Source organism: Arvicanthis niloticus, chromosome 5, assembly GCF_011762505.2.
Source record: "Arvicanthis niloticus isolate mArvNil1 chromosome 5, mArvNil1.pat.X, whole genome shotgun sequence".
In the NCBI taxonomy this organism is placed as follows: Eukaryota; Metazoa; Chordata; class Mammalia; order Rodentia; family Muridae; genus Arvicanthis; species Arvicanthis niloticus.
Genome location: NC_047662.1, coordinates 2,220,359 through 2,359,594, shown reverse-complemented (window position 1 = coordinate 2,359,594; position 139,236 = coordinate 2,220,359). Strand labels below are relative to the sequence as shown.

At 50.9% G+C, this 139,236-nt stretch overlaps 6 protein-coding genes and 2 long non-coding RNA genes across 12 annotated transcripts; 3 read left to right on the top strand and 5 right to left on the bottom strand.

The window, feature by feature from the left end:
* Window positions 1-52,343: 52,343 nt before the first annotated feature.
* Window positions 52,344-56,957, top strand: C5H1orf174 (chromosome 5 C1orf174 homolog). The gene is made up of 4 exons (XM_034503858.2): window positions 52,344-52,500; window positions 54,754-54,867; window positions 55,543-56,007; window positions 56,484-56,957. Exons 1-4 carry the CDS (start codon window positions 52,486-52,488, stop codon window positions 56,583-56,585), a joined length of 696 nt encoding a protein of 231 aa, XP_034359749.1. The 5' UTR covers window positions 52,344-52,485; the 3' UTR covers window positions 56,586-56,957.
* A 2,550-nt stretch (window positions 56,958-59,507) lies between these two features.
* On the bottom strand, window positions 59,508-71,036 carry Dffb (DNA fragmentation factor subunit beta). 3 transcript variants are annotated; one of them, XM_076933629.1, is made up of 8 exons: window positions 70,771-71,036; window positions 70,468-70,594; window positions 68,803-68,991; window positions 67,097-67,176; window positions 65,550-65,720; window positions 64,414-64,514; window positions 62,880-62,937; window positions 60,660-60,836 (listed from the first exon to the last, which is right to left on the bottom strand). In XM_076933629.1, exons 1-8 carry the CDS (start codon window positions 70,891-70,893, stop codon window positions 60,798-60,800), a joined length of 888 nt encoding a protein of 295 aa, XP_076789744.1. In that variant the 5' UTR covers window positions 70,894-71,036; the 3' UTR covers window positions 60,660-60,797. The 3 variants fall into 3 exon arrangements, with proteins under 3 accessions (XP_034359948.1, XP_076789743.1, XP_076789744.1); XM_034504057.2 differs by lacking the exon at window positions 62,880-62,937 and having other exon boundaries at window positions 59,508-60,836; XM_076933628.1 differs by lacking the exon at window positions 62,880-62,937 and having other exon boundaries at window positions 59,508-60,836; window positions 70,486-70,594.
* Window positions 71,037-71,104: 68 nt separating this feature from the next.
* Cep104 (centrosomal protein 104) lies at window positions 71,105-104,567 on the top strand. Of its 2 annotated transcripts, none has more exons than XM_034502768.2 (22): window positions 71,105-71,528; window positions 75,182-75,333; window positions 77,480-77,653; window positions 77,924-78,062; window positions 79,589-79,651; window positions 80,086-80,171; window positions 81,401-81,569; window positions 81,831-81,989; window positions 82,875-83,090; window positions 84,647-84,841; window positions 85,633-85,800; window positions 86,296-86,469; window positions 89,573-89,749; window positions 90,761-90,967; window positions 91,714-91,821; window positions 92,690-92,726; window positions 93,580-93,646; window positions 94,281-94,389; window positions 99,234-99,372; window positions 99,499-99,566; window positions 102,171-102,261; window positions 102,581-104,567. In XM_034502768.2, the coding sequence occupies exons 2-22, from the start codon at window positions 75,221-75,223 to the stop codon at window positions 102,694-102,696; spliced, it is 2,775 nt and encodes a 924-aa protein (XP_034358659.1). In that variant the 5' UTR covers window positions 71,105-71,528; window positions 75,182-75,220; the 3' UTR covers window positions 102,697-104,567. The 2 variants fall into 2 exon arrangements, with proteins under 2 accessions (XP_034358659.1, XP_034358658.1); XM_034502767.2 differs by having other exon boundaries at window positions 71,151-71,528; window positions 85,615-85,800.
* On the bottom strand, window positions 97,138-100,838 carry LOC143442263 (uncharacterized). Its single transcript, XR_013110291.1, has 2 exons — window positions 100,522-100,838; window positions 97,138-99,783 (listed from the first exon to the last, which is right to left on the bottom strand). It is a non-coding gene; the product is annotated as an uncharacterized LOC143442263 (long non-coding RNA).
* Window positions 104,568-107,527: 2,960 nt separating the features above from the next.
* Window positions 107,528-117,099, top strand: Lrrc47 (leucine rich repeat containing 47). The gene is made up of 7 exons (XM_034502462.2): window positions 107,528-108,179; window positions 111,802-112,254; window positions 113,583-113,699; window positions 114,477-114,592; window positions 114,993-115,095; window positions 115,464-115,553; window positions 115,687-117,099. Exons 1-7 carry the CDS (start codon window positions 107,562-107,564, stop codon window positions 115,930-115,932), a joined length of 1,743 nt encoding a protein of 580 aa, XP_034358353.1. The 5' UTR covers window positions 107,528-107,561; the 3' UTR covers window positions 115,933-117,099.
* Window positions 112,991-113,598, bottom strand: LOC143442264 (uncharacterized). The gene is made up of 2 exons (XR_013110292.1): window positions 113,464-113,598; window positions 112,991-113,209 (listed from the first exon to the last, which is right to left on the bottom strand). It is a non-coding gene; the product is annotated as an uncharacterized LOC143442264 (long non-coding RNA).
* A 1,807-nt stretch (window positions 117,100-118,906) lies between the features above and the next one.
* Smim1 (small integral membrane protein 1 (Vel blood group)) lies at window positions 118,907-121,618 on the bottom strand. Its single transcript, XM_034502463.2, has 4 exons — window positions 121,490-121,618; window positions 121,091-121,234; window positions 119,296-119,499; window positions 118,907-119,050 (listed from the first exon to the last, which is right to left on the bottom strand). The coding sequence occupies exons 3-4, from the start codon at window positions 119,403-119,405 to the stop codon at window positions 118,924-118,926; spliced, it is 237 nt and encodes a 78-aa protein (XP_034358354.1). The 5' UTR covers window positions 119,406-119,499; window positions 121,091-121,234; window positions 121,490-121,618; the 3' UTR covers window positions 118,907-118,923.
* Window positions 121,619-122,256: 638 nt separating this feature from the next.
* On the bottom strand, window positions 122,257-138,734 carry Ccdc27 (coiled-coil domain containing 27). Of its 2 annotated transcripts, XM_034503969.2 has the most exons (12): window positions 138,450-138,734; window positions 137,715-137,841; window positions 136,982-137,083; window positions 135,967-136,121; window positions 133,066-133,245; window positions 132,384-132,476; window positions 131,722-132,115; window positions 131,397-131,527; window positions 128,650-128,727; window positions 128,047-128,259; window positions 123,686-123,790; window positions 122,257-122,473 (listed from the first exon to the last, which is right to left on the bottom strand). In XM_034503969.2, exons 1-12 carry the CDS (start codon window positions 138,633-138,635, stop codon window positions 122,351-122,353), a joined length of 1,887 nt encoding a protein of 628 aa, XP_034359860.1. In that variant the 5' UTR covers window positions 138,636-138,734; the 3' UTR covers window positions 122,257-122,350. The 2 variants fall into 2 exon arrangements, with proteins under 2 accessions (XP_034359860.1, XP_076789600.1); XM_076933485.1 differs by lacking the exon at window positions 128,650-128,727.
* Between the last annotated feature and the right edge of the window lie 502 nt (window positions 138,735-139,236).

The following is a 139,236-nucleotide window of genomic DNA, read 5'->3' as shown; positions in this document are numbered from 1 at the left end:
CTGTAAGCAGTTTTGGGGACTCAAATTAACGTTAGAATGCAAGCAGCATTAGGCCAAACCCACTACACAGCTACAGTCAACCTGATGAGCTACCATCCTGCCCTGGTCCATGCTTGCCATCCTGCCTCTCTTTACCAGTAAGTTACAGTGAAATAGTGGCACTCAAGTTCTAAGCTGGGCTCGCTCTGCTCCCATGGAATCCCAGAGTGGTCCACGGTGTAGAACACACACATGCACACGCACACACACACACACACACACACACACACACACACACACCAGAATATTCAAGGCTATTTAGCATTAAGTCCTTGGCACAGAATCTTCAATATGGATCTGGACAGGCATCAGCAAAGACCTTATCATAATGTAGTCACTGATGTCACATAGGTCAGACTTAACATGTGTTAATATTATGTAGGTGATGGGGATTCTCCTGTGGTAGCAGGCAGTGTGTTAGGAGGCACAGGCATGAGAACAGCATTGGTTTTGGGGTAGCCAGCATGTGTAAGCAAGAAGAATTGTTGGAATGAGAGATTGTGCTTAGTTCTCTACTGCTTAGACTTGAAGACATACCCAAGTCTGACAGTGACCTGCCAGAGCCTGCTCTCAACGCCAGAATACCTCTACGACAGCAACAAGCAAGGAGCAGGTCAGTGCTACTCATCAGACCTGCAATGCATTTGGGTGGCAGGCCCACAGAAGAGGCTGAACATGCTCATGGGTCTACTAGGCTCCTGCAGAAAACTGGTAGAGAAAGATTGAGACCCCGGGTCTGGAGAAGGAGGCATTTATGTGAGTGCAACTAAGACTTTTTGACTCTGTCTGCCAAACCCTCCTACAGGAGAAAGGTCCCTCTCTCCTCAAGAGGTAGGGACGCCCCTAATTGCTGACACTGATACTGCAGAGCTTGATCCGATGGTGCTAGGAAGGGAGGTGATGCTCCACCTTCTTCGTGTTCTTTGCTTCTGCTCATTACCCCAAGGACAGGCACTGGTGTTAGTCAGCAGCACAGCCCATGAATGCTGTGAGAGACCCAGAGCAAGCAGAGGACAGAAACGCCAGATTTCAGTTCCCACCTCTCAGGACCAGGGACAGAAGCAAAGTTAGCTGATTCATACATCTCTGTAGCTTGTGCCTTTGGGCACCACAGTGGCGGATTGGACAAATCTGGAACACATGTGGATATGAAGTCAGAAAATGTACTAACTAGAGCAAGCAGCACACTGGCCAGAGATTTCAGCACTGTACTCGTGGACAGATCCATGGGCGGGGACGGTTCCGTGGGCGGGGACAGTTCTGTGGGCGTGGCTCCCCACCCCACCCCTGCTACTTTCAGGCTTCTCATTCTGTTCCAGAGCACACTGCAATGTTGTAGAATGTCCTGCACGTAGGGAGAACCCTCAGAAGATGACTACTGGGAGCTGGAAGATAAACACAACCTATCTCTTCTTCAGAGAGCAAGATGTCTTGCTCAAGGTTTCCTCAGGAGTCTGCAGCAGGACTGGGCCCAGGCATCTATGTGGTAACTAACTCAGCAGCTGATCCGTTACTGGCTCCATTCTTGCCTTCTCTACACTGATATAGAGATCTCTCCTACTTCTGGACAACCAACTCTTGATTCATCTCCTTGAACTGAAACCAGTGCCTCGGGCAAGGTAAGCACCCAGCAGATGATCCCTCTCCCCACAGTGAACATCCACTCAGGGTATAAGTGTCTATGACGCGCTGTCTAGAGCAGAGGAGGTTGGGTCGTAGGCAACCCAGGTGGTCAAGGCTGACGTGGGTGTCAACAACTTGGGACGTTTCCTATTTATTTTTAGAATGTTCTCAAGGATTTAAATCATGATACAACATTACATCACCCCCCCCCCCTTTCTAGGGCCATTTTTACCTTTACCTCAGCTTACCTAGGATTGTATAACCATTCCCGAAGTGGCCCTTCCTAACTCCCATGACCCCTCCCCATTCCCCTTCCTAGTTGGCTTCCGGAACTCTATATCCAGCCATGAGGAGTAACTCAGTGTTTATTATACCTCACAAAGTCTTACCTCCATCCCAGGCCGCAGGCTCAGCTAGCTACCTGGAGAAGCTGCCTCATCTTCTCTGCTACCTGGGCCGTTCCGGCCCGATCTCCTCCAGGTGCGCTGACACTTTCTCTGCTAGGATGTTCCACTGTTTCCAGGACTCCTGAGGTAACTACCTGTGGTAACCATGGCAACAGTATCACATTACTTGTGGACTTAGCACATGGACCTTAGACATTCGTCTCACTATCTCTCGTCCACTCTGTAACTCTCACTGCAGCACACTTCTGGCCTCATATCAGATGCACATGATGGGCATGTTTGCTTGAAAAGGAGATGCATGTGAAACAGACAACTGCAGAGAGTCCCTCCAGGTGACCACTGATGTATGAGCTGTTTTTGCTGTAACAGTGCCCCCACAGATTGAATAGTGAAACAGATGACTTTGCTGTGGGTCTGGGAACTAGATGTCTAAAATATGGATCTTGACAGGGCTCAAAGTCACAGGTACAGTGGAGATATTACCAGGATTATTATAGATGGGTTGGGGAGCACAGAGGAGGAGCACAGAGGGGGAGCACAGAGGGGGAGCATGGAGAGTGCTCAGGGAGCACAGAGGGGGAGCACAGAGAGTGCTCAGGGAGCACAGAGAGTGCAGTACAGTGGCAGGGGATTCTCCAATAAACTCTTCTTTCTATAAGTTTCCTTGGTCATGGTGTATCTTCACAGCACTAGAAAAGTAACTAAGACAGGTTTACATCCACACCTTTCCTCTGCCCCCCTCCCCAATGGCCAACAATAGCAAGGGGCCCAAGGCAGAGTTCTTAGCCAGAGGTCTGGATGGGAATTTGGATGGGAATAAATCACACATTAACCTTCACGCCCGTAGCCAGCACATGACACCTCTTTTCATCATGAACAGGGCTATCACCACCTGCATGGGGCAGCTTCACAGAACTCGGGGCTTTGTGATAGACCAATCTTAGGCATCCTATGTCTCAAGAGAGGCTGAGGACACACCGCATACTTTGTTCCTATCTCCTTCAGAATTCTGAGCTTAATTAGACCTGCTGCTGGCATTTGATGTATTGTACATGTCCGTTCCTCAAACATGTTTGTAAATGGTGTAATAAATGCATCTCAGTCTGTCTCTTTTGAAACTGTGTGCCTTATTCAGTCTTATGTATGTGTGGTGTGTGTGTATGTGTATGTGTGTGTGTTCATGTTCTTATGTTTGGGGCACACATTTGTAGGGGAATTTCCCCATAATTAGTTGATTGGATAATAAAGACAAGAAGTCAATCACTGGGCAAAAAAGAGGAGGCCGGACTTCCGGAGGAGGCGGGACTTCCAGGTCCGAGAGAGGAAGAGGGACATGGGAGGAAGGAATGGCCATTTTTGTACAGTGAGGCAGAAACGAGAGGAAGCAAGATGTAGACCAGGAACTGTTAGACCTGGTGACAGATTCCACCACCTGGAAGATTTCCAACATAGAAGAGTTGATGACAAACTCTACACCCAGTGGTTGTGTCATCTGCTGATTTTAAAGTAAGATTGTCTGGTGTTTTCCATTCACAGTGCTGTCGGTAGGCCTGAGGGAAAGAATTTAGCCTGGGTGGAATTCAGCCAGGCTTTGGAATGGGAAGATTGGGCAAGGGCCGAGCTTCAGGGAAGAGGTAACCACAGCAGAGCACAGGCTGGCAAGAACATGCCCATAGCTGGCCAAGGGGACCGAAAGACCAATCTCAGAGCTCAGGAGAGGCAGAGCCAGAGTTAGTGGGAGAGGCATTGGCTAGGAGAAACATTCAGTCTCGGGTTATGCACAGGGCTGGGAACAGACCAAGACCAGTGCGCTGTCGATTAGCTGGATTGTTGGGTTTTTGTTTGTTTGTTTGTTTTTGTTTGTTGGTTGGTTGGTTGGTTTTTTGAGACAGGGTTTCTCTGTGTAAGCCTGGCTGTCCTGGAACTCACTCTGTAGACCAGGCTGGCCTCGAACTCAGAAATCCACCTGCCCTGCCTCCCAAGTGCTGGGATTAAAGGCGTGCGCCACCACTGTCCAGCGCATGGGTTGTTTTTAAACTGCACACTACACACATTTATATAAACGCATTTATGTGGAGACTGGAGGATGTTGCATGTCTTCTTGCACTGCTCTCTATTTTACATGCAGAGTTAACGTCTCTCGCTTGAATCCAGAGTCCACCGATTGAGCTGGTCCAGCTAGCCTGGTTCCAGGATCCCACCTCCACTTCCTGCATGCTTGAATTATAGGCATCAGCCACACCTAGCCAGAATCTACACGGATGCTGCAGATCCAAACTCCAGCCCTCGTGTTACTATGATGTCAGAGCTTATGTCAACGTGACACAAACCTAGACATATGAGGAAAGACAGAGTTGATGAGTCACCTCTATCGGGTTGGTGTGTAGACATATCTATGGGACATTTTCCTTAATCTCTCATTGATATATGAAGGGGCAGCTTACTGTGGGCATGTTCCATAATGGCTGTTGCAAGAGTTTGGGTTGTGAACGCATGTGTTGAAGAGTCGGTTGTCAATTCGGGGTGCTTGTAGGATATGGAAACCCGTTAGGAGGTGGGATCCAATGGGAGGAAGTTAGGTAATTGGGGTCATGCTCCTGAAGGGATGCTGAGAGCCTGTGTTCTTCCTCTTCCTCTCTTCACTTCTCACCCACCATGAGGGGAGCAGTTTTCTCCAGCACACTCCTTGCCTTGTCATGCCTCACCATGGACCCACAGCAACTGGTCACCTGACCATGGACTGAGCCTCTGAAGCTGTGAGCTGACATAGACCTTTTCACTTTGGAAGGTGATTGGTTGAGGTGTGTTGTTATAGCGACATGTGTCTCTGTAGCCAGTTGTTCTGTAAGATTTGTCATGCAGAATCCAACCACCTTGGATGGTGAGCGCGAGGAGAAGACAGCTACACATGGTAAAATTCTTTTCCAAACAAGAGAAGTTAGGGTCAGCGAGATGCCTTCATGAGTAAGGTAGCCTGATGTCCTGAGTTCAATCCCTAGGACCGACATGGTAGAAACGAGTGTTGTGGTTACAGGCATATGCCGCCACGTCTGGCTGTGACTCTCCTTAATAAAACTCGATTTTACTTTGCACCCCCCCCATGAATCCATGCTTCAATTGGAATTTAATTTCATGAATCCATCTTCATTGGCATGAGAACTAACTTGAAGCCTCTGTTTAGACCTGACCTGTGTTGATGGTTAGGCATATGGCACGTTAGTTAGGATCCTGGCTCTAGCACACTGGGGCCAAGAAAAGTCCCACCATGCTCCAAATTCCTGCGTGAGAGAGAAGGGAGGATCCTAAGACTCAGGGAGAATCTTAAGACTTGGGAAGTAAGTGAAACAAAGAAGTAAGCAAAACTCACAAGGCCCTAAAACTTACAGGATCCACAAGGGTCTCAACCAAGGCCATATAAGCAGTACCTGTTAGGAGAAGAGGCTCTCCCGCTGACTTAGCTACAAGGCATGCAGGGAGTTCTGGGGGTGTACTGGCTGGTTTTGTGTGTCAACTTGACACAAGCTGGAGTTATCACAGAGAAAGGAGCCTCCCTTGAGGAAATGCCTCCATGAGATCCAGCTGTAAGGCATTTTCTCCATTAGTGATCAAGGGTGGGAGGGCCCATTGTGGGTGGTGCCACCCCTGGGCTGGTAATCCTGGATTCTTTAAGAAAGCAAGCCGAGCAAGACAGCTAAGAAGGCAGGAGAGTCTCTTCTCCTAGCAGTTACTACTTATATTGAAGAGGTCAGCTCAGGAACTTTGGAAAGGTCACGGGACACTTGCCTTCTTAGCTGCAAGGCATGCAGGGAGTTCCAGGGCTGCTGCTTTCAGTGATGAGGGTGATTTTGAGTCACCCATGTTCCCATTAGTAACACCCTCATTGATTAAGTAAGCTGGACTTGAGAAGGATGATTTCTTTAGTCTGTCTCTAATGCCCTGTCTGGGACAAACAGACATTTGCTTGCACCTGGTTGCATCTGAAAGGACAAGGGCTTCCTAGACAGATGTGGACGTGGCACCAGAAATCTCAGCCCAGGCTCCTTAGGCAAAAGGAAGCTCTCTTTGGCTTACCTGGGAAAGGTGGTCAATCTGAGAGCTCCCACAAGACTAAAGCAGAAATAATGGCACAGCGTCCCATTTCTACACCTGGGCCTGTGACCCTAAGCCTCCCTGAGATCCAGTACCTTCCAAGACCTCTGGATCCATCTGCAGGACTGTAGTGGTATCCACCCTGGCTTTCCTTCCCTGTGTGCCCCTTCTCAAATGGGGCTAATAATCTATTTGTATTCACAAAACTATTGTTAGGAAGATTAATTAAAGAGAGAGTATTTTTAACCATCTGTACTAATTCGGGGAAAGAATTCAGAATATAATGGTGTTATCTGTAGCTGAGGAATTCACACATCCCTCTTGGAATCAGAATATTAATGTCTCTCCAAGAGACTATGCCACACTGACAAATTATCTCAGCTCTTCTCCTAAATTAGTCAAATTAAACAAGGATAATCTAAAACGTTCGGCTTACAAGGGAAATGACATTCCCGTGCCTCTGAGGAGATGGGCTTTCTCCCCTAAGTTTTGGGGAAACACATCTCCAGATGGTAGGTGAGGCACACACACACACACACACACACACACACACACACACACACACACCAGCTGCTGCCCCTGGAACTAAAGCAGAGGAAGGCTTGGGGGCGGGGAATAAAACAGTGTGGAAATCCCTGAAGCCTCAGTTGCAGAGGGAGGTGAACCACTGGAAGTTCTTGCCAGTCACCTCTATCACCTCTGCTTTATCCCATTTTCTAGACCATCCTCCCTGTGTGGCTCCCCTACTGGGAGGGAAAGGTCGTGCAGGGGAAAGGTCGCGGAGCTGGACTTTGGAACACTGGGATTGTAAGTGTGCACGCTGTGGTTGCCCCGGAAGGTTCAAACCGGGTGGAAGCAGCTCGCTTTTCCTCCCAGATGACACTGACTCCTAGAGTGTGTTCTAGGCCTTGGTCTAGGAAAGATTTCCACAGGACTGATGAACTCTGAGGAAAGGATGAGAGTGTAGAGTGTGCTCTTGGGTCAGGACCAGATTTGACCTTGACCCACCTTTCCTGGTTCCTCTCTCTATGGCTTCCTTGGCCACTGGTGGCAGCATTCATATGTTGCCTGTCTTAGTCAGGGTTTAACTGCTGTGAGCAGACACCATGACCAAGGCAAGTCTTATAAGGACAACATTTAATTGGGCTGGCTTACAGGTTCAGATATTCAGTCCATTATCATCAAGGTAGGAACATGGCAGCATCCAGTCAGACATGATATGGGTGGAGCTGAGAGTTCTACATCTTCATCTGAAGGCTGCTAGCAGAAGACCTACTTCCAGGAAGCTAGGATGAGGGTCTTAAACCCACAACTCACATTGACATAGGTACTCCAACAAGGCCACACCCACTCCAACAAGGCCACACCCACTCCAACAAGGCCACACCTACTCCAACAAGGCCACACCTACTCCAACAAGGCCATACCTCCTAATAGTGCCACTCCCTGGGCAAGTATATACAAACCATCACATTGATCCTCTCCATCCTCAGAGGGCCTCCTTCAACCCTCTCTTCTACCCTGCTGCCCTAACTCTGTCTGGTTGAGCCCACCATCCCCCTCTCCTCCCCATGGAAGGCATCTTGGGCTCCTCTCTTATCACTGACTGTGGCTGTTCCTTTAAGGTCCACTCACATGCCCCACATCAGGTCAGCCACTTGCCTTCTCACTGGATGCCTACGCAGCTTTTCATGCATGCCTTCTCTCTTGAGTGTTCAGGATTCATCTTGTCTGGGACTCCTTCCCAGTCTATTCTCTCTGCTCAACACCCAAGGTAAAGATAGATAGATAGATAGATAGATAGATAGATAGATAGATAGAGGGCAATCCTTGTGAGATTGTCTCTATCACAAAAAAAGAGATACAAGAGAGTTTGTTCTTCTCACATGGCTGCAGTCAGACAGCTTTGGAAAGACAAGAAGAGAGGCCAGACCACAGTAAATCCACAACCATCTCAACATCTAGCGTCTCGACAATGAAGCATCATGTCTGCTGCCCCAAAGCCATCTTATTTCATGGCATTCTGTGGCACCCCAACCTACTGAGAGAGTGGGTACTCATCTCCTAAGGTCATAGCTTTTAGTTCAATTGTGGCTAAACAGATAAATCCTTCCTGCATCCCTTGCAACTACTTGTGGCCATGCATCTAGACTCCGGGTGACACAGTGTGATGCGAGTCACTGTTAGCCACATGAAGAATATAAGCTCTCCCTTCTTCTTGCCCTTGTCTGGAGTCGGAGCACAGTGATCCTACAAGATGCAGCAACCATATCAGAGTCCTTGAAAGGGTAAGACAGGAGACAAGAGGAAAAACAGACCTTTGACCTTGCAGAGCTGTTGTAGAACATCTGGGTTACTTATCCTTGGAATGTGGCATGCCAGAGAATAACCTTCTCAGCTGTTCCTGCGAGGGTTATATCTCTCTTCTGTTACAATGCATTCTGGGTTCATGTCTGCTGTTGACAAAGGCAGCTTTGTGGCTTTGACAGCTTTGGGGCTGTGATGGTTTGTATATGCTTGGCCCAGGAAGAGGCACTATTAGGAGATGTGGCCCTTTTCTAGTAGGTGTGGCCTTGTTGGAGTGGGTGTGGCCTTGTTGGAGTGGGTGTGGCCTTATTGGAGTGGGTGTGGCCTTGTTGGAGTGGGTGTGGCCTTGTTGGGGTGGGTGTGGCCTTGTTGGGGTGGGTGTGGCCTTGTTGGAGTAAGTGTGGTCTTGTTGGAGTAGGTGTGTCATTATGGGCGTGGGCTTTAAGACCTTCCTCCTAGTTGCCTGGAACTCAATATTCAGCTAGCAGCCTTCAGGTGAAGATGTAGAACTCTCAGCTCCTCCTGCACCATGCCAACCTGGATGCTGCCATGTTCCCACCTTGATGATAATGGACTGAACCTCTGAAGCTGTAAGCCAGCCCCAATTAAACGTTGTCCTTACAAGAGTTGCCTTGGTCATGGTGTCTGCTCACAGCAGGAAAACCCTAACTAAGACAGTGGCGCACAGTTCCTGCTCACAACTCCTCATTGCAGGGAAGTCAAGCCTGCAGGACTTGAAGCAGCTGGTGACATCATGACCATCGTGAAGGACAGGTTTTTTTGCTTTTAGCAGTACTGTGGTAATTTCCTATTCTGAGAGGGAAAACATCTCACATCATTTCCACAAATAAAAGCACCTAGTATTGTGTTGACAAAGGTAATGCCAACTGTTCCAGTAAAGCCCAGAGCATAGGCATCTCCACAACAACACACAACAGCCTGAGGGCTGGCTCTGAGGGGCAAGGTGACATAGATTGCTTTGCCTAGGGACCCAGAGCCTCCCATACACCAGCCTTCAGAGACACATAGGGTTTGTCCACCTAAACAGCCCAGGGCCAAAGAGCAGTTACAGCTAGGGGTGGAGGGTCAGGGGACACACTGGCTAGAATTACAGCTAAACAGGTAGCCTGGGCCTCCTTTCTCTTTCTATAGGCATTCCCATGGAAGACAGCTGCTGGCCTGAGTCACTATCAAATGTGGCCACAGTCTTCCACAGCCCCTTGGCCTAGTGCAACAGGAAGTCACTTCTGTGCTCCTGCCCAGGCTGTTCCTTCTGAGGGGACACCTGTTCTTCCACACCCCTGCTCATAGAATAGGGCCTGGCCAAGGCTTTGGGGCTCTGCTCAGGCCTTGCAAGGCTTTAAGGCCTATCCACGACTTTGAGGTCTAGCCTGGGCTGTGGGGTCTGTGCAGCACTGTGTGACCTGGCTTATCTGCCTGCTCTGCCTCTAGCCTTCACCCAGAGTGCTGTGTGGCAGTGGTATTGGGTCTAGCCTCAGGCTCAGAGCTCTCCCATTTCTTGTGGCCAGGGTTCTGACTTGTGACCACCCTTCAGGGGTCTGTCTTTGTGTCTCTACTGGGACAATTCTTTAAACAGCCACAGAGGTCATTGACTGAGCTTTGAGGCTGGCAGTGCTGTAGATAAGGTGACCCTTCATTCTGTGCTCGCTTCTCTGTCGAGCAGAGACTTCTTTTGCTTCTGGGAAACAAAAGCATGTAGATGTTCTGGAGGCCTCTCCTATGGCCTTGGTGGACCCAGGGTCATGTGGTGCCGGACACACCAAACTTCCTGCACACTGCTGCTTATCAAGAGCCAAGGCCCTGGCTCCTCCTCCCTGTGGCGCAGCTTGCTCCTGCTCCCGTGTGGGAGCATCCTTTGCTTCAGTTTAGGATGGAGTGAGTCCAGCAGCTGTAGGGACTCACTGGCTGCCTGTCCCTCACTTGAGAAGCAATGGGAAGGCGAAGACTTGTCTATCCCCAACCTTGCCTACCAACAGCTTCTTGGCGGCATAAATACCTGTCCCTCTGGGCTTCAACGCTGGTGTAGTGTTGAAGTTCTGACCCCTACAGGTCGTAAGCATGCAGGATAGGGGAGTGGTGAGGAGACAGGAGAGGGTGAGAACGGGTGCCTCCCAAGAGCTGATGAAGGTTGGGAGCATGGTGGTGGCCTTGTATGGAGCCACACCTCTGCCACTCAGTGGGGCGTTCCGACTTATCCATTCCTGGAATGCATCCTCACCATCTGCCTCCGAGCTGGCAGAGAGGAGTTACAATTTGCAATTGTAAATTGTCTTTTTCTCTCTTCCACTCCACATAAAGCAGCTCTGGGCTTGAAGGGGCTGTCAAAGTTTGCAGTGTGCCTGTTGGCTTGTTTTCCACATGACAAGGAACACTGCCTTCCTTGGAGGTCTGGAGGGAGTGTGTGTGTGTGTGTGTGTGTGTGTGTGTGTGTATGCACATGCTTGTGTGTGTGCTCATGTGCATGTGTACATGTGTGTATGCATGTATATGTATGTGCACATGTGCAAGTGTGTATGCATGTTTGTGTGTCTGTGCATGTGTATGTGTGTGTGTCTGTGTGCATATGCATTTGTGTATATGTTTGTGTGTATTTGTATTTATGTATGTGTATATTTGTGTGTGTGCACGCATGTGCTTATGTGTGTGCTAGTGTGTGCGCACGCATGCATGCATGTGTCTGTGTATATGTGTACGTATGCATGTGTATGTTTGTGTGTGTATTTGTATATGTGTGTGTTTGCATGTGTGTGTGCTTATGTGTGTATTTGTGTTTGTACGTGTGTATGCATGTGCATGTGTGTATGTATGTGTCTGTCTATGTGTGTATGTGCACGTGTATGTGTGTGTATTTGTCTCTGTGTTTCTGTCTGTGTGTGTGCATGTATATGTGTATGTATGTCTGTGTGTGTACGTGCACATATGTTCATGCATGCTTGTGTGTGTGCATGTGCATATGTGTGTGCGCGTGTATCTGTGTGTGTTCATGTGCGTGTGTGTGTGTGCCACACACAGGCAGGGGCTCCCATGTCGTCCATGGACTCTGGGGACAATGGCTATGATGTGTGAGGCAGGCTCACTGAGGCACCTGTCTGATGAGACATTGACAATGGGAACTGTTGACAGGGGAGGACTTCTGTTACCTTCTGGTCACTTTTTCTATAAACCCAAATTATATTTAAATAACAACATCAACTAAGAAAAAACCTGGAGAGATTCTTTTGAATCTCGGCCACAAGAAATGGGAGAGCTCTGAGCCTGAGGCTAGACCCAATACCACTGCCACACAGCACTCTGGGTGAAGGCTAGAGGCAGAGCAGGCAGATAAGCCAGGTCACACAGTGCTGCACAGACCCCACAGCCCAGGCTAGACCTCAAAGTCGTGGATAGGCCTTAAAGCCTTGCAAGGCCTGAGCAGAGCCCCAAAGCCTTGGCCAGGCCCTATTCTATGAGCAGGGGTGTGGAAGAACAGGTGTCCCCTCGGAAGGAACAGCCTGGGCAGGGGCACAGAAGTGACTTCCTGTTGCACTAGGCCAAGGGGCTGTGGAAGACTGTGGCCACATTTGATAGTGACTCAGGCCAGCAGCTGTCTTCCATGGGAATGCCTATAGAAAAAGAAAGGAGGCCCAGGCTACCTGTTTAGCTGTAATTCTAGCCAGTGTGTCCCCTGACCCTCCACCCCTAGCTGTAACTGCTCTTTGGCCCTGGGCTGTCTAGGTGGACAAACCCTATGTGTCTCTGAAGGCTGGTGTATGGGAGGCTCTGGGTCCCTAGGCAAAGCAATCTATGCAACCTCAGAGCCAGCCCTTTGCCTCGGGGTCCTTGAGAGGTCACAAGGTAAGATGTACATGGCCTGTCATAAACACCAAGCATGAAAGACCAGACAGGGCTGGGAAGAGCACTGTGTCTGAGGTGTTGTCCTGAGCAAGCAGGACTTGCTTCTCACGCCTGCAGTTATACTTTTGTGAGTTGTGAAATTAATCCTGCAAATATTTACATGCAGCTTTACTCTTCCGAGGGGAAGGATGAAGATGCTGGCAGAGTGCCTGTCTAAGCCTCCCTCTCCCCAAGCTCCGGCTTCCAGAAAGATCCTGGGGCTGTCCAGGAAGCCGAGTTCCTTATCCCTCTAGTCAGACACCAGGCCCTGAACTCCAAAGGTGAGCCATGGCTGATTCCGACTCTGAGTTACCTTCCTGGATATAACAGGGCCATTGACTGAGGGCTTGAAACACACACTGTCCCAAGGCCCTGGAAACGGAAGGACCCAGAGCACTGGGGCAGCAAGGCAGCTCCTTCTGAGACTCTCCTGGGCTCACAGGGGTGTCTCCACAGCCTTTCCAATGTGCCTTAACCTCTGCCGCTTTTGTTCCACTTAGCATATTTATTTGGTTTTTAAATTTTTGTTTATGATTCCTTTTTTATTATGTGTGGAGTTGGGTGGGGGGCATGAATGTGTGAGCATGTGTCTTCAGAGGCCAAAAAAATCGCTGTCAGATCCCCTGAATCTGGAGTTTTACATGGTTGTGAGCTAGCCGATGTGGATGCTGTCTGTGTCTGTCTGTCTGTCTGTCTGTCCATTTGTAACAGAATTTTGGTGTATATACTAGGCTGATCTCCAGCTCAATAACATGCTACCTGCATGTGGGAGCCCAGCTTGAGACCAGCGTTTTCCCTTACAGGTTTCTGCCTTGTCTTTTGAGGCAGGCTCTCTCGCTGAATCTGGAGCTCACTAACTGGTTAGACTGGCTGGCGGGTGAGTTCTAAGGACCTTACCTGTCTCTGATAGGGCATTAAAGCTATAGGGGTGCATGGCTACATTCTATTTTTTTTACATGGGTGCTGGGGATTTGAATTCAGGACCTTGTGCTCAACAGCAGGCGCTAAACCACCTGAGCCATCTCCAGAGCCCCCTTCCTTTAGCAAGAGGTATGTTTCCATCACGATCTGTTAGTCACAGATACAATGTATGTCTGCACACAGACCTGAGAAATCTCAAGGGTGCCCTCTTGACCCCAATTCACACCTACAACATGGTGGAGAGACAGTCCAACCCTAGCAGTCTCTGTGTCTCTGTGGGCAGGCCCTGGGAGGCTGTCAGCTGTGAAGGGCATCACCCAGTAACCCTGTGACCATCAGGCTCCTGGGCAAGAAAGGACATTAGCAATCCATCAGCAGAGAAAGGCCTTTCAAAGAAACCAAGCTTCCTTGAAACTTGAAAGATTTGAGCGTGAGGCCCGACCCCTGAGACAGACAACCCACTTCTCTGGCTAAGTATGCCGCTCACTGGTGGACAGTGTTACTGGCTAAGACCAGCACTTCAGGTTTAAAAAAAAAGAAAAGGCAAACATGGCAGCCCTTGGATTGGGGGGGGGGGGGGGGCTTTGGCGGTTCATTTGGATTCGATAATGAATAATTTATGAGAGCTTTTCTGAAGCCCAGCATTCCACAATAAATGTTCCACGAGAATGTACGCAAATATTTCAACACCGATATCTCTCTGGTGGATTCGGCTGACAGCCCAAACCAGATTTGAGTTGCTACATTGCTTATTTACGAAAAATATCATAATCTTGCTTTTATTTGCATTTTTCCAAGCATTGGCGGGTGATTTGAGAGGCATGGTGGCAAACATAGCAGCTGCTGCTGGCTCCAGGGGCAAGGAGGGAGGGATGGGAGAGTGGATGGGGAGAGGAGGGGGAAAGGAGGGAGGGATGAAAGGGAGAGATGGGGAGGGAGGGATGGAGGGAGAGATAGAGGGGTGGGAGGAGTCAGGGAGGGCTGGGAGAGATGGGGAGGGGGGAGAGAAGGGGACAGGGAGGGATGAAGGGAGAGATGGAGGAGGGAAGGAGAGAACAGAGGGATAGAGAGGAAGGGCACAGAGAGAGGGCAGAAAGAGCAGGGAAAGGAAGAAAAGATGGAGGGGAGATGGGGAGATGGTGGTAGAGAGAAAAGGGATAAGGGAGAGGGAAGAGGAGGAGCAGGAGCGAGGGAAATGGGTGGAAGATAGGGAAAGGTCAGGAGAGTGGAAGGAAGGAAGGAAGGAAGGAGCCCTGGAGGACATGGGGGAAGAAGGCAAGGAAGGAAGGAGAGGGTATGGAGGAAAGAAAAGGAAGACAGGAGGAAAGAGGGGATGCCAGGGTAGCAGGGAAACAGATCAGGGAGGAAGGAGGGCCTTGGTCTGGAGCAGAGACAGGGGATGGGGACAGGGCCCAAAGCTCCTGATGGCCAGCTGTTGTTAGCTTCTCTGTATCTCCCTTCCCAGGGGAACCTGAGAAGCCCCAGGTGGATGTGGTCCACAGCCTTGATGCAGAGCTGTGGTAACTCCACGAGGCACTAAGAAAAGGCTTGCTGTTGACCCCATACAAGTTTTACTTGAGGGGAAGAAAGGTGACCCAGGATGTAGTTTCTCCTGAGCCCCTGGATGAGCCTCTAATGAACCCAACACGAAAGCCTGAATGATCTACCCATGTGTCTGCCCACTTACTCTTCTCTGCTCACCAGACACTCTCGCCCACTTCCTTGTTGATAATCATTTCAGCCAATAAGCATGTAAATTCTCAGGTCCAGGAGCAAGCACATAGCCTGGGTTAGTCAGTCAGAAAGAGAAGAAACAGGAGGACGCTCCCTCTTTCTCTTTCTCTGTCTCTCTATATGTCTGCCTGTCTCTGTCTCTTTCTGTCTCTCTCTGTATATCTCTCTGTCTCTGTCTATCTCTGTCTCTGTCTCTCTCTATCTCTATCTCTTTCTATCTCTGTCTTTCTGTCTCTGGCTGTCTGTCTTTCTCTCCTTGTCTTTCTATCTCTCTCTGTTTCTGTCTCTCTTTGTATTTTTGTCTGTCTCTCCGTGTATCTGTCTTTCTCTGTGTCTCTCTGTATCTATGTCTCTCTATGTCTCTGTCTCCGTCTCTGCCTGTCTCTGTCTCTTTGTCTCCCTATCTCTGTCTTTCTGTGTGTCTCTGTCTCTTTGTCTCTCTATCTCTGTGTCTCTCTGTGTCTCTCCGTCCTTGTCTCTCTGTCTGCCTCTCTCTCACCCTCTGACCACTGTGGGTGATCTCGGTCAGAAGGTGACAGGCTAGACCCCTGATCACACGCATCGCAGCCCACCCTGGCTCAGAACCTGTGTCTGCAGAGGTCTGTCCGGTGTCAAGTCCTTGTAAACCCAAGTCTCAGATTCTTCCATTATTTTCATTGGACCATGCCTTCCACTCTCCTTAGAGCAAGGAATGAAAATCTAAATAAATAAAGGCCTTTGCCCTGTGGGCTGAGAGCCTCAAGAGAGGTGGCAGACAAATTAGCCAACACCCACAACCGGGGAAATCAGAGGGTGAAAGATGTCAGGCAGGGTACTGATGAGAGACTGGCCTGGAGAACCCAGAGCTCAGGGAGCTTCCAAAAGCTCTCAGGGGAAGCAGATCTGGCTCTGTGACTAGATTACTTCCCCATTGTCATGTGAGCAAAGGGCTCTCATGACATAATAGAGCACTGGAGATTCTGTGTAGTGAAAGGTCTGGAACAGCAGAGGGGCCTATTAAGGGAGGGACGACCTTCCTAAAATTTATTTATCCTTCATTGTTCCTGTGGATGGGGGGGGGGGAGTTGTTCTCAGAGGCCAGGAAGGGCATCAGATCTCCCAAAGCCAGAGTTAGAGACAGCTGTGAGGCCCCCTTGTGGGTGCTGGGAACTGCACCTGGGTCCTCTGCAAGAGAAGTACACGGTCTTAACCTCTTCAGCCCCCTGAGGATGGTCTTTATAAACCCTCACTCGGTGTCCTTCCACCGTTTCCTCGTCAGCTGTGTAATCAAGCGAGTTCAGTCCAGTCTTGTCTTTCCCTCTGCAGTAACCTGTTTTACCTCAGGCATTTAGTCGTCTCTCTGTTTTATGTCCTACTTATTTAAAACCTTATCAGACTCGTGATCTTTCAGAAAAACTTAGCTGTGAATGATTTTCTACTCTATGCTTCTAGTTATGAGTGTGTGAGGGGGTGTTAACACCTTTGGGGGGGGGGGAACAGATAGACTAGTGGACAGCAGTAGGGGTCTAGTGTCTGTTCATTTGTAGCCAGACTGAGGCTGGACCCAGGCACCTTTCCAGTGTCATTTCTAACAAAAGGAAACATGCAACCTTCGATGTCCCCACATATAAAGTGAAAAGACAAAAGGACCTCCACTGCAGATGGATGTCCATGGGCCAGATGTGTCCACACCTAGAAACATCCAAGCCAGAAGATAAGCCGCAACCAAGTATGTGAGAAAAAGCACCAGAAAATAAGGGTGAAGACCAAAAGTTTGTGCAAGCTTCCTAGGAACTATCACAAAATGCTCCCAAAGTTGATCCACACACAGCCCTGGATCCACACACAGCCCTGGATCCACACACAGCCCTGGATCCACACACAGCCCTGGATCCACACACAGCCCTAGATCCACACACAGCCCTGGACACCCTGGATCCACACACAGCCCTGGACACCCTGGATCCACACGCAGCCCTGGATCCACACACAGCCCTGGACACCATGGATCCACACACAGCCCTGGCCACTCGGGGGTGGGGGGGTCTCGGCACAAAGCCTCAGAAGCTATGTGGTCTGCAGCCAGCACTCCAGTGGAACTGGATAGCAGTGTGGCCCAGGTACTAGCCACTCAGGAGCTGAATAGCCTGGGCAACAGCCAGTTGCTTCATGCGAAGGAGGCGGTGACATTGATACCTACCTTCTCAAATCACTGGGAAGGTGCGACAGGTAAGAAAAATGAAGTTCTCAGCATCGTGTCTGGCAGAGTGAGCATCCATGACATTTTCTCAGCAATCAAGGCACGGGTGTGTCTCATCACATATAGTAACAGAGACTGGATGTTCTCTCCCGGTGGAAACAATGAAGCAACAATCATGGGTGTCTAGCTGTGCCAGACAGACCACCAAGGTAGAGATTCCCCAGAGATGACAAACAGAAGAAGCGAGCCCCAGTGTCACCACAGCATCAGGGAACCAACAAAGTTCCACAAACCCCTTAGTGGAAAAGACAGTTCAGCATCTGGAGAGAGCATCAGAGCTAAGAGTCTACAAGAAGGCACACCAGAGAGGAGTCAATTGCAAGGAGTACTCTTGGGGCTGTAGATGTGTCCAGGAAGACAGCTGTCCAGCAAGGCAACAGCTGGTGCATGTCAGAAAGAACCAAGGTCTGGGAAAGATAGCCTAAAGGGCTTGAAGAAACGCCCTGAGCCTTTGCTCCAGGGTGTGAGATTATTAGTGTTCCCACAGGGCAGCCTGAAAACCTTCAGATTCCTGGGGCGTTTTGCAGAAGCTCACCTCACCCTTAAGAGTGATTATCTCTGGTCAGACACCAGTTTATTCCCAACCAACTAACTAAGCCTAAAGGCAAAATCTAACAGAATAAAATGTGTTCAAAAATTTTAACTACATCCTAGGACAAAACTTAAGAATTTAGGGGTTTGTTGCTGTTTTTATTTATCAGCCACCAAAAGTAACCCTAGCCCGAAGTCAAAATCTGATACCCAATGACAATTTCTAGACATGCAAAGAAACGTGAGGGTCTGTGGAGATGGCTCTGTGGGTAAAGCACTTCACCACAAAAGTGTGAGGTGTGAGTTCAAATCCCTAGGACCCATGCAAAGGCCAGAGGCAGAGCGACAGTGTCTGTAATTCCAGAGCTTCTACAGAAGGAGGAGAGACAGAATCTTGGAAACTGAAGCCCACTAACCTGTCACATGCAGAGGAAAACAGTGGCCAGAGCCTGTCTCAGATGAGGTGGGAAGCAGGTCCACCCACACTGAAGGCTGTCAGGGACCCTGAGGCAGAGGCAGATTCTAGAGTCTTGGTGGTCAGCTGTGAGTTTGCAGATCTTCCTACAGCACCATCTAACCCAAACACGGTGCAGCCCAAATCCAAATGTGACCGCAAGGACAAAGCTGTGGATAAGGTCTGATTCCAGCTCGGTGAACCAGATGAGATCTCCGGAAATTCAGATAAAACACTGCAGACCACACCCTGCTCTTGTCTCCTCACGTGCAGGCTTCCGCCTCCAAGCCAACCGGTTGCATTTTGGGTCAAGACCCTGTCTGTAGCCCATGAGAGTGGACCTTCTTTATCTCTGGATCCAAGTGTGTGTCTTCATGTCTCTCTGTGTGTATCTATGCCTCTGCGTGTGTGTGGTTGTGTGTGTATCCATATCTGTATGAGTGTTTCTGAATGTGCGTGTGTGTGTGTGTGTGTGTGTGTGTGTGTGTGTGTATGGCTGTGTGTCTGTGTGTGACTGTGTGGGTGTATCTGTATGCCTCTGTGTGTGTGACTGTGATTGGGTAACTGTGATTGTATGTGCATGTGTGTACAACTGAGGGCTTACTCTGGTAACCTCATATTAACTAACGTCAACTGCAAGGACTTTATTCTAAATCATGTCATTCTTTGGTACTGGGGAATGGTCTTTGGCTTGGGGTATAAGGAGCCACCACACTCCATAATTTATCTATCCCTTTGCGTTAAGAGGTGAAAAGACCATTTCCAGTGACAGCTGTGTGGATGGTTCCTGTGTCACAATGTGGGAAAGTGGAGATAGCATGTGAAGAGGCCTCACTAGCCACATCCGGGTGGCTGAGGTCTTACACCCCCTCACATATCCTTGTGTGCACCCCTAAAAGTAAGTCCTTTGTGGCTTTTAGGCTAGAGAAGGTAACAGAGCCACAGTGGGTGTCCCGTGCCCCTGGCGGGTGTTCCAAACACACCACAATGTGCCACCTGGCAGACCTGGCTCCCCCAAAATGGAGACAACAGTGAGCTCCCAAACTGTCATAGTTTTCATAAGAAAGCCACTCACAGCTGTTCATCAGTGGATGCCTCACCATGAGTCTCTGATAGCTTTTCATCTTACCAGTCACTGTGTCGAAGGAAGGTGACCTGCCACTGGGCCCAAGGTGGCCCAGTGGGCACATCAATGGAGCTATGGATGGACTTCCTCTGAGTCCCAGCTGGGACAAGCAGCAGCTTTTACAGCCACCCCTGGCCAAACACCAGACAGTGTTGGTAGGTACTTGTAAGCTCCCACGTGAAATATGGATCCATGCACACTAGCTTAAGCAATTTAAGTTGGTGGAAAACAGTGCTGTGCTTTCGTTTTTGATGAGCCTCTCTGTACACCAGCCACTTCTGTCCCAGGCAGGTGCTGGGGGCAGGAGCGTTCACAGACAGATGCAATTTTAATCTCCTCCACAAACAGTGCTGGATGATGTATCCAGGCTGTGAAAACTACCTGGGGGCTGCAGGGCAAGGGGAGCCCCTTGGCCCAGGCGCTTCCTTTGCCACTGCTCCCTGACTCTTCATGTGCTTCTGAACACTGACAAATACCCCTTCAACAGAGCTCCCGAGGCTGTGTCAGATTTATTGGCCCCTCCCCGCAAACATGTTCCTGTTTCAGTCACTAGAATCTGTGGCAAGGCGGACCCAGTAGACACAGTAAGTCCCTTGAGATAATCCCTGTGATTATTAGCTTTATGCTTCTGTTTGACTGGGTCAAGAGGTGCTCTGAAATCTTGGAAAACTGTGGACATGTCTGGGAAGCTGTTTCCAGGAGAGACGTCATTTGAGTGGGGAGACAGAGGAAGCAAAGATAGGTGGACGCCCCCCAGTGAAATGGGGTCCAATCCCCGTAGCCATTTCAAAGAGAACAAAGGGCAGAGGGAAGGCAGATGTGGTCTCCGTGGAGCTCCCTTCTCTTACCCCTGCCAGGCCTTCACCCTGAACTACACATGGACTCTCCTGGGTCTTCAAATTGCAGGCAACAGATCACAGGACTTCGAGCCTACATAGTTATGAAAGCCAAGTCTCAGAATAAATCTTACGTAGACAAGAAAGTAGACAGATGAGACAGATAATAGATAGATACATACATATGTATACATGATTGATAGACACATAGATAATAGACAAATGAGATCAATGATAGATTGTTAGATAATAGATAGATATTGCTAAATAAATAAATGGGTAGATAAATGAGTTAGATGATATAGCTAGAAACATACACACAAACATACATGCATGCTTAAATTATAGATAAAATAAATGACACATACATGAGTGATTGCTGATATGTTAGATGATTGATGGATACATACATTCATACATACACACATACATATACATGCATACATACATACATACACATGCATACATACACACATACATGCATAGTCACATACATATATACATACATACATACACACACATGCATAGTCACATACATATATACATACATACATACACACACATGCATACATACACACATGCATAGTCACATACATACATACATACATACATACATACAGTAGTGGTTTGAATAAAAATGGCCCTCATAGGCTCATATATTTGAATGTTTGGTCCCCAGTTAGTGGAACTCTTTGGGAAGGATTAGGAGGTGTGGCTTTGTTGGAGGAGGTGTGTCACTGGAATCTCAGGTTTCAAAAGCTCACACCAGGTCCTTTCTCACCTTCCGCCCTCCTCCTCCCCTCTCCCTATTACCTACAAGTCAAGATGTAGTTCTCAGCTACTTCTCAAGTACCATGACAGCCTACATGAGGCCATACTCCCATAGTACATGAGGCTGTGATGATAATGGACTAACCCTCTGAAGCTCTAAGCAAGCCCTCAAGTAAATGTTTTATTCTGTGCATTGTATTGATCATAGTGTCTCTTCACAGCAACGGAAGAGTAAGTAAGACACATAGATAAGAGATATAGCCAGGCAGTGGTGGTTTATGCTTTTAATCCCAGCACTTGGGAGGCAGAGGCAGGCAGATTTCTAAGTTCAAGGCCAGCCTGGTCTACAGAGTGAGTTCCAGGACAGCCAGGGCTACATAGAGAAACCCTGTCTCAAAAAAACAAAACAAAACAAAAAAGAGAGATATAGATGATAGATGGATGGACGGACAGGCAGACAGACAGACAGACAGACAGACAGACAGACAGACAGACAGACAGAGGCCAGAAGATGGTTCAGTAGATAAAAGCATTTCCCACACAAGCCTGGAAACCTGAATTTTATCCCAGGTGCCCAGGGTTAAAGAAGGGAATTGACTCCAAAAAGTTATCCTCTGATCTCCACCGGAGTTCATGGTCACACTTACACACATTACACACACACACACACGTAATAAGTTTATTTTCAAAATAAGAGAGAGATGTGACAGGCTGATTGATACTGAAGCAAATTTGCAATTTGACCTCCAAATCCATGAATTAACATCCAGGTGTTCAAACAGCCTCAGATTTCAAAACAAAGCAAACAAAAAATAATAAAACTGGAGAAATGGCTCAGCCGTTAAGAACATTTGTTGCCCTTGGAGAGGACTGAGGTTCAGTTCCTTACATCCACTCGGCAGCTCACAGCCATCTGTAACTCTAGTTCCAGGGGGTCTGACGCCCCTCCATGGACAACAAGCATGCACATGGTTATATGTGTATGTATGCATGCATATGCATGTAATCCCTGCATAGGCATACATGCTGGGAAACATCCATACACATAAAAAAAATTTTTTTTAATTTAAACCACAGAAAAAATTGCATCCACTCGTGAGCATAGTCTAAAAGAATTGCTCACATGGAAACAGTAAATAGTGGTGACCAGAGAAGCAAGAGAGTTGGGGAGGGGAGGGCAGAGGTGGGAAGCTTGCGGTGCTGGTGTTTGATATGGGACTATGTATAGGCATTTGACAGTAGAGCCAGGGTGAATGTGATTAACCGGAGTGTGTTGTATATCTCCAAATAGTTAAAGGAGATGAATTTGAGTCCGCTCGCCATAAAGAAATGATAAATGTTTAGGCGATAGATATGCTAATTACCAAAGTGGATCAGGACGCAGTGTAGCTGTGAATCAAAACATCTCATCGTACTTCATGAATATGTACAAACACCCTGCATCAATCAAAAAAAATTAAAAAGGAGAAAATTCACGTCTGTACGGGGACTTTTTCTCTTGTCATTATTCCCTAAACAATACAGGATAACGACTATTTACAGAGACTCTACATTGGATTACATAGCATTTACATTGGATTTACATGCTATTTACATAACATTTGCATTAGATTTGCATGGCATTTACATTGGATCACTTATTGAATGTAATTCAGAGATGAATGAAGACCTCCAGACTTGGCCTGTCCTAATGACTAGACCCTGTGAACTTGGCAGAGGGGACTTGGTAGACGTGCTAAATCTTTGGGAGAGCTCGGAATATGGCTTTATGGAGGGGCTCTTGCCTAGCCCGAGGCTCTGTTTGATCCCCAGCACTGATAAATAAATAAATAAATAAATAAACAAACATACAAACAAACAAACAAAGCTAAGGTCTATGGAACAGTGCTCCTTAGTCATGTGTCCCTGCAGCAGCGGAACAGTACGGAGTGGTGGGTGGTCTCTTCCCTGCCCCATATTAGCTAACCAGGTATTCCACAAGACTTCATGAGTTTCTATCAGTCCCAGCTTCCAGCCCCCCACACTGCTTCCTGGCTTCCGGCTCTCTGGCCTCTCAAGCACATGATTTGTCCACTCTGCTGTGAGTCTCCTGACTTAACAGGGACTACAGCTGGTCTTAGGGAGCCACGGAAGTGGTGCTTCTGGCTGCCACTACGGCCCTCTCAGCTGTGGTGGGAGCCAAAGGCTATGAGTGTCAGCCATCAGAAGAGCCACAAGAAGGAAACGTCCTCCACCTCAGAGACACAAACAACCCCACAGGCAGAGGAGACAGGTAAAGATGAAGGTAATGGTCCTCTGCAGAGGGGAGGAGGTTTGAGCGACGTCAATCAGACTCAACAATGAAGAAACAGGAAGTGGAGATTCCTTCCCCATCCTAGTACCCTCAGGGAGAAGGAACTGAACTCCCAGAACACTCCAGTTCATCCCATCATTCTCTGCTGCCTAAGCACAGAATGTGAACAATGAGCCTCTGCCCTGGGGGAAGCCCAAGGTCTGGATGAAGGGAAAGACCCCACGGAGACGCTGCAGTGGGCCATGGGGCAGGTGCTTTGGAGGCAGGCCCCAGACCGGAGGGAGGATACCCCACACACATTAAGCACCTGCTGGGTACACAAACTGCCAGGACTTAAGAGAGGGCTCCAGACGGTCTCAGCCAAGCAAGACGTCTGTCACCTGTCCGTAGAGAAGCGTGTGCAGATCACTTGGCTCTGGAGATGTGCAGACATCGAGGGCCACCCAGGACAGGAAAGTTGGCAGAGAGATACAGACTCGGGGGCTCTTGCTTTTCTGAAGGAGCCAAGAGGGACAGTGACTTGCAGGTGCTCTTGCTGGACTATCCTGGGGAGGAGGCATGTGGGACACAGTCTAGGTGACGCCTGGGAAAATCAGCCATAGACTTGGCTTAGGGCTGTGAACCCTAAGGTCCAGGCTTAGGCTTAATATGGAGGCTTGGGAAAGCTCATTGGAGGGGTCGTTACATGGAAGACTACTAAACCAACTACTATTTCCCGCCCTGGAGTCCCAGAGCCTCCAAACACCAGCCACACTTCAGGACCTGTGGAGACTCAGCACCTGCAAACACATTCCCCCCACTGGCTTAAAACCAAATCCTCCCGTCCATCCATGTTTTTCCTCCCCCAGGTGCCAGCAGCTAGACAAGCACCTGTCACCTTCACCCACACTCTCAGGGTAGTGCTAGGCACAGAGACACTGCTCAAGAAAGCACTCAAAGAATTTGAGGGGTTCTCTGGCAGGTCTGGGTGCCAGATAAACTAAGACTGTCACTGGTTGATGAAGCAGAGGCCCCAGGGGAGAAGAGAGGTGAGTTCCCCTGTGGCATTCCTCCTCGGCTATCCTTGAAGTTGTGCTGAGGTCATTCTCTGTGGAAGAGCCCCCACAAAGGTCCCAGGGAAAGGCCATCTTGGCTCAGCACAGTTGTCAGGTTGTCCAATAACTTCAAACTTGCCCTAATCTCTCCGACTCTACAAGTATGTTACATGAGCAATGTGTCCATCACCAGGGAAGCTTGGCGTTCAGTGAGCAAAGATGTCCCCAGATGATCCAGGCCATGTGCTTAATGGGGTAAGGACTCCTCCTCCTAACAAGTCTTTTCTGCTCCCTTTCCCTCCAAGACACTTCCTCAGCCAGCATCTATAAGTTCCCAGTCCCAGGGCCTTGTATTGTGTGACTGGGTTTCTAGACACTACCTGGGGCCAAAATGTGACGAAGCTGCTTTTTCTCCGGTGCCCAACACTATTATTAGTCCCTCTCTGGGACAAGCTAGGCCTGGTATATCCTTGCTTCAATCTTAACCCCAGGCCTGGGTATACCCCTCATCCAGTGGTCTGCCCACTGACCCACAACATACAGTATCCAGAAATATAGTGGGTCTCTGTGTGCCCAGAGAAAGCCACCTGACATGAGGCTGGGTCCTTACGTGTCCCCAGGGTGTGATCCTGAGAAAGGGCAGGAGGAAGATGTCACTGAGAGCCCTGGAGTCACAGCCCCAGCAGGACAGGGCCGTTGCTGACTGACCATCTTTGAGCCAGTTTCCATCATGGGCTTCATGGGTATTTTCCCCTCAATAGGCCTCAGGGAGGGGAGTGGTACAATCACCTGATCCTATTGAAACAAATTGAGCCATGTACAGAGTGGAGATGGAGCTGCAATGGAAAGGTGGCTTTGGGTTGTCACTCTGCACTTGGTGCATTGCCTCTCAGAATGCTCGGGGCTCTGCCAGGACTTAGAGCTAAGTCTGTGAAGATGCTCCTATCAAACTTAGCAACATGGAGGAAATGGGAGGAGTCATATCCCAACACAATGTCTGCAGCTGGATAGAGGGATGGAAGTCTTAGGGAGTGAAAACCAGGCAATCAATGCTGTTCCATGGCAGCAATGTCACAGTCAATGCTGCTCCATCATCAGGCCTGCCCTGTCTCTGGGTCTTCACCCAACTTTCTTGTAATAACCCTCGTCATTGTATTGGGATCCACCCTGATCAGCTATGTCTCCAGCTTCCCATGTTCACATCCATGTTGTCCCTGCCTTCAAATGAGACCACAGACACAGGTACCAGGGCCCCCAATTTGAATATGCCTTTATAGAGAATACAGTTCTAACCACTACAGCTAACGTCTGCCCAAAATGACATTCGCTCCTGATGCAAGAACCTGGTGCCACCTTCCAGATTCTCAAAGAACAGTCAGGAGTCTACAGAACCTCTGTTTCTGGTACCCCTTGCCAGGAATTCTGAAGACAGAGGAACACCATCAAGGGTACTGTTGGCTGCTTTTTCTTTTGTAGACTTCCCTGGTGCTGTTTGTATTTTGATGCTAATTCTGCTTCCTCAAGAGGGGCTGCCTGATAAGGAGTGGTTCACTACTCAGGTGATTCCGTGCAAACCTTCTCCCCTTTTTAACTGGTCAATTGAGATGGCAGAAGCTAGTCATTGGACAAAGTATAAGATGGGATTTCTGGGCCCCAAGAGGAAGAAGTGGAGAAAAGAGGGAGGGGGAGGGATTCTGGACCAGGCTGTGGAGAGGATAGAAAGTAGCAGACATGTAACTCTTGGGGACTGATAGTTTATATCTCTGGGACCGATAGTTTGTAGCCTCTGCAGGCAACAGAGGCTAAGGAGGATGGGGCAAGGAATTCTTCTCCCAGCAGTTGTATTATCTGTCTGGTTTCAAAATATTAAGGCTGTCTGGTGGCTTCCATCCACAGCGACTCAAGTGGGCAGGAGAAAGGGCACAGCCACAGGGCAGTCATTAGAGATTTGGCAAAGTTAGCCATAGGAGCTGGGCGAGACAGCTGTTGCCAGCACGGGGCAAGGAACCAGCAGGCTTTTAAAAGTATGTGCAACATTTTTCTGTGGCTGTGATAAAAGACCTGGCTAAGAGCCCGTGAAGGTGGAAAGGGTTTCTTTGGTTTGAGGCGACACCCATCACAGTGGGGAAGGTACAGCAGCAGGTACTTCAGGCAGCTGGTCACACTGCACCTGTAGTCAGTCAAGAAGCAGAGTGAGATAGATGCTTGTACTGAGTGCACTTAGCTAAGTGGTGTTTGCTGTGGTTTTCTGTGTGTGGTTTTTGTTATGATATCAAATTGCTAATAGAATCATCATCGTTGCTGTGACTTGACTGTGTCTCCAAAGTTTATATATTGAAAGCTTAGTCCCCTCCTTCAAATGTTGATGGTATCTGGAGGTAATGAGGACTAGAGAAAGCCAGGAGGCTGGGTCAGGGTTTATGATGGGACCAGGGGTTAACAGAAGAGGAAAGAGACAAGATGACACACTTCTCGAGTCTTCTGGTGTCCTCTTCCACTGCACTGTGAAGCAGCGAAGCAGAAAGAAGCCTCCATCGCAGCCATCCATCTGGCTTGCTTCCTATTACTGTGATGAACACTGTGACCAAAGCAACCTTGGAGGTAAAGTTTAGCTTTTACTTCCAGGTCATACTTTATCATGGAGGGAAGCCTAGGCAGGAACTCAAAGAGGAATCTGAAGGCAAGAATTGAAGTAGAGGTAATGGATGGGTGCTGCTTATTGGCTTGCTCAGTGGGACTTGAGAAGGACTTCAGGACCACCTGCCCAGGGGTGGCACCACCTGTAGTGATCTGGGCCCTCCCATATCAATCAATAATGAAGCAAATGCCCTAGATGCTTGTCCATAGGCCAATCTGATGGAGGATGTCCTCAGTTGAAGTTCTCTCTTCTCAGGTGACCCTGGCTTGTGTCAAGTTGACAGAAACTAAACTAAACTATCCAACACACACAGTAGGTGTGACATGTGTGTCATCCCAGCTGTTGGGATACTGAGGGAGGAGGCTCCTAAGTGTCATGGTCTGAATATTGTCAGCCCAGGGAGTGGCACTATTAGAAGGTGTGACCCTGTTGGAGTAGGGGTGGCACTGTGGGTATGGGCTTAAGACTCTCACCCTAGCTGCCTGGAAGTCAGTCTTCTCCTAGCAGCCTTCAGATGAAGATGTAGAACTCTCAGCTCCTCCTGCACCATGTCTGCCTGGATGCTGCCATGCTCCTGCCTTGATGAGAATGGACTGAACCTCTGAACCTGTAAGCCAGACCCAATGAAATGTTGTCCTTATAATTTTGCCTTGGTCATGGTGTCTGTTCACAGCAGTAAAACCCTAACTAAGACACTAAGTTTCAGGTCAGTGAGGGCTACATACCAAGACCCTGCCTCAAACAAAGAACAACAATATCCTTCATCCTTGGACTTAGCAGCCTCCAGAACTGTCAGAAGCATTTCATTTCATAAATTACCAGTCCACGGCATCACTATAGCAACGTGAGGTTGATTGTGAGGAACCTCACTGTCTTCTGTCATTCCACAAATATTTATAGATATCCCTGTGTCTGTGGTGAAAGACACAGACTTGCTCCCGGCCACTGTCAACCTTCCCACCTGGTACCCGTGAATGGTGAACGGGAGATGGTCTGTCTACACTGTGACTACCAAAGCAACTGTATTTCTCAGCATGGGATAAGAAGGTAGGCAGGGCACTAGGGGCCTAGGGAAATGGCTCAGTGGGTAAGACGTGTGCAACTGGGATGACCTGAGTTTAGGTCCCCAAGACCCACATAAAAGATGTCCATCTCATTTAAATCTCGTGGCCATTCCCACTCCATTCATTAAAAAAAAATAGTCCCACTTATTGGGGTTGCGGAACATTTGATAGTTTAAAGGATTTGGGCAAGTGAATGTACCCATGTGGCCATGACCCAGAGGAAGAGATGAGACAGGAGTTATTGTAAGGCCCCCATGAAGGGAGGACCTCACCCAAGCCTCAGGAATTCTCAGCCACCCGATAACTCACAAGACACTGAACTCGATGCAATCAGCAAGAGATATATTTTGATCAGCATGCTGAGGTCAAGACCCATGACCCACGCAGAGGCAGTGGGGTCTGACCCCAGACTTTGGAGGCAGAGAAAATTTAAAGGCAAAAAACAAAAGGAAACAACTACAACCCAGCAGGGGAACCACAACCCAGGGGGAGTGAAGGAGGGATATTGGGGAGCACCTGTGGACAGTCCCAGCCCATTATTCAGTTTGTGACAGGGTCCAAGGAACAGTCATGGGGAACATTTTGTATAGGCTATTCTCAAGAGCCTATTCGTACTCAACCATCTATCTTGTGGTCAGCCAAGTTCCTGAAACACAGAGCTCACAACCAAGCTGACCTGCACTCTTGGTTCTGCTCAGCCTGTTAGGAGTTTTTGAAAATTTTTAACCCTTTCATTATTACTTGTCAGAAGTTGCATGTCTCCACTCCAGCCAGAGACTGAGGCTAATCTACTGATGTATTCTATCAAGGAAAGGTTTTAGTCATTTTGTTTCTATATGCATGTGTCTGTGTGAAGATACCTCTGTGTGACTGTGTATGTGACTGTGTGTGTGTGTGTCTGTGACTATGTGTGTGACTGTGTGTGTGACTGTGTATATGACTGTGTGTGTGATGGTGTGTGTGTGTGTGTGTGTGTGTGTGTGTGTGTGTGTACATATAGAGGCCAAAGGTCAACCTCAGGCAGTGCTCTTCGGGTGATACCCACATTGTTTCCTAAGACAGGTCTCACATTGATCTGTCGACATGGAAACTTAACGGTTCTTTGGGAAGTCTGTTGGATGGTGTGTTGTTGGGGCAAACACGTGAAGGAGCATTTCGTGAAAGTGGACACAGGTGAAAGGCTAAGGCAGACTCGTGAAGGAATGTTTTGCTGAAGCAGACACAGGAGAGAGGATGTTCTGCTAAAGCAAGCACATGAAAGGACACGTGATGAAGGATTCTTTGCCAACAACACATATGTATTGGTCCGCCTTACATTTCATAGTTGAGTTGCATTTGTTGGGACTCCACAGAGAGAAACGCACCAAAAAACTTCTGGTGCTGTGCGGCAGTTTGTTGCCACTTCTGAGCATTAGGGCTGGGCACATGGAGGACACGTGATGTTTGGAGGGTATAAACAGGACTCCATGGAGTGCCTGAGATGGAGCTTGGCTTGCTTGTACAGCTAGCTGTGCAGTGCTTGGGGGTCTCGTGCCTTCACTGATCTTCGCTTCCCTGAGAGAGGCACAGCTATAAACTTCTGGTGTTCCTGTTGGTCCCTCCTGCTGACTGGAGCTGAGGCTGAGGCTGAGGCCTGGCTGTCTCTGATAGGTTATGTCACCGTTGTTGTAATCCAACTCTACTGAGCTGGACTGCCGGTGTATCTGTGAGGTGTTTGTGAGTGGATCGAGCTGCTGCTGCTGACCTGTGAACTGAACTGCCGATTTCCAGACAACACAGACGGGAATTTCTCCAAAGAAGACCTTTCTAAACAGGTCCACTTCCTCTGTATCCTTTCTTTTCCACTATCTCTGGTGGGTGGTGGGCTACCGGAGAGGTTAAAGTGTTTAAGAACCATCATTAAAAATAAGATTTAAAAATAAATTAAAGTTACTATTTGTCACTTGCCAAGTAGGCCAGACTGGCTTACCAGCAAGCCTCAGGCATCCTCCTGTCTCCTCTCCAGCTCTGGGCTTAAAGACACACGCCCTGGCTGTTTTTTCTCATGGCTCTCTGGGGTTCAAACCCAGGTCCTTGAATTTTCAGAGCAATGACCTCATGATTGCACTGTCTCCCAGACACTCAAGACACTCAAGAAACCTTCCTGCCATGCGCTGGCCTGCAGCCTTCCCAAAAGGAGCGGCAGGGCTGGGTGCCCTCTCTAAGGCCATTGGAACATTGTAGCATGGTGTCACCCCCAAACCTTCACTGCCAAGCCTGTCAGTGCCAACCAGTGAGCACCTGGCAGGTGGAAACAATAAAATACTCTCTCATATATGCAGAGTTCACCCAGCTAAGTGGTGCACAGGGGGGAGGGCCCAGAAACCAAGATAAGGCAGAAGGCCAAGGAGATATGGACAGTACAGGATGATTGGGACTCTTCATTTTTCTCCCAGGCAGCCCATCTACAGTACACGGAAGGCGGCTTTCCGTGGAAACATCCTCCGCTAATCATGTCTGCACGGCGAAGCTGGAGCACGTTTATGATGTGAGCAGCGCCCAGTCCACCGCAGTGGTCAGCCTTCGCCTGCTGGGGTCCTGTAGGCCCAGCCACTGTGCCAACTTGCATCTGTCACCAGATAAACTAAACTTTAAAAAAAAAAAAAGTGAGTCTCTCGAGGTAAACCCAACCCCCATTTCTGTGTGCTTCCTCCTCCCAGAGAAAGGTTTCCTGGGGCAAGGAAGAGCACATCGAATCGGCTGCCTTGCACCACAGCTCCGAAGGAATGGTAGCAGCGAGAGACGTGGATGACTTTGAGTCCCTGTTTGGAAAGGAAAGAAATTGTCCCTGCAAAGGCAGCTGATGCTGTGGGTTGAGATTAAAATGGCAGGAGGGGCCGGCCTCCTCTGCTGGCCTTCCTGGTACACAAAGGCTTCCTCCCTACCAAGTAGGAGACCCACGTGAGCCATGAAAGCCACAAATAGCACTGTAGAAGTTGAGCCCTTTGTAGCCAGTGAATGTCTGGATAGGGGTCCAGAGGTGGGAGGAAAACGGCGGAGGACCTTGCTGGGCGGATAAGGAACGCTCCGCACATAAGGCCTCTGCCTCCTTAGTGAGCTGGGAGTGATGATCCCTTGTTCCACCAGCTGCCCACAAGACGTCTTCCTCTCAGTTGTCGGGCCACTACCCGCCCATTCAGACGTTTGTAGCAAAGGTTTTAGGAGAGAATTCCACCTGGAAGCAGCTCAGGCGGTTCTTAGGAAATGTGTTCCGTGGGTCTCAGCAAGCACCTCCAAGCGCTGACTTCTGTTCCACACGTGCTTATCCCAGGAACAGAGGTTGGGTGCAAACTCCCCACCTGCAAAGACTGCAGTAACGCCATCCTGGTGTTTCTTCTATGCCCTTCCCACGAGAGTTGTGCACGGTCTGCCTGGGCGGAAAAATCTGAACCCCTCTTTCTGAGAACAGACTCTGTAACTTATAGGAGCCCCCTTCTGAATGCCACGCCACCTCACCTCCATACCTCTGCATCCAGTGTGACCTGGCCTGGTTAGTCCCAAAGAACAGATAGCCCCCAATGTGAGGAAAGGACGACCGAGCCTATAGAGCCCCACTATAAGGCAACCTCTGTTATCAGCACGCACACACATCTCTATACAGGAGCAGATGTGGTGGTCTGTGTGGTTGTGTTTGGGCACCCCAGGGAGTACCCACCTCCTGTTGGCAGTGGAGATTTCATGAGGGTGGAACTGACTCCACACTCAGCTCTTTGGCAGATCTGACCAATCAGAGTCCAGCCATTTCCTGGCAATGAGGATTGGCTCGCGTTAGGGCCTAGTGCCCAATCAGAGCACAAGAATGGCAGACCAGCCCGGAGGGGATGGGATCTGGCAGCGAGACCTGAGATTCTGAAACAGCACTGAAGTCTAGCAGAGATGGAGGCTGGCCCCTGGGGTTTGCAGGAGATGCTCTTCCGTCCTTTCTTTAGCTTGAGCCAATTTGAGTTGTTTCAGGATTTTGCTCGGAATTCAAAGAGCCCCGTTCTCATCTCACCCCATGGTCGATAAGGAAACTGACAATCAAAGGGATTAAGTAATGCCGCGATCAAGCTTACGCGGCTGTTGAGCTGCAGAGCTGACCCCAAATTTTAAAATCAGATCTGGGTCTGGAGTGAGCACTACATTCTATCCAGTCTCTGCTGTCTTGCGATGGGCCACCGAGGGGGAAAGACAAAAGCAAAAATAGAGCGCATTGAACCCTCACATGCTGCTTTTAGAATCCTTGTTGGGAACACTTAAATTTTACTGGGAGACTTTATTATCTCTTCTTCGTACATACACAGAAATGGAAACATACCAAAATGATTGATCTGCCGTCTCTAAACGTCCTCGCTGCCAGAGCAGAGCTCACCTGAGCCACCTTCTGGCTCAACATGGATGCCTGTGGTTTCCCACGCAGCTGTGGTCCCTGGGGTGTTGCCCGGGGTGACGGGACAATGATTAGACCTGTTGTTGCACCTGAGACATTTTCCAAGCTGCTGCTGCTCCTTTGTTTATTGTCCCGATATAGAAGTCAGAGAAGGCTTGTAGCCCATGAAGGACCCCAGTTCTCTCCTGGGCTGGTCTTTTGTTGGTGTGTGGGCAGGGGTTTCAAAGCTGAGCACGTGGCACCTGCTGCCAGGGAATATACGACACGGAGATACAGGGATGGGAAAGAGGGCCCTTTGGTTGGGTGTTGCATCCAGCAGGCAGGATGCCCATGTTGACGGAGCACCCGCACTTTCAGTGCATTCCATCTGATTCATAAGCCAGTGATGGGTAGCACAGTTCCCTGCTTCACTGTAGGGACATTGGGTTGGGGAAGGCATGGGTGCCCAGGCCATACAGCGCGTAGGAGGCAGCCCTCAGATTCAAACTCAGGCTTGCTACTACCAGGGTCAGTATCTCATTTAAAATGATAGAGACACCAAGGCCGGAGGAAACAATGATGCTTTAAAATGCTGTCTCTAAGCCTGGCTTCTGTCGAGACCTTTAATGAGCTATGGTGGCTGTTCCACGTTGTCAACTTGACTGCATCTGAAATGAACTACAGTCCAGAAATGGAGGGCACACCTGTGATCCAGATCTTGAGGCTGGAAGGACACAGGCTTCTGACCTGGATCTTGACATGGAGATCTTGAGGCATAGTGGCCATGAAAAACTTAAACCCAGGCAAGGTGGTACATGACTTTAATCCCAGGAGACTGAGGCAAGCAGGTCTCTGAGTTCCAGGTCAGCCTAAGACAAAACAAATCCCAGATCCAGGCGTAGTGGTACACACCTTTAATCTGGGCCACACCTTCTGCTGGAGGCTTACATAAGGACATTGGAAGGAGGAAGATTCACTCTTCTTCACCTGCTTGCATTTCTAGCACATCTGTTGGAACCTACTTCTACAGAAGACCAGCTTAAACAACTAGCCTCCTGGACTGAGAAACCCCTAGATTCTTGGACTTCCTGTCCATAGCTGCCCATGGTTGGGTTAGTTGGACTTCAGACTGTAAGTCATCACAATAAATTCCCTTAATATATAGAGGCACTCCATAAGTTCCGTGACTTTAGAGAACCCTAACTAATACAGAGACCCAAATAACACTTCCTTTCTTCCCATCCAAGCTATGAACTGGGTAAAGAGTGAGCCATGTGAGTCAACGGGCCATTGCAATGACTGAGGTGATTGCAGTTTGCACAGCTCTGGGGAGAGATCCAAGCAGGCCTTCAGCCCCAGAGCAGAGCTAGTGAAACCATCCTAGCAGGAGGCTCCATTGCTGTGGAGACTGGATGGCTCACTACTTCATCCAGATTTGAAACAGAGGGAGCAAGGAGAACCATCCACTCCTATCACCCCATGCTTTCTTAAATTCTGTCTATATCTGACAAGCAAAGTGCACCATGGGCTTAAATCCACACAGGACAAGAGACCAAGATCCATGAAGGGGCCACTTCTGCCTCGAAGGAAGAATCGGGAGTGAGGATAAGACACCTGCAGCACCCAGCCGGCACCTCCTTCCTCTCAGGAGAATTGTACCTCACAACTGTACACAAAGAACACTCTGCAGTGGCAGCAGTGAGATTCAGGGTGTGGGAGGGGCAAGGTTTTCTGAAGCTGGTACATCTCTTTTACAAGCAGCAGTTACCCCTGCCTAGAGCTCTGTCCCCATGCCAGTGGGTAGCGGTTCCTAGAGAGATCTGAGAAATGCAGTCCCTGTGTGGATTTGAGGGAAGGAGGTTCCATGTAGAAATCAGAAAGGTCAGGGTTAAAAGGCTTAGAAAGGGGGACAGGAGAGATAGTGGCCCTGTGGCCTTAAGGTCAGAAGCAGGTGGAGACTCGAAGGGTGTCCTAGGAGCTGAAAACGAATGTCTATTCCCAAAGCAGTCCCATGGCATGGACACCAAGGAGGGACTGATGAATCTATTGAGTCTGGTGTCACTACAGCTGACCTTTGACCCCCTGGGAACCAATTCCACCCTGAAGCTCTCGCATCTGTCTCACCAAAACCCCTAGATACCGCAAGAGACAGGTTCTGGAACATACAGCTCCCAGCCTAGCTAAGACGATCTTAGCCAGGTGAGGAGTGCTCCCCGGCCTTCTGGCTTGTGAGAGGCCAAGGTGTGTGATTGTTTGAGAGTGTCTATTTAGCACAGAACAGGGCAGAGACAGGATTTTCAACCATGGTCTGAGTCTGACCCAGGAATGTTGAATTAGAGCTGGAAGGACAGAATTCTCAGAACACGGTGGGCAAGATTCCTATCTATACATTATTTCCCTTCTTGGAGGTATGACTGATCCAAGGGAGACTTGCTTCAACCTCAGAGCAAAGCAGGGCCTCGGGGAAGCCATGGGGAGCAAGCTGGCATGAAGTGATCAGGTGCCCAGCAGAGGGGCTGAGAGTCAGAGCCAGGATCAAAGTGTGATGGGGAATCTGTGAGCTTGGAACCCTCTAATGCTAGAGATGGGGCGGGAAGTGTAACTTCAGAGGGATCCGTAAGTCTCTAGAGGAGAATCAAGCATAGCCCCTAGGGTCCCAGAGGACAGAATGTCATTACGCATGATGGCCATCAGATAAACTTTTCCTCGAGGGTGCTTGAGAACAGTGTGCCACTGTGCATGTATCAAAGGAAGTTCCTGAGGATGATAAGGCTAAGGTAACTCAGTTGCCTCTGATGTAATCTGATGACCAGAGTCAACTCTGCCCAGGAGCCTAAGGATCAGATATCAGCAGCCAGACTCCAAAGAGTGTAGCTGGGAGCTGGACAGAAGACAGCACCAAATCTCAGACATGGGGATGGTGGGGTTGGCCCCTCATGGTCCCCCAGGTCTCCCTTAACCCCCTACTTCCTCAGAGTAGATCCCACTGAAGTCACTCTCAGAGTCACATGGAAGTGTGAGCATCCAGCATTAGGGCACTAGAGACACTCTCCTGCCCAGGTTCCAGGGAGGTGCAGGGACAGCCAGAGGCCAGAAGAGAAACTCAACCTCAGGCTGCTCAGAAAAGCAGCAGTAGTTTAGGAAGTGGAGAGGCCAACATGGAAACCTCACATCCACAGGAAACCCACATCCGCAAGAAGAATCCCACATCTGCACAGACACCACATGTCCACATCCTAGAGAGAGGCAGCCTTGTTTCTTCTAGCCTGCAGCCGGCAGAGCTATGATAGGAAATGACACCAGAGAGCAGACAGACTGGTGACAAGGGCATCGTGAGTCCCACATGGGTGGCAGTATTTCTGCAGATCACCTGAAATCCAAAGAGATTATGGTTGTCAAGCTAACAAAATGTGTATAAAATGTGTGGGTTTTTAAATTTTATTTATTTTTCTTCTAAATGTTTTTTAAATGTCTCCTTTTCTTACAAACAGTAACCAGATCTCTTAACTCCCTGCCAGCCCTCCTCCAGATTCTAGCCCAGCCCCTTCAAACCTTCCTCCCAATGGTTTCTCCCTCAGTCCCCCAACACTCTGCTTCAACAGTCCCTTTGCCCAATTTTCCCAATATCAGCCGCTCCAAACTATAGCAACTGCTCTAGTCTATCTGCTCTGCTCTGCTCAGCTTCTCCTGGCTCAGCTCAGCTACTCCAGGCTCAACTCAGCTTCTCCTGGCTCAGCACAGCTTCTCCTGGCTCAGCACAGCTTCTCCTGGCTCAGCACAGCTTCTCCTGGCTCAGCTCAATTCAGTTCCGCCAGGCTCAGCTCAGATTCTCCTGGCTCAGCACAGCTTCTCCTGGCTCAGCTCAGCTACTCCTGGCTCTTCAGCGTCTCCTGGCTCAGCTCAGTTTCTCCTGGCTCAGCTCAACTCCTCCAGGCTTGGCTCAGCTTCTCCTGGCTCAGCTCAGCTTCTCCTGGCTCAGCTCAGCTCCTCCAGGCCAGTTCAGCTTCTCCTGGCTCAGCTCGGCTTCTCCTGGCTCAGCTAAGCTTCTCCTGCCTCAGCTCAGCTCAGCTCCTCCAGGCTCAGTTCAGCTTCTCCTGGCTCAGCTCAGCTTCTCCAAGCTCAGCTCAGCTTCTCTTGGCTCAATGGTCTCCTATGTCCACTCTGCTCAATCCCTTTTCTGCTCAGACTGTTTTCTCTCCTCTAGGTCTATCCAATCTTCCTCCTTCCTGCATCAACAGTCTTCTCTAACCCTCTTCTCTAACTTTATCGTTCAGCCACCTGTATCCTAGTCTTCCTCTCGCAGCCTCTGCTGGTTTTTCACATCCTCTCCTGTTCCCAGAAGTTCAAGAGGCAACTGACACTGAAGGTCATAGGGCCAAGCAGTTCTCTTAAAGAGCCAGCTGACTAGCAACTGGAGATCCTTTAAAGGGCCAGGCACACAAAATAAATCACACTACACCCTGGGACCACTAAGGGAACATCGGGATGTGTGGCCCAGTGCTCTGCATGGGGCTGGGGAGATGAAGCTGTAGACATGTGCCCTGGTCTACGTTATAGAAGTGCCAACCAGCATGATGGCTTAGGTGTGTTTCACACCTGTACCTCCATTCTTATGGGCTGGGCTCTCCCAGAAGCCCCTGGTAGCATATGTGCTAACATGTTTGCACTGGAAGTTGGGCCCCAGCCAGCTGCCCTGACCCATACGCAGCAGCCAGCCTGAGCAAGGACAGGATCAGAGACACTCTCCCATTCTGTTCTCTGTTTTGGTTCTGTTCACAGGCTCATGGCTAAGTCTCCTGCAGCACTCAGGGATGCTGCCTGTCCTCTTGGATCCCCACAACATGAATGGCAGTTCAGAATGACAGACACTCCCTTCACTACCTAGCATGGACTCCAGTCTTAGGAGAAGCCAGCCTGTGCCAGTTTACTCTTCTCCTATAGACTGGTGTCCATTATGCCCATACTGCTGGCTCTGTGTTTAACTCCATCTGCTTCTGTGCCCGGTTACGGGAAAGCCTGGGACAAAGGTACTGAGGTGTGTACTGGAGCATGCCCGGAGCACAAGTGTGCAGTAACAATCCACATTACATAAGAGTGGGTCTCTCGGGACAGCGCTCCAGAGGCTCTGAAAAACTGAACGCTCATTCCAGGCTCCTTAAACAGGAGGCAGGGTCCCTGCTGGTCGAGGGGAGTCCTCCAGCAGGCTTGGGGGAAACATGGATTACTTCTGATAGAAGTCATGGCCAAGAGACTGAAGGGAAGAAGGCTGGAGATGGGAGGAGAAAGAGAATGCTGAGGAAGACGTCGGGGAGAACAAACAGTTTGTAGGAAGACAGGAAGGACTACTCCAACAGAAGGCACAAGCAGACAAGCACCTCAACCCGCTCAGGGCTCAGCTAGGGCTTGTGTGACTTGAAGCCTTGGTTTCCTCACGTAGACCAGCATACCCTTGAGCGCTTCCCCGAGATTTAACGGTTCTCAAGGCATAAAAAGTGTAGCCTAGAAACTGCCCTGGGAATGGGAGTTCTGGAGAAGGGGATGCCAGAGGACCCGGCTGGGGTCCTGAATCTTTGTGGTCTCCTGAGGACCGGAGCCCAGTGTGATACAGATGAGCGGGTTGCCTAGAGGACTCAGTGATGGGACTAGCCTTCTTCCCTGTGTGCGCAGGACAGCGCTGCTGCCAGTGAAGGGGAAGGCTGAGAGAGTCAAGAGACCTGAGAATATGCCACTCGGGGATGAGCACCACCAGAAGGTAGCTCCTAGCAAAACCTGGCACCAGGGCATCCAGAAGGCCAAGGCACACCCTGAGAGCACAAGTGAAGATGGTTTCTGGACTAGACAGCAGCGGGCTCTGGGCTTGTGGGCGTGGCTTGTGGGCGGGGGCGGGGCTTATGAGCAGGGCTTTTGAGCGGGATGCCCATCCTACAGGCTTCTGCATGGCCTCTTCTTGCTAATACAGGTTTGATGTTCCTCTCGCTGGACCTTTCAGGAACCCCAACGCTCAAGATTCACATTTTCTACAGGTAAACACTTCTACTCCTATCTCCATCCTTCTCGAAAGATTCTGGAAACCATTGGGAAAGGAACTGCTTTCTCTGTGCTTCATCTGATGCCCGTGAAATGATGCCACACTTCCGCGAGGGCATCCTGAGAAGCTGGGTCTCAGAGGCTGTCACTAGAGTGGATGGGAGGTGGGCAGATCAGCAGCAGCCTGCCTGTTCTCCTGTCTCATCCTGCCCCCTGGTGTTGGTGACCAGAGACACAGGCTTCAGAGGGCCCAAGGCACTTTGTGACCTTGGTACCTATTTGCAGGTGATTTTGCATTAGGTACCCCCCTTCCATGTGCTTCATGGTGTCACAAAAGACAGACTGTGCATACCATAGGACACTGTTATGGTCAGACAGGCAGAACGAGCTCTATGCAATACAAAATCCAAACATATAGACATGGTAATCCCTGTCCCCATCAAGATGGAGCCAAGCCACAGGATGGCCACAGCTTCATCGGGGACCTACTTCTTCAAACCACAGTTGCTGCTGTCCCAGACTTCCCAGACATTGTGTTTAGAAGTAGAGCGTCTGGCTGAGCTTGCAAGGTGGGAACATCATGCAACTTGTAAAACTGCCCATCCTGCTTTCCTGCTCTTTCAGGAGACCCTGGGATCCAGTAGTTTGTCCTCTACTCTGCATTTCCAGCCCCAGCCTGCATGTGTGATAGCATGTGTGCATGCACACAGACACACACAGACACACACACACATGCAGAGAGAGAGAGAGAGAGAGAGAGAGAGAGAGAGAGAGAGAGAGAGAGATCCTAAGGATAAAGACCCAGGTAAGACAGCTGGATACTCTGAGCCTGGACCAGGGGAGCTTGTTAGAGACCCTGCAGTCTCTGTGTTAGGAGTCCCTCCTGCTGCAAAGTCTAAAGCAGCATTGCTAGAACATCCTTCCCAACCACCTCGCAAGAGTTCAAGCAGAAAACATCTCCTGCTGTGGTGCCCAGCCTGTGGGTACCCACAGAGACCACAGGCACGAGGGCTGCTCTGTGCAGAAGAGCAGGTACACCCCTCCACCCCCGGAGAGAACTCCCCTGACATGCCTCAGATTGGAATACACAAAGCTCACAGAAGCCACAGCTGGGTGGGTTCATCGCTTAACAGGGAAGGTTGGTTATCCGCCCACCCTGAGGTCATGCCAGGGCTGTGGGAGAGAGAAGCCCAACTGGGGCTCCGGTGGTCACAGGGAGGGAGAAGCTGGCTTTCCATCTCTGAGAGAGGGTGGAGTCCATTAGCAAGTGTGGTGCCCCCTGGGGCCTGATTTAGGCTCTGTGCCAACATTCAAAGGACATTATCTGTGTGTCTCTCTGTTGGAAGGTTGCTTCCCCTTAGCAAAAGAGTCAAAAGATTTTTAGTGAATTTAAAAAGTATCCAGAAGAACATTTCTCTCTCACTGAGAGAAAGGCAGGGTGCCTGTTTCCCTCAGAGGAAATTGTTCTCCCCTCCCCCCCCCCAAAAAATACTTTCTTTGTCATCGGGGGCATGCAGGGGGTGTTAGTTCCAGAGAATTTCAATAGAGGTTGCAAAAAAAGGAAAGAAAGAGAGAAGAAGGCACCAGGCAGCCTCTGAGCGGGGGAATTAGACACAGTGGGCCATGTTCTTTCATCTCCTCCTCCTCCTCCCCTTGGTGTGTCCTGTGCTCTAAAGGATGTGTAAGGTGAAGAACTCCACCCCACTGTTATCCCAGATAATACCCCAAGTTTGTCCTCAGCTTCCATGGAGCATCACCCCTAAGATGCCCCAATAGGACCCACACTTTTTATCTGGGATGTTGGGTCACCCTTGATAGACTGATGTTATTATTTAGGGACTTAAGAGCCACACCAAATGCAGGATTGGCCAACCCAGAAGGGCACTTTGGGCCACGAATACAGTCAAAGCGGGGAGGCTGGGACAGCCGCTTGTAACCACCAATCGGGTCTCCCTATGCAGCTTAATAAGAACTCCAGATGTGAGTTCTAGCTGTCTTGTCACACATCTGTCAGGAGAATGACCCCTGGGAGACAGACAGCACAAGGCCTGTCAGCTCTGGGCCTTTTCCTGAAGCCTTCATCCCATCCCCACCCCAACATGGTCTTATCCTGTGTCCTTTCCTCCTAAGAAACTATCTTGGAGACGGTAACAGCTGTCAGGCTTCGACAACTTGATCGTGGGGACTCTGCATGTTGACGGGTTTCAAAAGTCTTATGTGCAGTATAGACTGTGTCTTTATCTTTGCAGGGAGCCTGAACTTTTGTGCAAGAGAGACAGAGATAGAGAAAGAATCCATTTCCCCAACATCTGGGTCTGGTCCCATCCTACCTTCTGGGATACTTAATAGTATAATCCACCAAATTAAAAATCAATATGTGCCCCCCCCCTTTTTTTTTTTGCTTCTAAATTTAGGCCAGCCGAGTTAGTCTGAGAATGTCCAAGAATTCCATATGGTTGCCATAAAATCCCAGACATGACTCAAACCTTGTTAACTGCAACCTACACACAGGAGCTAACACCTAGAGCCAAGGGATGCTGTGGAGACCAGACAAAGAGGAAGACCATGCCTCCTACTTTATGCCAGGACTCTGCAAAGAAGGAGCCTGTGAGGCAGGCGGGAAGCTTACACTCCAACAGATAAGGTGAAATTGCTTCATGAGATAGCTGGGAGACAGCCAGAGACCCAATAACTTTGGCAAGACCAGACCTGAGAGGCAAGGTTATGTCTGCAACATTATTTCACACCTGTTAGCCACTGTGAACCAGCAGCAGGTAGTCCTGGCTCTGCTGCCCATCTGAACACACTGTGTCACTTAGCCAGCATTTAGCTGCCCGAGACGCACTGACCTGGATCTGCCCTGGCTTACAGGAAGCAGCAGGCTAGATTGCTGCCACAGGGACCTCGGCAAGTCAATGCCCTTCAAGAAGACAGGGTTTGCTCTTTGCAGAGGAGCCGCAGTGAACAGAGAGATACCAACCACCCTCATCAACAAGGAGAGGCAGAGACCCCTGTGGCCTCATCAAGGGCCCTCGTTTACTTGGCAGTCCCTCCTACTGACATTCGGGCCCCATGGCTATGCTTTTGCTGGTGAACCTCTGGACACCTTCAGAGAGGGCAAACTCACAGTATGGAAATGGATAGACTCCTCCCTGCGCCTTCTTGTTTGTGAGGATGGTGGTAGTGTTTGAAACCCATTTAGTCCCCAAGAGCAAAATTATTTGAGTGGGAAGATGGCCTCCCAGTGCTACCCACTCTCTGGTGTGTGTGTGTGTGTGTGTGTGTGTGTGTGTGTGTGTGTGTGTGTTCCTGCCTTCTTACATGCAAGCATCCATGCTTGTGTGCATGTGTGTATGTGTTCCTGCCTTCCCACATGCAAGCATCCATGCTTGTGTGCATGTGTGTGTGTATGCTTATGCTTGGTGCCCAAGGCCAGAAGAAGGTGTCAGGTCTAGAAGTGGCAATAAAGCTGTACTGGGCTCACTGATGTAGGCACTGAGAACTGACCTCCTATCTTTTGCAAGAGCAGTGAGTTCTCTTAACCATGAAGCCATCTCACCACCCCTCCGTGTTCTTACCCAGTAGCCCTGGCTAGGCAAGAGCTCCTTGTGTAGCCCAGGTTATTTCAAAGTCGAGGCACTCCTCTTCCCTCAGCTTCCCCCAGCACTGGGATTACTGGAGAGCCACCACGCACAGCTTACACCCCTGGTTTGATAGAGGCGATGCCTGTGGCACTGACAGACACCCTGGAACCTGTGTTTTCTGTGTACAACAATGTCATTACCCAGCCACAGAGGAAAAGAAAACAACCGGCTAGTATTCATCACATCTACAGCAAAACCCTCTTCTCCGGCAGCTGTCCCTACTGTGTCACCGTTAGCCGAATGAGCCAAAAGGGCAAGAGGAGGCGGGAGCATCTGAGTGGGAGGCAGGAGTAGCTGCTTTGAGGCTGACTCACCCACACTGCTTCAGGTCTGAGCCCCAGTTCCCATTTAATGAGATCACAGGAGCTCTGCAACATCGTGTGTGCCCCCTGAAAGGCAAGGGACCCTCGAAATAGGGCTTTGCATCTGTGTTTCTTCCAGTCTGCCTGAAGTTTCTCAAAAAAAAAAAAAAAAAAAAAAAAAAAAAGGTATTTGTTTGTATTGAACTAGAAACAGACATTTTGAAGTTCTTCAAACCCCAAGCCTTTTATTCAAGGGATGTGTCAACTGTGCTGAGGCCGAAGAGCTGGCAGAGGTCTGTGAGAGCCTCAGCTTCTGTGTTCAGAGGATGTAGAGACTCATGATGTGAACATTCTATAGGATGAAGGATGCCCTTGGCATTGCTGGGGCAGAACCTGGCAGTTCCCTAAGCCACAGCCCCCATGGCATGTGCCATGGGGTACTGCCAGATGTGAATGTCAGGACTTTCTCAAGTAGACAGCAGTCTTGAGCATGCCCAGAAGCCCTGTGCCTGCTCCATTCTGTGTCATCTGTGACATTACTCCTCATGCCGGAACTCATTGTAGGGCTTCATGATAAACCAATCAGATGTCACGGGGGAGCGGTCCTGGTTGACCTGGCTGGTTCCTTGTGGAACTGATGAGTGACCACCATGACCTAGAGCTTCCATCAACTCTGAAAACATGATTATAGAGTTTTTGAACACACACCGTTGATCAATAGACACAGAACCCCTGAGAAGGAGGAGACAGAAGACTATGAATGAGTGGAGTTGCCATTCTGAGAGAAATGAACACAGAACCTCTGGGTTCCTGCAAGCTGGGGGGTGGTGGGAAGATCAGCTGGGACGGGGGCTTTGGGAGTGGTCAGCAAGCAGGCCATGGAGCCATTGACTCAGACTCCTGATACCAACCTGCCCTCATCACGGATCATGAAGTTTTGCTGAACCGATGTGGGACCCACGGCTGGGTCCTGATCCCAACGAGTTGTAGGCTATCTGAAGCAGAAAATGGTTTATTGTACTCAAACATTTTAATGTCACAGGTTATTGATTCGTCTACAAAGTAAAGCGGCCTAAATACCACAAGCGCTTACCCCAGCGAGCTCTGCAAGGAGCAGGCAAAGGGCTTCCACCCAGGCCCAAGCCCTCCTCTCTCTACCTCCCTTGTCTCCTGTGACATTTCCTGCAGCCCCAAGCCCAAGGAAGTGCTGCCTACCACAGGAAGTCTGTCCTGACTGGGCCGGCTCCACATCTGTGCCCATCCTTTGCCAGTGAAGTCCTTGATCACACTCACCCTCCCTCCACCTCAGAACCTCAGCAAACGTGTGGGATCAGTGCATGGCAGATCCAGTGCAGACGGCAATCCTGCTGTAGCTCACTGCCTCTGGTGAAGCCAAGAGATAGGCAGCCTACCAGGAAAACATTTATCAGAACAAGTAGGAGAATACTTTTAAAATGGGCTATTAAGCTTCTGCGGGTGTTCTCTCTGGGGCTTTTCTGTCTTTGTTATGTTTTTCCCCCAACTTTTACATTTATTTAGTGTGCATTCATGTGGTGTGTGTGTGTGTGTGAGTGTGTGCACGTGCATGCATGCATGTATGTGTGTATACATGTCTGCACATGGAGAGGTCACAGGACAACTTGCAAGACCTAGTTCTCCCCTTCTACCATGTTGGTTCTGGGATTGAACTCAAGTCTGCAGCAACTGCCTTTACCCTCTGAGCCATCTCGCCATCCACTATGACATACAACAAGTCGGAGAACAGGAGACACTCTGTCATCTCAGAGGACTCCGTTTTCAGCACAAATGAAATGTGCTCTGGCCTGGATGCTCCGGAGAATGAGGCTGCTGACCAGTTACTAATCAGCTCAAAATTCTCCTCAGGCCTTCCGTGTTTGTCAAAGGCAAACACTGAACAGGGGGATACACAGTGCTTAACCAGTGAACGTGTGCCATATACAAGCATACAAAGTTTCCTCAGAACCTGTGACCCTCCATCATTTTATATGTCACCACCGTCTACCCCACAAACATTATTCTGCCAACACTTAAGAGGTTGGTGCGTGAGGACCACAAGTGTGAAGCTAGACTCCATGGAGCCAGGAGAGGAGAAAAGGAAGTGGGGGTGTGGTTCGATGACAGAGTGCTTGCCTAGATGGGGCTGTGAGTGTTACTGAGGCTCGGGCAGCATTCCCCAGCCACTGTGCTGGATCCATGTTCTCAACAGACTCCTGGTCCACGTGGGAGACAGACCACAAACAAGCTCTGTACAAACATCATGTCCTTCCACTAAGATAGCGCCCCCCAATTCTGACTCACCCATCATGGATTTGGGGAGCGACTGGCTCTGCTTCTATATGGATTTGCATCCCAACACACCAACATATGAATCAGGGAAGAGGCACCGGAAGAAGTCCAGAACAGCTCCTCTACCCATTGCAGCATCTGTCACCTCATGGAGAGAGAGTCAACTGAGCAGGGGTACCAGACCTCAGTTGTTTCTAAAGAATCAATCCCTACTGCTCTCTCCTGGTGGGCCAGAAAGAGGTGACCAAGGGTCACCAAGGGGCCTCACCTGACCTGGGGAGGTCTGACACCCACCATGCCATGTAGCATCTCCACACAGCTGTGGTTCTTGTTACCTTGAAAACGTTCAGAGTTCTTTATGCAACCTTTCAGTTGAACTTGTATTCCCCCACTGACCCAAAGAGGGGCTAAAGATGACTCAGTTAGCAACAATGTAATTGCAACAATGTGACATCTTCCCTGGCCCAGACACACAGGGAGAGCTTGGTAAGGTAGGAAAATGAGTGAAGGAGCCATGTTCTGGGACAGAAAGAAGGGAGAAGAATTCAACCTGTCAGCACATCCTGTAGATGGACACACAGCTCCAAGCTGTGGCCCATAACACCCTGAGGGTTTCCTTGGTCTCTCAGGGACATCTGTTACCTGGGGTCACTGTCTGGACCAGGTATTTCCAGGGTTTGGCTTCATAATCAAAGACTGACAGTGCAGAGAGAATATCTTATAAGCGTCACCTGTCAATTAAAAAAAAAATCCTATGTCCAATGAGCTGAGGCAGCAAATAGGAGGTGGGACATTGGCAGGAAGAGAAGGGATTCTGGGAAAATAGTAAGAAGTAAGAGAAATTCATGAGCAAGACATATGAAGCAGGCCAGGACTGAAGGAGAGGTAACTCACCAACAGGTAGATGAAGTCAGGTTAGAATAAAGAGAGAGTAACCTGGGAACACTGAGAGGATGGACATAAACCAGCAGGGAGCCAAACTCAGCATAGAGTAAAGAAGATTCACCCCGGACATGGACACATGAAGCTGAGGAGAGGTAACGAACCATGTAGCAGACATAGAATAGTTTGAATGGGTTAAATAAGATATCCCCAAGTAAGGGAATGAACCAAAGCTTAAGGCCTAGGCATTTATTAATAATTAGTCTCAGAGTCCTTATTGTTGGGAACTAAGTGGCCAGGAAGAAAGACTGAATTTATTTTTTACATTGCAAAAGAGAACACAGATTGCAAAGTTGTAACAAACTTTACTCAAGAGTAAAATCAGGGTTGTTCACCTGGTGGAAGCTTGGAAAAGCCTAGCAGAGCTCTGCCCACCACTCGCTGCTCACTAGAGGAGCTACTGAGAGCTCGTGACACTGGGTGGCCCACTCCTGGCTCAAGAGACGTAGACTGCAGGCCTGTCCTTCCTGTAGCTGAGGCAGATGTGCAGCAGTGTGCGTCATGGCAGGAGGAGCACTGAGAAGTCTTCTTCCACGGTCGGACAGAGTACTGGCTTAAGGAGTGTGGCTGGAACTAACCAACCGGGCAGCATTATGCCTCCAGAAAACTTCAAAGGAAAGTTCTCCAGGCAACGGCACAGTGGCTGTGGGATGAGGTGCTAAAGAAAGAGCAGAGACATTCAGCCAAATAGTGTGAAAATCAGAGACAAAGTTCTGCCCAGCACACGGAGGTGCCAACACAGTCCTGGATGACAAGGGTTATTTCTCATTGATATTGTTGGATATGAAGCTGTCCTTCTTTTCACCATAGTTCTACATATTTCATCATGTAAATCATTTTCATGTGCCTCTTCCATAGTAAACTGACGATATGCAAACTAATAATGATTTTAAAAAGCAACGGTGTCGGTCAAATACATTACAACGAGAGCTGCAAGCTCCTCGGGTGATTGTCCCAGGCCTTCTTTTATGAGGTCTGAAAGAAAGAGTTTTGTTGCTAAGGGGCATACGAAGGAGGATTCTGTTTTGATTGACAGGTTTGGATTGTGTAAGCCAGGGCTTACTACAAATGCCCCTTCCCATGATGCATCTGGTCTTTTTATTTATTATTCCCTCACACAATACATCCCCTCCCTCCACTCTTCCTAGTTCCACCCCACCCCCACCCCACATCCTCTGTCCCAGATCCACTGCTCCTCTGTTTCCCTTAAGAAAACAGCCGGCCTCCCTGTGATGTCAACGGAATACAGCATAAGAAGAGACACATCTGGTTTTAATTATATGCAGTCCTAATTATTGAAAGGCACATATGGTAAATAGGGGTTGTTCCCTAAATACTCATTCAGGGGACACAATCTAGCACTCACAGCCAGTGTTGGTACCCAGCTGTATTCTAGAATATGTTTGAACAGAGACCGAAAACACACGGAGAGTTACTGCAGTGCTATGGAAGGAGAAGCTTTTTAGTGGTCTTATGTAGCTCAGGCTGGCCTGGAACTCACCATACAGACCAGGCTACCTCAAATTCCAACAGATGCACTTGCTCTGCCCCCAAGTGCTAGAATCAAAGGTATGTGCCACCACACCCAGCCTGAGGAGAGCATCTTATTCTTTTGCTCAGGATATGGTCTGTGATGGGTGGATGCAGTTCTGAGCAAACGAGTATTATTGAGATGAGCAGACCCCTGTCTAGGATGCCAACCCCTCAGACCCATGAGAAGGGCAAAGCCTTCCTCTGCTCTAAGTAAGATGTTACCAACAATTGACTTTTGCTAACAACAGTTTCTGCCCTCACATGACTACGACCTGAAACTGTTGCTTACAGACACCTCCTACCAAGATTATCTAAGCCGCCTCCTCATTTGGCTGTATCCAGTGAACCCACCCTGCAATTTGAATATATAAAATAAATGTGCTAATCTGCTTCCATAAAAGCACACTACCTGCCCAAGCCCAGCTTTTCTGTCCGTGTGTCTGTCCTGTCTTCATTTTCTCTTCACCTAGTCAGGACAACCCTAAAACCATGCAGTATAGAAAGAATCTCGTATGCACCTGTCAGAAAAAAAAAAAAAAAAAAAAAAAGCCTATGTCCAGTGAGCTGAGACAGATGGGAGGTGGGAGTTCCTGGAGAGAGAGAGAGAGAGAGAGAGAGAGAGAGAGAGAGAGAGAGAGAGAGAGAGAGAAATTGATTCTGGGAAATAGGCTGGTAGGGGGGGCAGGAATTTGTCCTGGACTCTGAAAAAGAGACAGGCACATGAAACTGAGAACATACCCAGCCATGTGACATGCTTAGAATAAAGCAGATTATTGAAATAAGGGCTAGTCAGAAAACAGAGCCAAGGTTATTGGCCTAGGTATTTATTAATATAAAAGAAGCCTCAAGAAACCTTGCTATTTTGAGAGCAAAGAGGTTGGGAGGAAAACCCTAAGGCCATGGAAAACCCACAGCCACCCTGACTAGGGTGCAGTAAACAGAACTGTGGGGGTATTTCCAGCCTTATTGAAGTAAATCTCCAACCCCAATAAGCCTGTGCAGAAAACACACAACTCCGTTATTATATTTATAAGCTGTACGCCTAGACTGGGCAGATTTTCCACTACATTACTCTATTCCTCAGCTATGAGATCCCTTGCTACCTGCAGCTTCTCCAGGCCAGGTGGTTCTGCTCAGGCTTCCTCCCTCCATCCTTCTTCCTCTACTCTCTAAAACCTCCAGCCCCACCTTTCCCCTCCACTGCCCAAACACAGGCTCCAGCCTTTATTTCACCAGTTAGAATGGGGAGAAGGGTCACATGAAATCACCTGAGTACACGCAACCCACTCTTCATGGGGCAGCCCCTCTCGAGGAAGCAGAATTAACATCATAATACAAACAACACCTGGGCAACTCACAACACAATCTGGCCACTTTGTTCCCCAAAATAACAACTCTGAGGCTTAATATTTCATGAAGCTCAGGCCGTAAGCTTCAGCTTGTTCTCAGACTAGCTCTTCACTTCTATTAACTTATTAAAATTATTCTCCCACGTGGTTAGTTACCACTCCTTAGGTTTATGCATCTTATTTCCTCCCCCGATTGTGGCAAATCTCCCACATCTGACTCTTTCCAGAATTCCTCTTTCTCTCTCTTTCTGCCAAACTCTCACCTCCTATTTCCTGCCTCAGTTCATTGAACATAGGCTTCTTAACTGACGAGTGAATGCTTTTACACACTGCACAAAAAATCCTCTCTACAATGCAGGTTATGGAAGGGGTGTACTAACAACTTGAAGCTGGCGGATGATCTTCAGCAGCTAAGTACGTTGTTAGAAGATGGGTGTACAAGCACATGACATGCAGATTAGGGATCCTAGGGTGTGTGTATGGCCCAAGCCAGGTGGAGTCCCAGGCTGCTAAGCTATTCCCTATGCTTGTCTGCCTCCCTTTGACTGTGGCAAAACTAAATCTTTGACTTTGAACCAGAAAATATTTCACAGCAAGCCAGTATGAAGCCAGTATGAATTGGTACTTATTAAAAAGACATTTTAAATATAGATTTTAAGCTCAAAGATGGGGAAAAGAACAAGGATTAGGGAGAGAATCAGGGTGAACTTCTCTGAGAGACTCATTATCTTTTAAGAGTTCTGTACAGGCCTGACATGACAGGGCTTGGGGCTATTATCCTCAAGGAGGTCCCTAAGGTACCTAAGTAAGATTATGGGTGGTCCCTGAGGGCCCCTGATAAGATTATAATGAATTCGGTAAAACTCTAGGTCCAAGATAAGCAGAAAAGTAGGCTACCTTTACTGTAAACAAATTGAATTGACTTCAGAGACTCTACCAAATCAAAACAAACAAACATACAAAAACAGGAAAAGGAATTGAAACCCTTCCTAAGGTCATGTAAACCCAGGCCTTCAGCCTAATTTATTGCTAATTTAACACAAGACATCATATATGAAGGGAATGTTAAATCTGTGTGTTTTAGTTAGGGTTTTACTGCTGTGAACAGACACCATGACCAAGGCAACTCTTACAAGGACAACATTTAATTGGGGCTGGTTTACAGGTCAAAGGTTCAGTCCATTATTAATCCAAAGAGGAGCATGGCAGCATCCAAGCAGACATGGGGTTGGAGGAGTTGAGGGTTCTACCTCCTGTTCCAAAGGCTAACAGAAGACTGACTTCCAGGCAGCTAGGATGCGGGTCTCAAAACCCATGCTCACAGTGACATATCCACTCCAACAAGGCCACACCCACTCCAACAAGGTCACACCTTCTAATACTGCCTCTGTAAAATTCTGATGAGTCTTAGCTTACGGAGGACCTCCTGAGTGAACAAAGGTGAGCTGGGATCAATGCAAAAGCAAGAGGAATTTTATTGTCCCAGCATGCTGGGGTCATCCTGAATCCAAAAGGAGAGGCAACCCCACTCAGCCTGTTCAGTGAACCTTTAGATGGTTTTTAGAAAAACAGCAGGTAGGCACAATATGGTTGGCAGAACAGTGTGACTTTTAAACTGGTTGGTCTTTGGGGAATGGGGTGGCAAGGGCTTCCCTTGTCTGTGGGTGGCCAACGGTTTGTCCTGTGGAATGTGTCCACGTGCTCTGGGCCTCCTTCATCTGCAGGTCGGTCCCCACCCACTGTGGTCTGAGGAGTGTTAATTAGCCTCTCCCTTCTGGAGGGGAGAGGCGCCTAAGTGTTCTATGCTTTCTCTTCCAGGAGGGGAAGGGTCTGGTGGAATTTTCCAAAGTTCCTGAGCTGACCTCTTCACCACTCCCTTCACACTGTCACCTGCAATCACAGGAAATGTGTGTGGTACTGGGCTCCCCTTTTCACTGTCAAGAGGCTTCAGTCAGACTCCAAGGGGCTCCTCTCCCTTCTAATGTCCTCATAATCTCCCCTGCCTTTGTGTCCTGCCTTAAGAAGACATGGCATCCAGCAAGGGGAGAGGCCCTCATAGAGAGACAAGGCCTCACCCAGGGCCTACTGTGGGTGCCTGGCAGGACCTCAGAGCCCCATCCTTAATGCTGGCCTTGATTCTGGGAGCAGTGAGGAAATAAGAAGAGCCCCAGCAAGCTCCCAGACATAGGTCCATCGCAGCAAACATCTGCAATGACCGGGCCAGAGGGACGGTGGTCCAGCCGAGCTCTCCAATCCAGGCTTACAGAAGTGCTGGCTGGCTGTGCCCAGTAAGAGTACAATGTCAGGACCACCCAGGGAAGCAACTGAGGGAACGTCCGTCATTTCCATCCTATCTGGGAGTGAGGGGACAAGACAGTATAACTATGTTCACTATGAGAACTTGTTACTATTGCAGAGAACGTGGGTTCAGTTCCCAGCATCCGCATGTGGCTAGCACACATCCGTAACTCCAATTCCAGGGAACCCAGAGCCATTTTATGACCTCCGAGAACTTCAGGCACACACATGGTGCAGACACGTATGCAGGCAAAACACACTTGCAATAAAGTAAATTTTAAATAAAATTAAAACAAAGCAAGGCCATGAGTCTTTTGGAGTGTTAGCTTTGGAGCAGTACATCTGACTGAAACCAACCCCAAAGCCCGACAGAAGCAGGAACTGGCTGCCCCTGAGCACTCTGAAGGACAGAGAGAAATCACTGTCCTTGCTTAGAATTAACAACAGTGACGACCTGGCAGGTTCCCTGTGTCACAGCGCACGCTGGTTTTTAATGGCTGGCTGTGATTATATTAATTTCCTTTCCAATGGATTTCCCACCAGTCACACATCTGCCAGTCCCCTTCCAAGCATCGGGAGAAATAATGATGAAGATGCATGAGGCTGAGGAGGGAACACCAACCAGGAAGGTGAGCAGAGGGCACCAGCATGCTGAAGCGGCCAGGAGCTTGGCTCCCTGCCCAAAGCCTAATCTACCAGCAGCCTGATCCGTCCATCTGTAATTCTTAGTGGGGCTTTTCTGAAGACGGGGGAGCCCACTCAGCTCTGCAGTGCAGACAGGGTGTTGACACGCTTGTCTCCTTTACTGCACCTGAGAGAGGAGCGGGCTTGGAGAGAGCTGGGCAGGGAGAGAGAGGATGTGAAGGACTTCCAGGATGCGAGGGGAACCCTAGAGCAGTTTACTTAAGGGTTTCACCCTTAAGATGTCAAAACAGAGATGTCTGTCTGGTTCATTTTGTGAGTCCTGTCACCAGAGTTCTCAATCCAGGATGTCCAGCGGGACCAGAGGCTGAGGCCAAAGGTTTCGTGTGTATTTGAAGCCAACTATAATATGCATCATCATCATCATCATCATCATATTCATTTGAGAAGGGGAATGAGTGTGTCAACCTCAGGGGCGGAGTGTCCGTCTTGTCAGAGGATACCTAGCAAAGAGTCTGCTCCCTCTTCCCACCATATGAGTCTTGGGGTCAGAGTCAGACTGTCAGATGCCCGCAGAGGACAGAGCTAGGCCCTTGCGGCCCATCTGACACCTCCCTCAGGGTGAAGGGGAATCCGAGCTGAAAGCGGCCGCTGCCGGGCTGGAAGAGCCTGAGACCAGAAAGCGGAGGCCCGCGGCAAGGCAGCCGCCCTTCTCAAACATGGCGGCGACAGGGGCCTCAGGCGACATGTGCCCTTTCTAAACGTGGCGGCCAGACCGGGCGGGCATCCGCGCGGAGGAAGAGCCCTTTCCCAACCCGGCGGGAACCTCGGACTGCTTCCGGCGCTCCGCCCGCGGCTGGCCTTCCGGGAGGCGCACGCCGAGCGCTCTCTGCAGAAACCGGCTTCACGGTGGGCACGCGGGCGGGAGACGCCGGCCCGAGATTGGTCGCGCGGCGATGACGTCAGACGCCGCGGCGCCACGCGCACGCGCACGCGCGCTCAGAGCCGCGCGTTTGAGACTCGGCGGAGGAGCGTTAGGCCGGGGCGCTCACTCATGAGGAGCAGGAAGGTGAGGGGCCCCGCAGGCGGGGTGCGCGCCACCGAGCCGCACTCTCCCCGGGGAGCCGGCGGGGGGCGGGCGCCTCTCGGCCTCGAGCTCCGCCCCGGGGAGGGCTGGGGGAGAGGAGACGCGCGCCTCCTCCCACCCCAGGCGCGGGGCTCCAGGCTCGGTCCCCGAGTCAAGGCCACCCGGACCCGTGCTTCGCGCCCCGCCGTGCGGGCTGCTGCCCGGGCTTCCTGGTCCCCCCGCTCTGCTCTCAGATGGGCATGCTGCAGCTGACCGATCTCAGCCAAGCCCCTGTGCCGTACGTGACCTGGCCTGAGGACAGGCAGTGTGACGGATGGGCGGGTGACTGGGACCTAAACCCGCAGCTGCAAAGGGCCTCTGGCCGGCACGGCAGGGACAGCGAGTCCCTTAGCCTAAGGTGTCTGCCGCCCACCGCTGGCCAAGGGCCAAGCTGACGTCCCCGCCTCCCGCTTGCGATGCGCAGGCGTTTGCGTGTAGCCTGGCTGCTGGTCGCTGTCCCGCCTTTGCCTAAGGGGACTTTATTAAGGTTTAACAGCTCTACTTTGCGCGCCTCGATTCCAGTGAGACACAAGGGTCTAACTCTTGTGAGGGTCTCGCTCCTCTTTGTGGTAGCCGTCTGTTGACAGTGCAGCCTTGCAATCCTTACTTTACCATTTGCAGCCACTTCCTCAGGCTGGCAAGGGCCCCTCGGACCCTCCCCCTTTGTTACTGCCCGCCCGGTGGCTGGCATATTGCCTCTTTTGCCTTTTGAGAGAAGTGTGTTTAGGATATTTTATATAGGGCTTTCCTTGCGGGGAGGGGGGTGCCCCTGTGTTTGCCTCGGTTACTGATGGGGTCGCTAGCTTCAGCTAGGACTCCCAGTGGTTCTAAAGCAACGGTCCCCAGTTTGCCTTCATCCTACAGGACAAGTTTTCTGGGTGTGGAGTGTTCTCACCGTTTCTGCTTCTGCAGAGTAGGGGGTTGTTCCTTAACAGTTCTTCAGCTTTAGAACTGTCCCAGGAGGTGGTGTGTCCTCCTCCCCCTCCTGTGTCACAGGAGGTCTGTCCACTTGGAGCAGAGTTTGTTAAGCTTAGACACATAGGTTATTTTCAATAAACAGGAGGTTTTTGGCCATTCTGTCTTCAAATACCTTTTCTGCTTTCTTTCTGGTTGCCCCTTACATCTCTGCTGATACGTAAGTCAAGGCCAGTGTAGGCTACCTAGGGAGTTCTTGTCAGCTGGGGCAATAAGAGTCAGTTGTGTGTGATAGCAACAGGTTGTAACCCCAGCCCCAAGACAGACATTTGCATTCAAGATCTATTAGAGTAATTTAATGAAACTGACTCAGAAAAAAAAATAAATAAAGGGGTGGGGCTGGAAATGCAACAGTTGAGTGCTTGCCTGGCATACATGAAACTTCCCCAGGCAACGTGAGCCAGGTGTGAAGCTCATATTTGTATACAATCCCAGCACTTGGGAAACACAGGTAAGTTCAGGGGCGTTTATCATTGACTTCAGAGTGAGTTAAGCCAGCGTGGGACACATAAGACCCCATAGTAAAAATTAAATAAAGGTGGGCTGGGCCCTCAGCACACTGGTAGAGATTCTGCCTGGCACATAGTAGGCTACCCAGAACAAAATAATAATAATGATGATGATGTAAAACATGGGCCCGGGGTAGGGTAGAGATGTCAGTGCAGGAACTGGTGGTTTTGTTTTGTGCTAACCTTTGTCATGGGTTTTGACACCAGAAAGAATTTAAGAGCCTTCCAAGAAAAGCTGTGTATACTTATTTGGGGCGTGTTGATATCCCACGATCATGGCCACTCAGTACTGCTGGATCTTAGAAACATAGGACAAGGGGACTAATGGTCCTGAGCCTCAGACTGGCGGCCAACCTTGCGCCTGTTTTCTGTTATTCTTCTTACAGTTAAATGTTTGGGGGTTGCATGTGTAGGCACGCACTGCGGCACACATGGAGGGCAGAGGTCAGCATACAGAAAACAGTTCTGTCCTTGCACTGTTTGGGTCCTAGCAGTTGAGCACACCTCCTTAGTCCTGTGGCAAGCTCCCTTTCCCACTGTGTCATCTGATGCTCAACCCTGTGTCTAGTTGGGTCTAACCAGCTTGGGGCGTAGCCATCTTTGCTTGCAGGTGAGAGAGCATGGGTAGCTTGAGCACTGAGCTGAGGACCCACAACAGCTCTGGCCTGGCATTCCGCCATAAGCATGCTCTCTGAGCTTCAGTCTTGTCTAGCTCACAGGTGGAGTGCGAGCCTCAGCGCGCCTTCGGGCCCGAAGTTACTCTTCAGCCAGCTTGGCCTCTGCCAGGGACGCCACCAGCTCCACGTCTGCCAAAACAACATGTCTGGTGAGCATCCTTACCAAGAACACCAAGGCTACAGTTGACACTCTGAGATGTGTTGTGTTAGATAGAAGCTGCTGCTCTGTACATCTTGTCTTGGGAGACATTCCAGAGTCTGTGGCAGTGTCATGACTGCTGTCACAGAAGGGTGTGCTTTGCAGTACAGCTGATTTTCTGGCCTCTGTGCACCATGCATGTGTGTGTATGGAAGTGTGCTAGTGACTCAGGCCCTAAGGCACAGCTTTGCCCAGCTGTGTGAGTCTTTTACCTGCTTCACTCCTGGAGCTGAGAGAACAGTCAGGCACAAGGCAAGGACTGTCCTATGGTCTGCTGTACATCACTGCAGCTGCCCAGTCAAGGAACCTCATCCTTAAATCAGTGCTTATAATTTTGGCAGCAGGCACCTTTATGCTCTTAAGCTTCCTTGCTTGTTCCTATGATGATTTTAAAGTAAGCAACCATACACTTTAGGAAAGAGAGACCTGGAAAAGCAGCTTGCTGAAGTGGTGCTCTGGAGTCTTTGGCCTCCAATCTGTTCTGCCCCTTAGCAGCAGAACACAGAGGACCAGTGGCTTGAGCATGTCTGTGTCTCAGGCAGAGGAATAAGAATCTCTGGGACTGTGGGCCCTGTGCCTCTGCTGGATGGGTCTGGTTTTCTCTTACATTTTTTTTCCTTGGTAGGCTTCCTCGTCACACAAGGCTACGGACAGACGGACTTCCAAAAAGTTCAAGTATGACAAAGGTCACCTTGTGAAGGCAGAATTACAAAGAGTTGACCCAAAGAAGAGTGACATTTCTTCTTTGCCAAAAGTGGTCCCTGTGGCCCCCTGTGAAAATAAGTTTTCAGAGGATGGTGCTGGGGCTGCTGTTGCTGCATCGGAGAGCAGAGCGCCTCCTCAGGGCTGCTCCAAGCCTGTGAATGAGGAACCCTCGGCAAAGGCTGAAAATGGCCTGCCCACAGAATCCAGCAGCGTTGCTGCAGCCCAGGAGCCTGATGACAGCTCTGCCAGACAGGCAGAGCCTGTACCCAGGACAGAGGAAGTGCGGGCATCCATGCTTCAGATGGACAGCAGTGTCTTTCTAGATGATGACAGCAACCAGCCCATGCCTGTGAGTCGCTTCTTCGGGAATGTTGAGCTTATGCAGGTGAGTATTACCTCCTGCCTCTCCTGCAGTGCCTAGGCACCAAACTGCAACTCCCTGCTCCCACTTTATTGTGTGCCCGTGACACACAGCACAGAGGTGAACATAAATTGATCATGTTAATGCAAGAGAAAACTGAGCTATGGTGCACCCCGCCCCCTCAGGCTCACAAGCTGGGAAGCAGCTCAGTTTGAAAGGCTGAGAAGGTAGGGTCCCTGGCTTCAGCCCCCTTGGTGTGTCTTGGACCTCCACAAGGTTAGGAATTCAGATCTGTGATTTCCTAAACATGTGACCATGTCTGTTGCCATCTCTTGTTTGGAGTATAGCATCTTTCTTACCAAGGGAACGGTGCCTAGACAGACTTCCTGTGTCTGTAACAGGCCCGCTCAGCAGAGCCCTGAGCAGACTGGCCATATAATGGATGTGGGTGCCCTGGCAATCTCACTGAAGACTGAAGTAATGTTTTCTTCCTCTCTAAGGACCTGCCACCAGCCTCTTCGTCTTGTCCTTCGATGAGCAGACGGGAATTCAGAAAAATGCACTTCAGAGCCAAAGATGACGAGGACGATGCTGAGGGGTAGAGTGGCGGGGACGGTGCGGCCAGCTTAAGATTCTGTATGGCATCAAGAGGACATGCTCTTAACTGAGCGCAAAGTTGACACGAATGTCACTGGTACAGACGCCGGGATACGCTGCCACTGTCACTGCTGTGTGCACATCTCCTTTCATAGACACACCACGCTGGCACAGGGGGCTGGGCAGTGGGAAACAAGGAAAATTCCCTGAGTGCTTTGGTGTTTTGGTAACAAGCTTACTTTCCATGTCAAACTGATCACTGGAGATGAATCCTGTTTCTTCTGGAAGGACTCCTGTTTGTGAGTGAAGCTAACCATTTTACCTTATAGTTTTTGCAAAGTATATATGAGAAGGAAATAAAATATATTTTGAAAATACTTTTAAGGAAATACTGTGTTCCCAAAACTGTCATTTCAAATATTTGAGTCAAGAGCAAAAATGAACTGTGCCCTGGGCTGGGAGCACTCCTGCGGCCTGTTAGCAAGCGGGAAAAGGCAAGGCCCTTGGTACAGGCCTTGGTGAGGACCTGGGGTGACAGCTCCTGCCCTGCTCTGCTGGGATAGAGGTTGCCCATGAGGGTACTGGGAACTGTACTTGGCTCCTATGCAAGAGCAACCAGTGTTTCAGGCCTATAAGGAATTTGCAGTTCTGCTCCTGTTGAGGGGTGGGTACCCCTCCCCCTCAGATCGCACACGCACACCCAGTCACCTCAGCTTCCACTGAGATCCTTTCTCATTACCTGTGGCCCTCACCTGCTCAGTCCTGTGACCTATTTATTGACTGATGAACCACAATTTAAAGCTGTTGCTTGTAGTCATCCTCCAGTAGCCATGGGCAACAATACACAAGCCTTTGATGCCAGCCCCTGGAAAAGACAGCTGTGTGGTTGCCACAAGACTTGAGGGATCAACAAGACAGATGCGCCATGACCATCTTGCTTCCCTCCTGGGGTACACACGTCATTGCTTTACTACAGTCCACCCTGCTGATAGACACAGCTCCAGAAGACGCCTGCAGCAGGCCTCAGCAGTGGCACCTTTCCCTTCCTCACTGGCCCTATGACATGAATGCAGTCAGCTCCATTTCAGCAGTTATATCCCTAGGAAGCTACCAGAACCCTTTCCTAAGGATTTGGAAGGGTCTGTTGAGATGGAGGCAGTCACAGACCTGAGTCCTTGACCCATGAAGGACTCAGAACACAGGCATCTTCTGAAAGTACAGACAGGGTGGTTGGGTGGGTGTGGGATATCAGGCCCAAAGGACACAGCAGTGTGTGCTTACAGACAGTCCACAGCAGCAACAGCAAGCAACTAAGGACAGATATAACCTAGGCAAGACCACCAAGCTGGCTCAGCGTGTAAGGGCACTTGCTGCCAAACTTGATATGAGTTCAATCCCTAGACCCCATGTGGTGGAAAGAACCGACCTTCACAGGTTGTCCCCATGCCTCTGCAAACATGCCATGTGTGGTATTCACACAAGAGTGACTTATTACAACTTCCACAGTCTGTGGAAGTGCCAGTGCCAGTTCAGCACCTGCAGATGGGTCCAGTTGTGGGCACCTGTGAGACAAGCACATAGTGTTTTCCCAATGTCACACTCTGTTGGGGACCAGACTCCCAGGACTCAGCAGTGAATACAGTAGGAGGCCACTGACAGAAGCTAGCAGCTGTGTGGGGGTTAGGAGGGGTGGATCAGCACAGGGTCCAGAGGAAACAAGTGAGTTTCTAGGTTCCTCAGACAATGGGGAGAGAGCCCAGGCAGGGCCTGGATAGTTTTGAAAGTCAGTCACCTGGTACTTTGCTGAAGATCTGTTCCAGTTCCAGTCTCTCTGAAGGGCAGACAGAATTCCCCCAAGGCACCGGGGACCAGCTCCTGCGAGAACTTCCTGAGAACAGGTCCTTCACTGGACTTACAGGGTTAAGCCAGAAACACCCCTAGATGCCTTTGGTGGCTCGGCCGGCCTCGCTCAGGAATGAAAGCCCACCCCTCATCCTCAACAGCTGGCAGTAGCACACAGTACTCTGGCTTCTAAACCCTTTGCTCACTCCCTTGAGCTGGGACTCTATCTCTCCTGAGTGCCAGGCTTCTGCCATCCCTCACTGTGAGACTCAGTCGTGGGGCCGACAGCTCATCTGTGTCAGTTCACATTTTTTGGTTCACTTTTTCTGGGGCTCACTGCCTACGTTATCCTGGAAGCCGGGGGTTTGGGTGACAACTCCTATCTGTGATACCTCTCATCAGTGCCCAGCAGAGGCCCCAGAAGCAGGAGACATGTCCCACCTAGGCCAGCCTCTGGCTTTCCCTCAAAGCTCATTTTCATTCCAGCTGCAACAAGTGTTCTGCATTCCACCGACTGGAGAAACAGAACCTCCAGTCAGGGGTGCAAAGCAGTCCTGCATTGGGCACACTGGCAGGGGCATGGTTGACAGAAGGCCACAAATGGCAAACCTGAGGTTGAAGAGAAGGCCCAGCTTCTACTTGCTGCTCTGCAGAGGACCCAGATTGGGTTCCAGCAGCAACATAATGGCTTACAGGCCCCTGCAATTCTAGTTCCAAGGTATCCATACTGACCTGGCACCTGCATCCACGAGATTCACTAGCACAGATTCAGGTACACACGCACACAAGTGTCAAACTTCTGAGAGCCCAGTCCCAGAAACAATCCTGGTAGGGGACAGTAATTCTGCATGTCCCAGGGTGTTTGAAAAGGGCAGAAAAGCAGATTAAGACACATTGTAAACAGTGTGCAATCATGACTAAGACAAGCATCTGGATCCTCTGAGAGTACCACCTGGCTGCCTGGGGCACTGCCCCGACATCTCTGTAAAGATGGACTCACCTAGAGCAACTGTCCAGTTTCTGCCTGCTGGTATCTCACTCTTAGCCCCATCTTCCTCAATATGTTCAAACTTTGTTGACATGTCTATTTTTGAAACACTTTATTGTTTTTCTGATTACATGGCAAATATAAAAATCTAAGCATTACAAAATATATAAAATGCCCATTTCAAAAATAAACTCAGGCTGGGCACTGGTGGCACACACCTTTAATCCCAGCACTCAGGAGCCAGAGGCTGGCTGGTCTATATAGTGAGCTCTGGGCCAGCCAGCGCTACATAGTGAGACCCAGTCTCAGAGAAAAAGAAGAATGAAGTATTATAAAATACAAGATGTAGGAGATTGTACTTGGTGATCAGTCTCACCCCTGCTGAATCCCCCAGGATTATTGCTTTCACCGAGTGGCATTTCTGCAGACTGTGTCTGTGCACATGCTGACACGCATTTACAAAACCAAATACCAGGTGTGGTGGTGCATATCTGGAGTCCCAGCTCTAGGGATGAGGCAGGAGGATCATGAGTTCAAGGTCATTCCCTGAACGGGTAAAGCCACCTGTGCTTTTTAACAGCTTCCTATTTCTCCACATAAAAGTTTAAACTGGCTCCAATCATGCGTGCATACATGTATCAGTGTTGAGTTATAAAATTCATGACAGCCATTATTTAACCCATTAAAAACATGTTTCACATGGCTCAAGATGATGCCACAGTCAGCTGTTCCCACCAGGAGACATCTGAAAGGCTTCCCACCTTCTGCCATTTTAAATAATCCAGCAGAGAAGGCCCTGCTTGTTCTTTATGAAATGCAAACATTTACCCCAGGAGCATCAATTCTTCCAGAGGCACAGAGTCAGAGCTGCCATTTGCAGTAGAGATAGAGGCCATAAAAGCTCAGCACCAACCAGCACCCCATACACTTCACAGTGGCAGAGTTCAGCCCTGGGGCCATGAGCATGAAGACCCTGCCACAGGAACACAATGAGCACAGTCACTGTCCTCTGCACACTGGACTGTCAGAGGCTGGGGAAGCACACTGGGAAGGTACACAAATCGGATCCGTTGGGAAGACTCCTAAAGACTTTCCTTGAACCTTCTGGAGTGACATGACAAAGCATAAAGCATAATCACCCCCATTACCATTAAAGTCGCCTCAAAGAGGGCCTGGCACGTGTCACTGGCATTTCCGAGCAAGGCGCTTCCGAGCAGGCTGCTTCCTCTTGGATCCTGTCTGAGGCCGATAGATCCTACTGCGGTCACACTGCAGCTTGTGTATGGTCTTCTTGTGGCAGGCGATGTGCACCAGCTTCAGGTTCTCAGCAGTGAAGAGCAGGCTGTAAAAGTACTCCCAGTTCACCTCCCTCCCGGCCTGGATCGCTTCAGCCAGCGTGGGTACCACTGTGCGCTTCTTCTCTATTCTGCCAAGTCAGGGGAAGACTGCTGTGAGTGCCACACACCACGGGGTGCCATGCACTCTCCCATGAGCCACAGACACTCCTTGTCTGTGGATGCAGTGTCTACCGTGGCAGACAGCCATTGGTTTTTCTGTTAACTTGACATAAGCTAGGGTCACCTCAACTGAGAAAATGATGTTATCAGATCCGTGTGCATGAAAGGCTGAAGCATTTCTTGATTAATGACTGATTGCTGTGGGAGGGTCAGTCAACAGAGCCAAGCCTCATGTATGAGCACTTGTCAGCACCTGCTGACTCCTGTTTGTTCCTGTACCATTTTACGAAGCTGCCCACAGACACGTGAGCCAAGTATGTATGGCCAATGTGACACAGAAATTAGAGCCACAGAAACTGAGGCATACACAGGAAACAAACACAGATCAACTCTGCAGGGACACTGACAAGCCACAAAAGAAAACTGGTCACCAAAGAGAAATTCAGGTCCAATCACAAGAATGGCCAAGTAGAAGGCAAACCACCTCCCCCACGTTTATCTCCTCGAAGCTCAGGAGACTGGAAGTCCATTGCACAGTGGTCTGGTCTGGTCTGGTCTGATCTGGTCAAGGCCCACTTCCTGGCTTGTCCTCGGTACAGCAACTTGCAAGAACATCTGCTCTCACTGGATTACTCCGCTCCCTATGACCTCACTTTACCTTAACTGTCTCCCAAAGGACCCATCTCCAGATACAGTCTCACTGGGTGACAGTTGCAATGTATGTCTGGGGTAGGAGGGACCTCAACTGAGTCCACAGCAGGAAGTTACCCCGAAACGGCAGCACTGAGCCAGAGCATGCAGCACAGCCAGCATTAAAGAGAGTGGGTGGCAAGAAGGTCCCAGAATTCCCACAGGAATCCAAGAGACTGCAGAGGAGAATCAGAGCTCCAGAATGGAAGACAAGTCAGGCAGAGCCAAAAGGAAAGGTCTGTCCCTGGTGTGCACTGCTCTCAGTCTGTCCCTAATGTGCACTGCTCTCAGTCTGTCCCTGGTGTGCACTGCTCTCAGTCTGTCCCTGGTGTGCACTGCTCTCAGTCTGCCCCTGGTGTGCACTGCTCTCAGTCTGTCCCTGGTGTGCACTGCTCTCAGTCTGCCCCTGGTGTGCACTGCTCTCAGTCTGTCCCTGGTGTGCACTGCTCTCAGTCTGCCCCTGGTGTGCACTGCTCTCAGTCTGTCCCTGGTGTGCACTGCTCTCAGTCTGCCCCTGGTGTGCACTGCTCTCAGTTAAGGGGAGTCAAGACAATCTCCACCGGAGACACAGAACGCTGACTGACAGCAGCTCCACGGCAGACACCAGGAAACAATGATCAGTCTCCCTCATGGAGTGCACAGGGGACCTAGATGCCTGTGACCCCAGACTCAGTGTGAGGCAGCCCCTCTCCAGCACTCACTGTAGCAGTGGCAAGAGGGAGTTCACCCTCAGGCCCTCCTTACAGGAGCGCTAGGACCACTCCTTAGCAACTCGGAGCAGGATCAGGGAGACACAGGCAGGTAGCAGTGAGCAGGAGTGGGAGACGTAAGTAGGTACTGACCATGACGACATCACCATTGTGCAAGCTCAAGGTCAGGTGGGATAATGCTGAGAAAAGAGCCTTGGGAGAGAGAGGTGACAGGCAGGCCCAGGATGTAAGGTGAAACCAGGTACACAAGGGGTACAGAAAATGGCAAATGAGATTAATTCAAACCCACTTCATTCATGTAACAAAAACATTGAGCAGATGCTGAACAGCCACTATGTCTAGACACTGGGACAAGGGACCAGTGCAGGAGCGTCTCAGTTAGACAAAAGGCAGTGTGCTGTTGCTAAGAGATGCCCTCCATGATGGTAACAGCTGAGGGATGGAGAGACAGACAACAAGGAGGACATGGAGAGTCCTGGCCTCTTACAGGTACCAGAGCACAGAAAGGATGAGCAGAACAGCATGAAACGATAGACAGACAGACAGAGACAGACAGACATACCTGACAAAGGTCATCAGAACAGGCAGCCACCCTGATCTCAAAGCACTAACCTCAGGAGCAGCTGGACACATGTAGCCTTCAGCAGATGTTAAAACACAAGAGATGAATCTAGAGAACAAAGAGAAAGCCCAAAGGAGCAGAAACTAGGAGTAAAAAAAATAAAAAATAAAAAATAAAAAAATAAAAAAAAAAAAAAAACAGATGCCCCTGCTCCTGCACGAGGAATCACAGGATCTGTGCACACTAGGGCCTGGTCTTCTAGGGCTCACCACAGCCACCCCATTTGGCTGTGATAAAAGATACCAGAAATGCCCCACAAATACAGCAACAACATCTGTCACACAGGCAGTCAGGAAGGAATTAGTGCCCAGGACAAAAGTAAACACAAGCAAGCAGCCTGCGAGCTATGATGGCGGACAGCCAAAGAGGCCTCGGCCTTCCCAAGACCAGGAATCAAACAAAAGCAGCCAAGCGGGTACCCACCTCAGGCAGGAAAATGCAGAGGCACAGCGACACTGAGTGGTAGTGAGGACAGGAAGGGACTTTACAGTTATGTGAACTGAATAGCCAGAAAAGGGTGGAAACACTCCGAAGAGACTGGAGGTCAGAGCCAGGGCAGTCTCTCATCTGGAATGTGTACCGACCTCCCAGACACTCCTGTGATGCTGGTGGGGCCCACGGCCCGGGGCCCGAGTGCATTCCTCACCAGCTCTGGATGCAGCCAGTACACAGATCACACTGTTGGGCAAGGAACTGGGAAATAATGTTTCATCTATCTATCCCAGCATCTATCCCAGCCTTGGATAAGGGTGAGTTCTCAGAATGGCCCTAAATGCCAAGGAGGTGAACAAACTCGAAGCCAGAGTCTGTGAAAAGTGAAGGAGTCTGTGCTGTTCACCTGGTTGTGTGGGCAGACGGACCAGTACAGAGTCAGAGAGCAGCAGCAGATGGGTAAGTGCACACACCCGGGTAAAGGTTGTGTTACATTAACAGGGTGTTAACAAGGCACATTTCAGGACAGTGCTGTCCCTGGCATCAGGGATGGGGCACTGAGCATAGAGGGTCCTTAGCTACAATCACTTTTTACATGCTTTGAATTAATCTGATACCAAGGGTCGGGTAGCTGTTTGGGGGTACTTGGAACACTTTGCCTTCATAAAGCAAGGTCAAGGGTAGTTATAGTCAAGAGGGTACCACAGCTGCAGAAACACGGTACCGCCCTATATGAGACTGCAGTTTGCCCGCTATAAAACCATCCTGCTGGCTCTGCCCTCCCATACCACAGCCCTGGAGCTCACTCCTCTGGTTCAAACACACAGCAACAGCCTCTTAGGGGCCAAAACTGGGCCATGAAGAGCCAGGCCACCACATCCACCCACAGATGGTGGCTAGAGAGCAGACGAACAATTGGTAGGACAGTAGCATCTTTCCAGAACCCTTTCCATAAAGCATGTGGGGTCTGTCCCTGGGCCTGAAGCACACAGATGTAGCGTACCAGACCTCAGGCGCCTGAGCAGGGACTGGACCCCACGATGCTGTGTTAGTTCTGGTTAGTGAACTTGAATCTTGGTGACACACACTTACATATGATCCAGGTTCCAGGTACTGAAGAGAATGCGGCTCTCCCTGTTGCCATAGGGGTTGATAGAATGCTTGGAAAGGCAGCTCTCCAGGTCAAAGGGGCCCTGCAGAGAGCAAGGACAGGCATTGGAAAGACAGGAGTGAGGACCCTTATTGCTCTCCTCCCAGCCATCAAGCTTGCTAAGGAACCGGCCCCACGAGTCACTTAGTTCATGAACAGATGTTTGAACAGCCAGTGTCAGCACCTAAATCCACAGCAATGGAAGGGAGGCGAAGGCAGGAGAATTTACACTCAGGCCAGGGAGGTGGCTCAGGAGGAAAAAGTGCCTGTCACACAAGCCTGAGAACAGGTAAAAGCCAGGTGTGGTCTGTCCTCTGACCACACTCAAGCTGTGGTATGTACATGTTCTCACACACAGACCTTACACACATATACACAAAAAATAAAATACTAAGTCAGCCTCGGCTATATCTTGAGTTAAGTCTGGCCTCAACTACACAGTAAGACTCCATCTTCACAAAACAAAACGGTTTGCTGTTCTGAAGAGACTGAAATTTCTCTCTTTGGGGCTGGAGAGACAGTTCAGTGAGGAAGAGCACTGGCTGTTCTTCTGGGGGACCTGGGTGTGACTCCCAGCACCACATGTGGCTCACAACCACCTGTAACTTCAGTTTCAGGGGATCTGACACCCTCTCTGGCCTCCACGAGGCACTAGGCACATATGTGCATGGACATACACACAGGCAAAACACCCAAACATAAACATCTTTTTAACTGTCCTTGGAATTCTAGCTGCCCCCTGCCATATTATCACCCCGATCTTATCCTCTGAGCTTCCAAAAGATGAAAGCATTTCTGTCCCCGTCACTAAAGACACCGTCCTTTTCTAGGTGCCTCTACAGGTCCACGTTGGAGTAGACCTGCTATTCCCAGCATGCTCCTGTGCTCCTACAGTACCACACACTAGCACCCCAATGATTACACACCACCATCCCCACCTTCCTTCTTCACTTTGACAGTGGAGGACGCCAGCATCTCCTCTTGGGTGAGTGGCTGACCGTCCTCCCTGCCTCCTACCCCAGGAGGGCTAAGCTCAGCAGTACTCTTAGTGGTCCCAGAACAAAGGGCACAGGCTTACCTGGCAGGAGAACCAGCCTTCTGGGGTACAAAGACGGCTGCTGGCCTCTGCACCTCTGTCGAAATAGCTACCATTGTACTGCACGGACTTGAGCTTCTGGCACATGGAGCTGAGGACACGCAGGTACTCTTCTCGAGCCGCTGCATCTACCATAGAGGTGTAAGCACTCACCTACAAGACAGCCAGAGGCATCACCAAGACTGAGGCATGCCCTGCCCATGCCCTTATACCTGCATTCAGTTACCAACCTATGCCAAGCATCGGTCGTCAGGAACCTGCCCCAGCCCAGGCCTACAGTGAGAGCATCTGACCACTCACTGCACAACTATCACTGCCTAGGAAAACCATTCTGGCCCCACGAGATGGATCAACACAACAATGTGGTCCATCAGGCTGGGAGAACAAAAACAAGATCAGGCCAAGCAGAGTGGTACACATCTGCAATTCCAGCACTTGGGAGGCTGATGCAGAAGGATTGAAAGGGCTAGCCTGGTCTACATAGCAAGCTCCTGTCTGGGGAAAAACAATAAGATCATATAAGTCAGCAGAAGCAGTGTTCCCTCTGCTCAGGAGAGCAGCACTGATATAAAGGCCCCAGCCTCTGCAGCCTGCAGGTTAGGTATCAGGATCAAGACATCGACAATGTTGGGTCACGGCGGGGCAGTCACTAGGGCTACAGAACACAGGGCATCAGAACATTAGCAGCCATGCCACAGGGACAGCACACGGCACCGTTAGTGCCCCCTGCAGCACTTCCCACCTGCCAATCAATAAGGTAAGGAGGCTTCCATGAAAACAGACGACGAAGGCCGAGCTCACCCCGCTCTAGGAGGTAGAGGAGGAAGGTCGAAGGTTTAAAAACAGAGCCCACACCTGCTGCTCCAGCTGCCTGGCTGGCCACTCAGGCCTCTGGTGGCCTGGACCTTGCTTTAATTACAGTCCAGCAAACTCAAGCTCTGTGTCTGCCTCCTGTCTGCCTGGGTTTGGCTCCTGCCACCTAGAAGCAGAGCAGTCAGGTTTGGGACACCCCTGTCTGCCACAGTGCATGCAGGCCTATTTTCAGCATGGAGGATGGCTAACAGGTATGGAAGCTCAGGGCAGTGTCACAGAGTGTGCCAAGTGCAGACACAGCCTGGGAGCCCAGCAGGCCCAGTGCAGACACAGCCTGGGAGCCCAGCAGGCCCAGTGCAGACACAGTCTGGGAGCCCAGCAGGCCCAGTGCAGACACAGCCTGGGAGCCCAGCAGGCCCAGTGCAGACACAGCCTGGGAGCCCAGCAGGCCCAGTGCAGACACAGCCTGGGAGCCCAGCAGGCCAAAGGGCACAGCCCAGAAAGGTTCTAATGCCTGCTGGACAATGGGGTCAGAGGCTAAAGTGCTGAAGAGACCAGATGCATGGGACAGAAGGTCTCGCCTCTCTAAGGTACACACACCTTCTGCTGACTTAGTAGCAACCTTACAGATATACATCAGCAGAGGGGTGACAACCCCACCAATGGATCCCTACCCTGCACTGAGCGCTCACAGCATGACCTGAGTGTGGCCTTACCTCTCTCAGGTAACCCCGGATCCGGCTCTCACAGCTGTATCTCAGGTAGCCAGACTTATTCCTGAATCGAGACTCCAAGCCTGCAAGAAAGATGACACCCTGGAATCCACAGGCAGACCACGGCCTCTTTCTTGGTTTGTATCCCATACAGCTCAGGAGCCAAGCAAACCAGAAAGGGGCGGGGGAGGGTCCTGGAGGCTGCATCACCCGCAGAAATACCTGAAAGTGGTGTGCACACTCTCCATCTGGGGGAGCTGTTTATGAGGCACCTCAATCGCTGACAAGAAGTTTCTGCTGGACTAGCCCTCAAACCCTTAGACTTCAGTTACTCAAAGTTACACCCATCTGGACTGAACAACCCAAGTGCTCACCCGCAGGTAAACGGACAGAGGTGCCCCATCTGTACAACAGGATGACACTATTGAAAAGGAAGAGCACGCCGGGCGGTGGTGGCGCACGCCTTTAATTCCAGCACTTGGGAGGCAGAGGATTTCTGAGTTCGAGGCCAGCCTGGTCTACAGAGTTAGTTCCAGGACAGCCAGGACTACAGAGAAACCCTGTCTCGAAAAACAAAAAAAAACAAAACAAAACAAAACAAAACAAAAAAAAAAACAAAAACAAAAAAAAAAAAAAGAAAAGGAAGAGCACTCTGACACTGTCTCCCCACGGACACACAGGCAGGACAAACACTGTCCGATTCCACTCGCAGGAGGGGATGCATGACATGTGGAGGTGTCCCATTTATAGAGCTAGACACTGGAGAGGGAGACGCTGGGCAGCAGAGCCACAGAGCTCGGCTGTGGGAGATAAAATGGGCCCTGAGAGCAAATGCCGGCCATGCTGACAGAACAAGATGGAGGTGCTGGAACATGCTGAGCCCCGCGAACTGCACCCTCATCTGCTATACCGCAGATTCGCTCAACCATAGACCCTAACCATTTACAAGTCTACATCTGCCTAGGTGTGGTCCCTTAGGGACCATGACAAGAAAAAAACTACTACTACTTTCCCAGGATTACAATACATCAGGTACCTTAAATGCCCTAGGGATGAAGGGAAGTATATAAGAGAGACCCCAGAAGCTTGCTGGCCAGGCAGTCTAGCCTGATCGATAGGCTCTAGCCAATGAGACCCTATCTGAGGGAGATGAATGTTATTCTTGAGAATGCTACTCAGTTATCCTTTAACTAACACACACTCTCTTTCTTTCTCTTTCCCTCCCTCCCTCCTCTCTCCTTTCTCCTGTCTCTCCCTCTCCTCTCTCTCCTCTGTCCCCTCTCTCCTTCCTCTCTCCTCTCTCCTCTGTCTCTCCTCTCTCTCCCCTACTCTCTCTTCTCTCTTTCCTGCCTCTCTCTTCTTTCTCCTGTCTTTCTTTTTTCTCCCTCTTCCTCTCCCCCCCCCCACCTCTCTCTGTCTCTTTTTCCTCCCCCACTCTCTCTCCTCTCCCTCAAATGGTAAGGTGGTAAATTCTATGTTCCATGCATTTCCAGTCTGCCCAGGACACTGACTCGACCCTTGAGTCCTGGCTGGATACCTTCCCATGCACACCTTTTGTTATCACTCACTCCAAAGGCCAGTCTACCCTTGGTTGAGAAGCACTGGGATCTGAAATAGACAGAGATCTCCCTGAGCCTCTCTGCTCCAAAGAGGCTTTTCTCTGCCTGCCCCAGAAACTCTGGCCACCACAGTCATCCCAGTCCACATACCTTCAAACCAGGACGGGTCCTGCTCCCGGGTCTCTGCAGTAATGTTCTGGCTCACATGATGCAGAAGGTCGGCCAGCAGCTTCTGCCTCAGTGGGGCCTGCTCATCTGACAGCAGTTGCCGTGCAGCCTGGATGACCCCGGCATGCGGCTCATTAAACACACTGAGGAAACGTGTGATGTCACTCACATCTGCCACCACCAGGAGACAAACAGAAACACATTCATGCTGTTCTGGCTCCACTCAGTCCAGAGACTGCCAGATGTCAGGACTCTGGTGCCACCAACCCTTTCCCTGGCCTGACACCTCCACTGGGGTGACACTACAATTTCATTCCTCTTGCCATCTCCTGTCAGGTGAGGGTTGTGGTATCCTAGAAAAGAGGCACACTTGGTCTTCTGGCCTTCTCTCCTCCACACTGAGTCACCTCCTTTGGCCATCTTAGACCCCGTTTTCAGACCTCCCAAACCTTCGCTATACTTTTTCTTGGAGTCTTTGCACAAGTGCCTACAGTGAGCTTTCCCAGCAAGCTAAACACCAAGTGCATTCTACTGAGGATCTTAACCAAATAGGAGCAAACCGAATTCGGTAAGACTTAAAAAGCACAGACCACGGCCAAATGAGGCTGCAAGTCTGGTTTGTAATCAGAACTCAGTGAGATCCACTGTGTTGTTAACAAGCTGAAGGAGTCAGGTTGTGTGTGATACCAATGGATGCAGAAAATGCAGGAGGAAATCTCAGGCAGCCAGGTCTTGACAAGAGGTTCCTGGTCATTGCAAATGCACAGTGAAGTGATAATCTGGATTTAACAAGGTCAGAACTTTGGAAGCTGGTTTGGGGGGGGGGCACATGCTTGGAATTTGAGCAGGTGGCAAGTAGAGCCAGGAGAATCAGAAGTTTTAGGCTAGCCTTAGCTACAAGATGAGTTTAAGGCCAGCCTCAGCAACATGCACCCTTGTCCTACCCCTTTCCCTTGCTCTAGTACAGAGTGAGGAGAGCAGGCCGGTTAGCTCAGTAGTTGGAGCTCAGTTCCAATAAAGAGAATGAAAAGACACACAGACATTAAAGACACAGGACATTATTTGAAAACCACATTATCTCACATTGAACTCATAACCTGGATATTCTGGGGGCAGGGCAAATACTTAAACAGCTTTACAAATCCAACTAAGAAACACAAAAGATATGAAGAATCAGATTCTTCACTGAAGAGTGTCTGCAGGCAGCCAATAGGAACATAGGAAGATGATACCCGATTAATCCCATTAGCCACCAGGGAAACTCGTATTAAGACCACAATGAGCTGTCATCACACCTACCTAGAATAGCCTGAATAAAAACCGTGATATCTGAGAACATTTCAGCACTCAACTGTAGGTGAATAGCTCTGAGCAAAGGTGAAAGGAGCCGAGCCCTGCCCTGCCCTGCCCTGCCCTGCCCTGCCCTGCCCTGCCTTGCCCAGCACGGCACAGCAGCACCTTCCCCAGTCTCAATCCAGTCTCTTCCCTCCTTGCCCTTGGCAGTTTCAAAATTAAAAACGGAGTTTTTCAACAAAAACTTTTGGCATTCAGCGCCCCTGACCTGATATCCTAAGGTTCCTTCCTAGGCTCCTAGATGCGGCCTTAAACCGTGTAGGTCCCTCCCATCCCCGAAGTATTCCTACTCACAGCCGCGCCAGGTCTCACCAGCGGTGAGTAATAGGAGCTCAGCGTCATTGGGAAGGCCCGGGAAGCAGTCGTCGGTCACCTCCGTGCCATCTTCGTACAGGCACAGCCGGGAGCCGGACACCGGGAGCTGGAAGACAAGAAGATCAGCTTGTCCCACAACAGTCCCGGCTCCCAGACAGCCAGCTCAGGGTACTGCAGAAGCCCAGCGCCGGTCCAAGCCCACCCAAGGGGATGGAAACCGTATGGGTGGAAGCCAGGGTCCCCCCGCCCCCCTGTAGCTCTCGCCTCGAACGCCGGACCCACCTGGAAGCGGACGCAGCCTTTCCGCAGTAGTTCCTGGCAGCTCCGGGCCGCCACGCCAAACTTGCATGAGCTGTGTAGGGCTCGCAACTTGACGCATTTGGGTTGGCGGAGCACCGCGCACATCGCAGGGCTGCGGTAGCGGATTCTGGTTGCACTGGACCCGGGGAACTAACCCTTGCAACGTTCCTGCCCAGAACTGTGGTGCGTAGGCGCGGCCCGGAACCCTTTTCTCTATGGAGCTAGGTGCAACCGGAAGCGTCCATCTACAGGACCTGTCCCCAGCCGGAATTCGCGAGACCTGGGTGCGCACGCAGGCGCTGGCGGGCGGACGCGCAGGCGTACAGCGCGGGCCGGCCTGGTTGCCATGGGAGCGCAGCTGCGGCCCGGGCCTTGGGCAGAGGCAGCCCGGGCTGCTCCTTTGCTGCCCTCGCCTCAGAGGCCCGGGGTGGGGGCGGCTGGACCGAGACCCCTCCGAAGGTAGGGGAGGCCGACATCGCAGCGGCCCGCCTGCTCGCCTCCGCGGCGCTCTGTGACCCCGCGCGGCCTCGATCTTCAGGAGGCACCCGGGGCGGAGGCTCCCTGACACCTGGCCTGGCCTTGGAGGGACGCGGCCAGCGCCTGCCTGCTCCAGGCCTCCCAGCAGCGTATCTTAGCCTCAGTGTCCGGAATCGGGTTCGAGACCCGCCTTGTCCTCTTCTGCATGCGATACTAAACGGGACCAATTGCCACGAGACTAAAGACTCTAGCTCTGGCTCCAGGTAGGCTACACTTCGATCCATGTTGTTTGGGGGTTTTGTTTGTTCGCTGGATTTGTCTTGTCATGCTTTTTAAGCTTTAAGATTCCCTAAAGCACTCTCGGTCCTTAAAATTAATTGGTCTCAGATTAATATTGTAACATTTACATTTTCTTGAAAAGAAAACTGGAAACACTTTTCATATCCTTGTAACAAAATGTTTGGAAGTTGCTACATTGAGTTTGGGTTAAGGTCTGGAAAGATGACAGGGTGAGCTCACAACTAAAACTAGAAAATTTGGGGCTTAATTTTATAAGCAATGCTAGGGTAAATGTCACTTGACACTGCTGGTTGTGGCTGCCCTAAGGGCAGCTGAAACACCACTGGCCTCTGGTGACCAGCTAGTGACAAAGGTGACTGAAGTTGGATTTAAAGAATGTTTGTCTGTCAGGAGCATAGGTGGACCAGGCTATGGCACAGATCCAGAAGTATCTGTCTGTGGTGCTGGGCTTTGTGAGAAGAGAAGGAATAGGAGGTGGAAAGTCTCCTGCAGTGAGTACATCTTCTGAAAATGAATGTTTTTGCAGGTTTCCCTATTGAGGTCCCGGTTTTTAGCCACACTGCCCCCACAGCCCTCCTGCAGACATCTTCAGTACCAGTAATTTGTTTTGATTTTATTGAGGATACACTTGTATCTGCCGTTAACATTCTGTTTGTAAATTTCCAGGCACCACAGAGACAGACCCAGCTGAGCACAAGGTAGACAGGGTAGACAGGCCTGCTTTTTTTTTTTTTTTTTTTTTTAGATTGTCTCACAGTGTAGCCCTTGAACTACTACATATAGACCATGCTGACCTCAAACTCAGAAATCCTCCAAGTGCTGGGATCAAAGGTGTGTACTACCACACCTGACACAGGGTCTTGAAGATGGTCTGGTCAAGGCATTGTAGAAGTTCATTAGACTTGGCTGTTCTCTGAAATTTAAGTCATAAACGGGCATAGTGTCACATACCTTTAATCCTAGTACTTGGGATGCGGAGGCAGAGTCTCTGTGAGTTTGAGGCCAGTCTAACAAGCTCTAGGCCAGTCAGGGCTAAATAAGAGACTCTGCCCCCAAAATAAATTAATTAATAATAATAATAAATAATAATAATAATCCAAGATAAGAGTTGAGAAAGGGGAAACAAAGTGTCAGGATACAATTAGCACTTTAACTCCTAGATGGAGGCCGCCTGGGGTTTTGGAATTAAGACCTGGAGAGAAGTGACTGAAGTTGGATTTAAAGAATGTATGTCTGGCAGGAGCCATAGGTGGAATAGGCTGTTGCACCCATCTGGAGCAGGGATAAGGAAGAAGGTGGAATCCAGTACCTTCACGTCATGCTGCCCTCAGATGTTAAAGGGGGGGATGGTGCTTGAGGGAAATCAGCTCTGGGTTCAGAACCTGAGTGAGCTAGGAGTGTGGTCTCACAACTCAAAGGAGAAGCGAGTTGAGTCACCCAGCTGTGCTCATTACTGCTCTTGGCAGGTTTCTGGCAGTTTTCTCCACTCTGATGTAACAGCCACGGGGAACTCGAGGGTAGCGTCTTTACCAGTGACTTGCCATTCTAACTCTTAATGACTTGTTGCATATATTCCCAAGGCACTAGCAACCCTCAGACAGGCATTGGTTCTTGAAATAGGCCTTTTCAAATCCAGTGGAAGTAAGAGAAAGATGTAGATTACATATCGAGCACGTCCCCACAAGCCGGATTACCTGTGGGATGGTCTGGATGTTAGAACCCGTAGAGTATTTCAGTGTTGTATCTCATTCCAAGAAACATCCAGCAGACTCCTTTGTCCTGTGTTAGGAGGAGTGGTTTTTCTTCTGATGATTTACTTCAGAACCATGGCTTGGTAACTCAGAAGTAACCAAGGGGCCATAGGCACTTTAGGCTGTCAGTATGATCACATCTGAGGACCTGTGTGTTGCTCTCTGGCAGTGCTGCCCCAAGGTTAGCTCCACTTGGGCAGGCCCTCTTCTACTGAGGCCTCAGCAGCTCTGGACTTTAGTGCTAGTTGTCTCTGTGGGGAGAAACCTCCTTTGCTTCAGTCTCTAGATAGTCCTAGGATTGAGTGTCACCAGTCTCTTCTGGGCAACACATACGTATGTTCCCATTCATAAACCTCACTGTGCAGGGGTGTGGGATCCATGGACTGTCCAAGCCTAGGAAAGTGCCAGCAGCTCCAGCCAGTGTTGGCGGGAAGTGCAGAGTCACCACAGCCAAGCTCACCCTCTGCTGTTTTCCAATGTGGAGAGCAGGGTGCCAGGCAGCATCGCAACCTCCAAATGGCAGGGGTGAGCTAGGATACAGGTCTGTTCCCTGAAAGAATCATTCAGCCAGTTGTTCCTCCTCAAGCTCCCTCAAGCTTCGCCATATCTCCCCTCAGCCTGGCAACTTAGCTTCCAGGAGACTCTGTATTAGAATAAGCAGTGCTCCCCTTTCTTTACTAGGACTGGGGGATGGGGAAGAGGGGCTCCCTCTGCTTCCTGTCCCCCATGCCTCCGCTGAGGACCAACATAAAGTCTTGTCTTATAGCCAGGGCCCATCCTTGCCCCACTTGATTTTCCAGGTTCGGGGAAAATGACAACTGCTTGTGTCCTTCTGAAGGTGAGGGGAGATGACCCAGCAAGATGCTATATTGAGCTTCTCTGGGTAGTTCCTTTCCACATACTCTTTGGATCTGGGAGCCAGCAGATGATCCTGGTCTAGCTTATTCTTGGATTACACTTTGAAATGTCCTGAGTCAGGCTCTCAGCCCAACTGTGTTCACTTCTGCCCTGTTGCATTTGTATATACTGCTCTCCCTAGGGCCACAAGCTGACACTAGGCAGCTATTGCTACACTAACAATTAGTTATTAACAATCAGTTCCTTGCTGTGCATTACCAGTTGTTAGTTTCCTCCATCATGCAGAAAGACACTTGTACCCTACCAGAAGCTTTGGTGTGGCCGTGAGAGTATTACAAATGGGATACCTTAGACAACAGAAGTGTATCTCAGAGCTAGATGGCCATCATCAAAGTGGCCACAGAGCCCAGCGCCTCTGAGGTCTGGGTCCTCTCCCTTTTCTAGCTTCTCATGGCTCTCAGTCTGTGTGTGGCATCTACCCTATGTGTGTCTGGGCCTCCACTTCTTGTGTGTGTGTTTATTGAAGGGTTGTGTAGGGTCCGTATGTGTTTATTGGAGGGTTGTTTGGTGTATGTGCAAGTGTGTGAGCATGTGTATGCATGCGTGTTTCTGGAGAAGCCCACACTTTGTCTTCTGTATATAGACAAGCACTATTCCTCTGTGATATCCACCCTCAGATCCTTTTCCTCTTCTTAAAGTACACCAGCCACATCGGGTTCCCCCAGTAGGGTGCCATTAATATGATCACATCTGCAGAGACCCTAGTTATGTCACAATCGCATGCAGCAAAGGCAGGGCAGAGTCATCAGGAAGGATGCAGCCCGCAGCACAGGTCAGACTTTCAGGAAAATCAAAACAGCTTAAATGCCATATTAAGTAGAACTAGAATATCCATTTAAAAGGTTCTGTAGACACACTAGCCTTTTCAGAGGGGCGGTCGATTCTGAGTACTCTGTGGCTTACCTTGTATGACATGAACTAACACCCTGGGTTGGATTCGTTCCCAGAACTCTTCCCTGCTCTTCTGAACAGCCAGTGTGTGCAGAATGCCCCACAAGATTGGATTTGTAGTGGTCAGCTCCTCTGGACATGAAGATGGCTTCAGTGCCCGGGAACTAATGATCCACGCACCGACTGTCAGTGGGTGGAGGTCACCCAAGTAAGGCTGGGCTGAGGGCCGGGGGTTAAAAGCACATCTGTGTCTGAGTACGTGGTAGGCTTTAGAACTCCTGATCTGAAAACATGAAATGCATTTCTAGACAGCTATATGGGATACTTCAGTAAAAACTAAATTAAATCATTAAATTAAAGTACATTTTTTTTTCTGTTGGAGTTTCTGAGAGGACCCAGTAAGCAGCACCCCCTCTCCTCCGTGCCTGAGCTCTGAGAGATGGGAGACGTGAAGCAGATGGGCTAGCAGAGCATTTGCTGGGGCTGTGGGTGCTGAGCTTCTTGGCACCCTGCCTCCGCATGCTGTCCTCTGCACCTTCCAATGCAGGTGCCACCGGCCGGGCTGGGCCATGTCTGTGCCCCAGCCACATCCCCTTTCCTCCCAAGCTCCCCGGTTCAGTGGTCTCTTACGCTTCAGAAGGTGAAGCTTCCATTCTCCCTTTTGCATCTCCCTCTGCAAAGATCTCCAACAGTAGCCACGTCTGCCCTCTGATTCCATGAAGGTTCTTAAATAGACAAGCAGGGCTTCCTGTTTAGTGGTATTTATGCCAGTCACACTCCATTGGCATGGTATTTCTTTAAGGTCATAACTATATTCATTTTAGTAACATGCTCCCAGAGGATACCAGAGGAAAGAGTATGTACCCCTGGCCAGGAGGCAAGGGAAAGTATCCTTAAATGAACTGTCACCAAAATGGACAAGGTGCTATCAGAATGAGCTACAGAAAGCATGCTCAGGGTACTGGGCACAGGGAATGGGCATAGGTGGTACTTACAGGATGAGGTAAGTTCCTGCTATGTCTTCCCATGAGCCTTGGGATCCAGAGTTAGTCTCCAGAGCCTGGGACTCCAGTAGAGCATGGCGCGTGCTGGTGGCGTGAGCCTGCACACCAGTTTCAGTTTCCAGGTGATTTTGCACATTTATTGTGCGTTTGTCCATGTGTGTGTCAACTGCATGTGTGTCGTGTGTGGAGATCAGAGGCCAACTTGTGGGAATCGGGTCTTTCTTAATACCCTATAGATCCCAGAGATCAAACTTGAGTTGGCAGCAGGTACCTTCACCCACTGAACATTTCAAAAGCAATGTGCCCTGTCAGTGTATCTGATAAGGATGTCAGGCTTGGGATGTATCTCTGTGGGAGAGCATTACCCTGAGCTGTAGAAGTCAGAGAACCAGGAGGTGTGCACAGGGCTAACAAAGTCCTGGAGGTGGCTGATGTGCTCGTGGTGTCCAGGCTTACTGCTCCCCAGGTTCGGGGAAGTGCCTCCACTCTTGAAGAAACCCATAGAAGCCACACCCAGTTACAGGTTTTCTGAGTGGGATGGAGAAAAGAAAGACCTGGCCAGCAATGGCAAAGCACACCTGCACGCATACATCACACACACACACACACACACACACACACACACACACACACAATCACCAGGCACAGTGATGTTGACACTTGTGGAGGAAGGCCCTCCCTGACTGCCCTGTCCTTCAGAGCTCCCTTTGTTCCACAGTGCCTGCCAGCTAATGTATGTCAGTACTGTCAACACGCTGTGTTCCACATGCCCGCAGTGCCCGCAGTGCCCGCAGCTAATGTATGTCAGTACTGTCCTTTCAGCATGCTGTACTGCTGAGTCATGGTCATGCCTTCTGTGTGGGCGCCTTGCTGACAGAAGTAATGCTCTAGCCGAGTCTTACATGGTGCTCTTGCAGTGGGTAGGTCCTTCGTGAGTCAGAAGCTTCAACTCAGCCACCCCTGGAGCCCTGAGCACATCCAGAAGTCGCCTCCTGCAAGTTGCCAGCCTGGTATCCTACAAGCAGGTGCTTCCCTTAAGTCCTCAGGTTTCTGTGGGAAGCCTTTAGCTCTGCCTGGCCTGCTTATATAGTGTCATAAGAATGGTTTATTTGTCTTATCAGCTTAAAGTTCCATTTCAGCCATTAGTCTTAACAGTCTGAGGTCAGGTCTGCAGGTGGCCAGCAGGGACAACCAGCCTTAGGTCCAGGTTTTGGAAGGGAGGAAGCCTTCCATTCAGATACAGGCTCCCCCACATCAGTCAGGCTGAGCCTTACACTCCCCTGCCTGAAAGCAGGCAGACAGGAAAGCTGCAGGCATTGCTCGGAAGTCCAAACCCATGTTTGCTTTCAGATTCTGCCAGTTCCCACAAGAGATCGTTCTCCAGATGGTAGAGAGATGTCGAGTAAGGAAGCTGCAGTTACTTGCTCACCAGTACATGATCTCCAGTAAAGTTGAGTTCTACATCAGTGAAAGCTTGCCTGAGTACTTGGTGCCATACCAAGCAGAGCGGTTCCGCAGACTGGGGTAAGGATGAAACTCCTGGTTTATAGCGGTGGCCCTGAGTGTGACAGGCTCCATGGATTGTGCCTCTTGGCCTTCTGTGGCCTGTGCTTAGCAGGCACAGTTTACATCTGTGTGGTCGGTGGCAGCTGCTGCTTAGGTGGGAAGCTTTTCTCTTCTCAAGTGTGTTAATTGGAGCCTGCAAGGTCCCTGGATTCTGTTTTAGGTCCTGTGGGGTTCGGTGGGAGTGGGGTGGCTTTGTCAACAGTACTTCAGCCGTGGCTTTCCTTTCAGCTATGTCTCTCTCTGTGATAATGAAAAGACAGGCTGTAAAGCCCGGGAACTCAAGTCTGTTTATGTGGACGCTGTGGGGCAGTTCCTTAAACTGATTTTTCACCAAAACCATGCCAACAAGTACAACATATATAATCAGGTGAGATTTGTGTGTGTGTCTCAGGCTCTGTCCTGACACACAGCCCACGCACGCCCTGCCCTCTGCCCCTTACCCCATAGCTCTGTGAGAGAGTCAGGTGTTCTTGTCCGTGCACTGTCGGGTGCTCTCATAGGAGTGAATGTAGTGGTGGCTGTTGTTCTCTGCACCCAGGCTCTCCCATACGGCAATGCTGGGTACATGGTTACAGGTCTCCCATACAGCAATGCTGGGTACATGGTTACAGGTCTCCCATACGGCAATGCTGGGTACATGGTTACAGGTCTCCCATACGGCAATGCTGGGTACATGGTTACAGGTCTCCCATACGGCAATGCTGGGTACATGGTTACAGGTCTCCCATACGGCAATGCTGGGTACATGGTTACAGGTCTCCCATACGGCAATGCTGGGTACATGGTTACAGGGCATACAAGAGCCTCTATGACTGTACCAGACTCAGATAAAAAAGAGTGCAAAGGCTCCCAGAGGTTTTATGTCACCCATGTGCAGTAGCTTGACTGTTTCCCCCTCATGTTTTCATTTGCTGAGAGCATATGTGACTGACTGGCAGCCTGTTGCCTCAGCAGCGTGACAGCTGAGGCCTCAGAGCTGCCTGGGGCCAGTGACCATGGGAGTCAGACAGCCAGTACTGGACCCAGCAGCACACTCCACTCCAGCTGCCTAGGCTGCACTGCTGCCTTTTCTTCTTTTTGATGAATGAATTGGAAATAAGGAAAGCTGGATGTATCTCCGTGGTAGAGTGCTTGCCCAGCATGCTCAGAGCCTGAGTTCAATCCCCAGGACCCTGTCCCACTCAGAAAAAGAAAATCAAGTTTGTCCAAAACAACCTTGTGAGCACACACACATCTATACCACTCGCTGCCCCTCCAAGGAGAGCAGGAGCAAGCCAGCAGGTCACTCTGTCTTCTGGCAAATGAGCTGTGAGACACAGCTACATCTCAAGGTCCACTGTAGCGTGGCCTCGCAGGAAACAGCAGTGACTGAAGGTCCACTGTAGCGTGGCCTCGCGGGAAACTGCAGTGACCGAAGGTCCACTGTAGCGTGGCCTCGCGGGAAACAGCAGTGACTGAAGGTCCACTGTAGCGTGGCCTCGCGGGAAACTGCAGTGACTGCTTCTAATGTTTCCCTCCTTCCACCTCATCTGCATGTGCCCACCAGTAGGAACTGATTAGGACTTGGGCTGCAGATGGGTGGGAAAGAGAAGCGACTTTTCCACCAAGGGCGAGAGGTGAGATTCAGCACCTCGGTGAAGTGGGCTGTTTAGTTAGTGGGTATGAACCGCACACTCATCCTGGAGTGCTGGCTGCCTGGGAGACTTGGTGGAGCTTTACAACAGCAGGACTCTCCTGCGCTCCTCAGTTCTCTACGGTAGTGTGGACCTTACTGCTAGTGCACGTGGGGATACACCATCCTGCCTGATAACACCAGAGGCAAGAGTTGGCAGAAGGGCTTAAGGCATCTCAGACATTTTGTACTTAACTTCTGATGATGTAACTGTTTCTTAGGTGGCTTTGGTTGCAATAAATATCATTGGAGACCCTGCAGATTTGGGTGATGAGAGCAATATTGTAAGTATAAAAGATTCATTTCTAAAAAAATAAAAATACATTTCTCATAACAAAATGTATGAATTCATAAGCCATCATACAGCAATGATTGGCTGTCAGATAGGTTAGAGGACATTTTCCTCAAGAATTTTAGCTGCTCATGCAGAAGACCAGGCAGGACCACTGAGCCCTGCTGGCACCTCTCTATTAAGCAGTTGTAAAACTAAGACTTGTTGTCGGGCAGTGATGACACACACCTTTAATCCCAGCACTTGGGAGGCAGAGGCAGACAGATTTCTGAGTTCAAAACCAGCCTGGTCTACACAGAGTGAGTTCCAAGACAGCCAGGGCTACACAGAGAAACCCTGTCTCAAAAACAAAGCAAAACAAAAAAAATTAAGATTTGTCAGGTCCGTGATTTGCAGAGAGTCTAAGAAGCTATTTTGTTTCCAAAGACCTCTAGGGAGAAGCTGATTGACCACTACCTGGGCCACAGTCCCCACAATCCTGAGGACCCTGCTCTAGATGGAACTTTTGCTGGGTAAGACCCCTCCCTCATTCCTCCACAAGATACTTTACAACTCTTCAGTTAGGTCAGGCAAGAGCAAGAAGCCACTGGTCAGGTTGTCTTGTGTCTGTGCAGAGATTAAAGTGAGTGTGCCTCTTGCACTGCTGCCATTCAGAGATGCTTCAGTTCTGTGTGTCCAGGGTTAGCAAAGGTCCCTGAGAACAGTGATACGTTGTCCTACGTGCCTTAGCTCTCAGGAGTGTGCAGAACCATGGGTATCCTCACTTCTCTCACCACTGGTCAGCTCCTTCCTGGTGGCCACACCTGTTGTTGCCTTCCCTGAAGCCTGAGCCACAGAGCAGCGACAGCACGCCGTGGCATGCTTCCACAGAGCTTCCATCTTTACTGCTGCGGCCTGCCTGGCCCAGGGCTCTGTGAAGGCAGAGGCTGTGAGAAGCCCGCCTGAACGTCAGTGCTGAAATTTACTGAGTGAGAGCTGGCTTGGCCCTGCAGTGTTGCCTAAGAGTGGGCGTGTTCCTGACAGGCACCATGGGACCTTGGTTGTTTTTTGGGTTTTTTTTTTTTCCCTGAGGTTTTTAAAAATAAAACCTTTGTATTGGTTTCTGGGACATCCTAGCAAAGTGGTGTAGACTTGCAAGCACAGCATTGATGTAATGTGCGCTGTGTCGGCCCTCACATTGCTGACGGAAGGGCTGCTCAGGGCTGCTGCAGCTGTCCATCACAGTGTCAGCCACGGCTGGCAGGCAGAGGGGAGCCTGGGCCCCAGGCCCACTTGACCTTATTAAAATTTCCAACTAAACTCTTTGTGACAGATAATATTCATATAAACTTAACCTATATATAACACCCAAGCCACAGCTTGCATTTGGGTCAAACTTTATGCAGTTGATGTCACAGATATGAGACCCTGAAACTGGTCCCCTGAGCGTGTGTGGCACCTTCTCACCCAGAACAAAGATACTTCCTGCTGTGCTGTAGCATTTAAGAATAACAGTGATAGCCACAGACAGGTCGTGGGTGCTGAGTGTACCTGAGGCCTGGCCTGGCATGCAGCCTAGTGAAGTGCCCGGAGCAGGAGCCCCAGCAGCTCATGGCTGCAGCCTGACCAGCCTCTCTTGAGTCTTCTCCCTTACGAGGGAGGCCCTGTGAACAGCTCTGTGACCTTTTCTAACCTTCTCACCTGTGTGTTCAGCATGAGTTCTTGGCTCTCCTAACCTGGAGGGGTCATCTTCTCTCCTTAGGAGATCTGACTACATCTCTCCACTTGATGATTTGGCGTTTGACATGTACCAAGACCCTGAAGTTGCCCAGATCATCCGCAGGCTGGATGAAAGGAAACGGGAAGCTGTCAAGAAGGAGCGCTATGACCACGCAAAGAAACTGAAGCAAGCGATCGCTGACTTGCAGAAGGTACAGCTTCTGAGAACACACCCTCATCTGCCTAGGCTGGGTCTCCTCTGCAGAAGGGTTCCTGAAGGCTGAGGAGCGGAGATGGAGTTAGAGTCCCAGGCAGGTAGTGTTGGGGAGCAGTGAGCCAGAGGCTTACTGCTCCTGTGGGGGTTGGGCTTTGGCCGTGTGGGGCTCCTGAGTGCCAGGTGTTGAGACAGCATGCAGCACGGACCCCTCCTACACGCGTTCTGTGAGAGCAGACACCCATGCTGTGTGCTGCAGGTCGGCGAGCGCCTCGGACGCTATGAGGTGGAGAAGCGCTGTGCAGTGGAGAAGGAAGACTACGACCTGGCCAAGGAGAAGAAGCAGCAGATGGCTCGCTACCGTGCCCAGGTGTATGAGCAGCTGGAACTGCACGGCCTTCTGCAGGGCGAGCCAGAGGTCAGAGCGGGCCACAGGATGGGGCATGTGGGAGAAAGGGAAGGGCTGGTCAGGGTTGTGTTCAGCTCCCTGAAGCCTCGGGCAGGTACCCCATGTCCTGAGCACTCAGTAGGTTTCTGCTGTGATGAGATCTTTCAGAGTTCACAAACCCAGGGTCAGGAGGGTCAAGGCCTTGGGATCCCTCCAGACTGGTCTCCATATTGTATGGGGTGTGGTACCTGTACTATGTGCCCGTGAATGTGAAACCCACGGGAATAGTCTGATTGGATGGAGACAGACTCTAGCAAGATACACTGCCCCTCATCTTACAGTTTATGCAGGCAGATGATGACTACATGGCAGGTGAGGGAGAGGTACTCAGTGCTGAGTACAGGTGAGGGAGAGGGTGCTCGGTGCTGAGTACAAGTGAGGGAGGGGGTGCTTGGTGCTGAGTACAGGTGAGGGAGAGGGTGCCCAGTGTTGAGTACAGGCGAGGGAGACGGTGCTTGGTGCTGAGTACAGGTGAGGGAGAGGGTGCCCAGTGTTGAGTACAGGCTACCAATTCTCACCAGTCCCACTCTCTAGTCTGCCAGCCCCTGTCTGCATTGTGCATAATCACTTGACCAGTTGTGAACTGCGGGACCCGGTTCTGAACCCAGGGCCTTGCCCATTGTGCTTCTAGCACATAGATGTTGTAAACACTGCACAGGCACTCATGGCCATGCTAAGTCAGGTATGTGGCCCTGCTCTATAGTCTGCACTGTAAACTGTGGCAGGCACAGCTGAGGAGCTGCCGTGGTCCTGGAACTTAGAGTGGCCCATTATGCGCTCATGAGCTGTTCTTACTTTCTGGTATGCCAGGTTCCTCTCAGCACAGTCACTCCCTTTGTCCCATCTTCCCTCCAGATACAGAGGCCGTTCGCTTTACCCCTCCAGCCCCTTGCATCTCCCAGCAGTCCTCAGCACTGGAAGGCAGTGTCCTCACTCCCTCGCACAGAAGAGCTGGTAGCTGAAGACACATTTGCTGGCCCCGTCCTCCAGGAGAAGCCCTTGGCATCTTCTCCTCAGCACTCAGCAGTAGATCAGTCCCCACCTGCTGCAGGCCCTGGCCCTAGGAACCATGTAAGTTACTCTTCCTCAGTGTGACAGTCGTCAATAGCATGGGTCGTCCGGGTGTGGATCTCAGAACCCAGACATGCCTCCCTCCCGCAGGGCCAGCCCTCTGCATGCAGGAGGGAGCTGGGACGTGGGCTAGAGCAGAGCAAGAGGGGAGGGAGCAAACGCCTGTGGGCCACACCCCTGAGAGGCACATCTGTAGTTCTTCATCTGTGTCTATCTTTTGAGCCCCTGGTTTTTCTAAAAGAAAACACAAACGTGTGCCTCAAGCATTGCTTCAAAGTGTAAGAGCATGTGTGAGATGTGCGTGCCTGCAGCTCTCAAAGGACAGAGGCAGGATTGCCGTCGGTCCAGCTTAGACTACGTAGCAAGTACCAGGACATCCAAGGCCATAGAGTGATCCTGCCTCAGAGTAAACGGGTAACTCCTGCTATAACTACTCTCCACATAGCGCCATGTATCCATGGTCACAGCCTTGAGAACAGCATTGTAACAGAAAACCTGAGAAAACTGGACTCTGTACTACAGGTTCTCACAAGGAGCATGACAGGTCCTGTGGGTTTCAGGATTGGTTTGACTCAGGAGCTCAAGTCTCATCAGAAGCCTGGGTTCTTCATATCACTTGACTCTCTCTAGCTCCTGTCTCCCTCAGCTACCCACTGCCATAGGAGAACATTTTGCCAAGGGGTCCTCACTTCAGGCCAGCTAGATCACTGTCAGTCACATGCCAGCCTCTGAAGCAGCAGCCAGAACAGAGGAGATGCCTATGCTGGCTGGCCCCACCAGGCCTTCCAGAGCGTGTCGTTGCAAAGCAGAAGGGGCCTTGAACTCATGTGTCAGCTTAGGGTGGCGGTGCCTCTGCAGCCTAGTTGAGACATCCATGTTGACTCAGGGTTGGCTCTTATGATTTCAGATTTGAGAAATGTATTCTCACAGGTGTGTATTCACCTACTGTCGCAGGAAGGGTCAAGGACTTGTCATCCTTGTCAAGGTGTCAGGACCCAGTCAGGAATGCTCCCTCTTGGCTCTCACCACTGTGTGCTCCCCTTTTAAATGCTGTGCCTTTGTCTCTGACGGGACATGGCTGTGAGGGCAGAAGGTCCGTCCTCACTACTGTGCGGGCAGCAGAAAGGTGCCTGGTGAGCCAGGTGCTGGAGGACTAAAGACTGGGGCAGCAGCTGCCCAAGGAGCACCCCAGAGGAAGCCCGATCCCGATCACCTCACGGGGGGCTGTGCTGGCTCTGAGCCCTCCAGATAACGAGCGTATTTAGTACAGTAAAAGACTGTCACCAGACTAGTCTGAGAAACAATGGTGACCTTCCTCCTGTGCTTTGTGTCGGCTGAACCAGAAGGGCTGCAGCTTAGACGGGAATGGAAGGCTTCATCTGATTTTTCCAGTTATAATCCATGTATAGAAATTATTCTAATCTGATGCTGACTTAGCAGACTTCAGACTTCTTGTCCAGGAGCCCAGCCCACCAGGCTGTGGAGGAGGCATCCTGGGCACAGCCCCCCCAGAGCCTCAGCTCCACAGCCCTTGGCTCCCTCTACTTACCTTTCAGATGGAAGTCTTGCCCTATGATGAACGGCCTCTTCCTGTTACTCGAAAGCAGTTGGGGGAAGCATCCGCAGAGCCAGAAGTGAGAGAGGCAGACAGTGATGTCCGGAGACGGGGTGTCTCAGGGGACCCAGAGCCCTTGACAGAGAAGGCCTTGAGAGAAGCCAGCTCTGCCATCGACACCTTAGGAGAAGCCTTGGTAAAAAAGGAAAACCAAGTTATGCACACAGTCACAAGGGTGTGAACATGTGGGCACACACACAAACCAAGCACACAGAGAGAAAGAAGGGAAGACAGCTGCGATTGCTTTTACTTTGTTTAACGTGTGTGTGTGTGTGTGTGTGTGTGTGTGTGTGTGTGTGTGTATGTGTATGTATCTGTGTGTCAGTCTGTGTATCTGTCTATGTGTATCTGTGTGTCAGTCTGAATGTCTCTGTGTCTGTGTCTGTATGTGTATGTGTTTGTGTGTATCTGTGTGTCAGTCTGTCTGTGTGTGTTTATCTGTATATCTGTGTGTCAGTCTGTATGTCTATGTGCCTCTGTGTGTGTGTCTGTATCTGTATGTCAGTCTATGTCTCTGTGTGTGTGTTTGTGTGTATCTATGTGTCAGTCCATATGTCTATGTGTGTTTATCTGTATATCTCTGTGTCAGACTGTATGTCTATGTGCCTATGTGTATGTGTGTGTGTTTGTATCTGTGTGTGAGTGTATGTGTGTATCTGTGTGTGTGTGTGTGTGTGTGTGTGTATCTGTATGCCTGCATGTATATTGTATGCATATCCTGCCATCCACATGTGGAGGTCAGCTTGCAGGAATCAGTGTCCTCTCAGTGTACGGGTTCTTAGGTCTTCATTTCCCATAACACAGCCCCACCTGCAGATAGCTCTCTACTAGAAAAGCCCTTCAAGTGCAAGATGACAGGCAGCCTCGGGTGTCTGTGTGGTGCTGGACAGGCCACCTGAACTGAAGCAGGCCTGCTGCTCCCCGCAGGTGGCAGGGGCCTATTCTAAGACGTGGTCCTGCCGAGAAGACGCGCTGCTGGCATTGTACAAGAAGCTGATGGAGATGCCTGTTGGAACCCAGAAAGAAGATTTGAAAAACATGCTCCGAGCGTCTGTCTTTCTCATCAGAAGAGCCATAAAGGACATTGTGACCTCAGTAAGTCTCTTAGCCTGCTGTCCCCAGGTCACTGATAGAACTGTGACTTAGCTTTCAGTGAGACCAGGAATGAGAGTTCCCAGCAAGAGGTTGGGTGAATGACAGGTGGGAGGGGCGCCCTTGCCTGGGCATTTCCTCAGCTTTGTACAGCCTCTGTTTTCCCAGTTTTCCCATCAATCTCAGAGAGGTGGTGTGACAGCACTCAGCTCTTCTTGGTTTTCTCAAGGGGCCGTGAGTCACCTAGATTCTGCAGCTCTGAGAAGGCTTTAGAATGAGTACTCCAGACAGGACAGGTTGAGGACTAGGGTTAGTTCAGGATGGGGAACTCTTGTCACATGGTCGGCAGTGTCAAGTGCTGAGGGAACAGGTGGGGTGCAGGGCTCTGGGCCTGAGGTGCTGTACATGGATCAGTTTATCTTCTACGGTTCACGTTTGCTGCTGACTTCCTCTTGAACTCCACCCACACAGCTGATCTGTCTGCCCCATTTTATTCAGGTCTTTCAGGCTTCATTGAAATTGCTGAAAATGATAATTACACAGTATATTCCCAAGCACAAGCTGAGCAAACTTGACACGACGCACTGTGTGGAGAGAGCTGTCCCCCTTCTACTCGCTAGAACCGGAGACTCCTCTGCCCGCCTCCGTGTCATGGCCTTGAATTTCATCCAGGTCAGAACCTCCCTGTGATCGTCTTATTGCTTTCTGACTCTGCCTTGCAGGGCTCTTCTGTACTGCAAAGCCTCAGACACCTGCCCTCATGCTCCCCGAGTGCTGGAGGGACAAGCTCTGTGTAGGCAAAAGCTTTTGTTGAGACAGTCTCATTCTGTAATGCAGCTGGACTTGAGTTCATGTAGATTGCAGGCTGGCTACTTCACATCTTCTGCCTTAGCTTGCCAAGTGCTCAGATGCAGGCTTGACCCCACACCCAGCTTATTGGAGATGGAAATAAGGACTGTAGAAAGCTAGGCAGATGGCTCAGCAGTTAAAGCCATCGCTAGCTCACAGTTCAGATCCCTAGAACCCATGTAAATACCAGGTAGTCATGGGGTTTGCCTTCATCCCAGACATGGAAGGTGCAGATCGTATCCATAGAGCAAACTGCCTAGCAAGTCTAGCCAAACCGGCAGTCACTGGGTCTGATTATGAGATTCTGCCTCAAAATAAAGTGGAAGAGCTATGTTGGAAGATCCTTGAAATCAACCTTGGGCCTCAACATGTATGCACACACATGCCAACATGCATAGACATGTATGCACACCATTCATGTTGAGAACTGCACTAGCCCCACGTTGGGTGCCAAAAAAATGTTGAGACACGCACTAGTCCCTGTTTGGGCGCCAAAAAATGTTGCGGCCCGAGCAAAATGTTGAGGCCTGGGCTGCCCTGAGTTTGGCTTTGGCGGCCACTGTATCCCGGCCCAAGCTGCAGCTCCGGTCCGAGGGTCAGTGTTCAGCAAGAGAGAGAGTGAGGATGGACTTGAAGAATGGAGACCAGACAGAGTGTGATTCAATCCTGTTTATTCTTCAGTCTCTCTTCCTGGTCCAAGTCCCAAGTCTAGCTGTGCTCTCTAAAGTGTCTGCCTAAAGAGTATATCTAAAGAGCCTGATTCTCTACCGTCTGCCTCTGCCTTTTATATGTCTCACTTCTAAGCCATGCCTTTTGGTCACACCTTTAATCATGCCCTTAGGTCTTGTTTCAAAATCTGATCTCTAGGTTACACTCTTAAGTCACACACCTTTAATCTCACACACCTTTAATCTCACACACCCAAGGTATCTAAACCAAGATTATCGGAGTGTGCTCAGCTGTTGTAGGCTATTGTAATCCAAGTCTCATGTCAGGGTATATGGCTCAAGATGGCTGCAAAGCTGATAGCCGCTTTCTGCTAAAAGTCGGCCCCCAACACATTCACACCAACAAAAGAAAAGGTCGTGAGATGACTCAGTGGGTGAAAGGTGCCTGCCCCTAAGCCTGACGGCTGAGTTCAATCCCTGAGGTGGACCCACAGGATTGGGGATGCCTCTGCCCTCCACCCTCACCCGGTGGCATGAGCATGTCGCACCCACACACATGCACGGAATAAGTACGGCAGAGTCACCCAGAGGACTGTTAACAAAAGGCAGAGGAGAACAAGAGCGGACACACTGCTGTTTAGTCATTTTTGTTCTCCCACCGAGCACACTCACTGTGGGCTGTGTGTGTGAAATATTCACATACGTAAACAGGCAAGAGGGCTGACACAGTTTATGAAGTACTGCAAAAATATATTTGGCTTTATTTAAATTTGCTCATTAGTCATCTCGTTCGGGAAGGTTGTTTTGGTTTTTTTCTTAGTATGAGTCAGGGTTTCCTATATCCTGCCTCGGGCTCCCAAGCACAGGATCACAGGGGTGAACCACCCAGCAGACTTAGGGATTCTCTAGTTAAAATTTGATCCAAAGTTTTGTGAGTGCATACATCTGTATTGGAACATTTGCCATTTCTCAAAATGTAGAGAATCTAAGGCCTGGCTGGCTTTATTAAGAAACTTAATACTCTGGGAAAACAGATAGGAAAAAATCAAGCAAGCAAGCAGAACAGAAGTGCTGCAGTGCGCTTGTAGCACAAGGGTTGCACAGGATGTCACTGCTAACGATGCTCAGCCCTTGAAAGATGGGCAGGAAGATGTCAGTGAGGGAGTTGGTTTGGTTTTCGTTTTTCCTTAAGAGCCAGGTCTATCCATGTAACCCAGGCCACCTTCCATGTCCCTCCCTCCCTCAGCCCTCCCCCCTCAGCCCTCCCTCCTCAGCCCTCCCACAGCCAGAACTGCAGGAGTGCGCCACCACACTCAGTCACATAGCCATGCTACCCTCAACTCGCTGTCCCCCTGCCTGAGCCCCCTGTGCTAGGGCTCCAGGAGTGGGTCTCGCTGCCTGGCTTCCCGCATTAGTTTCTGGGTAGTCCAAGCTTTTTCCATCAGAGATTACCTTGTGCCAAATGTTACCAGGACTGCACTGAGTTCCCAGCACCCAGGCATGACTTCCCATACCCTCCTGATTCAGCTCCACAGGAGCCAACTCCTTCTGGCCACTAAGGACACCTGCACTCATGTGGCACACACACACACACACACAGCACAAGTGCACATAGACACACTCACACTTAGAAAATAGATAAACCTTCAAAGTCACCACCCTCAGACCCACTTTTCTCAGGAACCTGCTGTCCTGACCCCCAGAGGACATATTCACTGTGCCTGTGTCCTTTGTACCTGAGCCATCACTCATGGCCCAAATACAAAGACAGGTTGTTACCATATGTCACACTGTGTGGTAAGTTCAAGGAAGCCTAGGCTATATAGTGAGACCTGTCACCCAACAACTGAAGCAATGGATGGGGCTTGTGTTCTTTCACCAGTAACCATACTGGACAAAGAACGGTTGACACTCTGAAAGTCCAGCTCTAAGCCTAATCTCTTTCCAAATTTTAAATTGAGAACAAGTTCCCATCATAGTTGAGTAACACCAAGAATGGAGTGGAGCCTTGGGACTCTCACTGTTCTCTGTAAAGTTTTCCTAACTCTCCTGTTGGTCTCTTCTGCTTCAGGTCTTTGGTTTTGCCCTCTGATTCTTTCCCAGAATCCCCAGCTCCCGTTCATAGCTTGCCTGTGTCTTGTCTCTCTCCCTCACTTCCCTGTTTGCTCTCTTCAGGGTTCAGTGTGACGTCATGCTCAGTTGTACTAAATGACCCCCAGCTTTTACCTAGCAGTTAACAACTCTGCTATGTCCTACAGGAAATGGCCTTGTTTAAGGAGGTGAAGTCTCTCCAGCTCATTCCGTCTTACTTGGTGCAGCCACTGAAGGCCAATGCTTCTGTTCATCTGGCAATGAGCCAGGTGGACCTCCTGTCCCGGCTGCTCAGAGACCTGGGTACTGAGAGCTCAGGCTTCACCGTGGACAATGTGATGAAGGTGAGCCAGCCTCGTGCGGCATGACACTGGCCCAGGCTCCGCAGCGTAGAGTAGAGCAAGGCTGTCTAATGAGAACATGTGGGAGCAGCCAGGACGTCCTGCTATTTCTACACTGCCTGGTGAGAGGGTAGAGTGCACAGGTCACCATCAGCAGTGGGGAGCAGACCAAGTCCTCACCTGACAAGCGTGAAAACCCAGGTTTGATCCACAACACACACAACTGCCTGTACTCTTCTGTAATCTCAACTAACCCTGGACTACATCCCTGCCACATGGAGAAAGGAAAGCACAACACTGGACATGAGTGTGCTGCGTGCAGGACAGTGCAGGGCTGTGGTGCACCCCCTCTGTGTGCAGGACAGTGCAGGGCTGTGGTGCACCCCCTCTGTGTGCAGGACAGTGCAGGGCTGTGGTGCACCCCCTCTGTGTGCAGGACACTGCAGGGCTGTGGTGCACCCCCTCTGTGTGCAGGACAGTGCAGGACTATGGTGCACCCCTCTGCATGCAGGACAGTGCAGGGCTGTGCTGTGCCCCCTCTGTGCAGGACAGTGCAGGGCTATAGTGCACCCCCTCTGTGTGCAGGACAGTGCAGGGCTATAGTGCACCCCCTCTGTGTGCAGGACAGTGCAGGGCTATAGTGCACCCCCTCTGTGTGCAGGACAGTGCAGGGCTATAGTGCACCCCCTCTGTGTGCAGGACAGTGCAGGGCTATAGTGCACCCCCTCTGTGTGCAGGACAGTGCAGGGCTGTGGTGCACCCCCTCTGTGTGCAGGACAGTGCAGGGCTGTGGTGCACCCCCTCTGTGCAGGACAGTGCAGGGCTATGGTGCACCCCCTCTGTGCAGGACAGTGCAGGGCTATGGTGCACCCCCTCTGTGCAGGGCTGTGTTGTCTCCTCTTGGCCTCGTTTTTATTTTCCAAGTCTTTGCAGCTCAGGTCACTTTTGTGCTGCGAGAAGTGTACTTTGTCATTCAGAAAATCAGAAGCAGAGCTGACACTGCTTTCTTTGCAGTTTGCAGTGAGCGCCCTGGAGCACAGGGTGTACGAGGTACGAGAGACAGCAGTCAGAATCATCCTGGACATGTACAGACAGCACCCAGCCCTCACCCTGGAGCACCTTCCTCCAGACGACAGCACCACACGCAGGAACCTTCTCTACAAAGCCATTTTTGAGGGGTTTGCTAAGATAGACGGCAGGCCAACCGAGGCTGAGGCAAGGGTGAGTCAGCCTTCGCAGCCTGTTGAGACTGCAGTCTGTGTTTAGGAAGTAACCTGGAACATAAATCAGCCATGCTGTCCTGCCCTGATCTCAGCACTGGAAGGCTGAGCTAAGAGCGTTCCTGGAAACACTGGCCAAGCTGGGATGGGGGGATGGGGGGATGGGGAAGGAAGCAGAAGGGAGGGGAAGGGGGAAGGGAAGGGGGAAGGGAGGGAGGGTACAGTGCTACCTGAGATATGAACAAATGGCTAGGTTTTTTATTAAGGAGCCCCATGTGAAGAAGCACAGTCTGCAGTGAGAAGCAGGTCCCTGAGCAAGGCTCTGGCCTGTCCACGCCTGTGAGCTGCGAGACCAGCGCAGCTCCGTCTGGGAAGAGCAAGAGCAGGATTAGCAATGACAAACTTTTAGTAAATTACTGGAGACTTTGCTTTTAATATAAGTTGTATTCTTATCACCAAATTCACATGCTATAAATTGTCTCCCAGTGTCTGAAGCTACCCCAAAGCCTTTTCTTTTTTTTTTTTTTTTTTTTTTTTTTTTTTGGTTTTTCGAGACAGGGTTTCTCTGTGTAGCCCTGGCTGTCCTGGAACTCATTCTGTAGACCAGGCTGGCCTGGAACTCAGAACTCCGCCTGTCTCTGCCTCCCAAGTGCTGGGATTAAAGGCGTGTGCCACCACTGCCCGGCACCCCAAAGCCTTTTCTAATATGGAAAAAAAAAAAAAACGTTTTTTTTTTTTTGAAACCAGGCCCAGAAAAGAGTAGCCACAAAAGAAGCAGAAAAGCAAACGAAAGAAGAGCTGAGGGCTCTGCAGGGCCAGTCAGCAGAGCCGAGAGAGGCCCAGGCTGGAGTCCAGGTAAGGTCACCTGAGTGTGCGGGGTATTGGGGGGCAGTGGAGGTGGGGTTGGTTGTGGAATAAATAAAAAAAGCCTGACTGGGCCTGGGTGTCCCATGTCAGTTACTAGCTCGCTCAGCCGCTGCTGTTGGGCTTGAAGGGATGGCCTGCAGCTGAAGGGGTGATCTCAGTCATGCAAAGGAATCCACCAGGCACTGAATATGAGGCCTCTCTGAGGGCTCTCGGCCATGTGGTGGGAGCAGGCTCTGTGCAGAGTAGAAACTCTCCTGTGCATCGTACTTCTAGGTTGGAGTTGGTTTCTGACCATTATTTGTGCAGTTCCTGAAGTTAAAAGAAAAGTAGGGGATCAGTCAAGATGGTGCAGGGGTCTTCACTGCCAGACAGATGGTGCAGGGGTCTTCACTGCCAGACAGATGGTGCAGGGGTCTTCACTGCCAGACAGATGGTGCAGGGGTCTTCACTGCCAGGCAAGATGGTGCGGGGGTCTTCACTGCCAGGCAAGATGGTGCGGGGGTCTTCACTGCCAGACCTGATGACCTGAGTTCAGTCCCTGGGACCCACATGACAAAAGGAGAAACAACTGCCCAGAGAAGTCCTCTGAGCTCTGTGCTTGCACTCATGCTACCACTACTTGTGTCTGTGGCCACAACTGCTGCACACTGCAAGGATGCTGGGAGATAGGCAGAGGTCTCGCATGCTGCTGTCTACACAAATGGGAACAAAGAAGTGGAGGCCTTCCCCTCAAAGTCCAGTGTGAGAGGAGCACATGGGAAACAGCAGACACACTGGAGCTGCTGCTTCCTCTCCCGTCGGGCTGCACGCATGCACGCCGCAGCTCACTCCTGACCTTTGCCCCTTTGTGTCCTAGGAGAAGGAGAACGAGGCGTTGAAGATCAAGAATCAAGGTGAGCAGATTCCCACCAGGGCAGCTCAATACTGGGCGCATGGCTTTGCTGAGCGTGGTGGCACGCACCTCTGACCCCAGCTTTCAGAGACTGAAGGTCTCTTGTGAGTTTGAGGCCAGCCTGGTCTACATAGCAGGTTTCAAGTTCAAGACTCTGATTCAAACAAAACAGAATCACTTCCTTTAGCAGGCCAGGTACCACACTCATGAGCCTGGGGAATGGCAGGTGAGGTGTGGGATGGCATGTGTCTTAGTTCCTTTTCTATTGCCGTGATGTCATAGCCTAGGCAACTTATAGAAGAAAAGCTTATTTGGGGCTTGTGGTTTCAGAGGGTGAGCCCATGGGTATCATGGCAGGAGCATGGCAGCAAGCAGGCATGGTACTAAAGCAGGAGCTGAGAGCTCACCTGATCCACAGGCACAGGCAGACAGACTGGAAAGCCCAACCCCAGTGACATGCCTCTTCCAACAAGGCAGCATGTCCTAATCCTTGCCGAACGGCTCACCAGCTGGGGACCAAGCATTCTGACACATGAGCCTGTGGGGACCATTGTCACTCAAAGCATGGTAGCAAGTTTGAGACAGCTCTGAACTACGTAGCGGCTCACAAACCAGGGGCTGCAGGTGCAGCTCATGGCAGCCAAGGGATGGGCAAGGCCCAGGTTTGACCCCAACATTGAAGAGAAAGGAAAAACACCTTCTCTCGGCTCTGTAGACCTAACTGGATGCGAACGTTGTGTTGGTTGCCTTACCACTGGATGTCATTTTCAAAATGACATTTTTTAGAATTACTATTTTTTACTGAAACTTTAAACATTTCAACCAAATGTTACCTAATCTTTTAATATCCCCAGATTCTCAAGGAAGAAAAGCTGCCCCACCTGACACTCCAGAAATCCCAGACAACCACTATTTGGATAAGTAAGTGATGCCACTTGGTTCTGTTGCATGCATGGGAGGCGTGGAGGGGCTCTGGGTGAGCGGCTCCCTGGCTTACTCTGCTGACTCTGGACCCCTCTTCCCAATCCCAAAGCCTGAAAATTGTCCTAAGCTGTGGCACACTGGCTTGGCCAGGCTCACTGCCGCACACTGGCTTGGCCAGGCTCACTGCCGCACACTGGCTTGGCCAGGCTCACTGCCGCACACTGGCTTGGCCAGGCTCAGCCACAGCCCCTTCTTTACCCACAACAGTCGCCCTGGGCCTCCTGCTTCAAATAATGACATGCAGTGTCCAGGGGCAGGTCCAGTCTTTAAGGGACTGAGCTGTCCTCCAGCTCTTCTGTGGCTTATGCCACCCACAGTAGGACTGTGCCAGCAAGGCTTACACCAGAGGGATCTTAAGCTCTTTATCCTGCTTGGTGAGGCCCTTTCTCCTGGCATTGGGCACTACCCCTGAGCTGTGCTGTTCTTCCCAGGCGGTGCAGCCTGCCCTCAGAGTGCCAGACATTTCAGGCCAGAAGGGGCCCAGAGAATCCTGGGTCCACTGCAGTCATGGTTGTGTGGTCACAGTAGCCAGTGTCTGGCCTTCACATCCATCTTTTCTGTTTTGTTGTAGTCTGTGTATCTTTTGTGGGGAGAGGAACGAATCCTTCACAGAAGAGGGCCTGGACCTCCACTACTGGAAACACTGCCTCATGCTGACCAGATGCGACCACTGCAGGCAGGTCAGGAGCTGGGCATGGGCCATGGCCTCTCACAGGTGACTGCTCAGCCAAGTCAGGTGCTGAACACAGGCACAGTTAGCATACCTAGGTTTAGAGAAAAAGACCAAAGCACGGCAGCCCAGATCTTGGAAGCTCCAAAGGAAAAGTCAGGAGAGCAGAGAAGTCTGTGCTATGGCCTAGAGTGACTGGCTGTGTCAGCCACTGTCTCCCTGGCTGCAACTCAGGTGACTCAGTCCCACTGTGATGGTGCTCCCAGCACTCGTTGCTGAAGCTCTATGGAAGTGCAGCCCTGTGTGTGGCCCATGCTCTCCATGCTGGCTTGCCTTCTGCCATACACATGCTTGCATAGACCATACCTGCTCTGTGGCTTGACTGAGTTCAGGACTGCTGGGAAGCCTTGCTGCAGGCCATTTCTTACTGCATTACTCCTGGGAAACAAAGAACTATCCCTTGTCCCCAGCTGGGCTGCTGATCATCCTCTGAGTCTGACACAGCAGTCATCGTGTTAGTTATTTATGGCTGACTCTTCGTCAGTGGATCACTGAAGAGTGTCCCCACCCCTGACTTCACTTACCGAGGCACACATGACCTCAACACCACGAGGGTCATTTCATCCTCATAACTGTGGGGCCAGTAGTTACAATAAGCCCAGAGGAGACAGCTACACTTATCTCCCACCGAGGCTCACCTTCTTCCTGCCCCCTTCTGCTATGTGCCCAGAGCCTTGGGCTACCATGCTGTTAGGTGAAACTGAAACCAAATATTTACACCAACATACATAAACAGAGAAACTTGTTTATGCTCCATAGATGGAGCCAACACACAGGGTTCGTGTAGGGCTGGATGAACCTAATAGCTGGTTCACGGGCACCATCTGCAGCACTGTGGTTTGTGGCCACCATCCACGGCCACGGCACTGGTTAGGTTGTCTCTTCCTGACAGCTGCACCTCCCTCTTCTGTCCCTTATCTGGCTCAGCAGACAAAGTTAAAGGGTAAACACAGTCTTTTCCACTTAGCCAAGATCCAGAGAAAGTTAAGTACAAAGGCATTTTTGAGGTTAACAGCCATATTAACTTTATCTTTCCACATGTCACAGCAGTGCACATGTGTGCCCTCGGTGTTTTGGCCCAAGTGCTAGGAACCTCTGAAGTAAGTGGTGCTCGTACGAAAGGAAGGCTCCCTTTGCCACAGCTCACAATCGCAGTAATCTAGAGACATGAACACAAATGCTTAGAAGACAATCTGTGGACATATCATTTAAGAAAGCAGGGCAGTCACCTGCCCGCTGGGGCTCATGATGTCACCACTGCGGGTCTTGTTCCAGCTTACCTGAGTTCTCTGCTGTAGAGTGGCTTAACCCTGTCAGGAAGCAGTTGGCTGTACCATAGAACTTGTGCCTGGCACGTTGCAGTGTAGTGAGCAGAGTTCATGTCTGCGCAGGCCGTTTGTGACATTTCTCCCCTGTAACCTGCATAGCAGGCCTGGCTCTACTGAGGCAGCCAATGGGAAGCGCCCCAGCTGGATCCCTCATGACCTTTGACTATAACATGTGGTGTCATTAGCAGTAAGGACTTACCACATGCTTCTGGCGTGCAACCAACATGTGTGTGGTGTGGGTGGCCCAATAGGGCCTCCTGGGTGACAGACTGTAGGGAGACAGCGCTCTCCTGGCACTGGGGTTTCATCCAGTAGTAGTAGCCTTATGGTTCCTGGGGTCGGCTGCCCTACCTTATGGTTCTGCTTCCCACCCTTCAACTGCTCACTGCCTGTTTGGACGACAGTTTTCTAGGTTGGTTAAAAGGATACGGGACCTTTTTACTGAGTGGCAAGGCCTCTGAAGGCCTCTTGGAAAGAAGCTGGGGTGATTTCCACCTCATGGCCATTCATTCCTCCATTGCAGCGGGCAGAGGACCAGCAGCACCCCCTTGTCATCCATCCTGCAGAGGCTCATGGGATGACTGGGTCACTTCCTCTTGTGAGGCTGCGTCCATGTCATTGCTTTTCCTTTGTCTACAGACAGGAAGGGTCTTAGCAAGTTCTCATCTCACAGAGGCTCGCAGGCATCGTCCCTTCCATCCCCAGCAAGTAGCCAGCTGGTGTACAGTGCCGTGGCCAGCTGCCAGTGCCATCCCGTGTGTACTTGAAGGCATGTACCATATTCTCTGATTGAGTGCCACTGTCAGGGCATTCTGTAAAAACACATGCCAGTCTATGCCACACGAGGACAAGCATATTAAGCTTGCTCCTGCAGACTCCAGCTTCAGACAGCTCAGCCTCAGTTGTAGATGGCTCTGATTACCCACAACAGGCAATGCAGCTGCTTCTCCAAGACTCTATTGAGTCTGTGTGGCTGATTTGCTGTGTGGATTTTCCTGGGGGATATACAGAAACATCTGTTCACCCCTCATAGTACACCAACAAAACACAGCTCAGTCTAGCATGGTGAGCCAGTGAGTTTCCTGAAGCTACTCACACCAGCTCGGGAAAGCTCACAAAAGCTGTGCCAGTGTGACGGAGCCTGCTCGGCCTGGAGTGGGCTTGAAGTGGGACATAGCGTTGATGTGGCTTTAAAGACTGACGGTCTCTGTAGCTCTCTACCGACACTGAATGCTTGCTGAGACCTTTCTTGCTTAGTCTATGGTTGAAAAATGCTGGCTTCTTTTCTCTCTAACTCTATGCTTTATTAAACATTATAACTCTCTGTGCTTTATTTAACTCTTTATGTTTAAATAAGCGCTAGGGGAAGCTTAACTCTTAATTCTTTATTGTGCTTTAATAAGCGCTGATATCTGGCAGTTAACACATCCTGTTTAGCAGCAGGGAGTCGAGTGAAAGGCTTTATTGCTAGTGCTCCTTTCCTTGGTGAATCAGCCAGAAGCCTCTCTGGCTAAGTTGTGAACCAGAGAAGGAAAGGAAGGAATTAAGATGCTGTATACAGGCAGGTATGCACAGACACATACACACTCAAACATTCACACACTCATACTCTGGCCAGGCCCAGCCATCTGTCACAGTCAATTCCACAAGTATTCGTGCATGTTTACATATCTACACCTGTACCTATTTATGTACGAATGGACAGACAAACGTAAATATTTGTGTGGGCGGGTGCATGCATGGATGGATGGGTGTGGGGGCAGAACTCAACAACTTTATTACTTTCTTTTCTCTGGTCTTTTATACTTTCTTAGAAAATGACCTCAGAGATAAAATGTTACATAGAATGGGAGTTACGGAAGGATGTTGATACTAAGTTCAAAGCAGTGTTTCATCATAATATTATAAGTTCAAAGCAACAGTTTTTACATGGCCTTGCCTTATCATCATGCACACCTGTTTGTCTATATAGCATCACTACAAGATAGTACATCTTCCACGGTCTGTAGAAATCTGCTCAAAAGGATGGGTCAATACTTAACGATTGTTACATATTTAGTAATAACATATTAATCAGGAATCTTTCCTCAAATTTCATCTTCTTGGCCTTATCTAGAAAAGCAGATTCGTTGTAGATTTTAGTCCGTGGCAGAACCATCTCAGGAAGATGACCTGCTGGTTCTTAACTCCGACAGCTCTGAGCATCAGTGCAGTGCCGTCTGCACTTAGCCTTCCAGTTCTTAGTGCTTCTCCGGAGCTTCCTTGGGGCAGCATGCAGCTCCGGCAGGGGCAGCGGCAGGGGCACAGGGAGGCACAGAGAGAGGCAGAGGCACAGAGAGAGGCAGAGAGGCAGAGGCAGGTTGGTTGGAGCTCAGGTGAGGCCACAACAGCTCCATCCATTGTTTTTGCACAATTTTGTTGCCATGACAATGGGTTCACGATGAGCGCAGTGATCTCTGCCTACAGTGGCTGTGATCATGACCACAGCACCGCGCTGGGCTGCACATCTAGCCTGGTCCTTTGGACAGGCTTTTGCTACTGAGGCAGTACTTCAGAGTCCTTACAGTCCTGCTACCTTACAGCTCGCAGCAATGAAAGAGAGACAGAGACAGAGAGAACCTCTGTCCTCACCGTGCTGCGTGTACTTGCTGCCCCGACTGGGGTGGCCATCTTTGCTAGGTACCTGTTCGTTGACACCTTCCACCTTTGGACACAGCCATGTGTGCACTCGCTGCAGTGCACCTGTGTCCCCTCATCCTCTTCCCTCTCCGCCTTTTCATTGTCCCTGCTGTCCTGTGAATAGAAGACTTTAAGTCCCGCTGTCCCTACCAGTCTTTCCTAGGGTTCATGCCCTGCTCTACTTCTCTCCTGCTCTGGGTCTTTCTCTTCCTAGGAGGAAGACAAGATGGGGAGTGTTCTGCTTCCTCTGCCACAGGCAAGAATATGAGAGGGTGGGCCTCCCCTGTGCACACAGGGAAGAGTGTGAGAGGGTGGGCCTCCCCTGTGCACACAGGGAAGAGTGTGAGAGAGTGGGCCTCCCCTGTGCACTCAGGGAAGAGTGTGAGAGGGTGGGCCTCCCCTGCGCACATTCATTCCTTCACCTGGCAGCACAGATTCTGCAAGCCGCAAGTGGACAGCTGGCCTCTGTAGCAGTGTGTGGTGCCGAGGCTATGTGGAGGGCAGTCCTACTGAGTGTTGGACAGCTGGGACAACCCTGTTTATGTGCACATTGTAAGAAATACTGAGGAGCCAGAGTTAGAACCCAGAGCCACAGCGCATAGTCCAGTCAACTGCAGTCCCACCCATGCCACGGCCTTTACACGGCTCTACATGATGTGACATGGGGTCTCTACAAAGTGTGTGAGCACAGCCTGAGGGTAAAGACCAAACACCCAGAAGAGGTGTCCTGGTCTGTGGGTCTTGCACTGTCCCACAGAAGTCACCCTGCCTTCTCTCTTGGGCCCAGGTGGTTGAGATTTCTAGCCTGACAGAACACCTGCTGACAGAGTGTGACAAAAGGGATGGATTTGGGAAGTGCCCCCGCTGCAGCGAGGCCATCCCCAAGGAGGAGCTTCCTGGGCACATCAAAACTAAGGAGTGCAACCGTGAGTGCACCCAGTCCTCCCGGGCGGGCGCGGTCAGGCATGGGCATTGTGGAAGGAGATGCACCCTTCCTCCCCTGCAGAGGGCTCATCCAAGTAACCAGGTCCTTTTTACCAAAATCGTTTCAGCTGCCAAATCGGAGAAGGTGGCAAACCGCTGTCCCCTGTGTCATGAGAACTTTGCTCCTGGAGAAGAGGTGAGGGGGCCTGAGCTGAGACCGGGTGAGGGATGGACAGACATACCCGATGGTGGCTGTGTGATGTGACCCTCCTAACTTCCTAGCAGTTAGCAGAGGCCAGCTTTGGTCTCAGCTCACTGCAAAGTCAGCCCGGTGGTTTTACTCTTCCTGGCCATGGTCTTCATGTGTGGAGCAACTCCTCAGCATCCCAGTCAGAGCCTGTAGCCCATGAGCCCTGTGGATTTCAGAGCATGTCCACGGTGGTGATGTTCTCTTCCTACTCATTGCCGTGCTCCCCACTCATGCTCCCCACTACCCTGTGTAAGGAGCACGGTGACACAGACGGGCTTTGGCATGTTCATTGCCTCTGTTGTTGGGGTCTGCATACAGAGCCTGAGGTAACCATGATCTACCCCTCCTTCCGGCGTCTGCCCAGCACAGTGGCAGTGCCTGCAGGGAACCTCCGCTGGCTCAGGACTCCCAAGACCATGCTCTCAGCACAAAGATGTATTTGTCCCAGCGGGACAGAGGGCAGGGATGAGGGACAAGAATGGGAGATGGAAAGAAAGGGAGAAGGGTAAGAGAACTAATGGGGGGAGCCCTGGCCCATAGGCAAATGGCAGTTTATAAATGTAAACGGGGAAGCTCTGAGTTAAATGAGGTGTTTAAACTTTAAGACAAAGGGGATAGCTGGACCTGGGTAGTCACCCTCAGGAGGAGGATGTGGCCAAATAAGGGGACAGAACTTGGTGTCCAGCTTTAGGAACATAATCTAATGGTTGGTTTTGGTTTTGGATTCTTGGCTGTCCTGGAACTCACTCTGTAGACCAGGCTGGCCTCGAACTCAGAAATCCGCCTGCCTCTGCCTCCCAAGTGCTGGGATTAAAGGCGTGCGCCACCACCGCCCGGCTATTTTGGGATAACTTAAAAGGAATATAGGTAGAGAGTTACTTTTAGAAGAAAAATGACTCACCTAAGCCCGCTCCAGCGTGGGTGACAGATCACAGAAGCTGGGGACCTAGAGCACACTGCAGAGACTGCAGGCAGCTCAGAAAGCTGGAGAGTGGTTTCCAGGTGATTAGGTTAGTCGAAGCCTCTTCCAAGCAGCTTGACTGGTTTCTGCTTCTTTCAGGAAGCTGGACTGGTCTCAGAGTCTTCTTTGCACCATGGCTTGGATACACTGAGAGGGAGGGGCCTAGTGAATCAGATCAGTTTCAGGGACTTCCTTTTGAATTGTCCCCTTCCTGCTCGTGGAGCTTCCACGCAGAATAGAAGGAAACTGTTGCACAACACTGGCAGCTTTAAGAATGACAGGCCTGCTCACTAGGCTCTCTGCTTTTAGCATCTAAACTCATGGATCACTAGGTATAGAGCCACAGCCAGCTCTGCCCTTATGGATGATGGCCTCTGGGCACCAAGGGTCCCTTCACCTGGGCTCCTGAAGCTTTGGAGCTGACTCAGGTAGTGTCCTCCTGTCTGGAACATTCCTCCCAGACCAGCTGCCTTGCTAAGCAGTGCTAAGCTTGCAGTCTCTGCAAGCCTCAGTGTTCAGCACAAGGAAGGCCACTGCTGTCTCGTCAGCCACACTAGACAGCTGGGACATTTACTTGCAACCCCCATCAGTGCACACCACTGTCTCCTTTCCACCCCCAGTCAGTGCACCCTCCTCAACTTGTCTTCCTGGCATCCCAGCGTGTCCCTTCTCCCAATCCTGTAGCCTTACCAACCCCAAAAGCCCTAAGGACACGAAATTATTATGTCCACCCTAGGACATCCTGGACAACTCTGGAGTTGGTGGGTCCAGCCCCTTCTGCCATTATCTGGTACCTGGGGTGACCAGAATCAACATTCTGTTAGAGCCCAGGGCAGGAGATGAGCAGAGCCAGGCTCTGTTCTGGAGCCCAGGACGTAGCTGTCCGTGTGAACACCTGCTACAGACATGCTTGGATGCATTGTTTTCATTTCACAGGTCTTGGGGCTTGGATTCTATAGATGGTTTCCTCAAACCTGTTCTAAGAACTGCATCCAGGCATGAGGCTGCCAGTGCAGAGGCTGAGAGGACATCCTCACTGCAGACTCTGCCCTCCACTGCTCACTTGTGATTTCGGAACCATCAGTTTTCACCTCAATAGCCATCTTTACCGATCCACTCCCAACTGCCCACTGCCTTTTCTCATTTCCCTGGGCTTTACTGGCTTGGTCTCCATGCTGAACATTATGCACCAGCCAACAGCTGCCTCCTTTGTCCCCTCCATGCTGCCATCTGCCATGGACTAGCACCCTCTCTGTCTGAAGCTGTATGCTCTTCCTTGCTTTCCCTGTGGTGGCTGTATGCTGTGCAATACACACCCCATTTAGCTGTGTGTGACAAGACCCAGTTACCACCTCCTGGTTTCCCTGTCTCAGGGCCTGGGCAGACTGGGCCTCCCCGGCTTCTCATTCGTGGGTTCCTGGGCTGCCAAGGAGCTGTTAGTCAACCTATGTGTCCTCTCGGCACCTGCGCTGGCAGCCTCATGCCTGGATGCAGTTCTTAGAACAAACCTTTTCACAGGTCTACTGTGGCACCACCCGAGGTCCCTTGGAGCCACCAGACTAACGAATCGTGCCTCCTCTTTGTTGCAGGCATGGAAGGTTCATCTGATGGGCCCTGCTGGCTGCACAATGAACCTGCGCAAAACACATGTTCTCTATAAGGCTACAGCCCCACAGCAAGGTGAGGATAAACCACATACAGGGCCCCCGTACTGTGCTCCAGCTCGTGTAAAGTGCATCCTATATTTGTCCAAGTGCAGCTGACCTAGTAACCCTAGCAACGCCATTCTCCAAGCTTAGCAGGCTGTGGCTGCTCCCCACAAATGCCTCCTGGAAACTCACAGGGCTGGTAATGTCCCCACAGCTGCCACGCCTTTGTCTTCTCTGTCCAGGGTGGGTTCTCCCAGCATTCACACCATCACTGTGGGGTCTGCAGCTACCTGTAGACAAGATCCTCCTCTCATGTGTTTCTGTGTCCTGTGCATCTGTCTCCACTGCAGGGAAAGGCCCAGCAGCATCAAAGTCAAGCACCTCAGCACCCAAGGTTGGAAGCAAGATCCCCACCCCAAAGGGAGGCCTTAGTAAGAGCTCCAGCAGGACCTACACGAGACGGTGACAGAGCTTTCAGTTCCGTCTCTGACGGGCTGTGCAAGGTTCCCCATTCTAAGCCATGTGTGTGGGCATGGTGATGCAGGGCTCTGTGCCCACTGTCCCTTGGCCGCTTGCGTCCCAGTGTCTACTCTCACAGGAACAGTACATGATATGACCAAAGAGCCCCTAGCAATGTGGCCCCAGTTCTGAGCCACCACAGGCACAGCACCCACCCCCACTGAGGAGACACACCCTAACCTGGAGCTCACTGGTGTCTGCACACGTCACATCAGGCTTTGCCCAGGGCTAAGCTCAGCTTTGGTGGCCCGAGAAGACCGCAGCCAGCCACGCTGAGCCTGCTGTGCCGTCTCCCATGATCCTGTCTGCCAGGGTGTCACACCATATACAGCAACAAGCAATAAAGGAAATCAAGCAAAAGACAGCCACTCTAAGAGCAGGTCCCTCCCATGCACTCTGCCCGATGCTCCCTGTGTGCACCTGTCCCTATGGTCCCACTCAGCCCTGCCTAGATGCCTTCCCTCAGTGAGTGCAGACTAGACTCTGCTGCAGAGTCCTCAGTTTTCTTTATGGCAAAATGAACACCGTCCACATTTGCCTAGGCCACAAAGACAAGTCGCAAGGTGCAGACCTTGCCGGCCCAGAGCCTCCGAATCAGTTCTGTCACGTCCTGTGATGTTACTGAACCCACGTTCCCAAGTCCTTCATAAAGCCCACTCACAAGTGCTTCACTGAACAGTGACAGCATCAGCAGCTCACCCTCCCGGAAATGCCCATGTCCTCGTCCCTCCTGTCACTGGAGGATGGGCCTACACTGTTCCTGCTTCCTGAGGTTTTCCCGATGTCCCTTTGAAATGTCTAGGATTGAGAAAATCAGTATTATAAAATTAGGGCATATTTCTTTAAAATCCCCAACCATGTGAAACAAAATCCATAAAAATGTACATGTGCCCATGCAGCAAGCACCCTGGGTATTAACCCCATGGACTCACCCCTGCTCTCAGCAAACAGCTCCTACTATGCTTGGCTCAGAGTATCAAGTGGAACAGAATCTGTGGAGAGGAGGATCCTGTCAGTGGCCTTTAGCGTGGTGAGAGATCAGGGTATGACTGAGAAAGCAAAGCACAGATGCCAGGGGATGATAAGGTGGTCCTTCAGGTCAGAGATGCCGGCGTTGTCTCCTAACCCGCCTTAACATACAGACAATAATGGAAAGTTAACCTCAGAACTAGAACACAGGTAGATATCTGTAATGTCTTCTATCTGTTGTAACCTTGAGACACTGTAAAAACCCTTCATTTTTAGCCTGGCGTGGTGGCTCACATCTGTGCTCCTAGCACTTGGGAGGCTGAACTTAGAAGCTCACCACAAGTTCAAGGGAAGCCTGAGCTACAGAGTGAGACTCTGGCTCAAAATTAAAACAGGACAAAAAGGATTCCTTCATTTTTAGCTCTCATGTTTTGCCTATTACAGAATCATGAGTTTCTGCAGAGGTGACTGGCAGTATTGGCAGCCACAAAGCTCCAACATCACTGTGCTTGGTTCAGGGAAGGAGCTACGTACCCCCAGCCATTCATAATATCTAAGTGGAACACTCCTCAAATCTTCACGTATGCTACATTGTGGATATTTAATATTTATTTATATTATTTTCATAAAAGATTCTATTTAATTTAAAAGAATTGTGTCATATCTGATACTAGAATACAAATGTAAATACCTTTAATGAAAATTTGCAACTTTTTAATGTTTTAACATAGTTTTCTATTTGTCTTTATTTCAGGTATAGAATAATATATTTTTATTGTTGCTGTTTGAGGGTATATGTGCTAATTTGCCTTGAGTATACTAATACAGTAAAGATCATTCAGCACCTTGTCACTTTTATTACAGTTCTTTAGCCGGCTTTGCTACGTTGTGGGTTTTTCTTCCCACCGTTTATTCCCGTGTCACTAGATAGGAGAGAGAGGAGGATAGAAGGGTGCGTTTGAGAGACAGAGACAGAGACAGAGAGAGCCCTGAGTCTAGTTTCTTCTTCTTGTTTCTTCTTTGAGCACAACTACTAACACTGCAGCCCAGCCCCCTGAATGACCACCAACCACTCACCGGTTCTCACCAGGCCCTAGCATTTATATACCCTCTGAGAAGTTTCCAGAATTTCAAATGACACACAATTTGCAGAAACTATCTGCAGCTGGCAACCACACCTCTGCTAGAGCACGAGGCACACAACAATCAGCTGATGCAGAAAGTCTGAATCGGCCCCATATCCCCACACCTGGGACTGGAACAAAACCCTATTCTTAATAGTATTTCTGTGTGTGAGTGTGTGTGTGTGTGTGTGTGTGTGTGTGTGTTTTTTAAAGAAACCAAAATCTCAGAGTTGTCACCACAATTTTTACATACATATTTGTTTTTTATTGTATTTATTCCATATATGTGTGCTTTGCACCACGTATATGCTTAGTGCCCCTGGAGGTCAGAAGAGGGCCCAAATCCTTTGGAACTGGAGTTATAGGTGGTTAGGAAGCACCATGTAAATAGTGAAAGTTGAACCCGGGTTCACTGCAACAGTAACAAATGCTCTTAACCACCAAGCTCTCTCCGGGCGGTGGTGGCGCACACCTTTAATCCTAGCACTTGGGAGTGCTGAGAGGCAGAGGCAGGCAGATTTCTGAGTTCGAGGCCAGCCTGGTCTACAAAGTGAGTTCCAGGACAGCCAGGACTACACAGAGTAAACCCTGTCTTGAAAAACCAAAAAAAAAAAAAACAAAAAAAAACAAACAAAAAAAAAAACACCAAGCTCTCTCTCCAGCACTGTTTTTGAGTCAGATCTAACTATACAGCACTGGCTGTCTTGGAGCTCATGGTGTAGACCAGACTGACCTTGAATTCAGAGATTCACCCACCTCTGCCTCCCAGTGCTGGAATTAAAAGCAAGTACCACTCTGGGCAGCTCACAGTTGTAATTAAAGAGCAAGCAATTGTGGGGCTGGAGATGGGGCTCAACTGGTAGTGTGCCTGCCTAATGTGAACAAAACCCTAAGAGTGGTTATCTCCCAGCACTTTAAGATCAGAAGCAGGGGATTGCAAGGTCCAAGGCATCCCTTGACTACAAGAGAATTACAGGCTAGCCTGGGCTACATGCAGCCCTACCTGGAAAGAAGGAGGGGAGGGGGATGTTGTAAATCACTCTGAAGTTGGTAGTAACAGTAGCTCTGTCCTTCCTTTTGCTGAGGAGAGAGGCTTGGGAGAGCCAGGTCTCTAAAAACAGTGTTTAAAATGAGCTTGACAGCTATGTGCAGAAGAGAGAATTCACTCAGCAAGATAACTTTACAGAGTCCTGGGTTTTCTCCAGCTGCTGGGCAAGGGCCGCACTTCACAGTTCTGTCAGAATAAGCTGTTTACTACCAAGATGCTGAAAGATTAGATAAGCTACGTACAGAACAGAGGATTCATCCCAAAGAATGAGGTCAAGACACCTTGTGAGTTCTCAAGTCACAAGTTCTGGAAGAGGTCTGACTAAAGATCAGATAGAGGGTTCTGACCAAAACGGGTGGGGGACACTTTCAGGGTACAGTCAACAAAGACGTGTGTCTTCCAGGGGACTCTAGCACTTAGTGAAGGAACAATTAGTAAAAGGACAAACACCACACCTTCAGCCCAGTCTAAAACCCGAGATGGAGATAGTATAACTGCTTCTGAATATACAACAGTACTTCCCATGCTGCTTTAGCAAGTTAGCACGACCCTGGTGGCTTCTCACGACACAGAAGCTTCACCTTACAGTCCTCTCGTGCAGGTCTTTGTGGGCTAAGACATGCATGAGGTCCATTACTTTCTGGTGGAGAACCCATCTGCTTGCCTTTTCCAAATCCGAGGGCGGTCTCTGTGGCAACTCCAGACTGAGGCTGTCACTGTTTTCTCTTTTGAAGACCCTTGATGGTGTGTCGGGCCTTCCTCTTCGCATGGGTTCCACTTGACATGACTGTCTCCCACGCCCAGTCAGTCCCCGGCCTTCCATCCTGCCTTATGATAAACCAAGTGCATTCCAGTTGCAATGCAGTGAGTTTGTCCTGGCGCATTATTTCTGACCACTAGGCCTCACCCTGGAGCATTAGTACCTATGGGAACTTGTTAGCTCTATCTTCTAAGGAACACCCCACATAAAACAACTTGAGTAACCCCAGTACTGAGCCTTGGGCTGAGAACTTTCTACCAACTGGACTACCATTTGTTGTCCTGTCCCAAGGTTCATGTCAGTACCTTGAAGACAAACTGGGGGAGAGGGAGGTCTCCCTTCATCTGTCTGTCTTTATTTGTCTGGAGCCCTTTATCTCTTTGCCTCGTTCCAGTATGCCGTTTTAACTAAATCTTTCTCGTTGCCTGTCCCTTTTTATTATTTTTGAAATATGGCCTCATGTCGCCCAGGCTGGCCTCAAACTTGCTATGAAGTCGAGGATGACACCGAACTTCCTTCTGCGGCCTCCTTAACCAGTTGAGTGCTGGGATGACAGGTGTGTGCACCACCATGCCACCATGTTTCACAGCGCAGTGCTGTGACACAAACAGCGCTTCATGCGTGCCAGACAAACTGTCTAGTAACTAAGCTACATCCCCAGAATAACTGTGTCTTTAGTTGGTACCTGGGTGATGAGAAAGGTGACCACCCAGCCTATTGGGTTCTTAGGCCTCCCTGCATCCCCACAGCCAGCGGGAGGCTTTGCGGCTTAAAACAGAGCCGGCCCACGCACCCATCCCACAAATCCCTGCATCGAGACTCTCTGGCGAGCGAGTGTGCCCTCTGTGGTCATTTCCGGCGCCCGTCGGAAGTGCGGCGCCGCACTCCGGAAGCGGCGCACGGGCGGTGCGATGGCGGCGGCGATGGCCGCGTCCGAGGCCTGGCCGGAGTTGGAGCTGGCGGAGCGCGAGCGGCGCCGCGAGCTGCTGCTGACTGGGCCCGGGCTGGAGGAGCGGGTGAAGGCGGCGGGCGGACGGCTGCCGCCGCGGCTCTTCACGCTGCCGCTGCTGCACTACCTGGAGGTGAGCGGCTGCGGCAGCCTGCGCGCGCCGGGGCCGGGCCTTGCGCAGGGCCTGCCGCAGCTGCACAGCCTGGTGCTGCGGCGCAACGCGCTGGGTCCCGGCCTGAGCCCGGAGCTGGGGCCGCTGCCCGCGCTGCGCGTGCTCGACCTCTCGGGCAACGCGCTGGAGACGCTGCCGCCGGGCGAGGGCCTGGGCCCCGCCGAGCCCCCGGGTCTGCCGCAGCTGCAGAGCCTCAACCTCAGCGGCAACCGCCTGCGCGAGCTGCCCGCCGACCTGGCGCGCTGCGCCCCTCGCCTACAAAGCCTCAACCTCACTGGCAACCGCCTGGACGCCTTCCCCGCCGAGCTCTTCCGGCCCGGAGCTCTGCCCCTGCTCAGTGAGCTGGCGGCCGCCGACAACTGCCTGCGGGAACTCAGCCCGGACATCGCGCACCTAGCTTCGCTCAAGGTTAGTGGGGCCCGAGAGGAGGGCGACGCGCCCAGCAATCCCTCCTTGGAAGGGGTCTTCGCCTCCGCAGCCGGTCCGTCTCAGAGGGTCTCTGGACGTGTGGCAGTTTGAAAGTTGTTACCAATCTTAGACTTCTTATGTGACAAGAAACCCAGAGCAGAGTCAGGTGCGTGTGGGGTGCGTGTGGGGTGTGTGTGTGTAAAACTGATCGGGTTTCCAGATGGCGGGGCATCCAGACAAGGCACAAACACACGAGAGAACTGCAATTGGCGTATTATTCACTGGTAACAACAGCTTTCAGAGGTTCAGAGGGCAGGGTCGTAGCTTCGGTTTCATAGAAAGCCGAAGTGCTTATCCAAAGCCGACAGCACACCTAGACTTTTCTTCAGATCGGCCGTGTGTAAGAGATTGGCTTCTTTGTGTTGCTCCTGCCGCCCACCAGGTGCTCATTGTTGAGTGAGGGATGGGAAAGTAGAAGATGCAAAGCCACGGCCAGACCTGACTCCAGTCTAGGATCTCCACAGTCCTGTCCATCTGGACTGTCAATCCTGTACCACATCCCCTACCGCCCGCATTCTTGGCAGAGCGAGTCTGTGTGTCTTCTTCTCATCCATGAGTTTATGCAGCCCTTTCCTAATGATGGATTGGCAAGAAAACTTGCTCTTGAGAAATCAGAGCTCACTTTGATGCGCGAGCGCGCGCGCGCGCGCGCGTGTGTGTGTTTTTGTGTGTGTGTGTGTGTGTGTGTGTGTGTGTGTGTATAATTAACCTCTCTCTCTCTCTCCCTCCCTCCCTCCTTCCTTCCCTTTCTCTCTCTCTTCCCCCTCCACCCTTCCCTCCCTTTCTCCCTCCTCTCCTCCGGGGTAGGGCGGTGGGGTGGAGAGATGGGCCAGCGAGTCTACAAGATGATACCTGTTTTTTGGTATCTCCTGGAGGAGGCTGTGGAATGAGACTCCTGGAGGTACCTTGACCCTCCATGTCATAGGCATCCCAGCGGCTTAGATAGGACACAGGCTGTGCACTGCTCTGCCTTCCTAGGTAGCAGATATTTAGGTTTTCCAGAAGGCGGATGGATGACTGTTCTAAGCCACTGACATGCTGTGGTCTCTGAGATTGAAATGGTCCCTTGTGTGTGCCTCACATGGCCCCCACTGCTCTGTTGTGCTCCCTTTCCCAGCAGAGGCTGCCCCAGTTGTCACTGTATTGTTAGGGTTTGTGTTCCTCTGGAAGCTCTAATGTAAGATGTTAAACTCATCTGCAAAGGTGTCCTAATGCCCCAGCACAGCCATTCACAGCTTCCCGTGGGCACTGGGAGGCCAACACATCTGCCCTGCCTCAGCTTTTGCTGTTGTTGCCTTCCACACAGGAGTGCCCCAAAGGCTTCCTGTCTGTGCTTGCCCACCACGCCTTGGAACCCTGGCCCCACTCCCATGACAAGGTTGCCACTCTGAGCACCAAGAGTTGGCTGAACATGAGCGGCATTACCTTTCTCACGAGGATGGCTCACCCTGTGGCTCTGTGTGGCAAGACCCACCTGCATGTCTGACTCACTCTTCCCCTTTGCCGCTGCCCTCACAGGGCCCCGGCTAGATGCTCACCTCACTGTTGTTTCCTGCTCTGACCAGACCTTGTTAGGTGCTGCCCCTGGAAGATGCCCCTCCCCGATGGCTGTTCTGAGTCTGTGCTGAGCACTCGGCCGCTGCCACTGTCCCTCTCCTCTGCGCCTCTGCGTATTCCTCTCCCAGGTCTTCAGTGAATTGCATTTTAACAGTGGGAGCAGAAACATGTCATTCAACCCAGTGTTTGAGAAGTGTGTTCTGATCCCACTGTAGTCCTTGGGCATTTTCACAAAACTCCTTCAGGGAGTACAGAAGCTCCGTATCCACAGAGCTACAGACAGACTCTTGCAGACTGACTGTCAAATAAGGCCTGTGCCATCTGTCATGTTTCCAGTGAGCCAGTTCCTCTGGGCTGGTGACCTCAGAGGGTTGGGAAGAAGGTACAGGCTCTGGTAGTCTGGCTCAGAAACCGCCATTACTTGGTTCCTGCTAGTGTCATGGTGGTTCTCAGAGTAGTTACTGGGGAACCAGCTAGGTCCTGAGAGGGTAGGCTCTGCCTCCACTAGGAATGGATCTGTGAAGAGCTGGTGCCAGGGGCACAGGGTACAGATCTGAGACCCAGACTCATCTGAGGCTGATGACTGCACTATGGTAAATGCCAGCCCAGCTTTATGTGGCGGGTTGCTCGCACACTGAGACACTTCATGAGCTCGCTTCTGCAAGCTTGCGGGGTCGCCTGCCTTGAGTTCACCCAGCAGGCCTCCCTGTTGTTTGGCCTCTTCCCCTCAAGGGCCATGTCCTCTTTTTCATGCTTCTCTCCTTGAGCTTTTATAGCTGTCTTCTGGCTCGCCTCCTGAGTTCCTGCTGTACCTTGGTGGTATGTCCAGAGTCCCTCTGTCCTGTGTTGTCTCCACACTAAGCAGCCTAATGGCTGCTTCTCTCTTGCTTCAGAGCTAGAGGCTGAGCATCACCATCCAGAGCAGATGTGTGTCAGTTGCAGTCAGGCCTGTGCAGTCATCCTCCTGTTTCCACACCCATGTTTCTAGGACTCAGCTGCCACAGTCTTGTGTCTGAGTACAGAGGTGATGTATCACCTGTGGCCACTTTAGTCCTTTCCCTGGCTCCTCCAGAGCAGTGCTCGATGTAAGGATAAAAAACAGGCAGACCAGAGTCCCCACTAGCCCTGAGGAAGAGGTATGCAAAGAAGCATGACCGGTTGCCCCTGTGTTTCCCGTTGTAAAACAATCCTCTAGACATAGCAACTGTCATCCTGTCAGAGCAGTTGAGCAGTGATGATGGCTTGTGAGAGCATCATGATTAGGTCTGTTCACTGTGATGTCACTCATAGGAGAGAGGGTCATTGGAACTGACCTCAGCCCCTCCTAGACACATGTATGTACCTCTACCCCAGTTCCACGACACCTTGTGATCTAGGGAGGTGTGTGCAGACACTCCCATCTAGCCTGCTCTAGAGAAGCCATCCCCTATGCTGTGTTGGCACTTTGCAGCAGTGTGGATGCTTTGAGGTCACTCACGTTCCTGTAAGTAACCCTTCCTCATGTTCTATAAGAAAGCTCTTTAAACGCCCAGGTTCCCGAGTCGGCCATGACTGCTCTGTAAGGCAGAGCAGGCATTTATTTGTTCCTCTCCCCTCCCACTCCTACCTTTCTCCAGCCCACCCTCGTGAGAGATGGCGGTGAGGCCATGTGCCCCTGGCAATGTCATGCTTGGTGTGGGGAGAGGGTTTGTTGGTATTTCTGTTTTGTCATTACATTGAAGAGAGCTGGGCACCATTTGGGGAGCCTGTCTGAAATCGGAAGGGCTCCTGGTTTGTCCCCTAGCCTTCTGACAGGTCTGACTGTTTGGTACTGTAATTGCAGGCCTGACATGTTGAATTGGCTAGTCTCTGTGAACCAAGGAGGGGGAGGGGCAGAGCAGCGGGCAACTATGGCCATGCAGGTAACCCATGGATTAGTCTGCTTGTGGCTTCTGGGCTGGACCCCAGTAAAACATGTTGTCTACCTGCCCAGGCCTGGCTGTCTTGACTCTCCTTCTCACTGCAGACACTGGACCTCTCCAACAACCAGCTGACAGAGATCCCTGCTGAACTGGCAGACTGCCCCAAGCTCAAAGAGATCAACTTTCGAGGGAACAAGCTTCGAGACAAGCGCCTGGAGAAGATGGTGGGTGGCTGCCAGACCAAGTCCATCCTAGAGTACCTGCGTGCTGGTGGCCGCGGCGGTCGGAGCAAGGGCCGGCAAGAGGGCTCTGAGAAGGAGGACAGAAAGAAGAGGCGGGAGCGAAAGCAGCGTCGGGAAAGCGGGGAGGGCGAGGAGGACGTAGCAGACTCAGCCAGGCTGCTGCTCAAGGTCTTGCATGTCTCTGAGAACCCCACACCCCTGACAGTCAGGGTGAGCCCGGAAGTCAGGGACGTGCGCCCATACATCGTGGGGGCCGTTGTGAGAGGCATGGACCTGCAGCCAGGAAATGCACTTCGTCGCTTTCTCAACTCCCAGGTGGGCACTCAGCAGGCAGACTTGGTAGGCTGCATGCTCAAGGAGGGTACATGGCAGACAGACTTCTGTTTGGTGGCGCTGCATGCTGGGGTGGGCATGCACGCAGCAGGCTGATTGGTGGGCGCTGCATGCTGGGGTGGGCATGCACGCAGCAGGCTGATTGGTGGGCGCTGCATGCTGGGGTGGGCATGCACGCAGCAGGCTGATTGGTGGGCGCTGCATGCTGGGGTGGGCATGCATGCAGCAGGCTGATTGGTGGGCGCTGCATGCTGGGGTGGGCATGCACGCAGCAGACAGATGTGGGAAGTCTGCGTACTGGGTATACCATTGGGGCCAGCAGTCAAGTCAGGGACAGGAGGCAAAGGTGGTTTCTGTGCCTCAGTTTCCCTAGTTCAGAGTGAAAAGGGTCTACTGCCTACCCCTAGTAGACACTTGGTACCCAGAGCACACCCTTGTCAAGTGTCTGCTGGGCCGTGGTTCCTCCGCACACTTTGACATGTTGCCATAGTTAATACATAAGTTTATTGATGATGTTTGACATTAGGGAACATTGCTAATTTCTGCAGACCATGTTAAAATTGTCTACTCTTTCCAAGAATGATAGTACACACCTTTAGTACAGCAAAGACAGACAGATCTTTGGGAGTTTGAGGCCAGCCTAGTCTACATAGCAAGTTCTAGGCCAGCCAAGGCTACATAGAGAGAGTCTATCTCCAAAACAATAATAGCCAGGCAATGGTGGTGCACACCTTTAATCCCAACACTTGAGAGGCAGGGGCAGGAGGATCTCATCTTAATGCAAGGCCAGCCTGATCTACAGAAGCAGTTTCAGGACACAGAAACCCTGTCTTAAAAAACCAAAACAACAACAAAAGAAAGAGGAAGGAAGGACGGTGGCGATGAGCCGAGTCACCTCTGGTCAGCAGCACACTCAGGGAGCTCCGGCATCTGCCTCCTGTGAGGAGTGAGAAGCATTTGTGCCTAGCAGGGACAGGTACAGCCTGTGCCAGCAAGACCAGAGTTTCTGAGTGAGACCTCCTCTCTCAGCAGCTCAGGGAGGAAGCCAGTGGTGCCCTGCCCCTCCCCGCAGCCATGCCCAGCTTAGCTACAGACCTGCCGTCTGTCTTGTAGATGAAGTAAGAGTTGAAAGTTGTTAAAATTTAAGTGCCATGTTCTAGAACTAAAGAGAAGAGAAAGGCTGCTGCTGACCCGAAGAATACATGGTTGGGAGACAGGTGTTGGGCGGCACTGCTGCTTTGCTGTGGTGAGTTTGCAGACTCTAGCCCATGGCTTCTGTGAAGGTGAAGCCCCCGCTGTGCTCTCTGTAGACGAAGCTCCATGAGGATCTCTGTGAGAAGAGGACAGCAGCAACCATCGCGACCCATGACCTCCAGGCTGTGCGTGGGCCCCTGCTGTATGCAGCCCGGCCGCCCGAGGACCTCAAGGTGCTACCTGATCTGCCTCTTCTGTCTACACTTGCCCTTTGCTTTAGCAGACTTACGGGAGGGGGTTGAGCCTGGGAAGCTTAACCTGGCATTTTGCAGGCAAGTGCATAAGGGGCATGATTTCTGCCTTCATTCTGCCCAGTGCATATCTGTGCAAATGCCCATTGTCCAGGACAGGTTCGTAAGGTGCTTCCATTACAGTTTCTATGAGATGAGGCTTCACTCTGTAGTCCTGTCTATACTGGACTTGAACTCGGAGATCTCTGTTCCCCCAGTTGCTGGGATTAAGGGCATGTGCCACTATGCCTAGCCAGCTCACGAACTTTTAACCAGTGAGTTTGTTTAATGTCTCACAGAGCACCTGTAGTGTAAGCTGACTCATGAGGGTGCTGCTCCAGGCTGTTGGCTTACAAGCTTAGGTTTGGCATAGAGACCCAGGGTGAAAGGACTCGGGTGTCAGCTGCATGCCTGAATCACCTGGCTCATGCAACTAAATCCTACCTCTCCTGTTGCCATCTCAGCAACTGCAGGTTCTTAGAGACAGTTGGCTTTGAGCTAGGTTTAAAGAAGTTCAGCTAGGCACGCTGAGTGTTGTGCACCTCATCTCCAGAGGCGTCTCAGCCAGTGTGTTACATGGGCTGGGCCTCAGGCTCTTGCTTCCAGATCTGGAGAGTTGGTGGCCCACTCCCACCAGAGATTAAGGTAGAGATGCAGAGCATCCCTCATGCTCAAAGGTGGCCTCGGCAGCAGGGTGACCTCTGGGTTCTGCTCCTGCAGATTGTGCCCTTGGGGCGGAGAGAAGCCAAGGCCAAGGAGCTGGTGCGGCAGCTGCAGCTGGAGGCTGAGGAGCAGAGAAAGCAGAAGAAGAGGCAGAGTGTCTCAGGGCTGCACAGGTCAGCATGCAGCCACCATGTCAGCTGTACCCCAGCTAGCCCCTACGGTTGCCAGAAGCTCGAAAACAACCAAATGGGGAGGGGATCTCCCCAGACTTCCTTCTGAGACCGACTCCCCGACCTGAAAGGGCCAGGCTCCACTGGAGTGGGGGTGAGGGTGGGGGCAGCGTTCTGTTCCAAGGGGAGGGGTGATTTGCTCCTGGCAGCCATCAGACTCTCCATGCAGGGTCAGGGTTGTCTGTCCAGCTTCACCTCAGGGTCCCTGGGCAGGTGAGGATGCGGGCTGAGGCAGCTCTGGTGTCACATGGCTGCACACTTGATTTTGCACCTGGTTGTCTGCAGTTTCTGCGTCTGCTCAGCTTACCCACTGGCTCACAGCTGCCTGGTCCCTCCCACACAGGTACCTTCACCTTCTGGATGGGAAGGAGAACTACCCCTGTCTTGTGGATGCCGAGGGAGATGTGATCTCTTTCCCTCCTATAACAAACAGTGAGAAGACCAAGGTAGGCAGGCGGAGTCTGAGGTTCCCTCATGTCCTCTAACTGCCCACCACCCAGTAGCCTGCTTAGGGTAGAAGTGCAGAGAGGAGGGCTGGGACCCTTTGCTACACGTTCTGGGCGTGGAGACAGATTTTCATGTACCATGGGCTGGCCTGCAATTACCACGAGCTTGTGACCCTCGTGTCTCCACTTCCCTAAAGCTAGGATAGTAGGTATGCACCACCATGCCTGGTGGATGTAGTGCAGGGTTGAAGCCAAGGCCGCCGGCTGCACCTCCAGCTTTCTGTAGCTCTGCTTACAGACTCTTCTGAATTCATTGAGTGGCTGGCGGCCCAACACCAATAACTCTTTTCTGAAATCCAATTCTTAAGATTAAGAAAACAACTTGCAACTTGTTCTTGGAAGTAACGAGTGCCACTAGCCTGCAGCTCTGTAAGGACGTCATGGACAACCTTATCCTGGTGAGTGAGGGACCCCAGCCGTGGAGCAGCTTGCTGTCCCACCCTTTCCATAGCTGCTCTGCTTGCTCTGTGCTTACCACAGCCTGACCTCCTGGGCCACTTCTCTCTGTTAAAAGGTTGTTTTCATTTGTAGAGAATGGCAGAGCTGAGCAACAGTGCCTCAGAAAATAAAGAGGAAGACGTGCTCTCGGGCACAGAAGCCGATGCCAGCTGCCGACCTTCCGATCCCAACTTGGACCGGAGCTCTGGGAAGGATGGACAGTGCCCCCTGGTGGTGGAGCAGGTCCGCGTGGTGGACCTGGAAGGGAGCCTGAAGGTGGTGTACCCGTCCAAGGCCGACCTGGTCACCCTCCCTCCCCATGTGACTGTGGCTCGCTGACAGGCCAGGCTGCGTCACTGCCCCCCGTGGCTCCTGTAGGTGTGCTGTAGCTGTCTGTGTAACTGGTTGTTCTCTGCTCCGTGTCTCCGGGTGTTGTAAGGTGTCTGCTTGTGTCCAGGTGACTGTTGTGACATGAGTTTGTGCCATCATCCATCATTGTAGCTCTGGTGTGACTCCTGTCTGCTGTCCTCATGGATGACCCACATCACTGCTGGAAGTGTTCTGAATCATGTGGCCAGTGACTTAGGAAAGACACCAAGCCTGGCTGACCGTGACATGTAAATTCAGGTTGAATGGCAGGCATTCTATTGAACAGTATTTATTTTTCTACAACATGTTAATAGCAATTTTTTTTTTTAGCATCAGCTGTGCAAAGACAGATGAGAACATCATGTTGTGAGCGTAATCTTGTTTCCACACGGTGCTGCTGCCATGTTCCCAGGGCAGCATGTGCGCCCTGACCACAGAAGTCATCTATGCCCATGTAGTGAGTGAGTGGGAAGGCAGGTCTGTGGACTGTCAGACAGTAGCTGAGGAAGCAGTGTCACACACACAGTCCTGCTGTGTGTGCATCCTGTCTCTCTGTGCATATGTTAGCATCTGTACGCAGCACACAGCTGCTGTCCCTGAAGCCAGAGTGCTTATTCCTAAGGACCCAGCCAGCTGCAAAAAGGACTTGGTGGCCCCGTGCCTTACCATCTGGCTGAGGAGAACCAGAGCCTCAGCCTTCCCACTTGACACCTACTCATTGGTAGTCTCTGACCTCAAAGGACAATTTCTACCTTCTGTAAAAGAACAATTGTTTGGGGTTGTTTGCGGGTTTCGTTCTAAGGCTGTGTGAGACTCTTTAGCTGTCAGAACTAGTGACACTCCAGGCCCCTCATGGCAGACTCTGGACAAAGCTGGTGGGCGTTCTCTATGAGACACAGCTGTTCACAGGTCCCTTTGAGTGGCTGTGGCAAGAATTCACCTACTAAGTGTCACCCTGTCGTCCCCTCCCGCTGCGCCGCCACCCCCCCTTCCCTCCCTCTCCCCCCCCCCCCGTTCCTGCTGTTCCCACCAGCACAATCCAGGTGTGAGATTCATTGAGATTTTTGGAACTCTTTTTACAGATTCAAGCAGGATGCCTTTGTTCTAATAAAACTAATAAAACCCTTGGTAACAGCATCTCTGCATCAGCAGCCTTAGCATGTGCGTCTCCAGGACAGTGTTGCAGTTCACCAGTCCTCTGGTATAGCAGACATCATACCTGGGAAAGCACCCGACCCCCACCAGAGTGTTGATGACCTCGGGGTCATGAGCAGCTCCCTAAAGATTACTGGGCAGTTGTCAGGAGTGGGCTGGCAGCACCTGAACAGTTTGGAGTGTATGGTGTGGCTAGGTGCCCACCTCCCCCTGTCAGCCCAGGAGTACAGGACTGCAAGAGAAGCCTGAGGACTCGGAGCTCCCCCTTTCCTCTCCCGTGGTGCCCTGCATGGAATCCTCCTCCTCCCTGTCCCGCTTCCCTACCGCAGCCATGTCTGCCTTGTCCCACCAAGCTCCACTAGGCCTTAAGGGGTCCTTCCCTGGAACCTCCTCCCAGTGCCCGCCTTGCAGTGGCTCAGGGTAGGGGAGGACACTCCAGTGTCTTACCTCATTTGGGGCCTGTGAGTGGGGGCAGAGTTGCCTGTGAGACTTGTACTACAGAAGTCCAGGCCGGCTGGAGCAGCTCCACTGCAAACTCCCACACAGGCACAGGACCACTGAGGCTTAGGACGGTCGGAACCAGGACTCTTAGGGTGAGAAGGCCAGCCATACCAGCCTCCCTGTCCAGATCGCCAAGCCCCTAAACACATGAGTGCAGTAAGGGCAGGAGGGAGGGGGCTTTCTAACCTCCCTTCTCTGGTCACTGATAGCAGCAGCCCCTGTGCCCTCCACCCTGTCAGGTCAGGGTGCAGACCTTGGACTTCTCTAGCCACAGCCTGCGAGCCTGGGACCATTTCACAGCGTATTAGAAACAAGGTGTGGTCCAGGGAAGTTCTACATAGGCCACTGGAGAGGGGACCAAAGTCCCCATTGAGCCACAGTACCCTTAAGGCCTCACATGATCCAGTAAGGAGGGAACAGGTCCAGCCACATCCTGACCCTTGGGTCTCTGTGTTCTTGGGAAAGGGCCCAGCCAGGAGAGGCACATTCCAAGACGGAGCCAAACAGGAGGAGCTGTGGAGGAGGGTCAGGCCTGGAACAAGTCATGCCTGGCTGGGCAGCACTAATGGAGACAGTCAGTCACCCACTGTTCGCTCAGCAGTGATTTGTCTACAGTCTTCTTAAGGAGTGGGGGCTGGTTGAGCCACTGCAAGGTAGGGAGGCAGCCCGTAGGGCACCCAGCTTCTCTCAGGGCCATTCCTGAGGTGGTAAGCTCTGGGGGCATGTCCTGCTTGCTAAAGAATGCGATGTTGTGTTTTAGATGAGAACACCTCTCTGTTCCCTGCACAGAAAGGTCTTGTCTGAGGCCTTGTCTGTGTCCCCTGGGGGAAAAAAACCAGGAGCCACAATCATTATTCAGGGCCCACCCTACACAGCCAGGAACCTGGAAGGCATAAAGGACCAGGAGCCCTGCCCACAGGGAGAAGCTCACTTCTGAGAGCTACCAAACACCCCTCTGCACAAACCACCCTCAACCCAACCTCAGCTATGGATGGGCCTAAGCCCTCGGCTGGGGAAGATCTAGCATTGGCCAAAGGAATCTGGTTGCCCTGGGCACAGAGCCCAGGCTGGGGAGGTTCCCTTTTGCTCTGTTGGAGCTGAGCCTAGTCTCCAGCCTGTGTGCCTCTGGAGGTTACCTGGGCTAGGGTTTCAGTCTTGAAGACACTCTGTGTGCTGGAGATAGGGAGCCCTGTTGACAGTACACACTGGCATCTTCATAAGCCCTGTGGTCTGTATGGAGGAGTGTCTGCACAAATGGTCTGTGTACATGGGAGGGGATCCCCAGGGGTGGGAGTGGGGCAGCATTTATTTGCACTTGTGCACATAGTAGCCAGTGATGTAGCCCAAGATGAAGATGATCCAGAAGAGGGCCACTCCACCCAGCACCTTCATGGCTATCCCCAGCTTGCCGGAGCACAGCTTCTGGGAGATCCTAGAATGAGAACAGCCAGTGAGCCCAACACTGGGAGGTTCCTGAGCTGACGTGGGTGGGGAAGTAGCTAGATCAGGAAAAGGCTCAGGCAGAAGTAGGCCTGAGTGCTCTGTTGGAGGTGGGAGTTACCTGTCTGCTCAAAGGTAATGCCCAGTGCCATGGGCACCTGGGTGGGCTGGCACAGGGGCTGGGCTTGAGCAAAGCTGGTCAGAACAGTCGGGGCCACTGGCCCATTGGGACTGTACCTCCTATAGCATGAGGCCTCCTCTGAGCTGGACATGGCAGTCATGCTGACTTCGTCCCGGCTGCTGCTGTCCCACCTGCTGTAGTGAACACCACTCTCCTGGGACTGCATGCTGTAGGCCTGAGGTGCAGCTACCGCATTCAGAGTGGAGATACGGCAGGTATCAGAGCAAACTCACAGAAGCTTCTGCTAGGGGAGGGTCTGCCTGGAAGGAGGGGATAATCAGAAACTGGCTCAGGGTCACATCAGAAGAACCAGATAAGGGAGGAATTCCAGCTCGGGGAGGCAGGGTGGTGGCCCAGCCCTGACCCTCAGGAATGTAAGCCACTGCATTTCCAACTGGGGCCTCTTAACTCCGGCTGAGGGGCTCTCCTCCCTCGTAGGACATTTATCAGGGGAGACAGCCAGTGCAGCCCTCAGAGATCGGGAAAGTGTAGCTGCCAACAACCTGATAACCGTCTTCCTCCCCAGCCCTACAGATAAGGCCTGGAGCTGCTCTCCAGAAAGGCTCTCAAGGGGAGGGATGAGCAGTGGCCGGTGTCTGGTACGGCCAGTCCAGCCAGCCAGGGAGAAGGCACAGCAGCTGCTGGTCCTCAGCCCCTCCTCCATCTTAACTCGGAGAGGAGTTAAGCAGGGCTTCTGTGGGCCCAGGGGCTCCAGAGGGCTGTAGGTGGGCAGGAAGTAGAGACACACAAGTGCCCAGAGCAGAAAGGTTCCTATCACCAAACCATCCCTGACTCCCCCGGCACCAGCCACCCCAGGAAAAGAACAGTGGGTTGGGAAGAGTCACAGTGACATCACTGCCATACATGGTTGCTCCTGCCTACTGCCTTCAGGCCTGTACTGGACACTAGCAAGTCATTTACCCTCTGACCTCTCCTATTACCTCGTGTTTACCTAAAGGGATCAGGGCACATTCTAGAAGTACAGACTGTGAGATAAGGGTAAAGTTAGGTACCAGGTACCCAGTGTTCCCTTGTGGCACTCAACACCAGGACCCTGTCTCCCAGCAGCTGGGGCAATGGGGATACAGCCCATCCTACATAAACTTGTGTACCTGAAGGTACAGCAGGTCATTGGGCTGCAGGAAATGTCTCCAGAACCTCAGGATGCCAGGCTGAGTGGGAGGAAGAAGGGTGCCATCTTAACAGCCACTAGTGTCTTCTGGTGGAGCCTCTGACTGACAGCCTAAGGTGACAGTGTTGCTGGAGTGTGGGTGGACTGTTGGGTGTTTCAGAGAGAATACACCAGCTGCTTGCACAGTGCTGTCCCTTCCTCTAGGTGGACGGCGAAGTGTTAGCCCCCGGTTGCAGCCACATTAGGCTGAGAGGCGTTAAAGACCCCAATTCCCCCCTTACCGTGTCATACCAGATGTGGGCAAAGTGGTATGTGGGGGCAGGGGACTTTTGCTTTCTCAAAATTAGGAGTAATCCCCTCTTTCCTGCAGTCTAGATACCCATTCAACGCTTGCCACAATAGGGCTGTATCTAAATCTACAGCAAAACCTGCCCACTTATAGACTTTGGGGTATGAGGAGAGTCTCCCCAGTTTGTTTAAGCCTGAAGTGGTGGAATCCTGTTATTTGCCAACTATCTTTGGCTGGACAGGCCGCCAGACAGCAGCGAGCTCCTTGGGCCAGGCTGGTCTAGACTTCCTTCACCCTATTCTGTCAAAGACACAGTAGGAAGGGCCTACAAGGCCCCTTCAAACCCAGAGTGTCCCCTGGAGGGAGTCCAACATGCTGCCACTCCCTAGACCGGTTTACCCACAGAGCACCTCTGAGACCCCCAACTTACAAAGGCGAATCGTGGTGGGGCTGAAGCTTCCGATGCTCTGGAAGGCTGGCAGGGTCTGGCCAGTGGATCCCACCTTTCCCCGGCAGGGCAAGTCAGGCTGTGAGGTAAGGTTGATGTCTCCAGCCTTAAATAAAGAAATCTCAGCTGCGGGGAGAAGAGCAGTCAGCTAGAGGAAAGGAAGGAACTGGCCCCAAGGGTGATCCAGGCCCCGACAGGAGCTGGCAGTTCCGGGGCCTGACAGTGGTTAGGCCTCCCTAGCCCTTCCTACTCCAGAATTCTCCGGCCAGGGAAGCTCTGGCCCCGGAGGACATCGGAGTGGTGGGGCGTGCTGCCAGGCCCACCTCCCTGGGCTGTGCAGGAGGGCAGCCTCCATTCCCGCCGCAGCCGAGTGCGACTCACCTGTGCCTCTCGCTAGGGCCACTCGCACACCAGGGACGCGTCTCCAGCCCCCTGGGGTGACGGGGGCGGGGCCGAGGCGGGGAGGGGGCAGGATCTGAAGGGCGGGGCCGAGGGAGGGAGGCCAGGCTGAGAAGCCCGCAGTCGTCTAGAAAGTCTAGATGGGGGGGGGGGGGGGGGGGGCGGACCCCCTCAAGCTGTCCCAGCCTGCTGCAGAACCGTGCGAGCCACCCGAGAGGCCTGCAGAGGGCGCCAGGTCCTTCCCAGCCACGCAGAGTCAGTCGGACTGGAGCTCAGATTCAGCTCGGTGCTGGAAAACAGAGATGGCTCTCTTGAACTGGTGGCACCCAGTGCAGGGGGGCTGCAGTAGCAGAGGAGCGGGTGCCCAAGATGTGGATTTAGAGCAGTAGGTGAGTGAGCTCTCTACTGAGCAGAGCATGTGGTACAGACTTCATGACCCACAGACGCCGAGAGCCAAGGGAAGAACTGTCCTCTGCAGCTGTACCACCTCCTCCCTCCCACCCTTTCTTCATCTTCCGAAGGGGTCCCAGTAGCAAGAGCATGCCCAAGCAGAAGTGTTGGATCTGAAGGGACATGGGGGCACCCAGCCTCTGGCCCTCTACGAGGTGAAGTCGAGGAGAGGGGCCTGAAGGTGTTGCTCTCCCTGCAGACAGGCCCAGGGAAGGGCGCAGTGGGAGGGGACATGAGCTGGGTGGTTCAGGTGCAGAGAATGAGGTCCTGTAGGTACCAGAGAAGAAGATGAGACGGTGGCCAATCAACTCTAAGGTTTAATTCTCTATCACAGAACTAGCCACATAGCACGTGGCTACAGCAGGGCACTGGCCTCAGCTGGACATGGTCTTATCACTTGGGGAGCATCTTCTTGATCTTGGTGGGCAGGGAGACATCTGACTGCTGTAGCGGGGGCACCTTCACGCCCTTTTGCTTCAGCTGACTGTAGAAGTCACTCCTCTCCGTGATGATCCTCTGAACAAGAAACGTAGTCAATGGGTGGCCTTAGCTCTGCACCAAGGCCTCCTACCACCCACCCCAGGACTTTCTGCAGTAGGCAAGTGCAAACCCATATCAAAACAATGGCTGAGAGTTCTGCCTCTGGAGTGTGTGTCCCTGCCAGGGCTATGATGCCACAGGAGGTAGGGTAGAAGGAGAAAATGCACTTGTCCCAGGAGTAGGCTCATGCCTAACCTTCGCTATAAACCCACCCCTTTGGTCAACACAGCACTCAAGGGAACCTTAGATGCCTGCAGACCAGAAAGCTGCCGGATCTCATGCAGAAGGGCCATTGGTCCCTCCCCAGCTCTGGCCCCACTCCTAGCAGAGAGTGTTATGGGACCTCATGCGTCTTCTCTGTCCTGTCCCACTTCCCTCCCCATCAGCAGACACAAGGCCAGAGGCCTATCCCCAGGGTCCTGCTCCTCAGAGATAGCAGCGACTCAGGCTCACTCCCCATGAACCACAGGGAAACGCCGGCATGTTGGGCTCACAGGGCAACATAATGGGACAGAGTGGCTGCTAATGACATGAGACCCTGTGTCACATGTGGCCCCAACCAAAGCAGCCTGGGACCTCAGTGATCCCCAAAACTCTGGTGCCCAATACCTTCAGGGTAAGCATGTCTATCCCCTTTTAAAACCCTACAGTTTAGAGAAGCGCACAGCCCTAGGATTAGCCCCAAGGGCTGGAAGACGGTGACTAGTCCAGTCCATATGCACCAAAGCCTGCATTGATTTTGCTGCAGCCTCAGACCCATCTAAAGCTTCTGCTTTGAGGGACTCTAGGTCTCTAGGAGGTGGCAAGGCTGAGACCAAGAGGGAGGAGTCTGTACCAGGACTCTGGCCCAGCAGCTTCTATAGAGGAGGCTCCACCAAGGAAGCTGAGCTGGGCAGACAACTTCCAGAATACAGGCAGCCTGTCCCTCTCCCCATGCAGAGATGACGGTTAGGATAGCTGAGTGTCCCTCCTCCATGAGGCTCTATCTCTGGTTCTACAACTCCATGCTACAGCTATCCCCAGGGATAGCCTGGTCTCCTGGGTTAAGCAGGGAAAAAGGACTGTCCTGGGGTTACAGTGTAAGGAGGGCCTAGGCAGGAGAAAGCTGGGTTTTCAAAGTGAGCCGAGGCCTCCCCTCCTCCCTCAGCCTCGGGTGGTGGGCAGTGTGGACAGCTTGACTCTCCTCACCTGCAGGGATTCCAGGATGTAGGTATCAGAGAGTTCGGTGGACAAGTTCTTGTTCCCACTGACACTGAAGACAGCCTGCATGATCTTATTCCTTAGCTTCTCGAGCTGTGAACAAAGGTGAAAGGCACCCCTGCTGCTACAGAGAACACTGCCTGGCTCTGCCACAGTAAGCCAGGAAAGTATTTCTTGCCTCTGCGTGCCATGGCTGGAAACGGAGCTAGAATGCCCCAGAGCTAGAGTGTTCTGGATCAGACCCCAGTTCCTTGGGTGGCCCCACACCGAAGCACAAAAGCTTTAACATACCAACACGCTTATTTTTATGTTCTTAAACTAGAAAAATGTGTGTGTGCGCGCACACACACACACACACACACACACACACACACACACACACACGCTTGCACGGTGGAAATGAGGGCTTCTCATATGCTAATGAGGCAAGCTTTCCACTACCGAGATGTATGCCCAGTCCTGTACACAGCTTTAAAATATCATCACAGCTGGAGAGATGGCTCCATGATTAAGAGCACTTGCCAGTCTCGCAGAGGAGCTGAGTTCAGGACTCACTGCTGCTTGTATCTCCAGTTCCAGGAGATCTGATGCCCTCTTCTGGCTTCTGAAGGCATATTCACACAGACTCACAATAAAAATACTTTTTTTAAAAAAAGAGTGCTGGAGAGATGGCTCAGCGGTTAAGAGCACTGACTGCTCTTCCAGAGGTCCTGAGTTCAATTCTCAGCAACCACAGGGTGGCTCACAACCATCCACAATGAGATCCGATGCCCTCTTATGGTGTGTCTGAAAACACCTGATGCCCTCTTATGGTGTGTCTACAGACACCTGCAGTGTACTTACATACAATAAACAAATAAACCTTTGGGCTGTAGCAAGTGGGGCCGGACCAAGAGAGAAGGAAAGGGAAAATAAAATAATAATAATAATAATAATAATAATAATAATAATAAACAGTGGCAAACACAAGATAAATTTTCAAACTTTAGTTTCCAGCTGCCACTGAAGACCTCAGCCTCTCAGCCTCTCTTTTTGTTTTGCTTTTTTTTTTAAAGAATTTATTTATTTATTTTGTGTAAGTACACTGTAGCTGTCTTCAGACACCCATATGAGGGCATCAGATCTCATTATGGATGGTTGTGAGCCACCATGTGGTTGCTGGGATTTGAACTCATGACCTCTGGAAGAGCAGTCAGTGCTCTTAACCACTGAGCCATCTCACCAGCCCCTTGTTTTGCTTTAATTTGTTTTACATGCATAGGAGTTTTGCCTACGTGTTATGTCTGTGCACCAAATGCATGCAATGCTCACAGAGGCCAGAAGAGGGCGTCAGATCCCACGGGAATGAAGTTACTAGGTTGTAAGCTGCCATGTGGGTGCTGGGAATTGAACAGGTACTCTGGAAGAGCAGCCAGTGCTCTTCATGGCTGAGCCATCTCTCCAGCCCCATCTCTGTAACAATTTACCCTATCCCTTCTCTAGAAACTTTCCACTGTTTAGACAAATCTCTCATCACACACACACACACACACACACACACACACACACACCTTGACATCAAAAAGTAGCTATGGGGCCAGTGAGACAGCTCATCAGGTAAGGTATTTGTCATTGTGGCTGATGACCTGAATTCCATCCCCGAGACCCACATAGTGCAAGGAGGGAACCAACTCCTAAAAATTAGCCTCTGACCTACACACATCCACTTGCTCAAATGTGAGCGTACACGAGGGAAAGAGACAGAGAGATGGAGACACAGAGAGGGAGGAAAGAATTGTAATACAAATTTTAAAAAATAAGATCAGGACTGGATTCCATTCTTGTAAAGCACTTGCTTAGCATGCACAAGGCCCTGGGTCTCACCCATGACATTAAAAACATAATTAGAAACCAAATCTAATCAAAATGATACAGGGTGTACAGGACCCGTAAAGCCGGCTCTCTCCTCCCCAGTTAGCACCTTCCTCCTAGACCACCAGGACATTCTCCAGGAAGCAGGCGGATGGTTCGGAGTGCTGTGAATCCTGCCTGTGGGCATATGACTCTTCTTCTTTCCCTCCTGGGACGAGGCACCCATGCTGTGCACCAGCTCCTAGGCGTTACCCTAGGAGTCATCCTGTGGGTGTTTCAGGCTTTGGTGCCTGTTTGTATCCTTGAGCTTGGGTTTGGTCATCTAGCCAGCATCCAAGGGTAAGCTAACCACATGCTCAGGACTCAAATCTTCCAACCCGTACCCCAGTATTCCTTAGACAGATACCACGCCAGCCATGGATACAAGATCAACCCTCTCACACAGTGTCTGGAACCCCCCTGGCAATACAGAAACATCCAAAGGAAGCCAGAGAGAACTTGCATTGCCTAAAACTGCATGCATGGCTACCTCCTAGGCCACCTGCTAGGCAAGGTCAAGTGACGGGGTCTTCCTTCCTTCTAATGTTGCTATTGACACAAGGTCTTTTTTGAAAGATATATCTATTTTTATTGCATGTCCATGAGAGTGTTGTCAGCCTGTCTGTGTGCCACAAGCTAGTGCCCTCTGAGGCCAGAAAAGGGTGTTGGGTCCCCCTGGAACTGCAGTGACAGATGCTTGTGCACCACTGTGTGGGTATTAAGAACTGGACTCAGGTTACCTGAAAGAGCAGCCTTAACTGCTGAGCCATCTCTGCAGCCCCTGGAGACAGGGTTTAATGTAGCCCAGGCTGACCCAGAACTCCCTGGGTAGCTGAGGCTAATCTGGAACTCTGGATTGCTTGCCTCCACTGTCTTTCCAGGGTTTCTTGGGTGCCCATTTCACATCAAACACCATGCAAGGTTCCCAAGGAACCCAGAGTGTTGCAGGCTTAGTGTTTGTTGCCTCTGGTCAGGAGGTAGCAGTCACCTGGGGTGTCCAGCCTCAGTTTCCCTCTCCTCAGAAGCCTCACCTATCAGCACTCTGTTCTGCAGATCACTGACTCAGAATTTTTGTCAACTCAACATTACAGTGTCTACCAAGTCCACACACAAATGATACAAGACACACCTTCTCTAGGCCGGTGCTGTCCCTAGGACCATAATAGAATCAGAAGCAGTTTCCTAACAGACACCAGCTGGCCAACAGGGATGACCGGAACAGGGCAGAGGACAGAGCTGGATTAAGCTACCTACCCTGGTACACGGGTGGGCGAGGGAGAGAGATCTGTCAAAAGCCTGTATCTGCACACAGCTTCCCCCTTTAGGGGACTCTGTAAGATCAGCTCTGAACTGAATTTCTCATCCAGCCTGAGTCCCTCACAAACACGTCTCTGTGCTGGGTGGGTTTAGGGCACTGCAGCAGCTCAAGACAGAAAGATCTGGGCCCAGTTCACCTGCAGGCAGGTCTGGGTTGCCTGTCCTCTCTGCTCCAGCTCCCACCTCTAGCAGGGATAGTAAGAAGATCTCCTCCAGCCCCAAAGTGCAGGAACAAACAAGGAGGAAGGGATGTGGGGGTCAGAGGATTTGGACATGAGCATCCATCCCGTATGTGAACGCACAAGATCAAGCCAGCTAAATACTCTAACATAGACTGTGACAAGCAAGGTGACTCAGCAGTTAAGAGCCTGTCGTACTCCTGTAGAGGACCCGAGTTCGAGTCTGTCTAGTTACTTTTACTATTTCTCCACTAAGACTATGACCAAGGCAAAAAGAAAAGTATAAATATACTTATAATATATTAAAGTATATTAAAATAATATATTAAAATATATTAAAGTATAAGAATATAATTATATAAATTTATATAAGTATATAAATATACTTATACTTTAATATATATACTTTTTATACTTTAAATATAAAGTATAAAAAGAAAGCGCTCGTTTGGCCACAGGGTTTACAGAGCCGACATCCATGATGACACAGCAAACATACGTAAGAACTTACATCTTGACCCACATGTAGGAGGCAGAGAGGGAGACACTAGGCATGGTATGAGTCTTTTCAAACCTCAAAGCCCATCATCCTTCAACAAGGCCACACTCCCTAACCCTTCCCAAGCAAGTTCGATCACCTGGAGACCAAGCATGTAAACATATGAACCTATGAGGGCCATTCTTGTTCAAAGCACCACAGTTTACAAGATCTCAGCACCCACACTGGGGGAGACATGGACACAAACACACTTCCTCCTGCCCTTTTCTCTTGTTGACCCCAAGGCCCACTTTCTCCATGAACAGTGTTGGCCCTTGCCCTCTGTATTTCCAGAATGTTCTATGAGCTTTCACTCCCTCCTCCAGCACTTGCCAAACATCAACTCTACACTGCAATTGTGACCGGAGGCAGGATGAGCCACGCCCCTGTCTGCTGGGGATGTGGTCCGTGTGGATGGTCATTACCCTGGCCTGGGTGCCTTCCAGGACCACATGAGTCTGTTGCTCTGCCTGTTGGATCATCTCATTCCGCGCCTGTAGGTCATCGTGTAACTCCTTCCAGCGCCTCAGGTGGTCCTTGTCGGTGTTGACCTGATCCTCCAGCTCTTTGGTTTGGGTGTTCAGCTCTTCGATGGTCTGCTCACTGTTGGCGAGCTCCGACTTCAAGTCTGCCACTTGCTGGGGAGAACCCGGAGACGCAGGGCATTAGTGGTCCTTACCACGTCTTCCCAAAAGGTGGTGGCAACGAACCTCAGGTTCCTGCAACCCAGCCCAGCCATTGCCAGATCCCCAGTCTGTTGAGTGGTTCTGCCTGGATGAAGGCCTGACTCAACTGTGCAGATGCTCCAGCCTTATTGTGTCCCTCATGGTAGCCCAGCCCATAACCATAGCCCAGCCCACAACAACGGTAGCCCAGCCCACAACAAACGGTAGCCCAGCCCACAACAACAGTAACCCAGCCCACAACAATGGTAGCCCAGCCCACAACAACAGTAACCCAGCCCACAACAATGGTAGCCCAGCCCACAACAATGGTAGCCCAGCCTTCAGCAATGCCTAGGCTGTCACCTGTCGAAGGATCAGGTTTTCCTTTTCTATGAGTCCCATTATTTCCTGATGTTTCTTTTCCTCCCGGAGATTGGAGAACTGCAGGGCAGACAGTGGAGTCAGCCTGGGTCCCAGGCACAGAGCACATGAAGCCCAGACACCTGTCCTGCCTCCCTGGCCCTCCCAGGAATGAACGCTGTGGGGTTCTGCCAGAAGGATGTGGAAGAAGAGAGAGGACCCAAGGACAAAGGAAGCAGAGTGTTGGATGGTGTCCAACGTTACAGAGCCAAGAAAACCAGACTGTTCACAGGGAAGCCAGAGACAGTAATGTTCACACTCAGTGTGCTGTAAATGTCAGAGAGGAATGGTGGCCAGTGGCCAGCTGTTACAGGAAGCTGAGAGCCTTGCTGTGCTGAGTTGTGGACACTCTCAGTCTCCTGCCTGCAGGCCCAGAACCCAAGCAAGAAGCCTTTATACTTGAAACTAAGACACTCTTCCAGCTCCCTGGCTTTCAACCTTGACTACCCCAAAGACTAGACAAGACTCTAAGGAAACTCCAGGCAGCCACTCTGCCGGGACCACAATGTAGTCACCTGCATAGTCCAGGTTCCAGGCAGCCCTGGGCCAGCAAGTTTAACAGAAATCAGAGAGACCATGTTGGTCTGTGGGCATGACTGTAGGGAGATCGTCTTGATGGTTAATTTATATTGGAAGGGCCAAGCCTGAAAGCAGACAGCGCCCTTCCCTGGCTGGGGCCCTGGACTGTGCAGGAGTAAACACTGTTCTCTGAGCATCAGGTGTGCAAGCGTTCACTCCCCTCTGCTCTTGACTGTGGATTTCAGCTGCTTCTGGCTCCAGCCTTGACTTGGCTGCACGAGGGACTGTGACCCGGATTTGCTCACCCGTGAGCGAAAATGAGCCTTTGATCCCCAGGCTGCTCCCTTCTGTTGTGTCAGAACAAGAGAAGAGAGACCAGAACAAAGACATGCACAGCGGTGCAAGCAAAGATTCTAGAACGTAGGACACACGTCCCGAAGGCCACCGAGTGCCTCTTCAGTGCGTGATGATACACCAGGCTAGGAGGGAACAAGTCAGTGTGGGAGGGGAAGGACTCTGCTCTATTTAAGGGACCAGCCACTAAGAATTTTGACCATGCTCCAGTGAGACAGATAACACAAAATGGACTTATTTTTTTTCTTTTCTTCCTTTAAAATTACTTTTATCTTTTCTTCTTTGGGAGCCGGGGAGAGGTCACAAGGCAGGCAGATATGGAGAGACTGGGAAAGGATTGTGATTGGGGTGCATGATACCAAACTTCCAGAGAATCAACAAAAATGTTATGTAGGAAAAAAATAGGGGCTAGAGAGACGGCTCATTGGTTAACGGTGCCGGCTGCTCTTCCAGACGACCAGGATTCAATTCCCAGCACCCACCCATGTGGCAGCTTACAACTGTCCATATTCCAATTCCAGGGGATCTGACACCTTCACACAGACAAACATACAGGCAAAACACCAGTCAACACTCCAAATATATATTTCTTTAAATATATATTTATATATAAATCATGTATATAATTATATAAAAATATATATTTATATTTATTTATATTTATATAGTCATATATATTTATATATTTATTTAAATATAATTATATACATATATATATATATGAAAGGAACAACTCTGTTCAGTTTCAGGACACCCTTGACAGAGACAGGATCTCATAGCTTTCCAACAGACAACCTTCAAGACACAGGATTTTTGACCTTGGGCTTCTCACCAGCAGGTCTGTAAGCTACAAGAACAATCCCTTCACCTTCGTTAGTTAGCAGTCTGGGATAAGGATTTCCCAACTGTGCTCAACCTGACGGTTATCAGTGTATAGAATCAAGGCGTTTTCAGGTAGCTTGTGTTCCTGAAGCTTTACAGACAGACTTCCTTTCAAAAAAGAAAGAATCTCCTCAGTTTCTACGCAAAAACATCAGGCTGTCATCAAGAAAGAGAAGAATCTGGTTACAGACGCTTAAGATCAGGACAGGAGCCTTGGTATTTGTTGAGTGAAACTCATGTGTGTCTCAAATAATGGATGCAAGGATGTGCACAAACACTGACCTCGATCAAGTTGGGATAGGATGATCCAAGGAAGCCAAAGGATGAGGAAAGGGATGCCTGCCCTCGGAAGGTGGGAGAGGAACCGGGGAAAGAGGCAGATATTCACTGGTGACGCAATGAAGATAACCCTTTGGGGAGCATTATCTGATGCCTCAGTGGAGTTTCTTGAAGAATTTTCTAGAAGACTTAGAAGCCTTTGTGGTGGGAGAGGGTATATGAGAGGGAGGCACTTGTGGGGTAGCTTGGGGGGTAGGAAAACACCCATCTAATCCATAAAATGTTTCATCTTGGGTATTGTAACAGAAGCATGCGTTGAGTGAGCCCCGTAGCTAAGCACCCTGTAAGAGTGGGATGGTTAGCCAGACACTCAGGGATCACAAATGTTTAGGAAGTGACCTGGGTTATCACGGCACAGGACAGAGGGACACATATTCCAGGCCAAAGAACAACAGGGCCGTGGTTGTGCGTATGGCTTGTGGTTGTCCACAACCCTAGGTAGGAATCTTGGCTCTGCTGCCACCAGCTGGTGCCCTGAGCGTGAATCATTGTTCCTAGGGAAGGCCATGCTCCCTGAGCCGCTGGGCCCACTGGGCTCTGCTGGCTGTGCTCTCTGAGACAGGCTAGTACGGCTGCTGAGTGCATGGCCACACCACCTTGTCGGTCATGTCTTGTATCTGCTTCTTCCGTTCCCGGAGTTCCTTCTCCAGTAGCTCGTTTTCCGTGGTGACCTTCCGCAGCTGAGATTCTTGGAAGTCAGTTTGCCTCTGTAAAGACGTGATGGCCCCTACGAGTAAAGGAGCAGACAGGCAGGGCCAGAGAGTGAGGACTGACGGCCAGCCCTCTGAATGGCTTGTCTGAATGACTGCTTGATCTCCCTGGTGCAACTCCAGGTATAGAGGAAGCCGCATCCCTGGCCTCTCTTTCAGAGTTGGCAGACACAAGCACCCACACCCGACCACATCGGCCTCTTGTCCCTACCTGTGGCCAGGGAATATCTGGACCTTGTGAATTCCAGTTCACTCTGGAAGTCCATCAACATCCGCTCGTACTCCTCCAGCTGGGCCATCAGCTCCTCCTCAAAGGACTCCGTCATGGAGTATGACCTCTTGAGACGATGTTCCTCCTCCTCCCTCAGCTCCCACGACTCCTCATCCTCATCCACCAATGTCTCTTCCTCCTCAGTTCCTTTTGTTTCCTCCTCCTCTTCCTCAGGGCCCACCTCCAGCAGGGTCCCAGTCTTGCTCTGACTGGCCTTGAGTTTGACAGATATAATCTCCTCTGGTGGCCCCTCAGAGCTCTTTTCCTCTATAGTGCTTCCTGGTTCCATGTGCAGCTCCTTGCTGCTCTCAGCCATGTTATATTCCTCCTGCATCTGGAGGGGGCAGAGAGAAAAGGGAGGTGGGCACGGATGCCCCCAGGAACAAGGGAGGGGTACCAACTCCAGGTTAGTTCATTTGTCTCTTCCTATCAGGACACAACCCACCCGTGCTCTTGGTGGAAAGGGGCACTGAGCTCATCCACTGTCCTCATCTGCATTTGGGGTGGGGGGTGCACCACAGACCAGGCTGGGACCTCCTAGCACCTGTCTTCCCCTAGCAGAATCAGAGGGTGAAAGCCCGGGGCTTCAGCTGGCTGCACACCTGCATCCAACGCTGTAGCTCATCCTCTTCTTTGTACATGGTCTTCAGCATGCTCATCCTCCCCAGTTTCGCAGGCGTCTCAAAGGACCGGTCCTATCAGATGCTACTGTGAACCTCGGGCTCTCCAACTGCCCCCACGAAAGCCCTAGGTGAGGTCCTCCCTCCCCTCTCGTCCCCTCAGAGGGGAATATCTGTCTCTCCAAGAACAAATGGGTAGGGTAGGGTGAGGATGTGGTACTCTCCAGAAGATCAAAGCTGTGGAGGAGCAGCCCTGGCGGACAGTAGGGCTCCAGTCTCAGCACACACTTGGCACCGTGGTCATTTGTGGCTGGCCTGGCTGCCCTGTCCTCTCATGCCTGCCTCAGAGCCCTTGCAGGGATGAGGGAGCAGTCCTGTTTGTTCTGCCTCAGGTATCTTCATGGGCAGTTTCTCCCAAGGTCCCCAGGCACTATCCATGACCTCCAGTCTCCTCCCTGCTCCCACTTCATGCCTGCCCCCACCTAAGTGCAGTGTGAATCATCAGGTATCATTAGATAGCAAGTCTCAGACCAATCAAGAGACCTGCCCATAAGGACCTGCCTCACCCAGCCCTTGGCCAAGACCTGAAAGGACAGAGGCAGCAGAGTCCTCTGCTCTTGGAGACACCTCAGTGCTTCTATAGGTCGCCTGCCTGAAGGCTCACCACCCTGATGGAAGCTGAAGAGGTTTCTGTGCCTTTGCTTCTGAGAAGGTTCTTCAGCTGCTTCTTCAGGGCCTCCTTCTCCCTCTGGAGCATCAGGATCTCCTGATCTTTCTTCTGCATCTGGGTCTCCAACTCTGAGAAACGCTGGAGCTCTTCTCCCATCAGGAGTAGGGAGTGGTCCTGAAGGGAAAGGGATCAGCTCAGGACACCCAAGACCAAGTTCTCAAACCAGTTTACAGATCAAATCTCAGAGGAGATTTATCTGTCCTAGAGGAACAGAAAGGAGGGAAGGGGAGGGGAGGAGAGGAAGGCAGGGGAGGGAGGGAGGGGGTGGGAAGGAGGAAGGAAAGAATGAGGAAGGAAGGAAGGAAGGAAGGAAGGAAGGAAGGAAGGAAGGAAAAAGAAAGAAGGAAAGAAGGAAGGAAAGGAAGGAAGGAAGAAAGGAAGAAAGGAAAAAGAAAGAAGGAAAGAAGGAAGGAAAGGAAGGAAGGAAGGAAGAAAAGAAGGAAAGAAGGAAGGAAAGAAAGATGAAAGGAAGGAAAGATGGAAGGAAAGGAGGAAAAAGGAGGAAAAAGAAAGGAAAAAAGGAAAGAAAGAAGGAAGGAAAGAAAGGAAGGAAAGGAGGGAAAGGAGGGAAAGGAGGAAAGGCAGGCAGGCTAGGAGCTGAGGAGATGCTCAGTCAGTACTTGAGTTTGATTTCTGGAACCCACATAAAATAGGTGTTGGGGAGATGTCTCAGTGGTTAAGAACCCTTGGTTTCTTTCCCAGAGGACCAGGGTTTGATTCCCAGCACCCACACAATGGCTCACAACCATCTGTAACTCTAGATCCCGAGGATCTGGTGCCTTCTCCACACTCCACAGGCACTGTACACAGAATGCAGACACACATGCAGACAAAACACGCGTCTGCATGAAAGTAATTTATTAAAAATTAAAAATGAAAACCTGTCTCACTCTATTAAAACCAATAATTTAAAGTTAACTCAACATTTAAAAAAAAAAGCCAGAGTGGGGAGCATACTCATATCCTAGCACCTGGATGACGGGCATGGGCAGATCCTTAGGGCTGGCCTAGTCTACTCAATGAGAGACCCTGTCTCGAAAAACAGGCAGCACCCTCAGAGCAACACCCAAGGTCCTTTACACACGCATGCAGCTGCACGCATGTGCATGAACACGTGAATCCATGATACAGATACAGTAAGCAATACATTTGAGAAAATCAGCACAACCTGGAGCTAAGAGGCCTACCACAGAGAAAGGAGCTGACTAGAGAGAGACACGACTGGACTCAGGCATGAGGAGGCTGCCCCTGAAGGAGCCTCGGAAGAAGAAAAGGGAAAACACATTCTATAAAGAAATAGAGCCTGTGATTTATTATTTGTCTGTGGTGTAAGCGTGGAATCTCAACTCACTTGAGAGGCTGAGGTGGGAGTGTTGAGGACCACTCTGCCCCACGCTTAGGGGCCAGAAATGTTGAGAACTGCACTGCCCTACATTGGGCACCAAAAATGTTGAGGCCCACTCTGCCCCACGTTAGGCGCCAAAAATGTTGCGGCTCGAGCTGCCTCATGTTTGGGGGCCAATATGTCTTGGACAGTTCTGTCAGTGTTCGAGCCTGCACTGCCAAAAGCCTTGGGGACTAACTTGTTAGCCCGCACTGTCCCAAGCAGCTCCGGTCTGCGGGTCAGGGTTCAGCAAGAGAGAGAGTGAGGACAGATGCGAGGAATGGAGACCAGATAGAGTGTGATTCAATCCTGTTTATTCTTCAGTCTCTCTTCTTCTCTCCAAGTCCCAAGTCTTGAGTTCCTAGTCCCTAGTGCCTCCAAGTTCCAGTTGCTAGTCTCTTTCTCAGTTCCAAGTTCTTCCTCCAAGTGTCAAGTGCCTACTGCCTAATTCCTTCTCCAAGTTGTACTCTCTGAAGTGTCTGATTCTCTGTTACTCTGTTCTGTCTGCCTCTTGCCTTTTATATGTCTCACTTCTAAGCCACACCTTTAAGTCACACCTTTAAGTCATGCCCTTAGGTCTTGTCTCTAAATCTGATCTCTAAGTCATGCCCTTAAGCCACACACCTTTAAGTCTCACACACCCAAGGGAAAATCCTGGGTATCTAAAGCAAGATGTTATCAGAGTGTGCTCAGTTGTTGTAGGCTGTTGTAAACAAGTCTCTTATCAGGGTATATAGCTCAAGATGGCTGCAAGGATGATAGCCACCTTCTGTCAGCTCCCCACATGGGAGGATGGTGAATTCAAGGTCAGCCTGCTCTGTAGAGTAAGTTCAAAGCCGACCTGAGCATTTCAGTCTCAAAACAAGAGAGTGACAGAAGGTGTTGGGCTGTAAGCTTGAGTTCCAGAAAGCAAAATGATAGGACAAATGGGTTAGTGATGACCCAGAGCCTTCCAAAGCCTAGGTTAAGTGCTTCTGATTTTTGTCTGTCTGTCTGTTTTAAAAACAAGCCTAGAGAAACCCAAATGCCAAATTCCAACAACCGAAGTTTCAGACGAATAAATTATGGGCTCAACTCTCAGAAGCATCTTTTTTTTTTTAAGGAGAGATCCCACCAGCCTGTGCTGGCTTGTACACAAACCTCTGGGCATTTGCTGGCCTCTGTCACTCAGATTGTTAGAACTCACACTCACAGAGACTTCTGGGCTGAAGGTGTACAGAATGGTTGGTGGCTACCCACATTAACAAGTCCTGTGCCAGGTTAAAGTGCCACACCCTGCTACAAGGAAGGAGGCACGGTGCATGTCCCTGAGCATGCGCAGTAGGGGTGGGGAGGCTGGCTGTCAATCACTGGATCCCTAGCAGCAGAAGTCGGGTGTCTGGGAGTCGTTTGAAGCCACAGTTATCTAGACCGCAGGGTGAGCAGGACAAGGAGGCATCCTGGAACCCTACCTTCTCATGGATGACTGAGATATACCAGGGCGTTCTTGTCCTCTGGGACTTCTTGACCACCGTGGGGCTGCCAGTAGGACTCAGGGTTGGGGGCTCACTCCTCTTCCGTGGGTAGTTGAGCTCACAAGCACTCTTGCTGCATGGGAAGAGCTTCCCTGTGGAGAAAGCAGAGACCAGAGAGCAGTTGGATTTCTCCCTGTGGATCTGCTGTGAAATCTTCCATGGTAGTATCCGCCCTTCCCAACCCTCCCTCAGAAAACAGCATTTGTCCAGCGAGCTATCTGTCTCCCACTGCCAAATTAAAATCTGAAATCTTGTCTGTTTCCAGAAGCCTATGTAGAAAGGACTTGGAGGCTGCCCCTGGGACCACCACATCTACCCACTGGTACCCAGCATACACGCAGATCTCACCCCTACCTAGCATATACCCAGGTTCTCCCCACCTAGCATGTCATATACCCAGATCCCACCCCCACCTAGCATGTACTCAGATCCTACCTCCACCTACCCCCCCACCCCCCACCTAGCACATACTCTGGGAATCAGGACAAGAAAGCATCTGCTCCTGCCCTTGCTTACCCCATGACCCTCTTGAACCCCAGAGTTCTGCTTTAGACTTCAGGGTTCTTTGCCTTCTTAAGCTTGGAGAGAGTTGTTCACTACAGGTTATTTATTGCTTAAAATTACCTTGTTTGTCTCACCTTCTGGTAAATGAAAGCTTATTTCTCTATTCAAGGTTGTGGTGCCCTGAGGCCTGGAAGCAAGTGGTACAGGGAAGATAGAGTGCAGCCTTTGGAGGCAGCTCAGCCAAAGACAAGGAGTAATATTATAGTGCCTTCCCCTAGAGAGAGTAGAGTCCTGCAGGCCTGGATCTGGGTGGCCTGTGTCTCAGAGCGTTTGAGCGACAGACAACCCTGGGAAGAGTTCCATAAGGGCACAGGAGATATACCTGGGGTGCAGCTTTATTACCCAGGGCCCCAGAAGATGCAGGCAGAGGCCTCCAGGATCCCCTTACCATTCACACTGGTGGCAGAGCCCAGACTGCCTAAGGGATGGTCCTCAGTCGTCTTCCAAACTCCAGAGCTGGTACCGGGAAGATCAATCATAGTGGCAGAACCTGGAATGGGAGAGGTGCCAAGAGGTGCCAAGAAGTCCTCTCTGTCCCAGAATCTCTAGGCTGCCATGTGATCTTTAAACAAGTGAGTCTTCCAGTGGAGGCGTGAGCCTGAATCATGGGCTCCATCAAAACACTGGCTCTGTCTTCTTACCCATCTGACCACAATGTATCCTCTGAGTAGACCAAAGGTGGTGCCCAGTGACAGGATGTAGACACAGGGCCTGCAGCCTGGACTCTGTGGCCCCTCGGCTTACCCCCAACAATCCCACAGTTCCCTTTGCTGGGGACTGGGAGCATGGGCCTGGCTATTGCTGAACTTCACAGTCCAAGCTGGTGCCGGACACAGGGAGCAAAGGCAGGTGAGGGAGCCAAGAGGTCAGGGTGTGGCCTTGACTCTGACTGGCCTCGTGACAACAAAACAGGTACGATTGTGAATGGGATAAAACTGTTTTCTTGCATCTCTCCTTCAGGTTGGTCATCCCCCAGCCTCAGCACAGGTCTCATAAAGTCTATGCTCCCACAGGACACACTTCAGAACCACGACCAATAGCTCCTTATAGGCTGAAGAGTTTCAGGAGGCAGCAAGTTTCTGCAGTCACTCTTGGTGGTACTGGGCGGGGGGAGGTCTTACCCACATGAGACACGGATGTTGTCCTGGTACTGAACTGGGGGCACCCAGGCCGCATGAGGAAGGCTTTCCTCAGATTTTCCATTTCTGACACAAAGCCATTGTGTCTGGTGAGTTTCTTGACCTGGTCCTGACAGGAGAAGAAATGAGAACACATGCTTGGGTGTGCCTTCGGTATGGCTGCAGGGGCCCTGTCTATGCTGTGACTTGTGGCAATGGTCCGCTTCTTTCCTGACCAGCTGGAAACCACACCAGGAGCCCCATGTTAGAGATAACCCTTGGCTGGGTTTTCAGCACCCAACTAGGATGTCATGGAGCCTTGCCTATGGAGTCACCATTTATGGCTCCCCTGGTGAATGGTGGGCTCAGGTGACTCTTGCCTCTTGGCTTCTCTCCTCACCCTTTGACCTTCCTCTCTGACCTTCAGGACAGATTGGGTCTCTGTACCCAGTTCGGGTTGACTTCCTCCTTTGGGCTTGTCTGTCCAGACCAGGGTCTGCAGGGAAGGAAGCCGGCTACTCCATAGAGCTACCTCCCTGCTGGGTCCTTCAGGAAGCTGGGCAAGGACAGCCAGGGCTCTATCCTACCAGAAGCTGCAGTCCTCAGGCCTCCTGGGCTTGGTGGCAGCTTGTCACCAAGCCTGTCCCAAGCTCTGCTGGCCGATAGCTCCCATGGCCCTTTGGCGAGGTGAGGAGCAGCAGTAGCCAGCAGTTAGAAGCGCTCCACCCAACCCCGTACCTCGTTGCAGTAGAAGCATCCGACAGCCTGGGTTGCCTTGCTGAGGTTTTGACGGATACTTTGTGGTTTCCTCTCTGGGTCCTGTGTGTCCCAGCCCCGGCTGGCTGTGCTCTGAAGCATCATCAGGCCCTTGCCGATCTTGGGGGATGTCGAACTGCATTCCTGAGGTAAGCTCTCCTGCTTCATTGAGAACCAAAGTCCCCGAATAACCTGCTTTCAGCTACCCTTATAGAGGGAAAAGCAATCTTAGCTTGACTTTTCAGAGAGGTTCAAGCGAGAAAAGACAGGCTTCCAAGGCTCCCAGGAACAGTGTGTGGCATCACAGATGTCTCCATAGAAACAGGGCAGGGTCATAGTCTTCTCAGTTTTCTACAATTTAGGGAAAGGATCTGGAAGCAGACCCAAACACCATTCCCACTAAATCTCAGAATGTCACAAGAATAAGAGAAGTGGTCTGACCCCAGAGCCGGGAATCCCCTCCCCCTCTTGTTTGTCAGGGCTGCAGGAGTAGTTTTTTTTTTTTTATTGGTGTGTATCCACTGTCCCCTCGGACAGGATGTTTCATTCCAGGGTATCACATACTTCAAAGGGACCGTGAGGAACATTGATCTGCACTTCACAGTAAGAGCGCTGGAAACTCCCAGAGGTGAAATCTATGCTGCTGCTTTTATTTTGCAAAAACAAGAGTTAGTCTAGACTGGCATGATCCTGTTTAAGTAATGGAAGGGGGTTAGTCATACGGGTCATCCACTTCCTCTCAAGGAATGATTATTTGTTCCTATTAAGG

Coding starts and splice junctions, on each gene's coding strand:
- C5H1orf174 (XM_034503858.2), top strand. Junction 54,868..55,542: donor CTGCCAAAACAACATGTCTG/GTGAGCATCCTT, acceptor TTTCCTTGGTAG/GCTTCCTCGTCACACAAGGC. Junction 56,008..56,483: donor GGAATGTTGAGCTTATGCAG/GTGAGTATTACC, acceptor TTCCTCTCTAAG/GACCTGCCACCAGCCTCTTC.
- Dffb (XM_034504057.2), bottom strand. CDS start 70,893: ATGTGCGCGGTGCTCCGCCAACCCAAATGCGTCAAGTTGCGAGCCCTA. Junction 64,515..65,549: donor AAGGCTGGTTCTCCTGCCAG/GTAAGCCTGTGC, acceptor TGCTCTCTGCAG/GGCCCCTTTGACCTGGAGAG. Junction 60,837..64,413: donor ACCTGGAACCTGGATCATAT/GTAAGTGTGTGT, acceptor CTGACTTGGCAG/AATAGAGAAGAAGCGCACAG.
- Cep104 (XM_034502767.2), top strand. CDS start 75,221: ATGCCCCACAAGATTGGATTTGTAGTGGTCAGCTCCTCTGGACATGAA. Junction 85,801..86,295: donor TAAAGGACATTGTGACCTCA/GTAAGTCTCTTA, acceptor CATTTTATTCAG/GTCTTTCAGGCTTCATTGAA. Junction 94,390..99,233: donor GATGCGACCACTGCAGGCAG/GTCAGGAGCTGG, acceptor TCTTGGGCCCAG/GTGGTTGAGATTTCTAGCCT.
- Lrrc47 (XM_034502462.2), top strand. CDS start 107,562: ATGGCGGCGGCGATGGCCGCGTCCGAGGCCTGGCCGGAGTTGGAGCTG. Junction 113,700..114,476: donor GGCCGCCCGAGGACCTCAAG/GTGCTACCTGAT, acceptor CTGCTCCTGCAG/ATTGTGCCCTTGGGGCGGAG. Junction 114,593..114,992: donor AGTGTCTCAGGGCTGCACAG/GTCAGCATGCAG, acceptor CCTCCCACACAG/GTACCTTCACCTTCTGGATG.
- Smim1 (XM_034502463.2), bottom strand. CDS start 119,405: ATGCAGTCCCAGGAGAGTGGTGTTCACTACAGCAGGTGGGACAGCAGC. Junction 119,051..119,295: donor GAGGCCTCATGCTATAGGAG/GTACAGTCCCAA, acceptor TTCTCATTCTAG/GATCTCCCAGAAGCTGTGCT.
- Ccdc27 (XM_034503969.2), bottom strand. CDS start 138,635: ATGAAGCAGGAGAGCTTACCTCAGGAATGCAGTTCGACATCCCCCAAG. Junction 133,246..135,966: donor TCTCAGTCATCCATGAGAAG/GTAGGGTTCCAG, acceptor CTTTCCCTTCAG/GACCACTCCCTACTCCTGAT. Junction 128,260..128,649: donor AAAACCTGATCCTTCGACAG/GTGACAGCCTAG, acceptor GGTTCTCCCCAG/CAAGTGGCAGACTTGAAGTC.